The sequence below is a fragment of the Triturus cristatus genome, chromosome 8 (genome assembly GCF_964204655.1).
Source record: "Triturus cristatus chromosome 8, aTriCri1.1, whole genome shotgun sequence".
Taxonomy (NCBI): Eukaryota; Metazoa; Chordata; class Amphibia; order Caudata; family Salamandridae; genus Triturus; species Triturus cristatus.
Window position 1 is genome coordinate 486642134 of NC_140591.1, and position 144179 is coordinate 486786312.

Genomic DNA, 144179 nt, shown 5'->3' on the forward strand with positions numbered 1-144179 from the left:
GTCTGGACTGTTCCCATGAGGCACAGGGTCAAGACTGATTTGCATATGGCTGGGTCTAAACTGGGGTGGCATGGTGAGCAAAAGAACGATGGATTTAACCCAGATCTTTTGACTGGGGGAGAAAGTTTGCATTGTCAGCATTTCATCCATCATTTGTTTGCTGTAACAAAATGCTTGTTTTTGCAGAAATCGATTACCCCAGGAAGCGGATTACAGTACAGCATTTGGATCAACTTCAGCAATGCAGCCTGAGTTACGACCTGCAGAGAACAAAGTCTGCGTCAGTAACCAGCGGCGCGGTTGCAATCACGCACAACTCATGGCTAATTGAAAAGTATAGTCTTTAAAAGAATTACTTGAAGGCGTTAACCATGATCCGCCACAATCAGGGTGAAATAATGGAGCCCTGCTGTTTTCCAGGCAGTATGGTGTGCGCTTTGCATGTTGGTAGTTGTAGTTCACTACCGACATGCAAAGCGCACACTTGACGATTCAATCGCCACAGCAAAAGCTATTAGTAACACCTGGGGAGCAACCGCGGGTGCTTCCTCATTGCGGAGATGCCGAAGAGATTTGCCCGGGAGTGCAGGCAGAGGCTTACATCAGCATTCAGGCCAGTAATGCCACACGCAAGCAGCATCGCGATCGTCGGTTTTCACTTTTCAAGCACTCGCACTCATGCTTGTGGTGGCATCCACCTTGCGGGAGCGAGCAGTGGCCATATGTTTGAAATTAACATGGCCGTCGTGCTGCTCGCTCCCGCAAGGTGGATGCCGCCACAAGCACGAGTGCAGTGCTTGAAAAGTAAAGATCGATGGCTAAAGGCCCTCCTAGAGTAGCGCATGCGCGCTGCCTAGGCGAGACCTAAAAACTATAAATTTAACACAATAAACACTGAAATGACCTAGTTATAGTTTACTGAAATAATTATAACCTGCGCTGCTTATGCCCTCACATATTACATCACTCATGACATATTAGAAAACATCATTGATGACATCACTGATGATATCTCTAATGATATCATTAATGACTTTACTAATGACATCATGCATTCATTATGACACCGTCCTATAGGGTTTTGGCCTTGAAATAATTCTTCATACTGCAAGCATTGACAATTTTATTTCCACTTTAAAGGGATTACCACTTAAATAATTCATACGATCCACAATAATAGATGAAGAGGTTGACAGGTATACATTTGCCACTATAAAAACACTTTTTTCCGGGCCCTACAGGCTACACACTGTACTTTAGTAAGATACACTGCACACGTTCCTGAGATGGTCACAGTGGCATACAAACTTAGAAAATAAACAAAGAAGGGGGTATCCTTAAATGAGAGAAGGTAAAGACCTTCTGTCTGTTAGAGAGTTCTCAGAGAAGTAAAAAGAGAAAATATTTCTTTTTTATGAAACCCCTCACTCACCATCATCGGGGTCCACCCGAGCAGTCGAATACCACTCGGGTGTGCTTCCACGCCTGATTACAGCGGAGCAGGTTTGTTATTATATCAGTACGTGTAAGTGACGTGTGTGAGTGAGTGAAATAAAGTTAAAAGTAATCCTACTGTACTCCCTAACAAATTTAATATGGAGCAGCAGGGTCACGATTAAAAAAGTGGTGAAGTGTAATACTAATGTAGGTTTAATTTGACCTAAAGTATTATCCAAATATTGACGGTCTACATGTTTCAACCTTAGAGTATAATCACAGGTTTTCGTCAGGACCTATCGACACACCGGGCGGTCTACACGCACTAAGGTGCATCCAACCCTGGAGCGTCTGTGTGCCACCTACATATACTTGCGAAGGTGGTAAAAAGGGTTCAAGGAGTCCTCTGTGTACAGATGAACCTGAAAAAAGCACATACAGTTCTGGGCAATCAGAAAATGATCCATTTAGAATTAGAATGAACAGTGCCCATTTCCGTGTGAACTCTCATTTGTGCGCATATAATCACCTCATTCTGAGTTATGCGCCCCATGTAATTACCATTGGTTGTTGGAACCGAGCATTCGTTCCATATTATGCGAGATTAGCATCAACCCACTAAATCATTGTGGAAATCGTGGGTGTCTTACGGCTACACAGCAATTGTGAGTATACTTGATGTGTGATTCTATAGAGCGGACAAAGACGCACGTGAAAAAAACTCTATTTGTGACATGCGTGCGCTAAGGAAATTATTTAAAAACAGAACACGGTGGAAAAAGGAAACGACTCAAGACTCACTCGCGATTCTTACTCGAATCGTGTCATGGGCTCATAAGGGAGACAGACGGTGCTGCATTACTGTTGGACAAGAAACACAAAACACGGGCGGCAATGGTCAGAACACTTAACTCTAAGTGCCTCACGTGTGCGTGGCCACCAGCTCTTCCCTACATACTCTTACCTCAGCTCACCGACTGCCTGCCACAAACCTGCTGTGCTTCCCCCAGGCGCCCGGATGTTACTGAATGGGCAGCAAGGCTTCAACTAAATACTCCTCACTTCCTGGTCACATGACTAGTGGGCGTGGCCTGGAGTGAGGAGACAATTTTTAAAGCGACAGGTCGATTTCTGCCGGTGAATGGCTAGTCATAGGTGAGAAAATAAAAGGAGTCAAGAGTGATTATTAAAAATATATTTACATGGAATAGGACCTTCCACACGTAGGAGGAATGATACAGAGAGGAAAACAGTAATTCAGTTAAAATTACAAGGCACAATGAGGTTATTTGTTCAGCACAGAGTTCCAAGGTATGCAATCGTTCATACCATGTTTGTGGGTGGACAATCTGTGTATCCAGCGTTGTTCTTTTTCATACAGAAATTTCTGTGTGTTAGTACAAGTCACAGTTTCAATTATCGTCCAACGCATATCGTTGGGTGTGTGATTGTGTTGAAGAAAGTGTTCTGTTAGACGCGTGGTTTGTTTTTTGCATCTAATAGTGCTCCTGTGCTCACAGATCCTCTGCTTCACTTTCCTTGTTGTCATCCCTATGTAACGAAGTTCACACGGGCAGGTAATTAAATATACTGCATTAGTGGTGTTACAGTTTGTATGTTTTCTTTGTGACCATTCTCTGCCAGGTTCTAGGGATAGTGTTTTTGTGGCTGTGGTGAGATGGCACACGCTACAGTCACCGCATGGAAAATGACCTGTAATGTTAGGTAGTCCCCATGAATTAAGGACAGTACATCTTGTTGGTGTTTCTGGTTGTTTTGGTCTGGTGTGTACCAATGCATCTTTAATACTCCTTGCTCTCTTGAAAGAGAACAAGGGTTTTTCCCATTTTAGATTGCCTGTATTCAGGATCTTCCAGTGTTTGTTGATTGTCCTTGTGACCTGGTTCGAGATAGTACTGTATGTGGTGACGCACGTAAGAGGCGTGTCCGTCACTTGTTTCAGATTGGGTTCCAACAGTGCCTCACGGTTCTGATTAGCAGCCCGTTTTTTGCAAGTTGCCAATATCTTTTCGGGATATCCTCTGTCTGACAATTTGAGTGACAGGTCATTAGCTTGGGAGCGGAAGTCAGAGCTCTTGCTACAGTTTCTCCTAATTCTGAGGTATTGTCCGAAAGGGAGGTTTTCCCTGAGGGGCCTAGGGTGGAAGCTATCAAACCTAAGTAAATTGTTTTTCGCAGTCGGTTTGTAGTGTGTGCGGGTTTCAAGGGCCCCGTTCTCTATAGTGATCACAACGTCCAGAAAGACTAAGGACTGGGTGTCACTACAGTGAGTAAATCTGAGATGGTCATCGCAGGTATTTATCCATAAGAAAAATTCATTGAGAACATTCTGGGGTCCATTCCATACTAGGAGTACATCGTCGATGTACCTGCGCCATAGTGTTATGTTTCTAGAGAAGGGGTTGGATGTGGTCAGGATGAACTTCTTCTCAAAGTCGTAGACATAGAGTCCTGCCACACTAGGAGCGAAGGTACTACCCATAGAAGTACCGCCCGTTTGTAAATACAGGGTACCCTCGAACTCAAAAAAATTCCGTTTCAGGGCTAGAGTGGCGCAGTCGATGATAAACCCCTTGGGGGTTCTATGGGACCATTCTGAGTTCTCGAGTGACTGCTCAAGCACGTTTAGGGTCGCATCCTGAGGGATGCTGGTGTAGAGACTTTCAATATCCAGGCTGACGAGGATGGTGTGTTCGTCAACCTGGATTGTTTTAAGTAATGACAGAAGACTTTTGGTATCCTGGAGATATGTTTCCGATTGTTGGACCATAGTCTTGAAAAAGAAGTCACAAAATCGTGATAGTGGCTCCAGGAGTGAACCAATCCCAGAGACAATGGGCCTCCCTGGTGGTGGGAACTTATCTTTGTGCATTTTGGGGAGGATGTAAAAGTAAGGAATTTTGCCTTCCGTGGTTGTCAAGTAATCTGCCTCCATTTTGGAGATCTCATTGTTACAGGCTGCTGAGTTAACCAATGAACTGATGTCACATTTTAGGTCATTAGATGGATCAGAGGGGAGTGGGAGGTAATTTCTCCTGTCAGATAACAGTCTCAAACATTCTGCTTGATACATTGCTTTATCCAGTATGACCACCCCTCCACCCTTGTCAGCTTGTTTTATTACGATGTCCTCACAGTTCTTAAGACCCTCTAAAGCAATCTTGCAATCTTTGTTGAGATTGAAAAACGGCTTCTTGTCTGGTAATCTCTCGATTTCGTTGAAGACCGCTTGTTCAAAGGTGCTTATTTCACCAGGGACCATGTGTGGTGGTGGTGTAAAACTAGATTTGAGTCGTAGGCCCGTCTCATTAGTGTCAACAATTGGTATGTCGTTACTTTTAGTAGCAAAGAACGCTTTTAGTCTTAGTTTACGGAAGAAAGTGGCAAGTTCACAGTGTAGATTGAACTTATCTAGTTTGGGTGTCGGGACAAAGCCCAGTCCTTTTTCCAAAACTTGTTTTTCTGCCGATGTGAGCTCTTTTTTCGACAGGTTTGTGACTAGGCTCTGTTGCTGCTCGTCCCTGCCTGGGGTTCCTTGGTCCTGCTCCTCGTGTTGTGTCCCACTGCCCCCTCGTCTTCTTCCCAATGAACCTGTTGTTGATTTTGCGGCTTCCTTCGTCCTCTTCCCCTCCTGCCTCTCCCTAAAAAAGGCGGCCTAAACATATTTTGTGGGAAAGAGGGTTGCATGAAAGGTGGTTGCCAACCGTACATGGGATATTGCTGATGTGGATTGAAAAGGACGGGTGGTCCCCCCATCATTGGTGGATTTACGGTGGGCCAACCACTGAATGGTCTTGATCTGCCCTTGTTTCTGTACCTACCACTGTTCGTGCTGGAGGTACTACTATCGGATGAGTCATTACTCGACTGATCTGAATTCCTGTCAGTCCTAGGGGGGGGAATGAAGTCTGGGTCTGAGTACGGATAAGTTTTTACAAATGAAAACCGTTTAAGATCTTTTTGGAATTTCTGGATCTTTTGTTGTGTCAGGTTTTCTTTGTATTCGTTGAGTTCTTTGTTAATTTCTTCTAGTTTTTTCTTATAACCCATGATGGTGGTTTTAATGTGTGTCTCAGTGAGCTGTATTTCGATAAGCATAGCGTCTGATAGTCTTTTGGCGGTTTTAACTATCAGCACTATCCAGTCTCGTGTACAGTGCCACGCTATCTGGGCCCAATCCCTTCTAAAAACTGGGTCATCTAGAAAAATTTGTGGGGCATTAGTAACTAGGAGACCTTTGGGTGCCATATTCGTCCTTAGATATTCTGTCAGAATTGTGCCATGTAAAATAGTTCTGATTCTGTTCCTCTTGTTTTCTGAGAGTGAATCCCAGTCAGTGGTCTGGGAGATTGTCTGCGAGATGTTGGTATCAGCGAACAAAGAAGATTCTGCCAGAATGGCATCAACATCCTCTGTGGAGTAAGTGAGTCCTGGGTTTTCCCCCATCCTGAGCTGTGTCTGAATAAATAATGGGTAATCTCTCACAGCTGTGCGCTGCCTGAATACAATATAACAAAAGAGAGAGAAAGGGATTTCACAACTAAGTTGTAAGGGGTACTCCCAGTCCCCTGAGGTACACAAAATAAACAAAGAAGGGGGTATCCTTAAATGAGAGAAGGTAAAGACCTTCTGTCTGTTAGAGAGTTCTCAGAGAAGTAAAAAGAGAAAATATTTCTTTTTTATGAAACCCCTCACTCACCAACCTGGTTGGTGACATGCTTCATCATCGGGGTCCACCCGAGCAGTCGAATACCACTCGGGTGTGCTTCCACGCCTGATTACAGCGGAGCAGGTTTGTTATTATATCAGTACGTGTAAGTGACGTGTGTGAGTGAGTGAAATAAAGTTAAAAGTAATCCTACTGTACTCCCTAACAAATTTAATATGGAGCAGCAGGGTCACGATTAAAAAAGTGGTGAAGTGTAATACTAATGTAGGTTTAATTTGACCTAAAGTATTATCCAAATATTGACGGTCTACATGTTTCAACCTTAGAGTATAATCACAGGTTTTCGTCAGGACCTATCGACACACCGGGCGGTCTACACGCACTAAGGTGCATCCAACCCTGGAGCGTCTGTGTGCCACCTACATATACTTGCGAAGGTGGTAAAAAGGGTTCAAGGAGTCCTCTGTGTACAGATGAACCTGAAAAAAGCACATACAGTTCTGGGCAATCAGAAAATGATCCATTTAGAATTAGAATGAACAGTGCCCATTTCCGTGTGAACTCTCATTTGTGCGCATATAATCACCTCATTCTGAGTTATGCGCCCCATGTAATTACCATTGGTTGTTGGAACCGAGCATTCGTTCCATATTATGCGAGATTAGCATCAACCCACTAAATCATTGTGGAAATCGTGGGTGTCTTACGGCTACACAGCAATTGTGAGTATACTTGATGTGTGATTCTATAGAGCGGACAAACTTAGAGCCATGGTTACAACACCCTTGAGAGATAAAGAACTTCTAAGTGGGACTTCCCTACATTGTTAATTATTTATTAATTTCCAATGCCACAAACTCTTCAGAGAAGTTCTGAAAATAAACATCCAGGGCCTGATTCACAAATTGCACTCACATTTTGTAGTACTACTTTAGTATGTTTTGTAGTACTACAGTAGTACTACAAAATGTACTACAATGTGCTATTCACTAACTACACTTTTGTCATAACTTACACTTTTGTAGTAACTTACACTTTTATAGTATGTCCCTACCTCCATTTTTTCAATGGCAGAGTTTTGCAGTACCAGTGGTTAGCCATGTGTACTGCTGGATTTACTCTGACCTACTGGCAATATTGTGGAGTTTTGCCCACCTTGCAAATACCAAAAAGTGTTTATTCAACTCAATATGCAAAGCTCAATAAATATTTTAAGGAAGTACTACAGCTTAGAAAAGAAGATTTGTGCAATAAGGACAGTGAAAAGTTGTTACACTTGAAGTATTTTTGCCCACAAACAGCGATGGCCCGTATAGGGCGTGTTACCGGGGTGGTGATGTGGGGCAGAGGAGGGGCAGGGTGGGGGGTTGCAAAATGCGGCATATGGCCGATTGCAGGTAAGTTACGAAAAAAATAAAGAAAACAAATGTTTTTGCGCGCGCATCTGAATAAACTATCTGTTCTGCAGTTTCAGAGTGAGCAGGCTTAAGAATTGGCATTACCCTTTTCCTAACGGGAAATTTTGAAAACAGTATTGGATCAAAATGCAATAAGGCTAGTAGATAGGATAACATCCACACTGAATTTAATAGGGTGTTTTGCAGCACAATTAGTAGAGGAATTGGTTGATCACATGCTGGCTGGGTTAAAGCTTTTCCTTCATTTAAAGCAGGTGTCATTTTTAGTTTATTAAAGCCAGGGAGGCCCTCCATAGAAACATCTAATTATCAGCATATAAAACCTTTAAATGCTGGCTGCAAGCTTTTTGCCAAACTCTTAACCAACAAGCTTTTGGCAATTTTCAAAACTTTAATTCATCTGGTTCAGAATGGCTGGATTCCCAAGAGAAATGTAGCAAAAATACTCACTACCACACAGAAGCCATTAATGAGTTGCAGACACAGAAACTCCATGCTATAATAAAATGACTCAATTCCACAAAGGCTTTTTATCTACTGGTATGGAAATGTCTGTTTACGACATTTATGAACAAAGGGTTTCTATTGCTTTTAACAAGGTTAGTAAAATAATTATTTTCTGGGGCATACACTTCAATCATTATTGGCTCTAAAAACAAGAGGCCCAGTACCAATATCATGATGAACTCTTCAGAGATGTCCTTTAGCCCCAGTGCTTTTCGATCTGTTTATGAAGAACCCACCACTCAGCCTCAAAAAGTCAGGCTCCACCAGAAGGAATGAGTCAGTCAAAGATACAATACATGGATGATATGATATTATTTTTAAAAGCGGAACAGAAAAATACCACCAGTTACCAGATTAATATCAGCAAGGAAGAGGTATCATTGATCCATACTTCAACAGAGGTTCTTCCAAAGACTTTAAAAATAGGGTATTGTAATAAGCTGAAGTGATATTTAGATGTTTGGATTACTGAAGCAATATAAGAATTGTATGATACCAATTTAAACCCCTTTTAAATAAGGAATTCAGGATAATGAAATATTTATATTATAAGGCAAATGACTTGGTGAAAAAAAAATCTTTTTCTAAAAATTTTATGTGCTTTCTCCAAAATACCTTGCAAATGACAGGCTAGCTAGCTTTCTAAAACTGGCGGTGCTATTAGCAACTTTATCTAGTGTGGTAAAAACCCAAGGATAAGTATTGGTAGGCTTCAAAACAGCCAAAACATAGGAGGATTGGCTTTCTTATGTAAAAAAAGGCTATCATGAAGGAGCTGCTACACAATATTTTCTCTACGGACAAAACAAGCGTTTTGCGATAATTTTATGACAACAATCAGCAGGATTCGACATCCTCCTCCCTTATGTTTTCTGAAGTAGATTCTGAGATTGAAGTTAGTTGGGTATAAGACATTAGGAACATTACAAGTAAAAGAACATACCAAAAATACATGCAGAAATGGTAATGAAACAATGTTCAAAATTTGGTCTCCTGTTATAAAAAGGCAGCCTAAAAAGATGGGAAGAGATCAATATGAACTCAGTCAAAAAATGTCTTGTAAAGAGTGACATTGGTAAGTGGGAATATTTGAAGTACAGAGCCAAGATGGAACATATCAGGTACTATTATTCATATCTACAAATAAAAACATACTCCTGAAAGCCAGCAGCTCACACGAAATAAGAGGGTCAGGTGATAGGTGGTATCTAATAGACTAAGAGAATGGTAGGAAAACATACTAGCCAGTAAAAATGCAGTTGGGAAAATGTACACAATTCAGGGACTTTGAATGTGAGAATAACACTTTCAACTGCTGTATTGTCAGAAATCTGTGAGTTCACTTTTTCACCTCTTAAATGGGCTTATTTCATTTTAAGGCATTTCTTCTTGAACTTTGGAAAAATTGCACAGAGTAAATACATTAATTTCAGATAAATGCCCAAAGGACTGTATAGAATGCATAGGGAACTGACTTCATAATATCTGGTTTTGGCTACACCTAGAATATTTGTTGACATCAATACATGACTATATTTCAGAGGAAATTGGACAAATGATTAAAAACGTTACAATAAGAATTTTACATGAAACATGCCTGTAGAGTCTACATTTTTATTTAAAGATATGAAAAAAGTTTTTATAGTGATGCTGGTTGCATATTCTACTTCATTCAGCTGTCTTCTGGTCTCATTCAAACATATTTCCTTGATTCCACAACAATATTCCCCCTTATCAAAGTACTTCATAGTGATTAAATTATATGCATTCAGATTAGTCAATGTTTTAAGTAATGCCCAGGTTACTTTCACAGAAAATCATTTCTTTCAGCACCACAGCCTCTTTAAATCAGCTTTTTCAACATCTTGAAAAGATACCAATGGCATTGTGTTGCATGTATGGTAGAGACATAGGTTTATATTTGAGATTAAATGAACCTCCCATGACTTCCTACTCCAGGTCTTTGATCATAGGCTCTTTGGTGTTAGAGTAATTATTTGCAATATCTGACCCTTTTGTAGAATACTCTTGTACAGTACAGAGTAAATCAGTATGACAGACATATACATTCAAAGTAATGTTTGGCAATAAACTTATGAGATCAGTATTCTGTCCTTTGCTGTGTTTTAATAAACTTCAATTTAGAGACAAATTGAAACACATCAATCCTTAAATCAACAACATTTTATTTCAGTTTAGGAAAATAGGTAAAATCAAGCACCCACTCACATCAGGCCACGCAGCCCAAGAGAAGGTGATAGGTGGTGTTGTAAAAAAGGGGGTAAACCTCCAACTGCAAAAAAAAAAAGAAAACAAAGAAAGGAACAATACAACAATACTGTAACATAATAAATGTAAATATTAGGTGTGGAAATGTAGAGTGTTGGTGGTGTTGTAAATGCACTCCATTCAAAAAAGCAGTTCTTCAACTTAAGACTGGGAACTATCCAGAATTCCCTATTTGTGTTTTGCATAATTTATCTGGCACTCTAAGTCTGCCAACGCATTGTTTGGACTTATTCTGGGTGCCTGCCTGTATTTCTCAAGGTCTGTAAGGCTGAAACATGTGTCAAGAACTGCTTTTATTATTGCAGGTTGTTTTGGAGGGTATGTTTACCAATAAAGAGCTGGAATCCAGTACTTGGAATGGCAAAATATGTTAGCAATGTTTTAGATTGGCATTCATAGCTCTTCCTAATCCTATGCTTAAACACTTTGCTAAAAAACAAAACAAAAAGATTTGTGACTAACGCATTGAGCTGGTCCTATGATCAAGCATTCTGCTAGAAAAACAGACTTCTGAGGTCAGCAGATTTAGAGTGTTGATGGTGATATGTTTCATAAAAAGGAGTAGCTCTCCTCCTAAAGTCTAGGAACTACCCAGGATTTCCTACTTGTGTTTTGCATAAGTAATGAAACACTTTTAGTGTGCAAGGGCATTATATATATAAAGACCTTCAGAGATTGATAGGCGCTTGCAGGAAAGATGTGTTGTAGAGACAATTTAGGAAGCAAGCTCATATTCAGACACGTATGTGGATGAAGGTGCAGTGCGACATAAAAGATTAAAGAAAGTAGGTGTTCCATGAGTGGTAGATTAACTGCATTTTTTGTGATAGACCAAAGACACACCCTGATATTGAGGAATCAGCAATCAAAAAGTCCAAAAGGTGGAGAAATCATAAAGAAGGACATTCTATTGAAAAACAACCATAGCCTGCACTGAGGAAAAAACGGCAACAGAGGATATATTCTCCATTTCTCAGACAATAGTCAACCTATCAAATATTACTTTAAGCAGAGGAGCAACTATTAACATTTATCATTTTGCCCTGTACGATCATTCAATTACAGTCAGACAAGAGTGGATGTGTATAAATTAATCAGAAAATTGAAACTATTAAAATTCTACACTGGCAAAGATGCTGCACAATTGAAGCCAGATGTGCATGCTGAGAGGAACCATGAACATTTGAAAATTGCCAAAAGAACTTAAATTATAGTAAAATGAAATAATAGGTATTTTCAAACAAGTAACGGAATAGTAATTGATTGACACCATGCAATGAGTGGTACATGAGAGGTTAATACACCTTTGAAACCTATATCAACATTCTTAGCACCAATGCAAAAAGATGCAATTGATATATATTGTGACATCGAGGTACAAGAAATCAAAACTCTATATATGAAGATATGTAAAAGAACAACTAAGCTGAGAAAACAGCAGAGACAATACTTGCATCTAATCTCTAAACTCATGAATCAATTGAACATATTTATATTTATTTTATTTATGAAGTTTTATAAGGTGTGATCAAGACCCCAAAATGTTGGTGTCAGACCACTGTACAACCTAACAAATAGCATGAGATATAAATGGAGCGGAATATAGAGTATATAGCATGGAAAGATAATACAAAGAGACATAGTGAAAACACCAGCAATGAAATCATATTGGCATGGATAGTCACTTCAGATAGGAAAGAGATTATTCAGTAGTTTTGTTTTTACATAGTTTTTTTAAAAGAGTGAATGTTGGGATGGTCCTGATCCCTGGGGTAAGAGAGTTCCAAATTATTGGGGCTATTGCAGAGAAACTTCCCTTATAGTTCTTCTTTTTGTGAAATATTTTGGGGTTTCAGCAGTAGGGAGCTTGTACTATGAAAAGCTCTATTCTTCACAGATAGCACCAGTTTCTGAGCCAGGTAGTGAGGAGTGTTGTGGTGGATGGCTTTGTACATCATGCATGCTTTTTTAGGTGGATACTGGATTCATTGGGTAGCCAGTTCAGAGAGTGGAGGGTCGGGATGATGTAAGCATTTTTTTTTATGCCTGTGATCAGCCGATGAGCCACATTGAGGATAGCCCTCAGCAGTGCTAGTTTTATTTTCGGTAGGTCAACAAGAGTAGCATTCCCATAGTCAAGTTTGTAGATGACGAGAGCCTGAACCGTCATCTTGAGATCTGCTTTGGACAGGAAAGGCTTTAGTTTTCTGAAGATGTGGAGATGGGAATTGGCCCCTCCGGTTGTGGAGCTTATGTGATTCAACATGGAGAGGTTGCTGTCTAGTGTTATTCCTAGAGCATCGTCGACAATGTGGACCATGGCAGTGTCAGTACTGTGCCTTAGTCTGAAACCAGATTGGCAGTGGTTGAGGAGTTGGTGCTGGTCAATGTGATTACAGAGTTGTTAATGAACACATTTTTCCAGGAGTGTGGCGGAGTGTGGCTAAGGTTGGTGTGCTCGAAGTGTGAAAATTGTGGGGATCTGAGTGGTCCACACCTGGCTTTTTTCGGATACGTGTGACCTGTCCACTTTTTAGACAGTCCGGCATGGTGCCTTGCAGAGGAGAGGCATGGATAATTATGGTCCATAGAGGTATCAGTTAGTGTGAAGTTTCCTTGAAGAATTTGGAAGGGAGAGGGTCATTGAAGTGGTTGGAAAGCTTAGTGGAAGACAGTAGTTTTGAGATGTCAGAGTCTTCAAATGTCTGAAAGATGGACCACGAGACATTGCTTTTAGGTTTAAAGAGAACTTTGCTAGGACAAAAGGTAGAGGTGCATTGTGGTGGTGTTTCAGGCGGTAAGTAATTCCCAGAATTCCGTAGCTCATTGTCAATTGACTTACTTTTCTAAAAAGAAAAGGAGGAACATGTTTGACAATTAGGTAGGGTTGTAGTGTCAGATGTGGAGGATTTACGTTTCCCATTGGTTTGTTGTTTCACCCGTTCAAATAGTTTTTGGTACAGTTGAAGGCTGTGTCCAGTTGCTGATGGGAAACTGATGATTTGGCACTTCTGATGCACCTATTGTAATTCCTTCTTTTTTTTATAGAACAGTTTAAGGTTTCAAAGAGATGAGGTCTGTCTCCACACTCTTTCTGCAAGTCTAAGGATGCAGCATTCCTCGTTAAGGTTACAGTTGAACCAGATATTAGTTCTTCTTATCGGTACTCTCTTTAAGTGTTTGGGGGCAATGGAGTCCATGATGTTAGACATAGAGCAAAAATAGTGATTAGTGAGATCTTGAGCATCAAGCATATCGGTGGGAGGAGGAAAGAGGATAAGGCTGGTGGCGGCTATCATGTCTGGATTGAGATTGAGGGCGTTTCTGATACAATGTGTAGTTTTCACGGTTTGGCCTCTGCGGATGGTTGCCTTTTTAGCAATGGAGAAGGTGGTGCAGTGAAGATTGGTCCGGTCGCAGGGTCAAATAGAATCCAATGGTATCGTTTTTTTCCTTGGCTATGATTAAGTCTAAGATGAGCACTTTTATATGAGTAGGGCTGTTACACATTTGGTTCAGGTTGAGGTCATGGAGGAAAGCCTTGAAGCGATTCACTACTGGATCCTTAGTGTCATTCCAATGAATGTTGAACTCACCTAGGAAAATCTGGTTGGTGTATGGGGCAAGGTTGGTGGAGATGATCCCCATGATTTGTTTGATGAAGGTAAGATTATTACCTGGGGGATGATAGAAGGTGTGCAGAGTGCAGATGGCGTTGTCTTTGGTAGAGATATGGATCATCATATATTCACAGCCAGATGTTGGAGAGGAAAGTGATTGTGAGACAGAAAGGTTAGATCAATAAATAGAAGCATTGCTGTCCCCAAGACGGATAGTGCGATCTTGACGGATGATAGAGTAGCTGGTTGGTACCAGGATGTCTAGTATAGTGGAAGAGGAATCAGTTAGCCAGATTTCAGTGAGAATTTGGAGATCCAGGTCCAAGTTGAGTAATAAGTCCTGTATGTCGGCAGCATGTCTCACTGCTGATCTGCAGTTGAGTCGTGAGCATTTTAGGTTGGTTTTGGTAACAGTAGTGGAAGAGTGTGAGATGTGGACAAGTTTGAGGTTAGATTTAATATTGAGTCTGGGTTTGGTATGTGGTATTCCTGTTGGTTGGGTGATGATGGTTTGAATCCTAACTCGATGTGAGACATAGTGGGTGGGATCATAAAGAGAGAGAAGGGAGAGGATACATTTGGTCAAAAGGTGTTTGATAAGCCAATTGGGTCGGGTGGAATGGTCTAGATTAGGTTTGCATCTCCATCTAGGTTGAGATCAGGAGTATGCAGAACTAACTGTGAGAGGCCGAGTGTAGTAATAAGAAATTCAGACATGGATGGAAACATTGTGTTATGGCCAATTGAAATTTACCAAAAGGAGGCATATGACCTATAGACAGTTGCAAATTATGTTAGAAGCAGCATGAAAGAAATCAGCACAGCCAAAACCAAATATCATTTGTAGATTTTAGAATGGTGTGAGCAAGGCCTGCTAAGCCAAGGGAAATATCTTTTCCACAAGAATGACCATCCCAAAATACTGGTATTGTATTTAATATAGAAAGTGCATCAGAAGAAAAATATACCTCCCGGTAGACCAATTCAATCAGCAAGAGACATTATATATGAAAACACTTTTAAATATGTGGACTATTTTCTGAAGAAGTATGTGAAAATCGTAACATCCTATGTACAAGATACAGGGGACATCTACAATGCATTGTTGATATTCCACAGGATGAGGAATGCTAGAGGAACACCTGATAATGACTGTGAAGTCTCTGCATACACTATCATACAACATCATGATGGGCTGGATGCAGTATGGCAATTTGTGAGCGCCAGACCATTGACATTATTTAAACAAGCACAAATGCTCCTGTCTCTGGTCAGTTGTTGCCTAAATAATAAAATTTCTTATTTTACAAAGAGATTTTCAGGCATATTGGGGGAAATGCGATGGGCACCAGCTTCGCTCCTGCCATGCTAATTTGCATATGGGCTAGTGGGAGGAGCAGGTCTTACAAGCAGAGTATCACAGGTAATGACAGGAACAGATTGTCATCTGGTTGAAGTACATACACAACCTTTTAATCATTTGAAAGTACAACTGAGTTTTTTCACAATGTCATTGGCAACAGTTTAAATATACATTTTGCCAGTGCAATCAGCTAGTCAGAAGTGAATGTCTTAGATCTGACTGTTTATATAAGAAATGGAAAGATTGAAACAAAGCTACTCAGGATTTAAACATAATACAATGCAGGTAGGTTACATCCTGAGAAAGGGAGCATTCCATTTGAAAATGCAGTTTATGTCCTGAGTTGCCTGTGTAATTGGATATATGTAGGCAATACAGTCCTGCAAGTTCATAAAAGAATCCTATAACATGTGTGGTCCATTAAGAATGAAGGTAAGAGTTACCCAGTTTTTGGACATTTTGAGAAACACCATAACATTAGTGTGAAATTATCAAACATATTATGTGATTTAATTTATACCTAGACAATATAGAGGGACCAATCATGAAAGAGATCTCAGGAAACTCGAGCCTCGATATATATCATGTGAATTGCACGAAATGAAGGCAAATATGCCAAATAGCCTATTCTGGCCTCCCCATGAAAGCCATTATCTGGCATCAAGAATTAGGCCTGGGCAGACTTTCAATTATGCTGGAGTAATCACAGCAATTTAGGTGATTTTGCATTAATCTTTGATGCAGAATTACTGATAATAACACAATTATTCCCATTCAATTAAGATCAATTTTGGGAATAAAGCCTACTGTAATAGCTCATTTAGTGACCAAAAGTGGCTACTCACACTCACTTTTCATGTTCTGTCACATTTAGCACCATTTTTAAGTCCAAAATGCATCCTTGCATCCATTTTGCCTGCAAAGGAAATAGCACTAAAGAAATAGCTAAGGAAATAGCACTAAATGCCAGGAGTAAATTGGGTGAAATCCTACCCCAGGTGCAGATTTAGTGAACGTGAATGGTTGCTTATGCTCGCTGTTCATGTTCTATGTTCTCTTGCATTTGCGATATTTCTTATCCTTGTGTCTATTTTGTATGCAAAGGGGCATTTTTGCACTAAGAATATAGCTCTAAATGCAGAATTACACTTCTTGTATAATTCTGTGTAATCTCGCTACACATTTGAGTTATTCTGCATGATTGCGCTACACAGAATTACACAAGTTATGCCCACTCCTAGCATGGATGTGCCTACATCTATAGAGATATGCCCATATCAAGCCTGAATTGAAGGCAACCTAATGGCTCCAGGTAGATTGCAGAATAAAATGTATAGCACTATATAAATTCACAAAGGGACATATTTATGAGAGACTAGTATCACGTTTGCACCACGCAAAGTGGTGCATGCGTGACACAAGGCCCTGAGTCAGATTTATGAATCCACGCAAAGCCACATTGCACGGCTTTGAGTGGTATCATAAATCTTGAGTAAGGCAATGCAGTGGAAATGCTTCACCACCTTACTATGAGCAAGGGAGTTGTTCCATGGGCATTGCATTGGGCATTCCCATGCACCTCCCATGGGTTTTGAGGCATTCCTAGATTTACAAGGAGTTGTAAACCTGGCAATGCGTCAAACTCTTACACCTCCCCAGAGCAGGTATAACGAGGAGAAATAGGTTTATTGCTGCTTATTTTTTCCTTTTTATATGTGTGCTGCATTCTGCACTAAAGCAATCCTGAGTACAACACAGGCACCCTTGCACCACGGTGCAAGGGTGCCTGCCAGGCGCAGCTGGTGCAGGTAAGCACAGTGGGGCGGGGTGCGGAGGGAGTCAACAGATGACTGAATAGGAAAAACAAATAAATAAATAAAACCATCATCTGTCAACTTCCCTCCCCATACGCCCTGCCCCGCCCCACCGCTCCTACCTGCACCAGCCTCGATTGTTGATTGCGTTAGCACTAGGCTGCCGTAAGGCACCAACGCAGGGGGAGAGGACAGGAATGCACAGTATTGGATAAATACAGTGCCAAAACCCCATGCATGAGGCCCAAAGTGTATTGGTACATTTGTCATCTCCAAAAACTGTATTGTCACTATTTGCCAGCCAGGAGCCTGCAGTACCGTCCTCACAGCGGATACAACGAGGCTCCTTCAATGGTCTAAAACATGTTAGAAGATTTTTAGGGGTCCATTTGCAACACCGTGCAACAGCTTCAACCCTGGGACGGAGTTGAGTGCGACTACGTTAAATTCAGCAAAGTCCTTAAAACCGAAGGTGCCTGTACTGCATTGAGCTAAAAAAAATGATACATTAGGGATAAACTGAAGGACGTTTGATTCAAGGATACCTCGATCATCGCGAGAGTTTTATTCTCTCTGCATGTTCTGTTCTCTTTCTTTCGTTCTACTGTTCAAGGCGAAATGTCAGCGTACAAACAAAATGTACTGTTCTAATTTTTTCAAACAGAAGGATGGAAAGAAACAAACTGGGTGAAGTAACAACTGAAATGGAACATGCCACAGGTGTTCAAACTCAATAAGTGATTTATGCCAAAAGAGCGGAGAGTGGCGGTGCCAGGTTTATTACTGGTAATAAATTAAAAATCAAATTACCTTACTTTTCAAATGTGAAATTTTAATATTCAAATAAATATCGGCGAAAGTCAAACACAGCATTGCATCTATGTGAATCAGGATTAAAACAATTAAGCCGTGGAAGAACGCACCTTGGCTGTGAGGTATTAGTGATTAGGGCACTGAAAGTTTCAGTAAAAGTCACAACACAGCTATTGTTGCGCATCTACTTTGAAATAAATCTGTTTCACGGAAAGAACATGAAAAACAGGGAAGGTGCAGTGGCGCTGAAAGAACAAGTTCAAAAATACAAAGGAGAATACATTACACGGATGCCGGGTTTGCACACAGTACTTGAAACAACCGACTGCTCTATTCGATACTAGGTCACAATTGCACATCAGTCACCTGATCCCAGAAACAACTCCTGCACAAACAGTACAAAGGGACATGAATATCACAAGCAACCAGAGTCTGGAGTCCAAAGGTTGCAGCTACCATTCTACATGCTATCACAACAACAAAGGACAGCAGAGGACTATGTTGTATTCAATGGTTTGGTATATCCCACCTATTGGATACACCCTTAAAGACTACAGCCACACAACCGGACCACAACGCAGCTCCCAATTCAGGAGACAATACTGTTGGAAGAGATCACAACATTTTTGCACCTGAGAGGTGGGCATAAGTCTATTATTAATCCAAAGTTTGTTCAAGAATATGCCAAGCAAGGTCTCTCCACCTGAAATGACTGAAACGAATGCCCAACAAAGCAGATCATCTTCTGGTCCCATTTGCAAGATTATCATAGTATCACATCATTGGGAGCTTGTCCAACTTTTTATTTTTGGAGTTTTATATACTTGACCCAAAGGTATCAGAGTGCTTTATATAAGCACCAGTTGCGTTACAGATGGACACATTCATTTTTGTGAGGCACGGGGAGACTAAGTGTCCTGCCCAGAATCATAGGATGTGAAGGATCCCTGCCGAGACTCAAACCTAGTTCCCCAGTTTCGAGGCCGACCGTCCTAGCAGTTAGGCCATACCCTTTCCCCTTGTGATTCTGCTTGTGCAAGGAACCTGCAAATATCCCATAACAATAGCATGAGAGATATCAAATGCTCATTGGAAAATGTCTTTGCTAAAGTGTTATGTGTCCGGGTTAGGCCCATGTAGCGAAACTGCTAATTTCTTACATTGTCTTCTTTTTCACAATAACATTTCTGCTGTGACCTTTTACACATATTCACGTGCGTGAGAATTTTGGATTTGTTTCTCAGAAAATACTTCTGTTTTACACATTTGGCTTTGTATAACATTCTTACAATGTCTCGAACACCAAGTACCAGGCCTCTCTGCACGAATGTACAAATGTCGTTCTATCTTCTTCCATGGGGCGACAGGGCTATCTTTAGATCCATAACATTGCTAATCTACTCATACATCACAAGGATTTAAAAAAAAAAAATAATCAGCATCTCATAAGAATAGCAGAGGCAGCACTTCAGCTGACACTTTACCATGCAGCGATTGTCATATGTCACGTGTAGGCCCATTGTTGTTTTCCCTATGTTAGCATGAGCACTTTGCAGACTAGACTGTCCTCTGCTTTGCACACGTTACTCTACAAACTTATTTTGCTTTGTGCCACACTGTACTTTCTTATATAATGACAGCTCCATTTATGATTTATGGACTACTTGCTAAACTGACCGTATTTGTGTTAGGCATTTTCTAACTTATTGTGGCATATATACTGCATACTAGAGCACAATATTTAAAATAAACATTTAAAATTTTCCTTGTGTCTCTGTCAGATCTTATTTTGGACTAGTACGAGTGTCAGAGAGAAAGGGTGTGTCCTGTAACCGTGATTTCTGAGAGGTTCGTGAGTGTTGTGTTTTGGGTTTTTTAATTACTTGTTCCTCTGTGAGTGATTAGGAGGGCAAGTGAGACACTATAGCTAGTCGGTCCAAGGCTCATGGGAACTCAGGTGGTAGGATGACTCAGTCCCTGCCTACTAACTTTCTGTGATCCCAAGCATAGTTCTGTGACTCTGCAGAATCTCTGCAACACGGTCTGATATCTATTGAAGGGTGTCCAGTTTGTGACCACAATGGGGTCCTACTTTCTCTCCCACCAGGTAATGGGGTTGGATTGTCACTTGGGGGAATTATTGGCTTCACACCTACACACACTCTAGGTACACACAGAATAGGGGTTGTATAGTAGACGTACGCCTGATTACTACCTTGGTTATATACCTGCATATATACACTGTTTTAGCACCATGGTAGAACTGTATCTACTATTTACTCTTTTGGTGCTTGTAATCACGTTCAGCTGCTTCTGTCTACTGATTATTGCAGCACATGTATTGTTTACAAGAATAAAATTGGTTCACTAAATATATTGAAAACGTCCCAGTGTGTATTCTCTGTATATTTCTCTGAGAACAAAAGAGCACAATTGACTTAGCAAGAGGTTCTGGTCTGTTATCACGATCACTGAGGGGTCAGGGTTGTCATGTTCAGTCGTTGCCAAAAAACATTCACTCTATGGTAGGGTTAGGGGGGTTATGGTGGCACTGTGAGCTGGCTGGTCTCCAGGCCTACATATCCTGCGAGGTGCTTGGAATCCGTCTGGATATCTTAGCCAAAGTTTATGTTGTCCATCAAATGTGCAGATCCTGCGGATTAGTGGAAAGTACACGACAAAAGAACTACCACTAAAGTAGATAAAAGGCAAGCACACAGAAATATTCACATGCTCGTAAGATGAATACACTACTGACATCAGGAATGGAAAGGGCAGACATTTGCTAGCATTAACAAGGGCAGCACCTTCCAGTCATGCTCATCATTCATCCCTGCTTTGTATACTGCAAGAATAAGCAGGGGAAGTCACAGGAGGAAAATGGGACAGCAGATTTACCATCTCACAGCCTACAGCTCTACTGGAGAAACAGTCTCTAATAACAGAAAAATACACACTGTCTAGTAGCCCACACTTGCCGTGTTAAGAGTAGTAAGTAGCCAACATACAGATTTCATGAACGATGTAGGGGTCATCCTAGTATATGAAGTCAGACTCTATGTCACTCTTCTACACTACTCATGCGATGCACAAACATACAGAGTTGCCAAAAAGTAACTTGGGATCAAATCTGCCCATGATTCTGTGTACAGGTACAGCACAGTAGTATTGCACAAGAACTGATTATAAAAATATTTCAGATGAAACTTTCAGTGAGTGGAGACTGATACGGAAACAGCAGTGGGACCACACCACTGGAACAGCAACACAGACATCAAGCAACACACGAACAATGGAATATGCTGAAAAGCCTGATCCCATGAGTTAAGAAATAAGATGAGTAGCAGAAGCAAACGAAGACCAAAAAGGTGTGCATAGTTTCCAGGTTCAGAAAAATAACATCCTCAGTTTCAGCTTGAATACTTGTCATACTCCTGGCAGCTGAAACCCTGGCATGATACAATATCGAAGTCATGGCAGGTTGGCACCAGATTATAGCACAATGTATCACTATTAGTGACTAATATACAGAAATATACAATGATCAACATCAGGTCCTATGAATGGGTGGCACACAACTCCCAGGGAGGCAGGAAGAAAGCCCCTGGGAAATGTGAAAGTAATATGTATAAAATATGATTTGTATAACGTCACATGAGCACTTGGAGTGTGATTTAATGTAGTTAAATGCTAAAGACAATTCAGACATAAGGTTATAATGCAAGTAGATGTGCACGAGTATCTTCATCAACATACATATGGCATACAATCCTTATCTGGACACAATCACATTTTGAGCAGCAGTCTGGACCACAGATTAACATGCCTAACAAGAATTTCCTGCAGCAATACACAGAGGAGATGATTGTTGTTTGCAGTTTGGCTGAGCAGAGTACCACCATCATTTGATAATTTCATCAATGCAGTGAGAGGCTCCAGATGAACCCATCATCAAGGGCAGATACCATCATGCACTTGTCCCCTCATTTACTAACTGCCCATAGTTTTAATGTGCTCAGTTTGCACTCACATCCATTTCCATGCACAGTTTTGCATTCTGTCTAAGATGGATGGGTGCCCAAAGGAGTTGCCAAGTCACAATTTCACACATGATTCAGTTGCATCTTGTCCACAGGGTGAACATCTGTCTCTTCATACAAGAACACAAAGAGATCAGGTAGTCTATTCTAGTGTATTGCTGCCAAAAGATAGCCACCTTAGAAGACACCGAATTGACCATGAAAGGCATCCACTCAGGAGCATCCACGGACCCCTGTCCTCCTCACATCTTCAAAAGAGTCACTGCCGCCATTACACCGGAACTACGATGCACCATCGACAACTCCTTCAATACGGCATCTTTCCCGATGACTGGAAACGCGCAGAAGTCAAGCCCCTTCTCAAGAAACCCTCAGCGGACCCTTCGGACCTCAAGAACTACCGACCCATCTCCCTCCTCCCCTTTGCAGCCAAAGTCACTGAGAAGACCGTGAATGCCAAACTAACAAATTTATCGAAGAGAACTCCATCCTTGACCCCTCCCAATCCAGATTCTGCAGCAACCATAGCACCGAGATCGCTCTACTTGCTGCCACAGACGACATCCGTACCCTCCTCAACCAAGGCCACACCGCGGCCCTGATCCTACTTGACTTCTCCACAGCTTTTGACACCGTCTCCAACCGCACTCTTGCCACCAGACTCCATAACGGCGGTATATGGGGAACCGCCCTTGAATAGCTCCGCTCCTTCTGTACCAGCAGAACCCAAAGAATCAGACTGCCCCCTTTCCTGTCCGGACACACAGAGATCAATTGCAGAGTACCTCAAGGATCATCTCTCAGCCCGACGAGCTTCAACATCTACATGACCCCTCTAGCTGCCATCATCAGACTGCACAGACTCAACAAAGTCTACTACGCCGACGACACCCTGCTCATCTTCTCCCTCACAAAGGATCCCATCACCACCAGAAAGCAATGAAGGATGATACCCTTTACTCGGATCAAGGCTAGAGAATACCTTTTCCCCATTCAACTGTGTTATCATGTTAGCAATGTGAGGACCTGGATGTTGTTCCCTTTCAATTGCCTTGCTCGCTTAATGCATATTCACGTAAATGCGTACAGTTCCTTCACTATCCTTTTTGGTTACTGCCACTATGGGAGAAACCCGAGGTGCTGGATGAGTAGAAAGCTTAATGATATCATGTTTGAGTAAGGATTGATGTTCTTTTCAACATCTTCCTATAAATTAAATGCAATTTGTCTGTGTCTTTGAGCAATAGGATCGACAACCTCATTAATGTGTAACTGGACTTTATTAGTCTTGAGTTTTCCCATACCATGAAACAATGAAGGGAATTGACTTACTATTTCATGATGAGCATTCATGTTATAGTTCACGGATATCAGTCTCATATCAGCAGCTGTGCTGAAGCTGAGTAAACAGGCACTGACACTGTACCTTGAAGTACATGAATGGGTGCTTGTACTTTGGTTTTCTTGTACTTCATTGTTGCTACAAATGAACCTTGACATTTTAATGGTGTTAATGCAGCTCAAGTATAAACTTTAGTTTCTGATGGCGTAAGTTGGGGCAATGTAGATAGTTCATTGTATTTTTCCTGGGTCATCATATGTATCGACCCACCACTATCGATAATGAAAGGTATTGAGCAGCCATTGAATTTTAGTGTGATTTTCATACAACGCTTGAATGATTTTGGTGCCTCGTTGTGTGGATCTATTTTGAACCTGTGTTTCTCCTCACATATGGCTAGTCCAACATGGGCACATTTCTCTGAGGCAAACAATGACATGGCACAACCATCTTTTTCATTTTCACATGACACAGACACTGAAAAACTTTTTGATAAAGATTTAGATAATGATAAACTTTGTGTATTGTCAGTTTGCCTCGGCTAATATGGTTGCTTGGCCTTGTGGGCGTACGTCGAACGTCGCTTCTGGAACCTTCGGGTGGGCATCTTTGCGCCAAGACCATTACAAAATGCTTCTGCTTCCCAGACTTGGCAGTTCTGTCCAGTGGTGGAACATTTACATTTGTGAGGAAACCAAAATCCACACCTGAAGCACAACTTCCTCTTCTGTGGAGAAATCACTTTGTGTCCCTCTGCCTTTTTCTTTAGCTTACTTTTCATGTTTATGACTGACTCACTAAGGGCATCTCCAGGCTCTAGGTCAGCAGGTTGTTGATCAGTACACTCTTCAGCTCTAGCAGTCATGAGAACTCACTCTGGACTAAGGGTTTCTCTCTTTGACTTCGTCGTCTGAACAAATCTGACAAGCATCTGTCAATCACTCTAAGGCATTCAGCTTCCTCATCATTAAATTAATTGAACTTAAGGAGTATGATGAGGCCATCCAGTTTCTCAATGAATTTGTCAATGATTTCACCAACTTTTTGTCATTCTTGACTGAAAATATTTCTTTCATAATCTACATTTGGCATTGGATTGAACTTGAGATTCAAGGCTGCTTTGATCTGACAGTATGCTATTTTGTCAGTTCGTGGCATTTTCTTGATGACTTCTTTTACACATTCACCGCCAAGATTCTTAAGGTAGTTGATAATCTTCTTGTTATCTGCTTCTTCCATCGCATCAATGAAATTATCAAATGTCTATATCCAGGCAGTCCATCTGTTGCCAATATTCCGCTTTTTGCTCCACTATAACTTAATGCCTTTGCGCTTATATATGCGATATGGGGTTTTGAATCTAGGTTTTGGGAGATGATCCTACCAAAATAAGGATGCATTTTCTCACAATTTATTGTATCATTATATCATCCCCTATTTCATCTTTTTACTTACATCAAACACTACAATTTTACTTTTCTGGATATTACATTTGAGGAAGTGTTTCACAGTATAGTCATATAAAACAATTACATTTCATTGTAAACTGATGGGAGTTAAATCCGATAAATATAAGTTATCTGTATAGAAAAGTGAATATCACCTAAAATGTTAAAATAAGGTATGAGGAAAATGTAAAAAGTTTATGAAACTTTAAAAAATGTGCAAAAATATTCTGTCAAAATCTAATGTAAATTCATGTTATACATTTGTTTTAAATGCAGGGCAAAATAGAATAACTGAAGAAAAATGTTTGTATTTACTTATTATGGGGTCAATTCCGATCCTGTAAAAAGGACCTACGAATTGTCGTACGGAGCATTTTCTCCGTACGACTCACACCCGGTAAACTGTCCCTACAACCTAGGAAGTACGATTCGTACAGAAAGCCTATTTCTGTACGAATTGTACAAAAGACCGTACGTGGAAAAATACCTACGATTCCGATCCGGAAAAGCTTGTACGCGACATCCGGACGTATTCAGGCAGCGGTTTCCGGCCCAGCAAGTATGAATCGTCCCTACGTCACTACGTACGGCCCTTTTTTTACGGGAGTCAAACACAGCCGGAAAAGCAGAGTTCGACGCGAACCTCTATGCAACGGAGCCCCGGTACGCGATGTACACGCCATGAACCCCATCGTACGTGTCATCCCGGTCCTCTTGGCCTACGACCTGGTGCACCGCATCTGACGCACACGCCGCAGAAGGTGAGAACAACACCCAGGGGCCGGGGGGGGGGGTGAGGGGCAGGAAACATACCCCATACACAAACCAAAACTTATAATATGTAGGCCATAGATTACCACCAGGCTCTGGTCACTTGGGGGGGCTTGTCCAGCAACCCCTGCGTACCGCAACAACGGAAGTGGACGTGTACGGTGCATACCACATGTACCCCTACAGCACCATTACAACAGTGGTACGGACCGTACCCACGCAAGAATTTGTGGGTACGGTGCGTACCACACGTACCCCTACGGCGCCATTACAACAGTGGTACGGACCGTACCCACGCATGAATGCGTGTGTGCGGTGCGTACCACACGTACCCCTACGGCAACATTACAACAGTGGTACGGACCGTACCCATGCATGAATGCGTGTGTACGGTGCGTACCACACGTACTCCTACGGCGCCATTACAGCAGTGGTACGGACCGTACCCACGCATGAATGCGAGGGTACGGTGCGCACCACACATACCCCTACAGCACCATTGCAACAGTGGTTTGGACCGTACCCACGCATGAATGCATGGGTATGGTGCATACCACACGTACCCCTACGGCACCATTACAACAGTGGTACGGACCGTACCCACACATGAATGCGTGGGTACGGTGCGTACCACAGGCACCCCTACGACATCAGTACTTTTTGGATACGAGGCGTACACACGCCATGAATGTGGGCTTAGAGGACTGGTCCAGCATGTCAGCATCATATTGGTGTGTGTGTAGGTCCAGGCCAGTTCCAAGGGGGTGCGTGGGTGGGTGCATATGACTCCCAGCAGTGGACAGAGATATGAGGGGTAGGTGCATATCACTACCAGCAGTGCCCAGACATAATCTGGGTGGGTGCATATGACTCCCAGCAGTGTCCAGACATATGGGGGTGGGTGCATATGACTACCAGCAGTGTCCAGACATATGGGGGTGGGTGCATATGACTCCCAGCAGTGGACAGAGATATGAGGGGTGGGTGCATATCACTACCAGCAGTGCCCAGACATATGGGGGTGGGTGCATATGACTCCCAGCAGTGTCCAGACATATGGGGGTGGGTGCATATGACTACCAGCAGTGTCCAGACATATGGGGGTGGGTGCATATCACTACCAGCAGTGGACAGAGATATGAGGGGTGGGTGCATATCACTACCAGCAGTGGACAGAGATATGAGGGGTGGGTGCATATCACTACCAGCAGTGTCCAGACATATGGGGGTGGGTGCATATGACTCCCAGCAGTGGACAGAGATATGAGGGGTGGGTGCATATCACTACCATCAGTGCCCAGACATATGGGGTGGGTGCATATGACTCCCAGCAGTGTCCAGACATATGGGGGTGGATGCATATCACTACCAGCAGAGGACAGAGATATGAGGGGTGGGTGCATATCACTACCAGCAGTGTCCAGACATATGGGGGTGGGTGCATATGACTCCCAGCAGTGTCCAGAGATATGAGGGGTGGGTGCATATCAATACCAGCAGTGTCCAGACATATGGGGGTTGGTGCATATGACTCCCAGCAGTGTCCAGACATATGGGGGTGGGTGCATATCACTACCAGCAGTGTCCAGACATATGGGGGTGGGTGCATATGACTCCCAGCAGTGGACAGAGATATGAGGGGTGGGTGCATATCACTACCAGCAGTTGCCAGACATATGGGGGTGGGTGCATATGACTCCCAGCAGTGTCCAGACATATGGGGGTGGGTGCATGTGACTACCAGCAGTGTCCAGACATATGGGGGTGGGTGCATATCACTACCAGCAGTGGACAGAGATATGAGGGGTGGGTGCATATCACTACCAGTAGTGTCCAGACATATGGGGGTGGGTGCATATGACTACCAGCAGTGTCCAGACATATGGGGGTGGGTGCATATGACTCCCAGCAGTGGACAGACATATGAGGGGTGGGTGCAGAGGACTCCCAGCAATCTCACACTCCCAGGAGGATGGATGTCTTTCACACACTGCATGACACACCACATGTGGGTGTGAGGACATATAACACATGCATACCCACCCATGGCGGATGCAGCCCAATACACACCCTGATTTCATGCCAACAGACTGTATAGTCATGTAACTACATACAAAACTAAGATAGCCAAAGGGAACACACACTGTCACGCACATCCCAGGACTGATAGGAATGTACAGGTGCTGGTCCAGCTACCAAGATGTTGTCTCTCATGGAAGGAATAGGGTTCAATGCCACTAGATACAATGCCCACAATTGTGAGTCAGGTGCCCAAATACCCTGCATAACACGTACCATGTGTGTGTTAGGCCGTGATTACACACATGCATGGTGCTGAAAAGGGACAATTTGTCCCTGATGCCATTCCTACATGCCCAAAACACAAGTACAGTGACTAGCAAGGATGGCACAGACGATTCAGCAGGAGACATCGGTGAGCAGGCATGGCCATTGTTGAAGGGATCCGTCAACAACAAAGGAAATGTGGACACAGATCAGCACAACAATTGTGCAACTGTTTGCAGGGACGATGTCAGGTGCCCCAGAGGAAAGAACACTCCTTGGACAATGTCTCCAAAGGAAATGAACACACACTACCAATGATTATTTGCACAGACATTGTGATGGCACACAGATACCATGGTCCATCTCATGACCATCATACAAAAACATATCTCAGAACCCTAACACATTACCAGAACACCAACTTCATGAACTTCATCACCAACATCAAGTCCCTGAAATGCAATAGTGTTGAAAGTAAAAGAAAAGGCTTTATTCAGCACAGAAAAATAATAAATTAATAAGACTATATACAAAGGCCAATGGCCAGTCCATTTCTCGAGTCCAAGGGTGGACGTAGGGGACCGCGTCCACCCCTACCATGCCTGCACAAACTAACCTCAAGGTTTGTCGACCGGGGGGGTCATCATCTGTGGCAGGACCAGGCACCGCAGGGACAGGAGGGGGTTGGGTAGGTGTGGTGGGTGCAGGGGTGGACGTCTCCACCACAGGGGGTGGTGCCGCGCCAAAGGTGGAGGTGAACACGGCGCTGCACACTTCTGCTAGGGCCTCCATCCTAACCCCTGCACCTAAAGATACCCCTGGGCCAATGGAGGGTGTGGTGGCTGAGGGATGGGGTGCAGTGGTCTTTGGGGAGGGGGTGGACATGGGGGGACTCAACTCCCCTGCCCGAGGACTTCCTCACACGCTTGTGGGATGGTGTCACAGTGGGGCTGAGGGCCAGACCAGCCATGTAGCTGTCCTTGGGTGACAGTTTGGTAGGGGAGCTAAGGGGAGTGGTTTTGGAGGAACTGGGTTGTGAGGACTGCAGACTATGACTGTGGCTGCGTGTCTGTCGTCTTCACCCAGACCCTGTGGGTGTGCCTACATCCCCCTGAGTGTGTGTGCAAGGATGTGTGCGCTGTGCCTTACTTGTGGGTGTGCTGGATGTGTCTGTTGGGGTGCGTGCCCGTGACTGTCTGGGTGTGCGTTGGGCAGGCATGGGAGAGGGCAGTGTGGATGAGTCCGGGGTGGGGGGGACAGAGCGCTGCAGGGCAGTAGTTGCTGCCGTCAGTGAGGAGTCCATGGACTGCAGAATCCTGCGTTGGTCAGACATCGTTGCTGACATGCCCTCCATGAACGACACCACCTGTGTGAGCAGTCTAGTGTGGGCATGGAGGACATTCAGCATTGATGCCTGCCCAACCTGCAACTCCTGCATTATGTCCACAGACTTTTCACTGAGGGCAGCAGGGGTGACATGGGCAGGGGGTGCGGTGCCCGGCACGAAGGAGACACGATGGGACGCTGCACGGACAGGAGGGACGGGAGCAACTGGGAGGGCGGAGATGGGAATGGAGGAGGCGGGGACAGATGTGGGTATGCTGCCAGTTGGTGTTGCAGCCTCCGCCTCCTCAAGGAGTTCAGCCTCAGACCCGTCGGCGTCGTAGCTGCTCTCGCCTCCAGACAGGTCCTCTAACTGACTCCCCTCACCCTCCGTGCCACTGGCTCCTGCTGACTCCACAGCACTGGCGGCACTGTCGCTGGGTCCCTCCTCCAGGTCCATGCAGGTGACTCCCTCATTTTCGGTTGATGATGCTGTGGGCAAGGATAAGAAACCAAAATGCATCAGTCACCTGTATACATCTGACACATGAGCACAAAACAATTGGTCACAGTGCATATCCGGCAATGCATCATAAGTAACAGCTACATTACTCCGCACATATGTATGACCTGTACTGCCCAGTTGGTAGACCCACTACGCCACTTGGATACCATGAAAAAATAGAACACACCAGGCCACAACTTGAATGAGAAATACACTGAGAAGCTAGTGTCTGTGAACCGGTGAGCACAGCAATACAATGAAGTCATGCCACCTCTTGTTCACCCTGAAAGAAAAAGTAGTGGTGCACTCAAGGTAAACAAACACACCTCAATACTCAAGGTGTCACCACACTCAGAGACCTGTAAGTACTTTGGAACACAAAACAAAAAAATGTGGTTACCTTGGGACTCACAATACTTTACACAATCGACATGTTTTGAATGTGGAAATTCACCATCTCGTGAAAAGAACACTCATGTGCTTGGATGAAATATGTCGCACAAGGCAGTGCACACAAAAGTACATTTACCCTGTCATTGAAGAAGCTGACACCTTTTCTAAGAAGCCACAGTTAGAAATAAATGGTGTTGCAGAAAGTACATATACATGTGCCCACGGAGGTCTTGATGTCTTGACACTCGTTAGTTCGTATCACCAACAACAAAGGAGTCTCACAAAATCCAGACCTCAGTGGGAACATGTATATGGAGAATCTGCAACACCAACTAATTCTAACAGTGGCTTCTTTGAAAAGGTGCCAGTGTGTTCAATGAAAGTGGAAATGCCGTTTGGTGTGCACTTCCTCGGGAGATATCTTTCATGCAGGCACATCATTGTTCTTAACACAAATCATCAAATTACCACATTTAAAACATGAAGAACTGTTGACAAGTGCTGTGAGTGCCACGGTACAATTTATATAGAGTAAGAACTTGAATTATGTCATTTGTCACATGGCTATCCGTCACCTGATTGCACAGTTGGCTACACATATGACCTACTGCCTGTCATCTGGAGTGGCACACATGTCCACACCCAGGACAATGCATGAGCTAATGGGCCTGCAATTGGTTTAAAAAAAAAGCCTAGCTGTACTGTGGGGACACCCTCATGGCAAGCCAGAATGTACACACAGATGTCAGCACACAAAGTCAAAACTGCGTTGCATCTGAACCACACACAGGTGCCAAAAATGTATGAGCACGATACATGTTTGTAAAAAACTGACACAGGCAGCAAAGCACGAACCTTATGCACTGGCCACCATCAGAGGGGCACTGCACGTTGATTTTCTGTACAGCCAATTCTCACACACAAGTCAGACCTGGCAATGAAAAATCAGGGTTGCACATGTATGCCCCTCCCGCACACCCCCCCATGCCTGAGTCAATGTGACTGTTAGACCTGGCACCATTGGCGTGAGTTTCCCTTCCATTTTTCGCTGTGTCTCCTCTGTTTTTGCTGTTTATAGATGCTCTGGGCGCTGTGCCACTGCCATTCAGTGCCACAGCGCGAATGCTCCCTCTGTAACGATGACGTGAATTGGTACATCCATGATTGGCTTATTTGGTTTACCTGTTAGTCCCTAGTAGCATGGCCCGTGTGTGCCCAGGGCTGGTAAACCGAATGCTGCTGGTGGGCCTGCAGCACTGGTTTGTGCCACCCACAGAAGCAGCTTGTATAGTGTGTCTCAGACCTGCCACTGCAGTGTCTGCGTGCAGTCCAGAACTGCCATCTTGGCTGTGAAGTGCACCCACTTCCCAGCCCCTGAACCTTTCCTTGGCATCCTGTAAGCCACCCTTATGATAGGGTGCATTGTATGGGTAAGGTAGGACATGCTCTGATGTGTGTAGCATGTCCTAGTAGTGAATTACACCCAATTTCATGTTTCACTACTGTGAGGCTACCTGTTCTCCATAGGCCAGAATGGGAGGTCTGGGCTAATACATTCTATAGTCCTAACTGACCTACAGAACATGGTAGAAAAACAAATGTAGTATGCCTGAGCTCAGAATATTAAAATGCATCTTTTAGTGAAGGTTGTTTTTATATTCTGTGTTTGAAACTACCACTTTTAGAGTATAGGTACTTTCTTGCCTTCCAGTTTGCTCTGCTATTATGTGTATTGGCTGTCTGGTTTTGGAGGGACAGGGAAGGCTGAGTCAGACCTGGGTTGTATAGAGAGATCTGCCTTGGAGTAAGGGGAGGGGTAGCTCCTGCACTTGAATAGGGCTGTGCCTGGCAAGGTGAATGCTGGCTCCACCTCCCACTGTGCGTCTGAAGGCAGACCCCCTCTTTCTGAAAGGAAGGATGCAGCCTGGTAAACAAAGTGCTCCAGGGCTGGGCAGAACTGGTTCTGGCTGGGTTCAGAGACTTGTGACCCCTAAGAACAAAGACTTTGGGGGTATAAATATTTGTGCCCAAACCCCTACAATTTGTATTGCTCCTGGACAAAAAGAAGAACCTCTGTCCGTGTAACTACAGGAATCTGCAGGAGGGGGACTGTCCTTGTGCGTGTGTGCTGTATCTTGGACTGGCCTGCAGTGGTTACTAATGGACTTGGAAGAAGAGGAAAAGGACTTTGAAGGAACTTTTATTTTGTGGCTACAGCAATCACCCAAGGGCTAGAAGAGAGCTAGCCTCCTGCAGGAGTCTCAGGCACACCAGACTCCACCACTAGCCTCCTGTGTCCTCCCAGCGAGGATTTCTATCTGCAGGTGAGGCTCCTGTGAGTTCCAGGGCCTCTAGTTCTACTGCTGAGAAAAGAGTGCTGAAAATCGTCGCTAACCCCCGTTAGCGGGCCGCTGCAGCTGGTGAGCGTGAGAAAAATCATCACTCTGCTACCGCCGAGCGCTCGCTAACCCTGAAGATTATCGCATCACCCATCAGCGGGCCTGAAAACGCCCGCTATCCCGAAGATCGTCGCAGAGCCTGTCAGTGGGTCTGAAAACGCTCGCTAACCCAAGTTATTGAATCGCCTGTCAACGGGTCTGAAAACGCTCGCTAACCCAAGGATTGTCGCATTGCCGGTTAGCGTGCCCCAAAGTGCTCGCTAACCCCAAATCATCGCATCAAGCTCATCGCAGCGCGGACGCCGAGCGTTCGCCATTTTACCTGCATCGCATCAGGATCGTTGCTCCCTCACGGAGCGCCATTTTCTTTCATCGCAGCAAGATCGCACACGCAACAGGCTCTGTGCATCATCCTCCCTTAGCAGCAAGGATTTTATCGCATCACCGCCTTAGCGTGAAGAAGTTTGTCGCTTTATCCTGCCCGCAACCCAGCGCATCATCCTCCCTTGTGGTAAGGATTCAACGCATCGCTGGTTAGCGTGAGGAAATGTGTCCATTTGTAGTGTTCCTCATTGTATTACTGTGTATGGTCATAAATGCTTCACACACTGCCTCTGAGATAAGCCTAGCTGCTCATGCTACATTACCACAGGGTTGAGCAGGGGTTATCAAAGGGTGTAGGCTGCTTACTCTGACTTAGGAAGAAGGGTCCCTACTTGGACAGTGGCCAGCCATTGACAACTAGAGACCCCCATTTCAAACATTGGTGGTCAGCGGTGAGGATCTGTACTTGCATTTATGATTGCATACAGTAATTATAGTGTACACTACTAGAGAGTGCAGACCATAACATAACCACGTAAGTTTTTGAGATTTTTGATTCTATTTTTGATTGTTATTGCCAGTTATTGCTACAATGGGCAAGCCCAGATCCAATGCCTCTGAGGATCTCCCCTGGGAAGAAGAGAAATTAGAAACCTACAATGCCAAGCAGCTCAAATATTTTTGCAAACGCTTCACAGTCCCTATCACAGGTCTCACTAGAAGGGAAGAGTATTACAAGGCGCTGAAGGCCTGGTTAGAAGCCAGGGATGCCCCATGGAATATGGAAGAGCCTGTGGAGGGGGGAGAGAATGCAGGAGAGCAGCAGGAAGAAATTGTAGATTCGGTAGGGGATAAAGCAGTTTCCAGCCCGGGCACTAGTGTGTCCTCAAGGGGTCTGACTCCAGAAGAGATGGACGACAGGGAGAGATAGGCGGCATAATATGGAGATGGCTATGCTTAAATTGGATGGTCAGAGAGACCTAGAGAATAAGAAGTTAGAATTCGAGATGATGAAGGTGAAATTTGAACATGAGAGAATTTTGAGGGAGTTGGAGATTAAAGCAAAGAGTATAGAGATCTCCCCCTCTGGTGGCAGCATACCAGTAGTGCATACTGAGAGTAGAGTGTATATACCTAAAGAGGTTATTAAGGATTTCCATAAAAGTGAAGATATTGGGCAATGGTTTGCCGCTTATGAATTAGCTATGGTGTCCCACCGGGTCCCTGAGAAGGATTGGGAACGGGGTTGTGGGGACGCTTTGTGAGTGATGGGAGGGATACCTTGTTGGGCCTACCCCCAAAAAGTAGGATGGTTTATGCCCACATGAAGGAAGCTTTGATTACCCGCTATGGTTTGACCCCTGAAATGTACAGGCAGAGATTTAGAACCTGCAAGAAGTTAGAGGGTACCACGTGGGTTGAATATGTGTCTTTTTTTTGCAGAGCAATGGAGCGCTGGGTAAAAGGCAGCAAAGTAGAAACTTTTGAGCAACTGTATGATTTGATTGCATGGGAGCATTTATCTAGTAATTGTTTTCCTGAGCTATGCCAGCATCTGATAGATTGCAAGCTAACTAACCCTAGGAAGCTTGCTGAGGAGGAGGACTGCTGGGTGAGCACCCGGGTTCGCAAGGGTCCAGTGGGAGACTTCGCCAAAGGTGGGCAGGGTCCCCAGCAGAGAGGTGGGGGGGACAGGGGTAAACCAAGGGAGTTCCACAAAGGGCCCTTAAGTAATTCTTAAGGGAACCAAGCAGTGGTGTCCCAGCCTCCCCAGGATAGGAAGCCGGTGCCCCCAACAGGTAGGCCTGTTCAGAGGGGGCCCCTTACTTGTTTTAAGTGTGGTCAAGTGGGCCACAGATACTTTGATCCACAGTGTCCTCAAAGGGATGCTCCTGCACCACCCCGTGCACCACCCCGCCAGCTTGCTAGTGTAGACCTGGGAGGGGAGGAGTTGGATGCCCAAGGTGGGTGGGACCCCGTAGAATTGACCCTTGTCTCAGTAGGAGACTTTGAGATGGTTCCTAAGCCTACACTGCCTGATAACACTAAAAAGTACAGGCAGTGGGTAACCATCAATGGCCATGGAGTGGAGGCTCTGAGGGACACAGGAGCCAGTGTAACTGCTGTCAGCTCCCAGTTGGTGTCCAAAGAGCAGGTTGTTCCCTATGCATTCTACCCAGTAGTGTCTGCCGACAACACAGAGAGCCAATGTGAGGTGGCTCAGGTTCCCTTTGAGTGGGGGGGGTCTCAGGAACTCTTCAGGTGGCTGTGAGGCCCGCTATGCCTGTAGACTGTTAGTTGGGCAATGATTTAGAGAAGTCCCCGTGGGCTACGGTGGAGAGGAAATCTCACTTAGAAATGTTGGGTCTGCCTGAGTGGGCGTGTGCTACCACCCAGTCCATGGCAGCCAAAGAGGTGTTGAGAAAGACCTGGAGCCTGAGATTATGGCCCAGGTCCCTGCGTTTGATTGAAGGGGCAGGGGGCGTGGGAAGCCGGCCCCCTTGGTTCCCACGGCCCAGGAGGGAGCAGACCCTGAGGGGGATGCCCTGGAGCCTATCGGGGAGCAGAGTACCGACCTGGGGGACCTGCATGAGCTGACCCAGTGGCAGCAGGAAGGAGGGCCCATCAGGGAGGAGTTTTGTGAGCAGCAGAGAACTTGCCCTTCTCTTGAGGGTATGCGGCAACAGGCTGCAGCCCAGGCAGCCCGTGATATGTCTGGTTCACATCTGATTTATTGGGAGAACAGTCTTCTGTATAGCGAGCCTAAGGCTGCTGAGCCGCGGTCAGCCCGTGTGCTGGTGGTATCCGAGTGCTTCAGAGCCTTCCTACTGGGGTTGGCTCATGACATTCCATTGGCAGGACATCTGAGGCAGACCAAAACCTTTGAGAGGCTGGTCACCCACTTTTATTGGCCCCAGATGCGCAAGAGCTCAGATACGTATTGTAGGGCCTGTGAGACTTCCCAGGCAAGTGGGAAGAGTGGGGAGAAGATCAAAGCCCCACTCCAGCCCTTTCCAATTGTTAGTACCCCATTCAAGCAAGTGGGCATTGACATTGTGGGGCATCTGGACCCCAAGACAGCCATGGGCAACAGGTACATCCTGGTCTTGGTGGACCATGCCACCCGGTACCCTGAAGCCATCCCGCTCAGGACAGTGACGGACCCCGTGGTGGGACGTGCACTGATGGGGATCTTCTCCCATGTGGGGTTCCCCAGAGAGGTGGTGAGTGACAGGGGGACCAACTTCATCTCCCAGTATATGAAGTCTCTGTGGAAGGAGTGTCCGGTAACTTACAAGTTCACCACTCCTTACCACCCCCAAGGTAACGGTCTGGTTGAAAGGTTCAACCGGACCTTGAAGGGCATGATCATGGGCCTGGAAGAGCCCCTGAGGCGTAAGTGGGACGTCCTCTTGCCATGCTTGTTGTTTGCATACCGTGAGGTGCCACAGAAGTCCTTCGGGTTCAGTCCCTTTGAACTGCTCTATGGCCATCCGGTACGAGGGCCTCTGAGTCTGGTCAAGGAAGGCTGGGAGCAATCTCCCAGGAAACCTCCCCAGGATGTATTTAGCTACATCCTGGCCTTCAGGAACCAGACTCGGCATTTTAGAAAAATTGCTGAGGAAATATGGAAGCCAGCCAGGAGGAGATGAAACGTTGGCACAACCAGAATGCCACTCTGGTCGAGTTTCAACCTGGTCAGAAGGATTGGGTACTTGCACCAGTGGAGCCTTGTGCGCTCCAAGATAAGTGGACTGGTCCATTTGAGGTGGTGGAGCGAAAAAGTCCAGTTACCTATTTGGTGGACTTTAAATCTCCCAGGAACCCCCAGCGGGTCCTGCATGTGAATCGCCTAAAGCCCCACTTTGAGAGGTCTGAATTGGGCATGCTTCTTGCCACAGATGCAGGGATGGAGAAGGAGAGTGAGCCTCTTCCTGACCTCCTGTGTGCAGGAGAGAAGGATGGGTCAGTGGAGGGTGTGGGCCTCTCCACCACACTGACCCCTGAGCAGCAGAGGGATTGCCACCAGCTGTTGGGGCAATTTCCTGATTTATTTTCCCTGGGGCCTGGTGTCACTGATTGGTGCGTCCATGAGGTAGACACCGGGGACAGTCCTCCTGTCAAGCACAAGGCTTACAGAGTGACTGACAGGGTAAGGGCCTGCATTAAGGAGGAGGTCTCCAAAATGTTTGCCCTGGGGGTGATTGAGTCCTCTAGCAGTCCTTGGTGTAGCCCCGTGGTCTTGGTACCAAAAGCTGCAGCGCCTGGTGACACTCCAGAACTTAGGTTCTGTGTGGACTACCGAGGTCTCAATTCGGTCACGAGGACTGACGCGCACCCCATCCCCAGAGCTGATGAGCTCATAGATCGGTTAGGGGCTGCCCGGTACCTCAGCACGTTTGATCTAACGTCTGGGTACTGGCAGATCGCCTTAACTGATGGGGCAAAGGAGAGGTCAGCATTCTCCACCCCAGATGGGCACTACCAGTTCCGTGTGATGCCCTTTGGAATGAAGAATGCCCCTGCCACCTTTCAGAGGTTGGTCAACCAGGTGTTGGCTGGGCTGGAAGATTTCAGTGCCGCCTACCTGGATGACATTGCAGTATTTAGTTCCTCGTGGGAGGACCACTTACACCACCTCTGGGAAGTGTTAATGGCGCTGCGCAGAGCAGGCCTCACAATCAAGGCCAGTAAGTGCCAGATTGGGCAGGGTTCTGTGGTGTACTTAGGACACCAGGTAGGGAGTGGCCAGGTGGCACCTCTACAGCCCAAGATTGAAACCATCATGGTTTGGGAGCCCCCAAGGACCCAGACCCAGGTGAGGGCCTTCTTAGGACTCACAGGTTATTACAGGAGGTTTGTCAAGGGGTATGGCAACATTGTTGCACCCTTGACTGAGCTGACTTCCAAGAAGCAGCCGAAGATTGTAAACTGGACTGACACCTGTCAGAAAGCTTTTGATGCCCTCAAGACTGCCATGTGTACCACACCCGTACTCCAGGTGCCCAACTTTGCTAAGGAATTTATTGTCCAGACAGACGCTTCAGAGCATGGGGTGGCGGCTGTTCTGTCGCAGATGAATGAGGAGGGACTAGACCAACCTGTAGCTTTCATCAGTAGGAGGTTACTTCCACGGGAACAGAGGTGGAGTGCAATTGAGCGTGAGGCATTTGCTATGGTCTGGGCACTGAAGAAGCTGAGACCATACCTGTTTGGGACTCACTTCCAGGTTCAGACAGACCACAGGCCCCTCAGATGGTTGATGCAGATGAGGGGTGAGAATCCCAAGTTGTTAAGGTGATCCATTTCCCTACAGGGTATGGACTTCACGGTGGAACATCGCCCTGGTACAGAACACGCCAATGATGATGGTCTGTCCAGATTTTTCCACCTTAGTGATGAGAACTTCCAAGGGGATGGGTAGTTCTCCCCACATTTCAGCTGGAGGGGACGCGTGTTAGACCTGGCACCATTGGCTTGAGTCTCCCTTCCATTTTTCGCTGTGTCTCCTCTGTTTTTGTTGGTTATAGATGCTCTGGGCGCTGTGCCACTGCCATTCAGTGCCACAGTGCGAATGCTCCCTTTGTAACGATGACATGTGAATTGGTACATCTATGATTGGCTTATTTGGTTTACCTGTTAGTCCCTAGCAGTGTGGCCCGTGTGTGCCCAGGGCTGGTAAACCGAATGCTGCTGGTGGGCCTGCAGCACTGGTTTGTGCCACCCACAGAAGCAGCTTGTAAAGTGTGTCTCAGACCTGGCACAGCAGTGTCTGCGTGAAGTCCAGAACTGCCATCTTGGCTGTGAAGTGCACCCACTTCCCAGCCCCTGAACCTTCCCTTGGCATCCTGTAAGCCACCCTTATGATTGGGTGCATTGTATGTGTAAGGTAGGACATGCTCTGATGTGTGTAGCATGTCCTACTAGTGAATTACTCCCAATTTCGTTTTTCACTACTGTGAGGCTACCTGTTCTCCATAGGCCAGAATGGGAGGTCTGGGCTATTACATTCTATAGTCATAACTGACCCACAGAACATGGTAGAAAAACGAATTTAGTATGTCTGAGCTCAGAATATTAAAATACATCTTTTAGTGAAGGTTATTTTTATATTCTGTGTTTGAAACTACCACTTTTAGAGTATAGGTACTTTCTTGCCTAAGCCTTCCAGTTTGCTCTGCTATTATGTGTATTGGCTGTCTGGTTTTGGAGGGACAGGGCAGGCTGAGTCAGACCTGGGTTGAATAGAGAGATCTGCCTTGGAGTGAGGGGAGGTGTAGCTCCTGCACTTGAATAGGGCTGTGCCTGGCAAGGTGAATGCTGGCTCCACCTCCCACTGTGCGTCTGAAGTCAGACCCCCTCTTTCTGAAAGGAAGGATGCAGCCTGGTAAACAAAGTGCTCCAGGGCTGGGCAGAACTGGTTCTGTCTGGGTTCAGAGGCTTGTGACCCCTAAGAACAAAGACTTTGGGGGTATAAATATTTGTGCCCAAACCCCTACAATTTGTATTGCTCATGGACACCAAGAAGAACCTCTGTCCGTGTGACTACAGGAATCTGCAGGAGGGGGACTGTCCTTGTGCTTGTGTGCTGTTTCTTGGACTGGCCTGCAGTGGTTACTACTGGACTTGGAAGAAGAGGAAAAGGACTTTGAAGGAACTTTTATTTTGTTGCTACAGCAATCATCTAAGGGCTAGAAGAGAGCTAGCCTCCTGCAGGAGTCTCAGGCACACCAGACTCCACCACCCGCCTCCTGTGTCCTCCCAGCGAGGATTTCTATCTGCAGGTGAGGCTCCTGTGAGTTCCAAGGCCTCTAGTTCTACTGCTGAGAAAAGAGTGCTGAAAATCGTCGCTAACCCCCGTTAGCGGGCCGCTGCAGCTGGTGAGCGTGATAAAAATCATCGCTCTGCTGCCGCCGAGCGCTCGCTAACCCTGAAGATTATCGCATCACCCATCAGCGGGCCTGAAAACGCCCGCTATCCCGAAGATCGTCGCAGAGCCTATCAGCGGGTCTGAGAACGCTCGCTAACCCAAGTTATTGAATCACCTGTCAGCGGGTCTGAAAACGCTCGCTAACCCAAGGATTGTCGCATTGCCTGTTAGCGTGCCCCAAAGTGCTCGCTAACCTCAAATCATCGCATCAAGCTCATCGCAGCGCGGACGCTGAGCGTTCGCCATTTTCCCCGCATCGCATCAGGATCGTCACTCCCTCACGGAGCGCCATTTTCGCAGCAAGATCGCACACGCAACAGGCTCGGTGCATCATCCTCCCTTAGCGTCAAGGATTTTATCGCATCACCAGCTTAGCGTGAAGAAGTTTGTCGCTTTATCCTGCCCGCAACCCAGAGCATCATCCTCCCTTGCGGTAAGGATTCAACGCATCGCTGGTTAGCGTGCTGAAATTTACCGCTACAACTCCTTAGCGACATTTTTGTTGCTTTGCTACAGAACCCAGATACCTTGTGAGTAAAAGGGTCGCAGAGACCACTGCATAGAACTGAACATCATTTTGTGCACCTTGAACTATTTTTGCAGCATTTTTAAAGTAACCCTATTTTTCTAGCCTTGTGGATTTTTACTGTTATTGGTCTTGTGATTAAGTCTATATAAATATACCTATTTTTTTATAACTACTTGAGTGGTGTCCATTTGTAGTGTTCCTCATTGTATTACTGTGTATGGTCATAAATGCTTCACATACTGCCTCTGAGATAAGCCTAGCTGCTTGTGCTACGTTACCACAGGGTTGAGCAGGGGTTATCAAAGGGTGTAGGCTGCTTACTCTGACTTAGGAAGAAGGGTCCCTACTTGGACAGTGGCCAGCCATTGCCAACTAGAGACCCCCATTTCTAACAGTGACTGATACAGAACAAGAAGTGACACCTCTTATTCAGGGTTACAATAACTGTGCTTGAAAACTTGCTTCATTGACACAACATCACCTCGTGGGGCTGGCTACACATATTTGTGACAAACAACCATCAACAGATTGTTGTGAATAGCCACACAGGCACTGCCCAGTGTGAGTATGCACAAGCAAAATGGTTTATCCCTGTCCAGTGGACACATGTAGCACACATTTGAAAAATACAAACTAGGCCAGGTAACAATGCCACAGAGGCAGACCTATGCTGAACCCACAGTGAATGTGCACAGTGTTGGATGACACACATGATTAGGAGGCCAGGGTGTCTCAGGGGACTGTAGTGGGCACACTGCTCCGTGGTCCTGGAATGAGCAGACAACCGTCATGGTACTATGCATATCTCCCACTCATGCACATCATGTCTGAGGCCACAACATTGGTCATGCATGCTGCAAGGGGGTTCCGTTGAAAGCTCACACTCCTATGTTGAGAATCATCGTCAGTGACAACAAATATGGACCCCCAACATAGTGAACAGGTCATGGCACAGGCAAGGTACCAACACAAGTCACAGACCACCCTCCAACATGATGCAGAAAGCTATGTGCACTTAGATTCACTGGCACCCTAGATGACCATGTGCAAATGTTATTACACACAGACCAGGGGACACATGTCAAGGAAGGGAAGGGATGAAAAAGAGCCCCAGGTGACAATGGGGAACAGAAAATGCACTGCACATATCAACTCTGGGAGTGTATTCATGCGAAAGAGCACTTTCAAAAGCAGGCGACACATAACACGACCAAAAGCCATGTACCTACCCCCTCCTTGCTGCAGTCTCTCCTGCAACTGCCTATCGAGGTCAGGGAAGACCACCGCCAGGACACGTCTCATGTGGGGGTCAGGCGTCGGCAGCTGCCGTGGGGCCGGGTCCAGCACCGGATGTCCTGCCACCTCTTGCGGACCTGTGGCAGCTGCTGACTATGCTCCCCTGCAGTTCTGACGACGTTGTTCCAGATCACCCCCTTCTCGTAGGCAGTTACCTGTCAGGATGACAAAGTGACACAACATCAATACACCTGCTCAATGTCCCAGAGACACACATTAGAACATCTTTGAAATGTTGAACAGGGCATAGGATGCTGACATGAATTGCCACATTCACAACAAGAAATAGCCCTGTGTGCAAGCACCAATGCACTACATGGCATTGAAAGTCAACATGTGGCATGAGGGGTGCAACACACTCACTGATCATGCCACACACTGTGCAGCACATGCAACAGCAGGCTGATGGACATCACGTGCCAAGCAGTCACATGTCCCACTCCACTGACGCACCCTCAGCAGACTAGACAGACACACCCAGGAACAGATCACTCGCCTGTCATTGACAACAGCGGATACAACCCTCACTCTGCCCATGTCTCATTTGCCAGTGGGGAGTCTTAGGTGTCATCCTAGCTCTGCAAGTCAGACACAAAGCACGGCTTACTTGTCACATCAGATGGGTAGATCTGTTGCCTCCATCATGCAGCTGTGGTGCAACACTTCACATAGACACTCACCCACATGACAAGGAACATACACACACATACGTACGTGTACTACTAGTGTGTACCCGTAAGGGGATCGCAATAGTAGTACACGTACCTGTACGCACTAGTAGTACACGTACGTGTACTACTAGTGCGTACCCGTAAGGGGATCGCAATAGTAGTACACGTACCTGTACGCACTAGTAGTACACGTACGTGTACTACTATTGTGATCCCTTACGGGTACGCACTAGTAGTACACGTACGTGTATTACTAGTGCGTACACGTACGGGTACGCATTTCACACGCTTACAATGGTAATACAGGCGTACACATGCCAGGAATGGAGGGCTACCAGTCGCACAAGGATGTCCATCAAGTACTTGTCATTGCATACTTTCATGTGCAGGCCCTAGGTGTGTTAGCCAGTGATATTGCCCAGGTCATCTCATCTAGTTGCACAATTGATGTGTGATGACCTGTGGACACATGTCATGTGTGATGGGGCACTATGTGGCACACATCACCTTGACACTTGCCACATGTGTGTCTGTAGTCCAACTGTGTCATGCACAGCAGCAGTGGGATGGCACAGTCATCAACACTCGCACCTGTCTCCTGATGCCAGGGACAGGGACACTCTATCAACTGACCTGTCACGATCAGCGTGCCCTTTGGGACTATGTCAGGTGTGTGTCATGTGTTCCCATGAGCTTGATGTCAGTGTCCCGTCAACTGCATCTGCTGTTGGTGCATCCAACAGGGGTCTGTGTGGAGATAGGCATGGAACACATTGACGCACACCATGCCACATGTGGATTCACATGGCTATGAGGTCTGTGTGCATCGGACATCATATTTTCCCAGTCATACATGTCTGCGTTGTCTCAATGGCTGTGTCTTTGTGTTGTCACGTGTACCCCTTCATCGCACTGTGTTTGATATGTACATTTGACATTCCATGTGACCTGTGCGTGTGCCTTTCAGTCAGCTGTCTGGATGAGATGACATCCTTCCAATGCAGCTATGTGGTTGTGTGTCACTCCAGTGATATCTGTGGCTCTTCACTCAGACTGGCCTCCAAATCATTTCAGGGCATGTCATGTTGACTTGACAATCAACAGGTGTATCTGGCTTTTTGTAGGAGTGCCAGCAAGCTGGCATATGTGTCCTTTATGTATTGCACACACCCAACTCCATAGTTACCTGATGTGTATTAGCAGTGTAGCATGTGCTATGTTCATTGACATTGATATTGGCAGACTCTCAATCTTCATTCTTACAAACAATGTCTTGCAGGGCACCGCCTGTCCCAAGACCAATGCCAGACTTGGGTGCCATGAGGGAACGTGCCTGCAACCGACGTTACAGATTCACTCAACAGTTGATTGAGGACTTGACCGACAGGCTGGCACCACACCTCCTACCGCGACACAGGTATCCTACTGCGCTGACCCCAAAGATGAAGGTGATGGCAGCCCTACATTTGTTTGCCACAGGTACGTTTCAATTCACCATAGCTGATGTTGGTGGCATGTCACAGACAATGTTCAGCCGTGTCCTGCGTGATGTTTTAGCAGCCATGTTGGAGCACCTTGATGAATTCATCACATTTCCTACTCCTGAGGAGTTGACAGATGTCAAGGGTGATTTCTATGCCCTGGGAGGGATGCCCCATGTCATTGGGTCCATTGGGTACACATGTGGCTTTGGTACCACCACAGGCACAGGAACAAGTCTATCGCAATAGAAAACATTACCACTCGATAAATGCCCTTGTGGTGTGTCTTGCTAACATGCTGATTTCCCATGTCTGTGCACGCTTTCCAGGATCAGCACACGATGCCTACATCATGAGGCGTAGCATGGTGCCACAAATGATGCTGCAGCTGCACAACGAACGAGCATGTCTTGTTGGTGGGTATACTCTGTTTGTCCTGTGTGTTGCAGTATCTTTGGCTCTTACGGCATCGCCTGACCTACTTTTTTACATGATGTTTCCATGTAGGGGACTCTGGAGATCCCAACATGCCATGGCTAATGACACCTCTCCGCAACCCAAGAACAGCTGCAGATCACAGGTACAACAATGCACACGGGCACACCAGGCGAGTGATTGAGAGGACGTTTGGTCTCCTGAAGAGCCGATTCCGGTGCCTGGACAAGACAGGCGGGTCCCTCCCTTATGCCCCGGAGAAGGTCTGCCAAATATTCCTCGTGTGCTGCATGCTGCACAACATGGCAGTTGAGAAGGCAGTGCCACTCATCCTGGATCCCGATAAGCAGGAACATCCACCCGTGGAGGATCAAGGGCTTGCTCACGAGGCTAGTTATGAGGAGGAGGAGGAGGATGATATTCGGAGTCAGCTCATACGCAACTTCTTCTCATAATGGTGAGTCACTGGGTATGAGTGTGCAAGATGGTAGCATTGAGTGGCATGTGTTGCAATGTGTGTGTCCAGCTGACTGAATGCAAAGTGACTTGGATGTGTGTTCTGATGTGTCACTCGAGTGATGATGTCATATCTCACAGTTTTGCGGAGAGACTTTCTTTGCAATTTACATGTGTCAAACATAGTTCATGTTTGGTAAATGTCCATGTGTGCAGTGATAATTGTTTTAGGTGACTTCTTGTGTGTCTGTCATTCCCAGGTATTTTGCGCCTGTTGTCTGCTCGTGTCATCGTTGTCCTCCTGCTATTCCTCATGAGGATTGCAACGTGTGCTGAATCAGCGTTCCATGCACGGACATGTGGAAAGGTCAGTCTTGGTAAGGTTTGCAGCAAGGCGTTTTTGTGGTGGTACGGGTTTGTAATGTGTGGGGACTGCTTCTGTGCATGTTGTGGTACCATGCATACATGTCTTCTCACCATGGAGCATATAACATGTTGCATCACTCCCATGACATGATAGTCACCCTTCTTGACAGTCATCTGTCGTGGAGTGTGGCGTCTGATGAAGGCATCAATGTGTGTAAACCTTGCCTCTGAAACATTGCAGATGCTACGAGTGGACATAGTGGGGGACATCACAACAACAGGCTCCAAGGGGAATTGCAGCCTCTCCGTGTGCAGCAGGATGTGTTTGGCTCATCCCCTTGACTTGTGTGCCAGTTCATTGGGATTTACATCATCCGTGTTGTGAAGGGGGTGTCCAGCGTATGTCCCACATGTTCTGTCAACTGACCTGTGAGTCTGTTAATATGGATGCATATCCCTTTGTGTGTGTATGTGGAATAAAGGTGTTCAGCACAATCCAAAGTGCCTCATCTCTGTCACTGCAGCTCTCTTGACAGTTTGCATGTGTCATCTATGGCATAATAGTCAAAGATTGAGCATCTGTGTGTATGTGTACTTTGGAAACATGCATCCAGTGCTTTATGGCTAATGATCTCTATTGTGCATGGAGTACCTGGTTGGGTATGTATTTATGCAGGTTGCTCCCCACAACGGGACGTGAACGCCTGCTGATGGTGTGTCTCCTTTGCGCATCTCCGCATTTTGTTGCCTGATCCAGTGGCTGTAATTTCTGGTGATTGTTCATACATTTTCTCGTAGTGACCCATGAGTAACCTGACACTCCTTCCTTTACATACACCTGTTGCACTGTGCCTTTCAGACCTTGTCTTTGTGTGCTACTTTTTGCCTAATTTCTAATCCCTTCCGCCTGCTGCTGCCTAACCTGCGGCACCGCCCCACCGAGTGCCCTGATTCTGCAACCCCCACGCCTAAAAAATGCTCTGCCCTTCCCCCTCCACCCATTCGAAGTGCAGGCAGCAGCTTTTCTGTGCCACTGTAGCCCCAGCGCCGTGCCAAAGGCAGGAACATCTGCGCCTACAACATGCACAGTGCACGACCCTCTAGTCTTTACATGACCCGCCTCACACAACAGGCTCATGCTGCAGCCACTCTCCAAGCAATGTCATCGTGACAATCATCCTCCTGCTATCAGGCAACCCCTAAGCACACACACGACACCTTCGCATGCTGAGTGTGCTACTCCAACTGCCTACACAGCGCTGCCCAACCTACAAGACCCTGTCAGAACAACCAGGTAATGTGCCTCCTACCCCACACCCGCTCCGTCCACCAGCACGCCATTGGACTCTGTTACCTCCTCAACACAACAGCTCCACACATCACCTTCATGACAGTAACCTGGACAAAAGCATCCTCAGCATATGACGTCTTCATTGCCATCTCAGACGGATACAAGATCACCCGCAGGGACGGCAACACCAATCCCGGGGGATGACTTGCTATTTATTCACAAGTACACCCTCAGAGTCACAAATACGGGTTTGCTGCAACTCCATGGCAACCCTCAGTGTAACACTCCTCTACAGATCTGCAGGCCTACATCCACTATTCCGCTAAGCCATCAACACGTACATCTGCACGCACGCCCTCACCTCCACAGGCTACATGTGGCTGGGGGCCAGTAACTTCTTGCTGGAGGGGAACCACACCACCATCCATCATTGGTCCATCAACATTTAAATCCACGTCTCCGACAAGCAACACACTGCCCCACACCCCGCTACCGATCCCCCAAAGATGCTTGATGTAAGTCACCACATACAAGCTGTATGGGACACTCAAAACAACACCCCCGCCACACCCTGCAACCTCACGCACTGGATCAGCAACTGATCCAACAATCTTGCCACATTGACGGACTTTCCTGTGAAGCAGAACAACAGTTAAGGCACCTGGGACAAGGCAGACCTACTGGACTCCTACAGACTTAGCCGGACTCTTGTGCAAACCTTGCAACACAAAGAGCCATCATTTGCCTTACAGCCCTGGTAAACACCACACACAGCCACCACCATATCATCAGCAACGACAACTGGAGATCCTTCAGATAGTGCTGAGACACCCAAACACACGACATCAAGGAGCTCATCAGCATTGTGAGTGAACTGACAGCAGATCTCCATCCAAGACACCCTACCCTTGCAAGGCAGATCACATCCCTTGCAACTTTGTACCACTGCAAGCTCATGGGCATACACGACAGCCTTGGCACCCAGAGGCAGACAGCACTATTATCCGCAGGACAACCCCCCATCAGGTTATGGACTCCCATCAGCAGCAATGACAAAACCTGGCTCATGTGCAACACACACTCTGGCTCTCCATCAGGCACCTTCCCACACAACATCTAAGCCACATTATTCCACATCTTTGAAGCCCACGTCCAGCGCATCCTGAATGTCTCCTTTTAGTTTGCCACATTCCATGGGTGCAGGAGGCATGCAGAGACCCAGGCCCTTCTTAAACAACAGACGGCAGTACCGCAGGATCTCCTGGTACATCACCCTGCTTCCCTACCCAGAAAATGTCATCAGGAAGACACTCAACAAGCAAAAGACAATTTTCCTCCATGCAACCATCTCCAGGCAACCGGCACCAGACCATCTTCCACAGAAATCACACCACTGCAACCGTCAGCATTGCCACCACCAACGACAACTTTGCCATGATCGACAATGGTGAGGCCACCGCCCTTGACCTCTCAATGGCATTCTACACCATGTGCTACCACACTGTCAGCTCACAGATCTCCAACACTGGTATCCAGAGGAGGGCCCAGGGTTAAATCAGAAAGTCGCTCACCAGCAAGGCCCAGGGAGTCTGCCTCCACCCTGCAACATGTAGTACACTAGGGTCATGTGGCCCATGCCACAGGGCTCTTCTCTCCGCGTGACGATCTTCAATGTCTCCATGACCCCCCTCTCCATCATCACATGCGCACACGACCTCATCATCATCTCGTATGCCATTGACACCCAGCTGCTCCTCAAATTCACCAAAGAGCCAGCCATTGCCAGATCCAAACTTCAAGACGGAATGAGATCCGTTGAGGAATGGCTGAACATCAGCCACCTGAGGCTGGACTTGGAGAGGACAGAGGTCATCATCTTGGAATTTGTCCCCTTACAGCTGGGTCAACTCCTTGTGTCCCACTGGTCTGTGCACCGCACCAGCACCCAGTGGCCACGCACTCAGGCTGGTGTTCATCATGGACCCATCGCTCACAATTACAATGAAACTCACCACCATCTGTACCTCATGCTGCAACACCCTCCACATGCTGCAAATGACCCACAGATGGATCCACTCCAAGGCAAGACAGACCGTCCCCCTGGTCCACGACACCAGCCGGCTCAACTACAGCACCGGCCTCTACGGAGCACAACAGCAATACTGCAGGAGAAGTTGTCCACATCCAGGGTGCATCCGCACACCTCATCTGCAACATCCCCCGCCCCTGCCACATCACCGTCCACCTGAGATAGGTACAATGGCTCACTGTGTGCTGCAGGATCACCATCAGACTCCTCAACCACACTCAGGAGGCAGTCCACAACCCCAGACCCAACACCGACCTTGGATGTCTGTCATCCAACACCCCGTTGGCCCAACTCCATGCAGCCCACCTTGCCGTGGCCACCATTCATCACATCCACATAAAAACTGCATGCAGGAGATAGTTCTCCCACCTCGCCAAACAGACCTGGGACTCCCTCCCCGGGCACATCAACATGACCCATGACCTCTACACCTTCCTGATACTCTTCCAAATTGGTCTGTCTGAGCAGTATTGAAAGCACCCCCTCAGCAGCTTGAGGCCATCACGGGTGAGTATTGGGCTCCATGTCTGTATTTTGTGAAACATTGTGACCCATGTGTGTCCTCGACTGGACTTAGATCCAAGTGTATGGATGGCTGGAGTTTGTTCCACACTCAGGCATACTTCGACACATCCCCACATGTATGTTGTGGACTCATGCTAAATGACTGCAACATAAAATGTCATGTCTTAATTTATTATTTATAGCTCTGGGGCGTGATTTGTGCACAGAAAAAGGTGCTATGTAGGGACCATAGAATCCAAAGTTCACAGGGGGAGATGGGATCCTTGGCATTTGAAGTCATCAGAGTCCAGACCACAGTGTTTGGCATCATTGGTCAGACTGTGACCAGCAAGTCCATGTGGCAGATGATGTCAGTCAATGAGGTGATGCTGTCGCACATGAAGGCCAGGTGCCAGGCCTGGTGACCTGGGAGATGTGGATGGGCCACTGCCTCTCATGGTCTTTTCCGTGGACGACCCACCTTCCTCGGGGGACCCTCAGATACAGGCCTTGACGATGCTTGGGACGCTCCATCGGACGAATCCTCCCTCCCTGTGGCTGGTGGTGGTCTTCGCCTGGTGGCACAGGGAGGGTTGGCCATGTTGTCGGCGATCCGACGGAGTGAATGGCTTATGTCCCTTTGCACCGCCAGGAGCTCAGCCAGTCTTGTCTCCATCCGTCCTTGGTGTTCTTGTTGACTGGCCTGTTGCTCGGCCTGCTGGTTCTTGATCTCTGTGAGGGTCACCACTACCTGGCTGAACTCCCTGGTGTCACGCTGGTATGCCTCCATGATGTTGTGGATGTGTGACATACCGGTCCCTTCAGCTGGCTGGTCAGGTTCTCGCCTCCGCCGTCCTCCACTTCCACCACCCCTGCCCACACGAGCCTGGCCTGCCGTTGTGGGCACATCGGGTCTACGGGACCCCTGAGGGATGGCAGTGGCGGTGTTGTCTGCCTCCTCCTGGGTGCCTGCCGCACCTTGTCCCTCCTGGTCAGACTGGCTCAGTTGTTCACTGCGGGCACGGCTCCTCGGTGTCTCCTGGGATGTGGCAGGAATGGGGGTGGTGGTTGGCACAGATGTTCCTGGACCAGGTTCTGCAGGGGCTTGGACACCAGAGGGTCCAGGTCGGTCGGGGTCATCCGCGGAGTGTTGAGAGGCGTCACTGCCGGTGGGATCAGGTTACTCCAGAGCCTGTGACTGTGATTCTTCCCCCACATTGTTGGGGGATATTCATCATGTTGCCCTGTGTGTGAGGGACAGACAATGTTAATGCTGTTTCATGCAACATGCATGTTTCATACACATTCAAGTTGGCACTGTTCCTCCAGGTAGTTGTTTGTGCCTAGCATTCTCCTCAATGTTCACTTGTGGATGTGTATGTTGCAGGGGACCGTTTGATATGTTCTCCTGAGTCTTTGACATGTCGATTTGTGGCTTGGATACTTCTTCGGCTATGTATTGGTCTTGTTTTATTGCATGTTCATTGTGACAGTGGGTACATCCATTGCCTGTCCTGGTGGTGTCTGCTTGTGTAAGGGGTGTGTGTGACAGGGCCTGCTGGTGAGTGTAGTGTGATTTGGCCCTGGGGCTCCCAGGTGATGTAGCTGTCCCCCCATGGAGCATGCTGCCATGACAGTGAGTGTGAGTTCCTGTCCTAGATATCTGACCTTGTTGTCTTGGTGTTTGTGTTTGCACTGGTCACAGGAGGGCCTTGTGCTGCCTACACCAGGGCCAAGTGTGAGCTATCTTGTCAGTACTTTCCCAATCCCTGTGCATTGCTGGGCCATCTGGGATGGGGGCAATTGTGTCTGATTTATGATTCAAACATGCGTTTTGTGCCACCCACCCTCCCAGCATACTGGACATCCATTCTTGGGTTGGTGCTTCATGTAGCATGGGACATAGCATGGCCTTGCTTTCTCAATGGGGCATACACATGTTATTGGCATTAGCGTCGTTTTTGACTGTGGTTCTGGCCAGTGATGGCTTGGGGGTAGTTGTGTGCATTTGGTGTAGTTGGGGTGTGGATGCCATTACCCCATGTTACGTAAGTTGTTTGTGTACTCACCAGGCTCTGCAATTCCTTGGAGTCCATGTACTCACACCGGCGGAAGCATGGCCATCAACTTCTCCTCCCAGGGATGGTAATGAACTGGTCTGCGGGGCACACCACCTCCAGTGATGTTGCTCTGGGCGTAGTCCTCATTCATTTTGCGCTTGACCGCCCTCCACAGATCATACCATCTGGCTTGGCATTCATTCCTGGTCCTTCTGATGGGTGCATTCACCCTATCGACAATCCTCTGCCATAGGCGTGATTTTTCGGCTAGGCTGGTCTGTCTGACCAATGTTCCAAACAGCTGTGGCTCGCCATTGCTATGTACGGTGCGTACTCCGCCATCGCTTATGTACGGTGCGTACACCACCATCGCTATATACAGTGCGTACACCGCCATCGCTTATGTACAGTGCGAACACCCCATCGCTATGTATGGTGCGTACACCCCCATTGCTATGTACGGTGTGTACAACGCCATCGCTTATGTACGGTGCATACACCGTGATTGCTATGTTCGGTGCGTACCCCGCCATCGCTTATGTACGGTGCAAACACCCCCATCGCTATGTACGGTGCGTACACCCCCATTGCTATGTACGGTGCGTATACCCCCATTGCTATGTACGTTGCGTACCTCGCCATTGCTTATGTACGGTGAGAACACCCCCATCGCTATGTACGGTGTGTACACCCCCATTGCTATGTACGGTGCGTACACCGCCATCGCTTATGTACGGTGCGAACACCCCCATCACTATGTACGGTGCGTACACCCCCATTGCTATGTACAGTACATACACCGACATTGCATATGTACGGTGCGTACACCGCCGTACGAATCGTAAATCGGAAAGCCGGTCCGGATCGTACTTGTACGCTCGGACTGTCTTTTTACGATTCGTACGGAAAAGTGTCCGGGTCCATCTCGTACAACTTTTCCCGCTACGATTCGTACGGATCGGGCCGATCCGTATGTACTTTTTCCCGTACGAATCGTACTTCACGGGTCGGACGTGACTTGTACGATTCGTACGGAAAAAAATACCGATACAAGTGGTACGGGAAAAAAAAATACAGGATCGGAATCGGCCCCCTAATGATATAATTATGATAGGGACTCTTGCAATTCATAAAATAATTAATGTCAATTATTTTATTGGTCACTTCATTAGTAAAATTAATACTTCTATTTAGCATGAAATCAATACAATTACATTCATTACACTTGATTAAAAACTGTAGTTTTGACCAAAATGCATGGATGCTCTTCTTTAGTTATATATTCTAAAGGATCACTCTCACTCAAAATATTTTAAGTGTTTAAAACCTCTGAAATGTAACAATCTGTTTAGTGAATAACACTCCATTGGCATCCATATCAAGTTTAAATATATGCCTGTGTTTTCATAGTTTTCATAGCTTGCTTAATCTCCACAACGGTCCCCACAACGCTAAGGATGCCTGGCCTCCACCTTGGGGGTGCCCAGGAGTGGACGCCTTACAGGGAAAGCCAGGATGGGTTCCACAGCGGTATTCGTACAAGCGCCTTGAGACCCTTGCGGCTGAGTAGTGCGCTATACAAGTATCAATTTACAATTTACATAGTGTTTTATGATCCTGTATTTTATCTTGTGGTGACTCTAACATTTTCTGCACTTTGTTTTGGTGGTAATATCAGTTTCTTTTATATAATAAATAATTTCCGTTAAGTATTTTGACTTTAGCTATAGATTCTTCAAGATTCATTTCATTATAGCTCCTTTCTCTAAACCTTGATTGCATAGTCTTAAATTTACAAGTAAAAGGAGTGCCTGAGCAATAAAATTTTCTAGCTCTCAACATTTCCCTAAATGCAATATCTAACTTTTTTTTGTAGGATTACCTATGTAGAAGGGATTATCTTGAAAATATTGAAAATAACTATAAATTATGAGTATCATGTTTGCTAACCTGAAGTTTGTTAGATAATGAATTATTTGACTTTATGGCTTAATATGTTAGATGTTCACTAATTATATAACACATTATTTTAATTTAATTATCACTATTATATATTTTTTTTGTCTAGCCCTGAAGAAGTGTCTTTTTGTCACGAAACACATGTTGCTTTATTTATTTTTGAATATGAAAACTAAATAAAGATGTAGAATTTTAAGAAAAGGAATGATCTGTGTGACAATGTTTTTTAAATAATTGCTGCCTCAACATTTAGTTTATCTTTCATTAAAAGTTCAATTGAATGCTACAAATCATGACTTTACACCATAATTGCAATCTGGGGAAAAGTAAAAATGTATAAGTACGCTTGTGGAAGAAGGGAAGATAAAAAAAAAGAAAAACTGTGTTTTTTGCACTAATGAATTTTCCATAATGCACTGAATATGTCGCACTTTTTTTTGTAAGGAGTTGGAAGGCAAAAAAGCTGTATTTTTTAACTAATATGCTCTGCATGGCTCGCTGGATATGTCGTACCTCTATCTTGCAATGTATGTATAGGCTGAAAACATTTGTATGCTTATAGATGGAATCTTTAATATTGTATTTTTTCACATTGCACTCTACTTCCTCTCCACGTCATTAATAACTTCCTGTTGTTTTTTGGGGTTTTTTTTGGCTAACATCTAGCACCATTGCACAAATTATATTTTGATTTGGAATATTTGCCTTAGGAATTTCCACTTATTGAAATATTGAAGTGCTTCTCTACTTCTGTACTTTTGGATTGTGTTCCTTCTAAGCTGATATCAGCTACTACGCAAGTAAGGAACAAGTTTCCTGAGGCAATTTGTATACTTTAAATATCCCGGGGTTAATATAATTGAGTTTTTTTTCATAGAGGTGAAGGGGGAGGACGTGCTCCCGGGTTCCAAGTCAAGGCACCTTGTTGTTGGAGGGAGGCTGCGGTGGTGAGGGAAGGGCAAACTCACTCCACAGACAGTTTGGGGTGGCCAGGGGGGAGGGGGAAGAGGGGTGGGGTGTAGCATTAAAAAAATGTGCGTATAGATTGCAGGCACACTTGAAATATAGGGCCGTTTGGCAATTTGGTTAAATTTGGAGGCCAAGTTGAAATTGGCAGTGTCTCTGTCACCAAGGGGCTTTACTTGACTTTATGAAGAGAGCTGGCACAAATGTTGGAAGAGAGAATATAATATACTTTTTTGTAAAGTGCTATGTTTGGTCTAAGGAATGATACAATTGTTGAAGGTAATTTCATAGAAAGTGAATGGCTTTTTGAACGCACAAAAAAGAGAAGTAATGTTAAAATGGCTAGAATTTTTCTCCCCTCAGGTGATTTTTTTGCAGGAGACACATCTTAAATCTAACTCCCCCAACTTTACTCTCCCCAAGAAATATGACCAAGCATACTTTGCCTCGGCCCAGGCAGCAGTGCGAGGAGTGGGTATTCGTTTATCTTCGGAGTTGGATTGGGAGGTGGGTAAGGTGATTTGGGATGAGGGAGCTAGGTGGTTGTGGATAGAAGTCTTAGTTAGTGGAACAGCTGTCATCCTGCTTAATTATTATGGACCAACTGGCGATGACTGTGCAGCCCAGGAACAGTTATATGACCTGCTGGTGAATTTGCATCGGTTTATAATTATGGGGGGAGATTTTAACTTAATACAAGATTTACGTTTTGATACCTCCAACAAGGGAAAAAAGCAAATAAAACCTAAAACAGACAGACTCTTAAAAATTATTAAAGAGGATTTCGCCTTATTGGACCCATGGACGGTAGATCATTCAGGTGCCACTGAGTGTACGTGTTACTCAGTGAGATTTAAAACAGCATCCTGTCTGGATTTCTTCTTGATAAGTAATCTGTTCACAAGGGGGGAATCCTTGATTCTCTCTAACCCATTCTCGGATCGCTCTTTGGTATTCTTAATATTACACTTGCCCGCCCCCAGGAGAAAAGTAACAGGTGGCATTTTGATAAAGCACTGTTATCAGATCAAAACCCGTGATTTTGTAGGGTGGTTTTTCAAGGAAAACATGAATACGGCACCAGGTTTTATGGTGTGGGAGGCTTTTAAGGCCACGTTTAGGGGAGGGGTGGTGGCATACAGGGATAATCTTCATAAATTAAGGAAACTTAAGATTGCTGGATTCCAGGAGGCAGTGGAGCGGGCTAGGAGAGAACTTTCGGGGAGGTTAACTGGGGAACTGGAGGAAGAGGTACTTCAGCAGGAACTATTAAGGGCAAAGGAGGAGCTGAAAAGTTTTTTTATGCTCGAGGAAATTGCTGAAAGTAAAGCTGCTCGTCAAAAGCATACGAGGAAAGCCAGCATATCGGGAAATTTTTATCCTGGTCCACAAAAAAGCAACAGAGCAAACAGTATATTCCACAAATTAGACATTCTAGTACTAAGTGCCTGGTGAATATTAAAGACGGAATTGCCGAAATTTATATATCACATTTTAGCAAGATATTTGCGGAAGTCCAGACAGTTGACCCTCGAGATCTTGCGGATTATTTTACGACAGTCCACCTGCCTTAGGTCGGCGAGGAGGACTGTATGCTTTTGAGTGAACCGATTACAATCTCAGAACTAAGTGAAATCGTTAAAAAAATGACAAATGGGAAGGCGAGTGGCAATGATGGGATCCCTATTGAAGTATATAAACTGTTTTTAAATGAACTCGCCCCATCCTTGGTATTACTATATAACCAAATTATGGCCAGAATGGTGGTCTCAGACAGATTTAAGGAATCAGTTGTGATCTCAATTTTAAAGAAGGATAAGGAGCCTAAAGATCCAAGTTCTTATCACCCAATAATTCTTCTAAATGTAGACTATAAGCTTCTCATTAAAATCTGGGCAAACAGAATAGTGGGCTGCGCGCATTACTTGGTACATGCAGATCAAACAGGGTTTTTGCCTGGGAGATCTATGGCCGTGAATACTTTCTATCTGGTTCAAGCAATCGACTATTTTTCTGTTAGTAAGGAGGCTGCAGCCATTTTAATGATGGACACAGAAAAAGCATTCAACCTGGTGGATTGGCAGGCCCTCTTTTTTATTTTGGGAGAGTTTGGCTTTCCACGCCATCTGATCGAGATGCTAGAGAGAATTTATCGAGGAGCCATCACAAAAATAATTATAAATTCTGAGGAGGTGGGAGAGGAAGTAATAAGGCGGGTACTAGGCAGGGATGCTCCCTCTCCCCCTCCTGTTTTCACTCTTTATTGAGCCACTAGGGATAAAAATCCGTTCCAACCTACTAATCCAAGCCCCCCTATTAGAAATGGCCAAAATAAAGTTGTTTGCTGATGATTTGTTCTTGTACCTTAACCCAGAGAAATCAAACATTCAGAGAGCAATGGGAGAAATCCAGGCATTTACAGAATTGGGGGGTTAAAGGGTCAATCAATCTAAAATGGAGCTTCTTCTATTTAATGCACCAGGAATAGAGCTGCCGGAAGGGTTGAAATGTTTGCCTTTCAATCCTAGTAGATATCTGGGCCTATATGTGACAGATGACTTCCTTCAACTCTTTCACCTGAATTATGGTAGAACACTTGACAAAATAATAAGTCTGTTAGAATGATGGGCATTATTGCCCCTGTCAATAATAGGTTCAGTATCTCTTTGGTGTTATTTTTATTCTTAAATCTTCCTTTAAAAGATTCCAATCTCGTACTTTAATGAAGTTGATAAGGTGTTTCGGGAGTTTATCTGGGCTAAGAAAAAATCTCGAATTAAGTTATCTATTTTACAATTGGATGTAGAGCAGGGAGGCCTTGCAGTACCTCACTTAGCTACTTCTTACCAAGCTGCATTACTTAGCTTAACAACTCATTTTCTGGCCCCTATATCGAAGTTTGATCATTTTTTATTTAATCTTATGTCAAGGGAGAGTGTTATTAAGTTACCAGCATTCAAATTATATTATTCCATTGTGCCATTCATATTCCTCTGTTTACAACTGTGAGGTATGGGGCCTTAAACTCTCACAAAAGGGGGTGCAGCCCTATATTCTGTTGGGTTTTGTAAATTGGGCGGCTTTTATAATGGTACTAATCAGATCACATGGGAGGCTTTTGTAACACAATTTGAAGTGCAGAGCTGTGATCTCCGGCTAAGCTTTAGGCAGATTTCATGCTTTCTCCAGACTAACTTCAGAGGAATCAGTGAGGGAGCTAGAGTAATTTTAAAGCTGCCTTTGTGTCAAACTTATTGGGCATCGGCAATTGGTATAAGTTACTACGTCAGGAGAAGAATAAAAATCCTATTGAAATAATGCTCCCAAAAATCGCTCAGGAAACTAACTGTTGGTTCAGTAGACAGGAATGGCTATGAGTCTGTGAGTTTGACCACAAGAAATTGAGAGCAGCAAATTTTCAAAGAATGTCCTTCCTTTCTAGATGGGTGGCCTACTACACTCCCTCCAGGCTCCATAAATGGTTTCTTATGTTACCAAATAATTGTTTTAGATGTAATCTGCCAGAGGCATGGGACTGGACACATATATTTTTCACTTGTCCGAGACTACAATACATTTGGGAAGAGGTTTTTAGGTTTATTAGCAAATGTATGTCAATAGATATTCTTCCATGTGCATCGTAGGCGCTATTCGGTTTCTCCTATGTAGTTGATCAGCTCTCAATATACGTGCAATTTTTCGTTTCCCTAGCCATAGCAGTAGCCAGATCTTTAATTTTACAGAATTGGAGAGCTCAGAAAATACCTGCAATGGCCTAGTGGCTACACAAGATGGAGAGGACTTACAAATTTGAGGAGGTCTACGCGAGAGGATAGGGGCGGTGCAGAGATTTGGGATGACATGGGAGGGATATGTTGCAACCATTACCATACACATAGATGATACTATGTGACTTATCTATGGGGAATCTCCAGGCAAAGACTTTAATCATACAGGTCATCAAGCTAGGGGTCATATGTTATCACAGATTTGATGTTTAGAATGCTGGTATTGTATATCATGTAAAATGGGATATGAATTTGTGGTTTCTTTTATTGTCCAATTTAAATGTGAGACTCAATATGCAATAGGTTTTATCTTCTTTGCTTCTCAGTGTATTTTGTGTATCATATTTATCATGTACTAATGGATTATGAAATATGTTATACTTATTGTCTATTTATTATATGTGATTGGAGCGTCTGCAAATTTGTCTGTTGTATGTATGTTTTCTACGCTCAATAAAATAAATAAAAAAAGTGGGCTTGTGGACGATTTGGTGATACGGTACCCTGAAAAACATTCGACATGGTGCAGTTGTTATTGGACTCACTGGATGCATTTGGCTACTAGACTAGTCTCTGTGACATAGTGAATTCTGTGTGTATGTCTACAGCTTCTTGCCAAAGAGATGGCCTCTGTTGTTTGGCTAAATGGCTTTTTGGTGGACGCCTTTTGGTGAACTCATCCTGCGGTGAGGATTGCAGTTTACCAAGTTCGCCTCAAATTGCTGTGCTATGATTGCCTAGGCTATTCCATCTGAGAAGCTCATGTGACAATGTTACAGGCGTTTTCTTAGACAGCTCCCTTAAGTGTCCTACCATTTAGACATTCTGCAGTTAAGAGCACCCTAGGGTGACTCCGACGGCAACTCCCTGTTTAGTCCCCTTGAGCTTAGAAGGGCCTCAAGCAAGAACCCTTGACCAGTGAAAAGCCACACCTCACCCGTGAAAGAAAACTAAGGGCCTCTGTTTTGAAGATCTTCAGGTTATATATAATTCACATCTGGCTACTTGGGAGGAAGCAGGAGCATACAACTACCCTTTACTAAGATGAATACTGTGCTACATTTGTTTATATTTACTTCTGTATTGTATATGTATTCCTCTTTCTCTCTTTTGCTGTGGTCTAACTTTTTTCCTTCTCCATTTTCTCTCAATTCCCCACTTTTTGTCTAATTTTCTCTCTCGCCTTGTCTTTCCCAGTGTTCCTTTCTTTTCTTATTTCTCTCGTGATCCCTCCTGGCCAAAATACACATAATCCTTCGCCTGTGAAGTCTAGGACTTAGCCTCAATCCTCTGGTCCTTCCTCACCTCCTGGGACATCCACCCTTCCTCTGTCTTTTTAATCCTCTCCTACCCGAGCATCCAGACCAAGCGCTCAGGTAGAGGGTGGAGGGTTAAGGGCATCTTCTTATGGCAACGCCACCATTTGGGACTTTTTGAGCCAGTTATTGTTTCAGGCCCTAACACCTGGCTTTTTCTCACTTGTATCCCTCTCAGAACTGTTTCCAATAGTGTTGCCTTTGTGGTATATATGGACACCTACTGGACTGCTCCTCTCTCACTTTTAGGTAGACTCCATACAATACCCCATAGTGGGTTAACAGTGCCTTAAATGGGTTGCTACTCTGTTGTTACAGGGTAGGGTCTCTGAAGCTATTGGGAGGGCTTCATATAGGAAACTTTAGTTGTCAATCCTAGGTAGGTATCACAAAATACTCATTGGCGGTTTACCAGTTCATACAATGGGTCGTTCCTCTATTGCACCCCTGTAGCTCCTGGGACGATTCTATTGAATACTCTTTAGTAGTTTACCACTGTCTCCAATATAGTTCTCCTCTGTCCCTATAATGTACTATCACCATGGGTCTGAAGCACTATATAAAAAAAGAACCAGACAACACAGCACCGTGCTTTCAATCGTGCAAGGGCTTTTGAAAGTGCTAAATACATTCCAATCCTGTTTATTGTGATGCGCAATACAAAATCGCACTTGATGGGAGTAGGAATATCCTGAAAGTTCCTTGCTATGAATCAAGGGTAAAAAAAGAGTGTGGAAGTGACAAACAAACACAATTAATTTAATTTTTGAAGCGTGTAGATAGCCTCATATATGTTTGCATGACTGCATCATAGTAAGACAACTTCTATCACTTGACATATGAACAATGTTGTTGTTAGCAGTGTATTGAGCTAGTTTAAAAGTACCCAGTTTTACAAACCAACGAAGTGGTTAAAATGTCAGGCACCAAGCCGCTCAGAAGCACATACTGAGGGGAAGTTATGGCAATGGCAAGGAACCTAAGAGTCAGTTAGTGATGTGAAAGACGGCTCCTTGCAAATGAAAATCCTGCTGCTTGGTAATTTTTGACTTTGAAATGATTTTAACTTTGCATGTAGCCAATTCTCCTGAAATATATTCAGGGACGGCTCACTTGCAAGTCAATCTCAATAATTTGCAGTCATTTCAAGTTCGTTTCCCCTGAGAAACTTTACAAATAGCTTATAAGAGCAATTTTGCTAAAGAGATTGCTTTTCAATGACAAAATGGGAAAGAATCAGACACAATCATGTTCATTTTAGAATGAAAAAGGAATCAGTATGACTACAGAGCTACACAATAATGTGAATAAATCTATCGGTGTTGTTTGGTAGAAGTTCACACATTGTTTGAGGTTTGGCAGCAAGGTTCTTCTAGTTATTTGGAATCGAACACTAATATATTTTCAAAATATTTTGAAACAGAATGATAACGGACTCCATGAAGTATAAAGGGATTATCATTTGTAATTACTGTGCCTGGGTCAGAAAATCATTTGTCAACAACGATTATTATTGCAGAACATATGAGCCAAAAATAGGGAATGAGATGATATGCAAATTCTTCATAGGAAAACGAAGCCAGATCATTTTGAAATGAAATATCCAAATTGAAGCACATTTGAGCATCCAGTAACCCCGGGCCATATGTACAATTGCGACCTACCTCATTAATTTACAGGGTAGGTCGATTTGCGAATTGATTAGGAATTGCTATTTTATATATACTTATTTTCTTAATTAGGTATCGGGATTTCCTAATTGCGATGTGGTAAGAATTGCAATTAGGAAATATCAATCCGTAAATTTTGAGCATCTTGTACCTAATTCTTTGCTGCCCTTCGTTTCGTCTTTTGAAAACCTGCATGTTTCGTAAGCTGTGTTCTACTCCTGTTGCACATGGCAATTAATGTTATTAACTGGCACTCTACCCATCCCAACACACTTACTGTGTATTGACAACCCCCCAATAAAAAACAGGCAGACACATGCGTGAAGTGTGTTAGGGATACCAATAAGTACGTCCTAAATATACAAGTAACATACAACGAATCACACCATCAAAGACCAATGTATTTGTGCAAGAGGTACCATGAAAAACATGGCAGCACAATGAAGTGGCATCACCTCCCTCTGGAATGCCACTACAGCATTTCAAATGCAGATTGCATAATGAGATTAATCTAGGAATTTCTCACAACTACACATGGCAACATATCTCACCATTTGCAAGCACAGTTGAACACAAATACCACCATACATCACATATTAACTGGTCATGTCACATACGTTTGTATCTCTCCAGGAATCTACACAATACTCACAAACACACTCCCAAATTTTACGTGTGTCACATCACCCAAACCCTTCATATACTCACACATCACCGCAGACTCATAGTGGGACATAATACACAAATAGCTAAAGCATGCTGGACACTTATCCCAATCCTATCACATGCAAAGGGTCAGGTATAACGTGTGTCTAAAACAATCTGGGCAACATTTACCAGTGGAAAGTGACATTAAGCAAACCAAAATGACATAATGTTTGTTCAAATCAACGTTAGGCACATGCACATGCTCCACTTATCATGAGGGGGGATGCAAAGTGTGTTTCAGTGGCTCATGCGCTGCAACATACTTTGCGTGATGATGCTGAAGCAGATGTAATCATCTACGACTGTACACAAATATGTAATGACTCAGATAAGTAGTCTTGAGAATGGTGATAGAATACAAAATACATAGTATTAACCTTTCAGTATGCTAAGAAAATGGTGAATGCATGTGGCTGCACACATTGACACATCATCTTAAGATAAAGCTTTGTTAGGGGCAAGCTATGAGGAAAGGCCTGAGTCGGGTGTTGTGTAACATTCATTCACATATTGCTTTACCTTGTCTTAACACACAGTGATGAGGCATGTGTACCAAAGATATATCGGGCTGGCTTGTGTATGCCCTTGTGGTGGTATCGAACCATTAGGGAAGTCCATGTTCCGGCACATGTGTGCCATCTGCAAAGGGTGAATGGACTTCCTTTTACATTTTTTGTTTGCATTGAAGGACCCCTTACAGCACATTACTATGATGAAAGGATATGTTCCAGATCCATGTGTGATGCATAATGCAGCACACATGAAATTCTATGTAAATCACAAAGAAACATTACATTTCAACTTTTCTTGGCTTTCAATTGTAGAACTGACTGAGTCTTCAAAAACCACACAGCTCGAGAGGTATCATTCTGGACAATCCTCAAAATGTTAGCAAGTCGTGCTGAACTGTCCTATTCCACACCTATGTCCCACCATTTACTGTATTTGAGTGGTGTGGCACGGATACCATGGGCCATGTGGCGTTAAGCAATGTGGAGTGCCTTCGCAGAAACCAGTGTAAATGTGCACGTCATTGCATCCACCTAAGCAAGTACTAAAATGTGAATCTTTAGTCAACATTCGCATTGTATGCATTAATATAAATCCTCAATACAAGTTGTGAATGCTTGTTGTACAAGTTAAGGTGTGTCGCAAGGCCATTTCAGTGGTACACACCTTACAGCAATGTGTTATGTAATAGCCTCATATATAGCCACACTTACAACCAATGGTAATTAGTATGACTACCACAGAAGCATGCATTAACTAACAAACATTAGAATACATGGATATGCATAAATGTGAGGAAGTAGTGCATGTTGACAGCTCAGAATTTCTGAGATCAAAACATATCAGAATAAATAAAGTCACCTACACAACACAGATCACATGCCATAGGAAAACGGTGTTGTTAGGAGTACAAAATCCTGCAATATGGTACATTTGCTGATCTCCAAGCACTTAGCGGCAATTTTTTTGACACTTTTCACGCAAGTGTTAATTTTCCCTTACCGCTATGGATAATGATCTCAAAGTGCCTGTGTTGACAATGGAAAATTCCCACTTACCGTTTTGCGTCAAGCAATTTCACGCTGACTCCAAAAACAGGCCGCAAATGGCCAGGATGTGATATTAGCATGCATCCTGTTTCATGGAAGAGTGATGTATCATTTCAGTTTTAATCACACTGTTGCTGTCTATTGAAATTTGTGGAGGTGTTTAGAGATGTCTGCTGAATTTGTGGCGTGAGATAGTAGTTTGGTGTCTAGTCTGCTTTCCCTACTGTCCCTGTGAAGTCATGTCTCATTTTCTTTCCTTGTTCTTTTGCGTTTTTGTGATAATCATGTCAGGTGTTTGTCTACGTGGTATATTTGTTGCATATAAAGTGTCATTGGGTATTTAATTGGGTTTTCCTTTGAATATTTGAGTTAGTTGTGTTTGTGGGGATTGTGAGGGTAGGAATGTCAGGCTGACAGGATATATTCAGGGCTTTTCTCTGGCTGTTAAGATTTTTCTTGCCAAGGATGGTGAAGAGTGTACTGCAGTGGTGTGACGCCAAGGTACGAAAGTTGAGGTGGGAGTGAGTCCGCCACCACATGCTGCGGATATTTGGAGTGGACAGGACTGTCCACCAGTGGAAACACAGATGGCAGGATTGAGTTGGCCAAGAGGGAGAACTTTTGGATGACCTGGGGATCATTCAGGCAAGGTGCTAATTACATGACAAATGTTGTCTGATATTCCACTGTGTGTTCCTTGGTAACAACTGTAGTCTGTGACACAATGTTTTATACGCAACAGGATGATGCCATAGACTTTGTAAAAAATGAACCTGCCTAGCTTCAACTCAGGTACTCTAGCACCATTGTGCAAGTGTGCCTGTGTTGCAGGGAAAGATTGTTCATGTGCAGGAATGTGTCCCTTCCTGCACATAAACAATCAGAATTTGCGTTGAGAAACTTCTATGTGTGCTGCTTAATGCAGCATACATATATTTCTCACAACATAATTCTTTTATGATGTTTGTTTATGTGCAGGGAGGGACACCTTCCTGCACATAAGCAATCATTGGTGCTTATCTGTTTGTATGTGTGCTGCACAATGCAGCACACATGAAAAGTGCCAAAATGGGATGGAATTAATCTTCTATTCTTGTTGTGCAAGGGTAAAACCAGTTTTCCACTGTTCTTAATCTAGGTGCTGGGCCCTATTTACGCCACCCTTGTAAATATGGGCCAGCGTAAAATACAATGGGTGTTGTGGTGGAATGACCACCACAACACTCACGGCCGCACCCTTCACACTATGTATAGTGTGAAAGGGTGCCTTATCCACAATGCAGCATTAAGCCATGTCAAATGGATTCATGCAGTCTTGTGAATAAGGCAAAGCTCCTATTACCACCACAATGTCAAGAAACATGACATTGTGGAGGCGATAGGGCCTTGTGAATATGTACCTCGATTTGTAGTCAGACTATAATCATGTATTGTTGCAAGATTGTCTCGTAGTCCAAAAGCCTGCATTGGTCATCTGTTGCGTGTCAGAAAGTCAATTCACATCTCTTCATGTAGGCCACATGAACTGATACTTGAATGTAATAGTTTAAAATTTGAATGTAGATGACTTCAATTGTGAACCAGACACATGTGACCCCTCATGACTGATATATACTCTTTTTTCTTGTGTCACAGCTGAACTACCAATATTCACTCGGGTGACATTGATGCCTTCAGGGCCCCACACACCATTTGTGAGTGCTTCAGTCTACTTAGTCCATGCATGTTGCTTTCCAAATAAAGACTGCTTGTGATGACTGCTGCAGAATGTTATTGAAGAGAATTTTGGTGTGCATGACATGGATATCACCTCTGCCATTGATGAGGCAGCCTTATGAGAAGTTTTTGGGCCATAATTATGATGAAGTGATGGTGCACAGTATTAGCCTTCTTGGCTTTAAGCATCACATACCCAGTTTGGAAATGCAGCCGTGCACCGTACTTACAACAATACGGCTCATTTCATTGTTTTGACCTGCGCCGGTGCAATTTAGCTGTCTCCCGACAATGTATACACTCTTGCACCATTGTAGAAGAGTGCTTGCATTGGCACTAGACAGCAAAAGATGGCGCTGCTGTCTTGGAAAACTGGTAGGTGGCCCTTGATATGGCAAATTCCTTGCATCCGTGCATTTACCACATGTTGAAGCAGATTGTAAACCAATTTTATATGACACCACCCGACACCAGTCTTCCCAAAGGATACCCACATACATTCTTTTGATTTGATGTTCTGTCCCATGGTATCTATTGGATCTGTCCTTCTATTTTGCAATTAATGCTGTGACCTGTTGGTGCTTCTACAAAGCCTAATACTGTGTGAAGTTGTTACACCATGTAACTGCACTGTGCATAGTGTTGTGAAGTCAACTGCAACATCTTATTCACCTCACTAAGGGAATATGTAGCATGTGTACATGGCAGCATTAGTGCACGTTGTATGGCTACAGAAATATCAATCAATCAATAAGGGGTTTATAAAGTACGCTACTCACCTGCGAGGGTCTGAAGGTGCTGGGGGGGGTAGCTCCGGATCAGTCAAAGAGCCAACTCTTGAAGTCCTTCCTGAATGTGTGCAGGGTCGGGGAGCGTCTGATGTTCACGGGTAGCTTGTTTCAGGTCTTGGCTGCGATGTAGGAGAAGGCTCTCCCACCTGTTTTGTTTCTGCAGATGCAGGGGACCTAGGCCAGGGCGAGGTCGACGGAGTGTAGGTTCCTCTTGGGTATGTGGAAGGAAACTCTCTTGTTGAGGTCTTTGGGTCCCATGTTGTAGAGGGATTTGTAGGCATGGGTGAGGAGTTTGAAAGTGACCCTTTTCTCGACATGGAGCCAGTGGAGGTCTTATAGCTGTTGGGTCATGTGCTCGTGGCGAGGTGTTCCGAGGATGAGTCTGGCCGCGGCGTTCTTGATGGTTTGGAGTCTGTATACTAGAGGTCTGTTGATTCCGGCTTATAGGGCGTTGCCCTAGTCCAGTATGCTGGTTATGAGTGCATGGGTGACGGTCTTTCTGCAGTCGGGGAGGATCCACTTGAAGGTCTTGCAGAGGATGCGCACGCAGTTGAAACTGGTGGAGGCAACGGTGTTGATCTGGCAGTTCATGGAGAGGGAGGAGTCGAGGATGATGCTGAGGTTTTATGTGTGGTCTGTCGAAGTAGGTGGGTTTCCGAGGGCGGTGGTCCACCAGGTGCCATCCCAGGCAGAGGTGTGGGGCCGAGGATGAAGACCTCAGTCTTCTCTGAGTTGAGCTTCAAGCAGCTGTCTTTCATCCAGGCTGCCACATTCTTCCTTCCTTCCTGGAAACAGAGTCTGATGTCTTCGGGGTCCTTCATGAGTGAGAGTATGAGCTGGGTGTCGTCGGCGTAGGATACAATGCTGAGTCCATGCTGTCTAACAATGGAGGTGAGGGGGGCCATGCGGCCTCAGACCGCGTTGTGAAGTCTGGCTGTGAGAGTGCGATGTGAAACGGTGTCGAAGGCTGTGGAGAGGTCTAGAAGGATGAGGGCTGCAGTGTGTCCCTGGTCTAGTAGCCTGCAGATGTCGTCCGTGGTGGCGAGAAGGGCAGTCTCGGTGCTGTGGTTGCTGCGGAATCCAGACTGGCAGGCGTCTAGGATGGAGTTCTCTTCGATGAAGGTGGTCAGCTGGGCGTTCACGAGTGTCTCAGTAACTTTGGCCGCGAAGGGGAGGAGAGAGATGGGTCGGTAGTTTTTCGGGTCAGTTGGGTCGGCAGTGGGTTTCTTGAGGAGGGGTTTAACCTCTGCCTACTTCCTGTCCCCTGGGAAGATTCTGGACCTGAAGGAGGCGTTAATGGTGAGTCCTAGTTCGGGTGCGATGGTGGTGGCGGCCCTGTGGAATATGTGCAGTGGGCAGGGGTCCGTTGGGGCTCCTGAGTGGCTTTTCTTCATGGTGGCAGCGGCGTGTTTGGCGGTGGTGGGTTCCCAGGCCATAATGGTTGGCTTGTCGGTGGTATTGTGGGGGTTTGTTTTACATCGTCAGTTCGCTGAAGTTGTCGTAGGTGTCCTTGATCTTCAGGTGGAAGTATGAGCTGAGCTTGTCGCAGAGTTCCTGGGAAGGTGTGATGTCATTGAATTCGCTGGGGGGTTTTGAGAACTGTTGTTTGACGTTGAACAGCTCCTTGGCGTTGGATGTGTTGGTCTGGACTTTGTCTCTTATGAAGGTCCGTTTGGTGTCTCTTATGCGCTGGTGGTATTCCTTCAGGGCGCTTCTGTGGTTGTTCCGTGCTTCCATGGTTTTCTGGTTTCGCCAGGCTTTCTCTAGTCGTCAGCAAGAGCGTCTGGCTTCTTGTAGTTATGTGGTGAACCAGGCGGCCTTCGGAGGGTGTTGTTTGGCGGGATGGTGGAGTGGTGTGAGCTTCTCGGCGCAGCGGAAGATCCAGCTGTGAAATTCCATGGCTCCGGAATTGGTGTCGGTCGTGGTGCTGGGGGGGTCCTGGAGGAGGGTGGTGCTGAGGAGTTCCTCTGTGACCTTGCTTCAGTTCCTTCGTGGTGGTTGCAGCACGGGCTGGGGTGCAGAGGTGATGTTGAAATTGAAGTGGACGCAGTGGTGGTCTGTCCAGAGGGGCTGAGTGGTGTGGCTGAAGCGGACGTTAGTTCCTCCCGTGAAGATAGGGTCGAGTGTGTGTACAGCTTTGTGAGTGGGCGTGTTGACCAGCTGCTTCAGCCCAATGGTGGCGAGGTTGTCGAGGAGAGTGGTCGAGTCGAGGTCGTTGCAGTTGTTGAGGTGGCAGTTCAGGTCCCCGAGTAGAATGTAGTCCATGGAGGTGATAGCGTGGGGTGTGGCGAGCTCGACGATGGTGGTTGCGGATTGTGTGCAAGGTCCCGGGGATCTGTAGATGAGGGTCCCATGTAGCATGGTTCTGGGTCTGGTCTGGATCTGGCAGTTGAGGTGTTCCGTGTTGGAGTGGGGTCGCTCGTGCTGGAGGTGGAGAGTCGAAGGGGGATTTTGTGTGCGATGGCGAGTCCTCCTCCTGGGAGTTGGGGGGCGGTCCTTTCTCTGGGTTTTGTAGCCGTCGGGTATGGCAGTGGCGATGTCGGGGCCGGAGGAGGCGTTGGTCCAAGTTTCTGTGAAGAAGGCAACATCATATACTAAGGGAATATGTAGCATGTGTACATGGCAGCATTAGTACACATTGTATGGCTACAGAAACATAACATAGAAATGGGGTATGTGGTAGTGACTCTCAGAGTATGTGAATTTTGTGCAGTTCCTGTGGCACTTTCACAGTGTCCATAGGAGCAAATTGTGTCTTTTACTTCAGCCGATGCATCTGTGTTTCACAGTTTATATACAGACAAGAAAATGTTTGAGGGATGTTGGTGAAGTGTATGACTAGACATGGAATCCGTCTAGCCTGGCCTGATGTAGCAGTCACTGAGGATCAGAGCATTGGAGCAACACTTGTCAGTGACAAGTATCATTGTAATGATGCATTCTCACACACAAGATGAGATCTGGTGTACGTGACAATGCTGGATGAGTGGTCTAAACCAGACCTACAACTGGCTGGAATAAGTAAATACAAGCTTGATACATTGTGATGTGCCCAACAACACGTTCAACCATTTTTCCCTGTGCTACTTCGAATGTGCTAAATATATGCCATGTTGTGTTTCAAATAGTTGAGTTGTGACATGCAAGTACTCAGATGCTTCAAGTAGATGTATATAGCATGAATTTTGGATGTGTAGCTGTGGAGTCACAAATAACTATGTAGTGGTTTGATGATTTCTGATTTGGGTGAATGTAGTATAAGAGTAACACTTTGGTGCTTAGTGGTCTGCCTCTATTACAAGCACTGCATCCTATGCCTTTGTCAGCCGCGGCCCGTAGAGGGAGTTCCGTGGGGCAGAAAGGTGGGGTGGGGGAGGGGCAGGGTGGGGGGTACTAAACACCGGAATATGGATAATTGGAGGTAAGTAAACAATTAAATAAATAAAACTAATTTCGGAGCGTGGGCTGCAACGCATTTTGCAATGCAGGGCGCGCAACGAAAATTGTTTTATTTATTTAATTGTTTACTTTCCTCCAATTATCCATATTCCGGTCTTTAGTAGCCCCCACCCTGTCCCTCCTCTGCCCCGCCTTTCTGCCCCACGGAACTCCCTCCGCGGGCTGCGGCTGGCCTTTGGGTAAATTGCATGCCCTGGGTGATCTGCTATGGGCCTGTAAATCAGTCTCCTTGGGTACATCCCCCTGTTAGACCTTGTCTGAGTTTGTGTCAATGTCAAACTCAGCTAACCTTTTACTGTTATTCCTGGACTTTGCCATTGCTATGTCCCACACCATACATGACCATGTCGATATCAATGTCAGGTTGTCATAAGAGTTTTGCTTCACATGTAAATTGCAAGATCATGTTAGAATTAGCAAACAATTGATAGGAGAGTAAAGTTCCTGTTGCTGTACACTTTTGTGTGGGAGACACATGTTGGACCTTGTTCTGTGTCTTATTTCTAACATCTTGTTATGTGTGTCGTTTATTACAGACAACATGTCACCTGAGGCAGCCAGGGTGTTTAAGCAGCGAAAGGACCGATACAAACACATCCGCAGAGTTGCTAAGGAGTATCAGGCTACGGAGAGGAGGTACAATGAATAGAGGGAGGCAGGATGGTGGACGGCTATTCCAGAGGGTACACAGAAAGCTCCAAGACAGAGTATTGTGCTGCCTGCCACTTCCAGGCACCAGAGTCAAAATCTGTCAAGCACTTCCAGTGTAAAACGTGGAACCACACGAACAATGGCATTTGCAGCTCAACAACATCCGGCACCTGCCCCACCTGCACCACAAACTTCGTCTCCTCAACCGGCTGCACAGGCACAACCTGCCCTGCCAACTACAGCACCTCAACTAGCTACAGCAGCACCACGGCACCACCTAAACTGGCTATCCCTCACACCCAGTAGGACCACAGGTTATTGTTGGACTTAAATGTTTGGTTGGCATCAGTTGAGAGAGACATTGCAGAGGTGTTGACCCACCTTCAGGACATTAAGGGTGCCCTGGCTCTCACTTTCTGAGTCACATCTGCTTGGACAATGCCCCTTGTACAGTCTCCCTAATCCTTGGTTTTTACTTCTGTCTTCCTTTTGTTTCCTTTTCCTTTGGGTGGGTGGGGGGGTTAATGTTTTTGTACTTGTTTAATAAAATATAAATATATAAATATCTCTCTCTCTCTCTATTACCTACTGGCGGTCGCCAGTAGGTAGTTATAGTTAGGACCACGTTTCCATAGGAAATCCGCAACATTCTATTTTGAATAACTTTGGCGCCGGTCGACGAATCCTCGCGAATTTCTCAAAATAGGTGGGGCGCTACGCTCCGCTCCTACCCTGAAAGTCTCGGGGGGATCCGTCAAGCGGGGGCTGAGATAAAAGGGGGGTCCCAAAACGCGTTTTTCCCATGCATTTTTCCATAGGACCTTTAGAACGAGCTACAGCCCGAACGGCTGAACAGAATTACTCAAAATTTGGCAGAGAGGTAGTCCCTAGGTCAAGGAAGTGCCTTTTGTAGGTTTGGTGTAAATCTGTTCAGTAGATTCTGAGAAAATAGCCTTTAAATCAATATATATATCTGAGCCCGCTTACGGTACGCTTACCGTACGCTTACGGTAAGCGTACGGTGGCGTGCGCGAGCGCGATTCTGATTGGCTCTTAGATCTTAGTAAACATTCGAATCGGCCGAAACCAGGAAGCGGCGGCCGCCATTTTGTGTATTTCACTCTGAAAAAAAAGAGTGAAAACAAGGAAAGGGGGCAATGAGGAGAGTTACAGACCCCCTAACAATTGTAAGGGGGTCAAAGAAGGACAGAAAAGTACAAAAAAAACATTTATTGATTTTAAAAAAAATCACGGGGTACGCGTACGGTAAGCTTACGGTAAGCGTACGGTAAAAAAAATAAAAATAAATAAATGAAAAGCAGATTTAAGAGTTTAGAAATTAGGGAGCTCTAAAAAGAGCTGTTGTGTTTATGGAGTCATTTTTTTAGTGGTACCTACAAGTAAGTACCGATGCAGAGTCTAAGGTTCAAGAGGAAGACTCTGTTCCCTTCATCATTGAAGTGCACACCATCTCCTCTATAAATGTCTTGCATGTCGTAACGCAAGTTGTTGTGGTAAATGGCACCCATACCATAGTCACGGAGGAAAGCAGAAACAGATTTGTTGACGTGCTTTCTTGCTTTGTCAATCTGTGGACAGAAATGATTGGACCAGTTCCATTTTTGCCTTTGGCATATGTTGGAAAACACAAAGGCAGTTTTAGGGAAAAGTGTAAACAGTTGTGCAAAGGTGTCCTTCATAAGCATTTCCAGACCTACCCCAGTCAAAGTGCCTAGGTCATTGCCACCACAGTGCACTATTATGAGGTCAGGGTGTTGGATTTGAATGAAGGATTTCACCAATGGCATCAATTGGTGCCACTTTAACCCTCTCTGACCAATCCATTTAATGTCTACATTTGGCAAAGCAAGGTCTCTCACCATATCTGTTTTCTCTGCAAACTTTTCACTCCAGAAGACATAGCTGTGCCCTACAATCCACACTGTGAACATCTTCAAAGGACAACTGGATGCACTCAGGAGGTGTCTTTCAGTAGAATGGCAATATGAAAAGAAAGACAGTTTGGAAATGGAGGCATACATATTTTTTACAAAACAAAAAGAACTGATTGGCTGTTTCATACCATTCTAGAAAAAAAACTAGGCTGTATGTGAAAATTAATAGAAGCATGTTTTGTATTGGTACAAAAAAATGTGTAACCAAAGAACAGTACTATGGATTTGCTGTTAGGTTTGAAAAGTCAAGCACTCTTGCTCTGTGGAATTGAAACATTGTGTGTCGAACTTCTGACCTAACAGCACACAGCAGTGTTCCATGAGCTGTTGCTATGGTAGCAGGCAGAAGTCAAGTTGGGGGAAGGGTACTAGGCAGAAGTCAAGTTGGGGGCAGGGTACTTTTGGAAAAGGGTTGGTTTTCAACCAATAGAAATGTGTCATTACATTTGAAAAAAAGGGGGAAGCACTGAGATTTGAAACTTACATGTATATGTGTGGAAAAATAGAGGGAAAGTTTGCCATTATCTGGTTCTGCTGAGAGGAGAGAGGTGAACACAACAGAGATCCTGGCTCTGATAATCTGCTGTTTGAGTGTCACATTTCTTTCACAACTAACTAATTTTAAAGGTGAGTTTACAGTTTGAGAGGGGATGTATGTGGTAACTTAAGAAATGAATAATAGAAATGGGAATTGTTTTTGTTGTAGTTACACATGGTGGTTTCATAATGTGTCAGTCTGTAAAAGTGATTTTCACTTGGCCCGAAAAAAAAAGAGCAGTAAGTGTGCTTTCAAATTGGCAAAGAAATTTCGTTTTGGCACTAATGTGAAAACATGACTCTGTGTGCATAGAAGAATTATAGGCAGAGATTTATTGCGTCTTGCTCTGGTGATTTCACAGTTGCAGTAGATGGAAAGGGGGAGCGAATTTTTGGGGGAAGAAGCAGAGGCTTAGCACACACCCATGTCCTTGCCGTGTATAGTCATGCACAGTATTTACAAGCCAGTGGGGTTTTCAGGTTTAAGTCTGTAATGCAAATACATTCAGCATCACTAAGGCTGGTTGCCCCTGCTGGAGTGTAGGCAGTCACAGAGAATACACACGGTGGTGGTCTGAAAAAAAAACAGCTTGGACATGTGCATTTAAATAAATTTAAAAAAAAGGTTTCAGAATGTGTCAGTCTGTAAAAGTGATTTCAAATTGTAAAAAGAGATTTTCACTTGGCCCGAAAAAAAAAGAGCAGTAAGTGTGCTTTCAAATTGGCAAAGAAATTTCGTTTTGGCACTAATGTGAAAACATGACTCTGTGTGCATAGAAGAATTATAGGCAGAGATTTATTGCGTCTTGCTCTGGTGATTTCACAGTTGCAGTAGATGGAAAAGAGGAGCGAATTTTTGGGGGAAGAAGCAGAGGCTTAGCACACACCCATGTGCTTGCCATGTATAGTCATGCACAGTAATTAGAAGCGAGTGGGGTTTTCAGGTTTAAGTCTGTAATGCAAATACATTCAGCATCACTAAGGCTGGTTGCCCCTGCTGGAGTGTAGGCAGTCACAGAGAATACACACGGTGGTGGTCTGAAAAAAAAACAGCTTGGACATGTGCATTTAAATAAATTTAAAAAAAAGGTTTCAGAATGTGTCAGTCTGTAAAAGTGATTTCAAATTGTAAAAAGAGATTTTCACTTGGCCCGAAAAAAAAAGAGCAGTAAGTGTGCTTTCAAATTGGCAAAGAAATTTCGTTTTGGCACTAATGTGAAAACATGACTCTGTGTGCATAGAAGAATTATAGGCAGAGATTTATTGCGTCTTGCTCTGGTGATTTCACAGTTGCAGTAGATGGAAAAGAGGAGCGAATTTTTGAGGGAAGAAGCAGAGGCTTAGCACACACCCATGTGCTTGCCATGTATAGTCATGCACAGTAATTAGAAGCGAGTGGGGTTTTCAGGTTTAAGTCTGTAATGCAAATACATTCAGCATCACTAAGGCTGGTTGCCCCTGCTGGAGTGTAGGCAGTCACAGAGAATACACACGGTGGTGGTCTGAAAAAAAAACAGCTTGGACATGTGCATTTAAATAAATTTAAAAAAAAGGTTTCAGAATGTGTCAGTCTGTAAAAGTGATTTCAAATTGTAAAAAGAGATTTTCACTTGGCCCGAAAAAAAAAGAGCAGTAAGTGTGCTTTCAAATTGGCAAAGAAATTTCGTTTTGGCACTAATGTGAAAACATGACTCTGTGTGCATAGAAGAATTATAGGCAGAGATTTATTGCGTCTTGCTCTGGTGATTTCACAATTGCAGTAGATGGAAAGGGGGAGCGAATTTTTGGGGGAAGAAGCAGAGGCTTAGCACACACCCATGTCCTTGCCGTGTATAGTCATGCACAGTATTTACAAGCCAGTGGGGTTTTCAGGTTTAAGTCTGTAATGCAAATACATTCAGCATCACTAAGGCTGGTTGCCCCTGCTGGAGTGTAGGCAGTCACAGAGAATACACACGGTGGTGGTCTGAAAAAAAAACAGCTTGGACATGTGCATTTAAATAAATTTAAAAAAAAGGTTTCAGAATGTGTCAGTCTGTAAAAGTGATTTCAAATTGTAAAAAGAGATTTTCACTTGGCCCGAAAAAAAAAGAGCAGTAAGTGTGCTTTCAAATTGGCAAAGAAATTTCGTTTTGGCACTAATGTGAAAACATGACTCTGTGTGCATAGAAGAATTATAGGCAGAGATTTATTGCGTCTTGCTCTGGTGATTTCACAGTTGCAGTAGATGGAAAAGAGGAGCGAATTTTTGGGGGAAGAAGCAGAGGCTTAGCACACACCCATGTGCTTGCCATGTATAGTCATGCACAGTAATTAGAAGCGAGTGGGGTTTTCAGGTTTAAGTCTGTAATGCAAATACATTCAGCATCACTAAGGCTGGTTGCCCCTGCTGGAGTGTAGGCAGTCACAGAGAATACACACGGTGGTGGTCTGAAAAAAAAACAGCTTGGACATGTGCATTTAAATAAATTTAAAAAAAAGGTTTCAGAATGTGTCAGTCTGTAAAAGTGATTTCAAATTGTAAAAAGAGATTTTCATTTTAAAAACTATTTTTTAAAAAAACAAATGAATAAATATTTTTTTGAGTGAGTATGGTAAGTCAATAATAATAATTGTAGTCTCTCAAGGACCTTCTAATGTGATAAATGATTTTTAGTGTTTTTTTTAAAAAATAAAAAAAAAGGTACGCTTACCGTACGCGTACGGTAAAAAAAAATAAAAAAAAGTTTTTAAAAACATATGTAAAAAAAAGATGAAAGATAAGGTTGGCTCTTAAAAGAACCGTTGTGTTCATGCAGGGACAGAGGAAAGAAAGATTGGGAATATTAGACGGTACGACAAGTGTGCTGATCTATTTTACTGTTCACCAGGGAAACACTGGTCTCCCTATAAGTAATTAGATCGTGACAAGTGGCGCACCGTACTTCAACCCTCGCAAACCGAGGGTTAATTTCCAGAGGGCCAGCAAAAGAAGATTCTCCCCCCACAGATGAAGGGCTCACCTGACCTGCAGAAGAAGGAGTCTGCCCTGCAGGTGATGGTCCAGGCTGAGCTGCTGTGGATGTACTGGCTCGTCTTTCTGAAGAGTTACCTCCAAAAAGATGACCATGTGTCCTTCTGTGTACATCCTGGAGGTGTCTCTTCATGGTGTGATTCCCAAAGGAATACTTCCTGTTAGGATTACCTCTAGAAAGTACACGATTACACAGCTTGCAAGTAACTAAGGGTGCATTCACCTTTTGCTGGCCTTCTGGAAAAGTAAAATAATCCCAAACATAAGAAGGCTTTACTTTCCTCGCTCTCTGCCTCAAGACAGTGCTGCTGGTGCTAGCCTCACTCTCAGAAGAGCTCTGCTGTTCTGCCATCGTATCCCAAAGACAAACCAGCTCCTTCTCCCAAGGGATCACAAGCAGAAATGAGGGGAATGGGTGTGGTGTAGGAGAGTTCTAGAACTGAAAGTAGTTTCAACCAATCAAAAGTTGTGTTTCATGATCACATGACCAACCGTACGCTTACGGTACGCTTACGGTGCGCTTACGGCAAAAAGTACGCGTGCGCGTAAAAAAGACACGCGCTTGCGCGCATGCGCATAACAGTCACTCCCCGGCACTTCCGCGTAACGTGCGCGTGTTGCGTAAGCGCGCACGCGTCCCACGCGCAGTACGCACGGCTACGCAAAGTACGTAACTATACGCAAGCAGCGTAGATAGATTACGGACGTTGCGTAAACCGTACGCTTACCGTGAGCTTACGGTACGCGTACTATAAAAAAAAAAAAAAAAAAAAAAAAAAAAAATCTGGAAATAAATTTTACATGTTTATTTTAAAAAATATATATAAAAAAAATATTTAAGGATTTTAAAAATTTAAGCATAGTCTTTATAAAAGATAAGAAAATTAAATTAAAAATATGTTTGAAAAAAATGAAGAATAAAAAAAAATAATAGCATTTAAAAAACCTTGCAAATTCACTGAAAAAACCATGGGTTTCACACACGTTATAGTTAGGAATTAGCATTTAAAAAACCTTGCAAATTCACTGAAAAAACCATGGGTTTCACACACGTTATAGTTAGGAATTAGCATTTAAAAAACCTTAGAAATTCACTGAAAAAACCATAGGTTTCACACACGTTATAGTTAGGAATTAGCATTTAAAAAACCTTAGAAATTCAGTGAAAAAACCATAGGTTTCACACATGTTATAGTTAGCTGGACATTTTACTCGTAAAAAACCAATGAAATTGCCCCGTTATAGTTAGTTCAGCTAACTATAACTCGCGCACCCGCAATGCACTGCTGATGACGTCACATATTACATCACTCATGACATGGTCAGTGACATCGCTCATGACATCACTGATGACATCTCAAATGACATCACTGATGACATCACTGATGACATCATCCTTGTGATAGAGTGGCAGACCTCCTCTCACCTTAATATAAGCTTTGATACACACATTCAAAAATAGAGACTAAAAATTTCAAAACAATGGACATACCAATACCAGTTACAACAACCTCTTCAGTAATTCTAAGATCCACATACACATCCACTCATTCACCAACAGTCCTATACAGTCACTCATACATGTACTCACTCATCATATGTACTCATACATCTATACATCCTGTTACACAATGCCACTCATCCATAGAGTTACTCACACACATAGTCACTCATGCTAATAAAGAATAAAACATACATTTACTTGCATATACAGTAATACACACACCACCATACTTACTTCTACGGACACTTACACATACTTAGTCTTTTAAACAATCACTTATAGAAACACATACTTATTCATACAGGAACTCTTTCAATCTCTCCCTCTCACATATACTCACATATATACACCAATAGTCACATATACTAGTTTAAAACATATGTAGTTACTCCTGAAGACACTATTGAGACAGTCATTCACTCACTAACACACCCATACACACACTCATCCACCCATACAGTCCTGCACACATGCTGTCTTCAACACATACAAACAGTGAGTCACTCATTCATGCATCTATGCACTACGTAATACCCCCCACCGTACCATACAGACACTCAGACTGATACTCAAAAAAACAACTAATAACCTATATAGACACCCATGTAGCTACTCACCAACCCATGCAGCCACTTATACACAAAGTGAGAGATACACTTAATCAGTCAGTTACACAATCAATGTTTCAAAAACAAATCATCCATTTAGACACTTATATACCCATTTATTCTTCCATCGACCTTGAGATATACATATATAAAACATATTTAATTTTCAGAAAAACACACATTCACTGGATGATGTCATCAGTGATGTCATCAGTGATGTCATTTGAGATGTCATCAGTGATGTCATGAGTGATGTCACTGACCATGTCATGAGTGATGTAATATGTGACGTCATCAGCAGTGCATTGCGGGCGCGCGAGTTATAGTTAGCTGAACTAACTATAACGGGGCAATTTCATTGGTTTTTTACGAGTAAAATGTCCAGCTAACTATAACATGTGTGAAACCTATGGTTTTTTCACTGAATTTCTAAGGTTTTTTAAATGCTAATTCCTAACTATAACGTGTGTGAAACCTATGGTTTTTTCAGTGAATTATATATATATACATATATATACACCAATCGTCGTCACCCGAAATGAGAAGGCACCACACCAGCGTCTTTTAACCTTTTATTCTGATGGACAACAGCATGCTCAGCGAGGCTCTTGCAGCTTCATTCTTTCATTACCAGACGCGTTTCAGGAGCAATCTCCCTTGTTCACTGGTTCATGTTGAAGACAAAACAGCTGTGCAAATTCGAATCGCACTCGCGATTACTTGTAGTCAGACCCGCCCTGATGGGCGTATCCCAGCAAGGAATTCTGGTCATTGTAGGCAGGTAAGTTCTTAAAACCAAGGTGGATGCTGCTGTTTTGCTTTCCTCCGTGTTAAAACCCCCTCTGGGTCGCTGTTCGGAAACCGGCTGGGCTGCTGCTTGTCTCACGTCTCACCAGACGGTAAACGCTGTTCCATTTCCGCTCTTTCATTCACTGGCGGAGGACCTGCTGGGGTAAGCAGTGGGGTAGCCTTCGTGGCCAGGGCAGGCCACATATATGCCAATCGTCGTCACCCGAAATGAGAAGGCACCACACCAGCGTCTTTTAACCTTTTATTCTGATGGACAACAGCATGCTCAGCGAGGCTCTTGCAGCTTCATTCTTTCATTACCAGACGCGTTTCAGGAGCAATCTCCCTTGTTCACTGGTTCATGTTGAAGACAAAACAGCTGTGCAAATTCGAATCGCACTCGCGATTACTTGTAGTCAGACCCGCCCTGATGGGCGTATCCCAGCAAGGAATTCTGGTCATTGTAGGCAGGTAAGTTCTTAAAACCAAGGTGGATGCTGCTGTTTTGCTTTCCTCCGTGTTAAAACCCCCTCTGGGTCGCTGTTCGGAAACCGGCTGGGCTGCTGCTTGTCTCACGTCTCACCAGACGGTAAACGCTGTTCCATTTCCGCTCTTTCATTCACTGGCGGAGGACCTGCTGGGGTAAGCAGTGGGGTAGCCTTCGTGGCCAGGGCAGGCCACATATATGCCAATCGTCGTCACCCGAAATGAGAAGGCACCACACCAGCGTCTTTTAACCTTTTATTCTGATGGACAACAGCATGCTCAGCGAGGCTCTTGCAGCTTCATTCTTTCATTACCAGACGCGTTTCAGGAGCAATCTCCCTTGTTCACTGGTTCATGTTGAAGACAAAACAGCTGTGCAAATTCGAATCGCACTCGCGATTACTTGTAGTCAGACCCGCCCTGATGGGCGTATCCCAGCAAGGAATTCTGGTCATTGTAGGCAGGTAAGTTCTTAAAACCAAGGTGGATGCTGCTGTTTTGCTTTCCTCCGTGTTAAAACCCCCTCTGGGTCGCTGTTCGGAAACCGGCTGGGCTGCTGCTTGTCTCACGTCTCACCAGACGGTAAACGCTGTTCCATTTCCGCTCTTTCATTCACTGGCGGAGGACCTGCTGGGGTAAGCAGTGGGGTAGCCTTCGTGGCCAGGGCAGGCCACATATATGCCAATCGTCGTCACCCGAAATGAGAAGGCACCACACCAGCGTCTTTTAACCTTTTATTCTGATGGACAACAGCATGCTCAGCGAGGCTCTTGCAGCTTCATTCTTTCATTACCAGACGCGTTTCAGGAGCAATCTCCCTTGTTCACTGGTTCATGTTGAAGACAAAACAGCTGTGCAAATTCGAATCGCACTCGCGATTACTTGTAGTCAGACCCGCCCTGATGGGCGTATCCCAGCAAGGAATTCTGGTCATTGTAGGCAGGTAAGTTCTTAAAACCAAGGTGGATGCTGCTGTTTTGCTTTCCTCCGTGTTAAAACCCCCTCTGGGTCGCTGTTCGGAAACCGGCTGGGCTGCTGCTTGTCTCACGTCTCACCAGACGGTAAACGCTGTTCCATTTCCGCTCTTTCATTCACTGGCGGAGGACCTGCTGGGGTAAGCAGTGGGGTAGCCTTCGTGGCCAGGGCAGGCCACATATATGCCAATCGTCGTCACCCGAAATGAGAAGGCACCACACCAGCGTCTTTTAACCTTTTATTCTGATGGACAACAGCATGCTCAGCGAGGCTCTTGCAGCTTCATTCTTTCATTACCAGACGCGTTTCAGGAGCAATCTCCCTTGTTCACTGGTTCATGTTGAAGACAAAACAGCTGTGCAAATTCGAATCGCACTCGCGATTACTTGTAGTCAGACCCGCCCTGATGGGCGTATCCCAGCAAGGAATTCTGGTCATTGTAGGCAGGTAAGTTCTTAAAACCAAGGTGGATGCTGCTGTTTTGCTTTCCTCCGTGTTAAAACCCCCTCTGGGTCGCTGTTCGGAAACCGGCTGGGCTGCTGCTTGTCTCACGTCTCACCAGACGGTAAACGCTGTTCCATTTCCGCTCTTTCATTCACTGGCGGAGGACCTGCTGGGGTAAGCAGTGGGGTAGCCTTCGTGGCCAGGGCAGGCCACATATATGCCAATCGTCGTCACCCGAAATGAGAAGGCACCACACCAGCGTCTTTTAACCTTTTATTCTGATGGACAACAGCATGCTCAGCGAGGCTCTTGCAGCTTCATTCTTTCATTACCAGACGCGTTTCAGGAGCAATCTCCCTTGTTCACTGGTTCATGTTGAAGACAAAACAGCTGTGCAAATTCGAATCGCACTCGCGATTACTTGTAGTCAGACCCGCCCTGATGGGCGTATCCCAGCAAGGAATTCTGGTCATTGTAGGCAGGTAAGTTCTTAAAACCAAGGTGGATGCTGCTGTTTTGCTTTCCTCCGTGTTAAAACCCCCTCTGGGTCGCTGTTCGGAAACCGGCTGGGCTGCTGCTTGTCTCACGTCTCACCAGACGGTAAACGCTGTTCCATTTCCGCTCTTTCATTCACTGGCGGAGGACCTGCTGGGGTAAGCAGTGGGGTAGCCTTCGTGGCCAGGGCAGGCCACATATATGCCAATCGTCGTCACCCGAAATGAGAAGGCACCACACCAGCGTCTTTTAACCTTTTATTCTGATGGACAACAGCATGCTCAGCGAGGCTCTTGCAGCTTCATTCTTTCATTACCAGACGCGTTTCAGGAGCAATCTCCCTTGTTCACTGGTTCATGTTGAAGACAAAACAGCTGTGCAAATTCGAATCGCACTCGCGATTACTTGTAGTCAGACCCGCCCTGATGGGCGTATCCCAGCAAGGAATTCTGGTCATTGTAGGCAGGTAAGTTCTTAAAACCAAGGTGGATGCTGCTGTTTTGCTTTCCTCCGTGTTAAAACCCCCTCTGGGTCGCTGTTCGGAAACCGGCTGGGCTGCTGCTTGTCTCACGTCTCACCAGACGGTAAACGCTATTCCATTTCCGCTCTTTCATTCACTGGCGGAGGACCTGCTGGGGTAAGCAGTGGGGTAGCCTTCGTGGCCAGGGCAGGCCACATATATGCCAATCGTCGTCACCCGAAATGAGAAGGCACCACACCAGCGTCTTTTAACCTTTTATTCTGATGGACAACAGCATGCTCAGCGAGGCTCTTGCAGCTTCATTCTTTCATTACCAGACGCGTTTCAGGAGCAATCTCCCTTGTTCACTGGTTCATGTTGAAGACAAAACAGCTGTGCAAATTCGAATCGCACTCGCGATTACTTGTAGTCAGACCCGCCCTGATGGGCGTATCCCAGCAAGGAATTCTGGTCATTGTAGGCAGGTAAGTTCTTAAAACCAAGGTGGATGCTGCTGTTTTGCTTTCCTCCGTGTTAAAACCCCCTCTGGGTCGCTGTTCGGAAACCGGCTGGGCTGCTGCTTGTCTCACGTCTCACCAGACGGTAAACGCTGTTCCATTTCCGCTCTTTCATTCACTGGCGGAGGACCTGCTGGGGTAAGCAGTGGGGTAGCCTTCGTGGCCAGGGCAGGCCACATATATGCCAATCGTCGTCACCCGAAATGAGAAGGCACCACACCAGCGTCTTTTAACCTTTTATTCTGATGGACAACAGCATGCTCAGCGAGGCTCTTGCAGCTTCATTCTTTCATTACCAGACGCGTTTCAGGAGCAATCTCCCTTGTTCACTGGTTCATGTTGAAGACAAAACAGCTGTGCAAATTCGAATCGCACTCGCGATTACTTGTAGTCAGACCCGCCCTGATGGGCGTATCCCAGCAAGGAATTCTGGTCATTGTAGGCAGGTAAGTTCTTAAAACCAAGGTGGATGCTGCTGTTTTGCTTTCCTCCGTGTTAAAACCCCCTCTGGGTCGCTGTTCGGAAACCGGCTGGGCTGCTGCTTGTCTCACGTCTCACCAGACGGTAAACGCTGTTCCATTTCCGCTCTTTCATTCACTGGCGGAGGACCTGCTGGGGTAAGCAGTGGGGTAGCCTTCGTGGCCAGGGCAGGCCACATATATGCCAATCGTCGTCACCCGAAATGAGAAGGCACCACACCAGCGTCTTTTAACCTTTTATTCTGATGGACAACAGCATGCTCAGCGAGGCTCTTGCAGCTTCATTCTTTCATTACCAGACGCGTTTCAGGAGCAATCTCCCTTGTTCACTGGTTCATGTTGAAGACAAAACAGCTGTGCAAATTCGAATCGCACTCGCGATTACTTGTAGTCAGACCCGCCCTGATGGGCGTATCCCAGCAAGGAATTCTGGTCATTGTAGGCAGGTAAGTTCTTAAAACCAAGGTGGATGCTGCTGTTTTGCTTTCCTCCGTGTTAAAACCCCCTCTGGGTCGCTGTTCGGAAACCGGCTGGGCTGCTGCTTGTCTCACGTCTCACCAGACGGTAAACGCTGTTCCATTTCCGCTCTTTCATTCACTGGCGGAGGACCTGCTGGGGTAAGCAGTGGGGTAGCCTTCGTGGCCAGGGCAGGCCACATATATGCCAATCGTCGTCACCCGAAATGAGAAGGCACCACACCAGCGTCTTTTAACCTTTTATTCTGATGGACAACAGCATGCTCAGCGAGGCTCTTGCAGCTTCATTCTTTCATTACCAGACGCGTTTCAGGAGCAATCTCCCTTGTTCACTGGTTCATGTTGAAGACAAAACAGCTGTGCAAATTCGAATCGCACTCGCGATTACTTGTAGTCAGACCCGCCCTGATGGGCGTATCCCAGCAAGGAATTCTGGTCATTGTAGGCAGGTAAGTTCTTAAAACCAAGGTGGATGCTGCTGTTTTGCTTTCCTCCGTGTTAAAACCCCCTCTGGGTCGCTGTTCGGAAACCGGCTGGGCTGCTGCTTGTCTCACGTCTCACCAGACGGTAAACGCTGTTCCATTTCCGCTCTTTCATTCACTGGCGGAGGACCTGCTGGGGTAAGCAGTGGGGTAGCCTTCGTGGCCAGGGCAGGCCACATATATGCCAATCGTCGTCACCCGAAATGAGAAGGCACCACACCAGCGTCTTTTAACCTTTTATTCTGATGGACAACAGCATGCTCAGCGAGGCTCTTGCAGCTTCATTCTTTCATTACCAGACGCGTTTCAGGAGCAATCTCCCTTGTTCACTGGTTCATGTTGAAGACAAAACAGCTGTGCAAATTCGAATCGCACTCGCGATTACTTGTAGTCAGACCCGCCCTGATGGGCGTATCCCAGCAAGGAATTCTGGTCATTGTAGGCAGGTAAGTTCTTAAAACCAAGGTGGATGCTGCTGTTTTGCTTTCCTCCGTGTTAAAACCCCCTCTGGGTCGCTGTTCGGAAACCGGCTGGGCTGCTGCTTGTCTCACGTCTCACCAGACGGTAAACGCTGTTCCATTTCCGCTCTTTCATTCACTGGCGGAGGACCTGCTGGGGTAAGCAGTGGGGTAGCCTTCGTGGCCAGGGCAGGCCACATATATGCCAATCGTCGTCACCCGAAATGAGAAGGCACCACACCAGCGTCTTTTAACCTTTTATTCTGATGGACAACAGCATGCTCAGCGAGGCTCTTGCAGCTTCATTCTTTCATTACCAGACGCGTTTCAGGAGCAATCTCCCTTGTTCACTGGTTCATGTTGAAGACAAAACAGCTGTGCAAATTCGAATCGCACTCGCGATTACTTGTAGTCAGACCCGCCCTGATGGGCGTATCCCAGCAAGGAATTCTGGTCATTGTAGGCAGGTAAGTTCTTAAAACCAAGGTGGATGCTGCTGTTTTGCTTTCCTCCGTGTTAAAACCCCCTCTGGGTATGTATATATGTATGTGTATCTATATAGATATAGGTCACCATGTGTCTGCTGACACGGGATTGAGCCAGAGTAAAGCTATGCACAGCAGTGACAATGATGACCTAATGGAAGCCGGAGGTCATGTGGCTTTGAGGCATGCTTCAGGGATTGGTGCATTGTTGCACAGCAGACCTTTGTTGAACAGCACAGGGGTGAGCAAATGGATGATACGTACTGTAGTGTACATAGTCCTTTCGATGCATTTGTTACTGGATGAATGATTACAGACATCAGTAGCTATGCCTTTTCTCTCAGCCACGTTTGACTTTATCAAAGACCCATGTCCCACACATATGTGGCATTGACCACAAAATCATGGAACATGAATAAAATGACACACTGCCAACTGAACTGCATTTTGAGGAATAATAGCAAGGCAGCATGTAGCCCTTCTCACACTTCACTTACCATCATAGGAACAGAAAATGTGTGGTTCAATTAGCATTGCATACATAACAGGCATGTAGATATTCAAACAAATCCATACAATGCTGGGGCAGTACTTCAAAATGCAGAAAACGTGTGCAAACAATGAAAGCACCTTGCACCTCCAGTATGTAATTTATAATCATTATGGAATGTGCCCAACAGCAACCAAAGTGCTTGCAAGAAATGTGCTGCTTTTTGTGTGAACAACAAGAATGAGTAACCTTCAACTAGCTCTATCCAACATTTTTGGTTATGTGTGCTGCATTCACCTGCACACATCAGACCAGCAGGTAACCAATGGATATTGATTGCGGCATATTTCAAAGCCACTATCACAACAGGACCATCACTCTTTTGGACTTTACTGTGTGAAACCGTGTTCTGCAATATTTACTAGGCAGTGTTGACCCACCTGATGTGGCTTGGCAACACCTTGTAAATGTGGCACGCTGTCTCACTTTACTTGGGGGCATATGTACAAGGCTGTGACAGACCGCAGCCTTAGCCTTCTTGGTTTGACACAACGCTCAGCAATGTCTGAAACGCAGGCCTGAACTGTATTTACAGCAAATGGTGCAGCATGACACTTCACCCTGCGCTGCAACAAAATGTAGCTGCCTAGGGCAAACACAGACACTTTGGCACCATTGTGATTGTGTGCCTGTTTTGGCAATGGGCAGCTACATTTATCGCCAGTGCATGGTGAAACACAGGACTGGGCTGTTTTGTTGTACATATGGCACAGCACGGTGTTTCAGGAGTGGCGGAGTGCTGTGTTAAGCCAAGGAGAGTTGCACTGCACTACATCACTTTTAATTGTAAATATGCCCCAGATATCTCATTTGGAGTATCTAGCAGATCCAGTTAGAGTAGGTGAAAAACATCCATGAGCTCCTCCCTCTTAGAGAGGGGGTCGTAGCCTTCAAAGGAACTAGGTTTTTCCTCTGGGAGGAGAATCCCAAATGATGAAGCATGCCACCATAGGTGGGTGAGGGATTTCGTCCTAAAGGGATCTTCTCCCCAGTGAGGTTTTTCATAGTGCCGTGCTGTATGTCTGTCTCCTTTGTGTTCAGGTAACTTAGACCCAAGGATTTTGTTGTATTTCATTGATAGATTGGGGATGTAATCCTATGCAGGTCTCTTAAACCTTTCCCTAGGATCCTCCATTCACTGTATTTGTGTAGTGCTCTATTTGGCTTTCAGTTTTGTTTTGGGATTGTTTGAGGTTTTTTTTGTGTTTTGTTCATGCTAGACCCAAAAAAGGGCATTTTCTCACTGCTAGTTGGACAGGCGTCACTTTTTTCACTCTAGCGTCAACTTTTTTTATCGCTGTGACGCTCGGTTTAGCAGCAATTTTTCCCGCCACTAGCTGATCCTATTGCCATGTAGTGACGACGTAAACATGGCGATGGATTTCAGTGATAGATAGCGATAACAAAATTGCCGCTAAGCAACGTCAAAACTGCTTAATGCTAATTCTTGTAAATATACCCTGCATTTTCCTGAATCCTTCATTATACAGAAATTAGATGGTGATGATAGAAATTGCTCTTCATTTTATGACACAGAAATGAAGCTGGTCATGTTAGTGCAGACTCGAGCATTACAGAAAAAGGAAAATCCACCAACATATTCTCTTTGCAAATCCAATTGAATTAGAGGAAAGTCAGACTGAAACATCCTTTAGAAGGAAGTGGAGGAAGGTTCCTAGAGAGAGGAAAAAGAAAAGACACAAAATATCAGGAAGAAACCCTCAAAAAAGAAGAAAGTTTATAAACAGAATAATACATCTAGAACAAGAACACAGAAATGAAAAATGTAAGACTAGGAAGACAGAACTGATTTGGCACAAGGGAATGCAGTGCGATGGGGGTTGATTCTGATGGAAAAAAACTGACAGAGTATTGCAATCCACTGCATTCACCTACCTCCTGCATTACACAGTGATTGTAAGAATTATTCTTTATTAAATTATGCTATTATTTACGCGCTTACGTCTAGGCAACTTTCATAATTTGGTTACGTTCCTTCAGCCAAATGACTGGTCCCTCCCTTTCAGTCTATGTCCTTGTGATGACATTGCAGTACAGTCAACAATCCACATCATATTATTTTATAAGTTTTATATCTTACTAAGGAAAATGTGGATATTGCCTTATCTGAAAGTGCGTGGTCTGAGACTTTGCCAACCTGCTTTTATTAACTTACTACTCCCAGAAGATGAAATTGTCACTGCCCACAATGCGAAATACTTGAAGGGGTGTTCAGAACTAGGAAAATAAGGCAAGGCTTGACCTTTGTGTAATTGATAACCACTCCTATCTATGTAAGGGCAGTGTACCAGAGTGAGATTATGGCACTGATTGCAACTTCTTAATGTTTTACATTTTTAAGATCAATTTTGTAATTCTTTGGACGGCTGATATTGTATTTTAAAGTTTAAAAAAAAATTGTATTTATGTAGTTTTGATATATCTTGTGCTTTTATGATTTGATAATTTAAATCGAATAAAGCGTATCTTGACTTGACTTGACCCAGAAGTGTAGCAGACATGTTAGTACAGACAAGAACTCAACAGGAAAAGAAACAACAAGCAATAGTTTGGTAAAGTATATTTTACCATCTCCACCATCTCCCACTATCAGGTGTCTCGTTTTACAAATCCTATGGAAATATTGGAAAGTAGGGGTCTAGTCATAAACATCCCACATACTCTGGCTCTCTAACCTCACCCCAGATGTCATTTCCCACACAAATATGTCCACAAAAGCTCCCCATCACCTGAAATCCTGAGACCAAGATACCTGCCAGGAAGCATCCCAAACATTGTCCACCAGCATGCATAACCAGGAACACACCAGGTGTAAGGGCATTCAATAGGGAATATGGATGGAGTGCATAACGCAGGGGAAACAACATGCCATCCTGCCTGAAGCACAGAATAGACCACCCAGTAAGAGTCATCTGCCCCAGGGTGGTTGCACTGTCCTCTCCCCCACCAACTGAACTGAGGGGCCGGGGAAGCGCAATGCATTAACCGTCCATAAATCACCTACCTCTCCCATCATTTGATGATTATTTGTTTGTTTTTGATCCTGTAGATTGGCCTGCTACCATATGGCTATTTTTGCCCCATAGAAACATACAGATATACATCAAGAGAATCCCGTGCAGGTAAGAGTGGTGGGGTGGGGCGGGGAGGGAGTCAACAGATAACAACAAGGGAAAATTAAATAACAAAGAAAGAAAAACACTTACCTTGCGTTCACCGCATCACAGACTCGACAATGCGGTGAGTGCAAGGTAAGTGGTTTTCTTATTTAATTTTCCCTTGCCGTCATCTGTTGACTCCATCCCCACCCAGGTCCACCGCTCTTACCTGCATGGGCCGCTTCTGATATGCATGCATACATAAATACATACACAAGTACACACAAAGCAGGAGTGCAACCAGCACTGTCTGAGTGGTCATATTTGTATGTATCATGTATGCAGCTTTGAACCACCAAACTCCTAGTTATCTCTCCCAGAAGCTATCCATATCGGTTGATTCTTTCTGTTAGAAAGGCAGAAGATCTCTCTTCTCCGCTTGTTTATAGAAGACCCTGTTTTGCAGATCCGTCCCCAGCATTAATCCTAAAACCAAGAAAGACCTCCATGTTCATAAAAGCATTGCTTCTTCCTTTCAGAATTGTAAGTCACTCTTAAAGAACTTGCTAACGGGGGTCTTAATTTCTCAGTGCCTTCTCTCGGCTTCTTGATGTCATGGCTCCTTTAGTTAAATCTACAGTTCCTATCTGACACCCTTGTCCTCCCACATGTTTCCTAAACCACTTGTAAAATGTTGCATGATTTTTAATTTCAAATTCCTGACCATGACATGTTTGCAGTCAATTCACAAATACGTCTGTGAATGTTTAACATGAAGCACTGACGTAAGACAACTCACGCAGTAGGATAACAGACTTAGGTAAACTGGCAGTTCATGCCTAGGGTTATTGACTCTATATTGCTCTTGATAGTGCAGAATAAAAAAATTCTCACAAAGGACAAAACAAGTGTTAACTGGCTGATATCTCAATATTATGAACAGATGGAAAGCTGTTCATATTATATCCCTCCTGTATAATTAATGAACCCAACATCTGACATGTTTTCATACTTCTAAGGTGTAGAATAAAATTACCTTATGACATAACTTATGGTGTGTACATTGTTGATTAGCCTATATTCCTCCATGTGTGAAAATCCATTATAATCCCACACTCAACACCATTTCAGGTGAAGTATGCATATGTATGTAACTTTCAATAAACAATTCCTCCTATTTTTAAAGTGCTTTATAGCATTTAACAAATAATGTTCAGTTTTTTAAAGAACGGTCATGGAATTAGTCAGGAGTTAAGCACAACTTGAAAGGTTTTGTCAACCCTCTCACTGCCTTAAACATTCAGTGAGATGGCACGACAGGATAATTCAAGTCACTCTTAGTAAGTATGTTTAGATATACAAAATGTATATGCCGGGCTATGTGCCACAGTCATTCTGGGAAATGCCCTAGGCACGTTATCACAAAGTGAGTGCAATTTTGAGAAATGATTCTGCCATCACAGTGTATAAACACCCTTAAAAATATGTGATTGATACATTCAAGTATCTTTTGTTTTTTCTTTAGTAAAGTTCAGCTAATTTGTTAACAATTGCAATTGAAATTGAAATATGCTTTTAAATATCTTTATTTGGCATTTTTCCAATATTTTAGTAGCATGCATACTGTGCAATAAGACTCAAGCTACACCCTACTGACAAAGCCGAAGTAGGCCAAACCCGAGATGGGGTTATTTACGTTCAAATTCAGAGTGGACCTGGCCCAGCAGTTTGAGCTGAACTGTTCTGAATGTTGCAGGACTAACGTTGATTTGTGTATGACTGGTTCCTGTCTGAGGTATCATGGTGGCATATACAGAGACTCAAGTTGAAAGACTACACTCTTGACCATGAAAAGCTGTAAAGTTACGCCAATTAGTCAAAGTTAAATTCGTCACACAGAAGGCCCAGTGGCCATCTCATTTTGAACTAAGCATAGACAACTAGTAATAAATGCAGGAAGGTGGTGCTAAAGTGAGTTTCTGTGAATTAGGGAAAATCCAATAACCATCTAGATCACTCTAAAGCAGCTGCCAGAGGACAGGAAATGTGTGATTGTCACTAGTAAAGGACAGGAAAGGTAAATTACGTCCTATTGACCAGAGGGACAGAGCAAAATCAGCATCAAATGGAATGGGCTGTTTTTAAAACTATTTCAATTAGGGAAAGAGGAGCACCAATGTTTAAATGCCACCAGTTGCTAGATGAGAGCGAGGGTGGATTAATTAGAAAGATCAATGTGGTCTTGACCGAATTCACTTTGAATAACTCCCTATTCATCCACTCAGCTAACAGTCAGTCCTGAAAGTTAGTGTTAACATTATCAGGAACGTTCCAGGCTCAATACGGTACAAATATAATCAAAGCAGTTCATAAAATAGAGGTCAAAAGCAGGGGCGGCTCCTCCGCTATGGCGTCACCCCACTGCTTTCTCGTAGGGCGAGAATCCAAAAGCAGTTTGCTTTGTGGGCGTGCGGGCGGGCGGGGCAGCTCTGCTGTCCGAGCAGGGCAGGGGAGGAGTGGCTTGCCCACTCCTGAGTGCGCAAAGACTGTTTGGTCGGCCCTCTCGCGCTGCCAAAACCAGTCATGCGCACATTGCAGCCTGCATGGAAAACATGCCCACCCCTCTAGCCCCTGGCTGAGCGCTGTGTCACAGTGCTCCAGACACATACAGCATTGTGTTTGGCTTAGGGGAGGGAGCCTTACTGCCTGCTTCCTGTTCCTGTCGGAGGCAGGAGAGCAGGAGCAGAGAAGACGCGGGACCCGGGGGAAAGGTAGTTTTTTTTTTTTTTATTATTGACCCCCCGTGATCCCCCTTCCTGAGCTACCATCCCCGTGCTCACCCCCACCCCACCCACGAGCCATGCCGGCCACTGCTGTTCAAAGTACATGATAAGGGGCAAGTGGGAAAATCTCAATTACTTTCAGACCAGCTGTGTTACATTCCTTCGAGGAGCTTCAAAAAGAGAAAATTATGTATCAAGAATTACACTCAATATATTTGTTGTACTACAGTGACTATACTACACTGGTGTGAGCTACTGAGGAAAAACAAACTGTCTATAATGAAGTTGAGAAAGATTAATTCCATGATGCAAAGCTACATGGTTCATAATCCAAAGCAAGGCTAGAGGCAAAGATAGGATTTTTTAAGCCATGTACTGGCGCTGTGAGTGTTGATGGTCTGATGACATGAAAACCACATTTTCTGTTGTTTTCATGATTTGCAGAGGTTGAATAGTGTCAGACTGAGTGACGGGTCCTGTGACACTCCTCAAATCTAGAAGGAGTTTTGAATGGCAGAAGAAAAGTTGCATCGGTACAGCTGTTGCAAAGTCACACCTGGTAGATTCCTTTTGCCCCATAAGTAGTGAAGGGTTACCATTTTAGCGTTTTTAGTGGAGACCATGGACAGGTGTCCCATTAATCCTTTCTCATGAATTACCTGCAAAAAGGATCCATATAGGGACGGTGGGCAGTGCTTCTAGAAACAGACAGGTCATTTAAGAGTACTTCTTTTCCCTGAATTAGCTCTGGGGGTGTGTGACATTTGCTTAATTTGTTTAAGTCTAAATGGGCGAAATGTAATGATAATTATCCAAAATCAAGCTTAATTATGGGAAATGCAAATCCATCATTTAGAGCTATATTTTAACATGAAATAAATCCTCTCATCAATTTTCGATGCAAGGGCACATTTTGTGCTAAAAATAGCCAGAAAAGCACAATTGCGGCAAACAACGTCTGCTCGTGTTCTGGCCGATCCTGTCGTTCCTGCGCTCCTGCTCTATCATTTTGCCATGAAGGGCAGTGTAATTATGCGATGTGACGTAATGGCATCGTTCCAGGAATTTCACATATGGCCTAAGGCCAAATATGTCAGAGGATATACAATATGCAATAATTAGTATGGACGAGACACTCACTCGTTAGTTAATTTGCAACTCTGATGCAAATTAGTAAGGTTTTGCCATTGTATGCATGCATTTAGGAATCTTAAAAAAAATATCAGTATTTTTCTGATTCTTAAATCCTCTTTCCTTTAGTTCGATCCATTGGTATCACATGGAAATGTTCCTTTTTTGTAAGTATTGTGGTATTACACTTCTGGATGTTTTCAACTTAAACTTATAAGAAACACCGGTTTCTGCTATCCTTATGTTACAGCCATGGGGAAAGGTAATCTCTTTACTACTTCTAGACAGGAAGTCGAGAGCGGAAAGGTCTTTCAGAGCCTTACTGTTGCCTACTAACATCCATAGAAGTTTACACTCCAAAAATAGGATGAGGCTCTATTTTACAAAGTCATTTCAAAATATCGTAACACCTAGGTTGATGATTTTTCTCAAACAAATGCTTATTTAACAAACAAGGGTATAAGCAATCAATCAATCAGGGGTTTGTAAAGCACAGCTACTCACCAGAAAGGGTGTCAAGGCGCTAAGGGGGGCGCGCAGCTCCTTGATGTTCATAGGTTCATAGGTTCCATCTATTACATTGTGCAAGATATCCATGAATGCTGTTTTCATTAGCGACTTGCTGTAGTTGAATTGAGTAAAAATACAGACTCCCAAAACGACGCTGAACTGAAATTTGCATTCATAGTATGATCATGAACACATATTACAAAAACTGGTCTAAATAAAGTATAGGATTAAAATGTATTTACGGCAACAAAAATGAAGATATATCTGTTTTACAAATGGAACGTGCAACAATAAATAAACTATTAGGAAAAATGTTAAACAGCTCGTGAAATACATACGCATGTATAAGTCCATCAAGGAAAAATTACAAAAGCATCAGGCTGACTCTAAAGGCTTCCTAAAACAGTGCAGGGGCGTAACAGAGGCCCATGCAGCCCCCGCAGTGCGGAGGGGTGGGGCCCACGCTCCACAGGGCCCCCTCAGCACAGCACTTCAGCCAGAGAGCTCCTGATTGAGCCCAGAAGGGGCCCCTCCATGGACCTTGCAGGGGGGCCCCCTCAATTTTCGTTATGTCACTGAAACTGCATAGTTGGGGTAGCCAAAAATTAAGTAGTGTCTGCCATTTATCAAAAACGTCTCAGTCACAGGTATACTGGACAGTCGCGGCTGCTCCCGCGAAGCCGCAGTGGGGCTCTCCATCTTCAAGCTCCTCCTGGCTGCTGTTCAAATAGGAAGCATCCAGGCTCCCCTAAGTCAATCACAACGCTGCAATGCAGCGTTGTGATTGGTCTGAGAGCTGTGGTTCGGCGCTCTGATGGGGAATGGGAGTCTGGGCATGTTGTCCACCCAGGCTGTAATTCAGCCTGGGAGGGAAGAGAACATGCAAAGTGTGCATGAATGTTTGGCCAGCACCAGAGGGTCAGGCAAACATTCATAAGCACTTAGAAGGGTGCAAACACTCCTCCCCTGCTCTGCCCAGCCTAGCCCTGCCCTACAATACTGCCTCAGCACAGAAAAATAAAATGATAATAACCACGTTTTTCTCACTTTATATTTCTTTTTTTGCCATGCTGAAAGGCAGTGGGGTGACGCTCCTCCACCTTAGCCGTGGAGCCATCCTGCTGAAAGACCGTCGTTGTACATGAAATCCAAGATTATTAATCAATATATCTTTGTGAAGATCAAAAATTGAGACCTAGGTGCCAGAGAGCTGGGCCACAAGATGTCCGTCACTCAGTGTGGCTTTTCCGGCCGATGGAGTGAATCTGCCGTTTACCTGTTCTTAGAACAAGATAACAGGCTTTAAATCTCTGGAGGGGCTTGCACTTAGCTACGCACTTTAGAACTAAGTACATACTGTCTGCGGAAGCTGTGCGGGAAGAAAGAGCAGAGATTAGGGCCCGTGCTTCCTTGTTGGGCCACAACTGAATTTGCGGCCTCTGCAGCTGGCGCTGGGCTCTCTGCTGCATCCTGGTGTGAGCATGACTCTGGAGGACATTGCGTGGGCAGCTATACCATGCAGTGGCTAACCTTGCGAACCAGTTCAGGGTTGGGAAAGCACGCAGGGCAAGGCTAGAGGTCTACGCTGCTTATTTGCCAGTGGAGTTGAGCTCCCTGCCAGGCGATGATAGTAATAGAGCCCAGCTTACCACAGGAGAAATCACTGATATTTTTTTTGGGGGGTGGTTACTTTATATGTCTGCTAGGAATGGAAGCTTGCAGGTCAACTCACTGGTAGCAGACTGGTGTATTGAGATCACCTGAACTCTCTGTTGATGGGTTCAGCTGTTTGCATACAGCTGGACCTGAACTGCAATATTAATAATCTATACCAGTGGAGAATGTGTTTGATTCCTGCCTGATCGCTGGTCTCTAGACTGCATTGCTGGGCCATTGCTGTGGGGGCATATATCTGGTCTAGGTGTGGGCGGCTGTACCCATTCTGCTTTGCTGCCTACCTTGGGGGAAGAACTCATGGGTCTGCCCGTGCGCTCTGCCTAGGATAGCCAGCTTAAGGTCTGACCCTTCTCCTGTGGTGGGATACAGTTTTGATTGACGGCTGTGAGAGTTGCTGGGTGTGGCGCCTGCAAACCTTACCCATATTTGCTTGATTCACTGTGTATTGAGGTCTGTTAAGAAATCAGAAAAAGTTCCACATCAGGCCAAGAACTCCTCATTTACTTTGATTCCATAGAGTTACTATGGCTCAGTACTGCATGTGGGAAATTCTTAAAGGTTTCCTTCAATGACGAGGACATAATTGGATTAGCTGGGAATGCCTGGAGTCAAGGCACCATGACTAGAGGGATTCACAATTCATATGTATAGGGTATATGCTGTTCTATTGACTCTGCATTAAAGACCTATGTCTGAGGATGCTTGTTACCATATTGAAGCCTGATAAATCTCTCACTTGATGCGGCTCATATCATCCACATTCCATGATAAACTTGGACAACAAAATACTCGCTACGCTATTAGGCAATAGGATACTTCCTCTGCTGCCTCAGGTCAGTCTGTGTTCATGCCAGAGTGTTTTACATCTGAAAATCTGTTCTTTGTTTGCGCTGCTGCACTCGTTAGACCCACAGCTCAGGATAGCTAGAGTGTTCCTGGGTGCTACAAAGGCATTTGATTTGCTGGAGTGGCTGTATTTATTTTCTTTGCCCAGTAGACATGGGCGCAGCTCCTCCTTTCCTTAGTGGATCTGACTCTTATATAAGAATCCTACTGCCTGCGATGTCATGCTGAGCAGGGGCTTGATTATATTCTCCAGATATACGAATGCTGTGGCTGTGTATGAAAGTAATCCTCATTCTATTTCTAACCTCGCCTCTATATTGCACGAGTTTCTCAAATTCCAAAGTTGGTCCAAATCAGTTGCAGTCCCAATGATATCAGTCGCACACCAGGTTAAAGCCCAGATTTTCTCTGGGCAGACGGCCCATGGGTCCACCATGGGGATGGAATAAATTACTCCATCCCCACGGTGGAGAGGCAGCCCAACTAATTAATAAATGAATGACAAGCAGGCGGTCATTTATAAAGACATTCGAAGGAACTGCCATCATTGCTGTTCCTATCAATGCATTTTACTGTTTGCAACAGGGCTGCATCGAAAGAATGCAGCCCTGTAGAAAACAGTATTCATTTTTTCTTTAAAAAAACAAGAAAAATCCCAAAACAGGATTTTCTTTTTGAAAAGAAAAAAATTAATCCTCCACTCACCAAGGCAGACTTCTCGCATGGCGGAGGGAGCATTATAATGGCTTTACTGCTTCTTACCGCCATGTTTTACCTGCCATTAACAAACAGAAAAAAATGACTGCATGTCCGCCCATCTAAATTGGACGGGCGGATATGTAGGCATTACTCTGATGGCCCTTACTTCCCAGGGCCGATGGAGATGTTTGTCCATGGCAGAGACAGTATAGTCTCTGCCACGGCCAAGTTTAAGTTGACACAGAATTAAATTTGGCAAGCAGACCACTATATTGCAGGGAAGGGAACTCCATCACTGTTGCAGTAGAGTACCCTCTCAGCCAATATATAAATCAGTCCCCATGAGTAAGTTCCTCCTTAATTGTACTGGGGCTGTGATCATAAGTAAACTTCAAGAGCTATAACAGGAAAATTATGGTAGAGCAGTTATGTGGCTGGAGGAGCGAATACCCATGTGGGTTAAATTGCCGCTGTCTCTTGCTGGAAGTGTAGCAATTATGAGGATGGTTGTCCTGTCCAAAATCCTTTATCTATGTGTTAATATTCTGATTCGGCTGGCGAGAGCTTTTTTCCTTCAGTTTCAATCCCTCTTGATTCAAATGGTGTGGGCTGGAAAGAAGTCAAGAGTAGTAGGAGAGGTACTGATCTGCAATTTGAGCTGGGAGGTGTGTGTGCACCTGACAGTGAGCTTCACTTTTATTCTGCTCAGACCCAGTTTGCAAGTCAATGGCTGTTTCCAACAGGGCAACAACTGCATGTTACAATAGAGGCAGATGTGCCTATTCCTTGTCCATTGGTCACTGCATTTTGCTTGCCTGCATTACATCCCCGCGGTGAGACAGATACTGGTAAATGTGCGATATGGGCGTTGGCTCCGAAGGAGGGATGGGCTGCTCTATTATTATTCAAGAAGCCTGCGTTTTTGTGTGAAATCCAACCTTTCCTCACACTATGGATTGACACGTCTGTGCCCAGTTCAGGCATACGGGACTTAGCATGTTGGGCGACCGGTTCACTGATGGGACTTTTCTTGAACTGCAGGATATTTTGAACAGAGCGGAGTGTATAACCACTAAACACACTGCTTTACTATTGCTTGTGGAGCACATGAAACACATATGTTAGTGTTATCCATAAGAGCCCTCTAGTCTTTCAGCATACAACAGTGTAATTGTCTCATCTTCCACCAAATGGCTAATCATACAATAATACTCAGTGATGCAGGATAAGGTTCCGGTTGTTGCACCCAGAGCAAAATTTAACTGGCGGTTCGCTCTTGGCAGTGATATACCGGACTGTGCCCAGATCGGTGCCCTGTCCTCTGACTGTAGATTATGACTATTTCATGTTAAATATTTACATCAAATCTATCACACACAAGTTCAACTTAACAAAATGGGCTTACTTACTAGCTCTTCCTGCGCAAGGTGTGGTATGGAAAGTGCAGGTGTTATACATTTAGGATGGCTGTACCTATGGGTGGCCAAATTCTGGATTAATGTGTTTGGGTGAATTGAAGAGATTTTTAGGATTACTGTTTCGAGAGAGTCGCTAGTGGCTCTCTTGAGTTTAGTTAAAAATCTTCTCCCTAATGTTCTTGAACTCACAGCAATACTGTTGAGGCAGGTGAAAGAAAAGTTGCATTGCATTGGGGAATGGGGAATGGGAATGTTAGACTTGACAGCCTCAGGGTGGTCTTCCCCAAATGTTTTGCCTGGTTGTCTCCAATTTTGCTTTTTATTGGCCTTCAGATTCTGGGCACTTTGACATGACTAACCAGTGCAAATGTGCATGTGCTGTCTCCTCTCTCTAAACATGGTTTGATTGACTTATCCACAATTGGCATATTTAAGGTACTTGTAAAGGGCACTACAGGTGCCCAGGGCCTGTAAATTAAATGCTACTAGTGGGCCTGTGCAACAAATAACTGTTTCAACAGGTAAAATTTAGAGGCAAATTTTAGGAACATGCACAATAGTTGCCAAAAAGTAAACAGGGAGACATCAATGAATTATGAAATAATTGCTAGGAGTTGCTAATATTCAAAATTAAGTTAAGGAAGAAGCACTGAATTACATTAAATGATATGTAATGAATTGCGCAAAGTGACAAGTGAAACCAGCGAGGGGTGGTGCAAGAGAACAGTGATATCAATATATGCAAAAGAACATTTACCATGGTCACATTTTGCTTGATAATAGCTTAGAAATGGGTCTATTGATTACTAAACCAAAGCAAGAATGTGCCAAAGATATGCTCTAGGAAGTCAATGGCTTTTCAACCTGATATCAATACAGGTCATCATCAGGACCAGGCTACAAAATATTTGAAGTGCTGCGCGGTATCAATCGTGGAGGGGCCATCATGTAAGGCACCCAACTGGTGATCCCCACCAAGACAATACACTACTGGACTTGTGAAGAACTCTTCAGATGTAAAGAATTATGTGCTACAAGGATTGCCACTCTGCTTGTCTGACTCTTCTGAAGGAACTGATTCTCTGCTTTGCTGAGCTGCCCTGCTACCTACTGATCGCTGCCCTGCTGAGGACAAGGACTGGACCTATCCCACTTGAACCCAGGGTGACTCCAATGGGTTGCTGGCTTGCCCCCTGTACTAAAGTCTCAGGGCCATCAAAAACTTCCAACAACTATGCTGTTGCTGCTGGACTCTGCCATCTGTGAGTCCTCCCTTGCCTTCGGTGCTAACCCAGTCCTGGGCTGCAGAAGTGGGTTCTGCAGTGTTTTTTGCATCAACTTCAAAGCACTGATGGCTTTGCGCTATTTAGAACTGAAACATTTCCCTTCAACGCAGGAACCATTCTATGACATCACCTTGATGGACTGTGCAGCTCGACGATGACAGACAGTGAGGTTTGGCGACGATGCAGTGCATGCATCGTAATGAGGTTCATCAACAAAGCCTTCATCAACTGTGCGGATCGGCGCCGTTGCTTTGCCTCCATCCACGGGATTGGTGACAAAGCAGTATCTCCTCTCCTCCTCCCAGCAAATCTTCACCGTCGACTCTTGTTCCATCCAAGTTACTTTGTCAGCGGGACAACCCCTTAGTCCTGTAGCTAGCCTGCCCTCCATCGCAGTTGGTCTGAACTTTGGATCTACCCCAGTCTGGTGCGACCTCAAGTAACCTTTTAGTGCTATGAACTTCTAAGCACTATTTTTGGTTTATTCCTTAAAATTCCAGAACTCTGGTTCTACTTATTGGATTTTTGTTGTTTTGGTTTTGATTTTCTCATAGAATTATTCTCTATTTTTCTAAACATGTGTGCAGTCTTTATGTGGTGTTTTCTTTGTGTTACTGTGTGTGTGTGTGTGTGTGTGTTGCACAAATACTTTACACACTGTTCTTTAGATAAGCCTGACTGCTCTGTGGCAAGCTATCAGAGGGTGAGCACAGGTTATCTTTTAGTTGGTATCTAGCTTACCCTGACTAGGATTGTGTTCTGTACTTGGACAGGGTGCATACCTCTACCCACTAAAGACCTAATTTCTAACATTGAGTCTCTAGACTGTTTTCGAATCCACGGGTTACACAAGTGAGCTTAGTCCAATGCATCAGCACTGAATGTGAAGACAGGTCATTGTAGTCCCGCAGAACCCCACCCGTTATATAAATGAGGTGGTGTAAATGACTTTGGGTTACTAACAGGGAGCAGCGATAATCCAAACAATTGTTCATTGATGATTCATACTTTCAAGATCACTAGAAACGGAATATCGGAATATGTATTTCAAAATATTGATTTTAAAATAGCTATTTTAAAATGCCAGAATCTAGTCCACATTATACTGGTAACATTACAAAAGATAAAGAGCAGCTAAGCTTTTCAGTAACAGTTAAAACAGGGAAAATCACTATATCACAATTTATAGCCCTCACACCCTCACTGTGCTATGTCTAAGTGCTATGCTAATTCTAGCAGATCAATAAATAACAAGCCTGCATTTTGGATTTGGTGCGCATACCTGGACAACAGGGGTTGTTGTCTATTTGAAAGAGCTTGTCAGCTATTTCGAGCAAAAGGCCAAGAGCTTGGAGATTGTGTCTGTGAGAGAACACAATCCTGGCACCAGTTAGTGAAGGCAGAATGGAATGCTTTGAAGAGCTTTGGGAGTCTTGCTTGAGGCTTTCTCAGTCGGGATGGAATCTGATGCCATGCTCATTTAGATGTGCGAGCTGGGTGAAGTTTCTTTCCTCACTAAGTGGTCAAGTGACTGTCCTTATATACTGAATCTCATCAGGGTTTGGAATTTCGATATGAGGAATGTCTGACAAAGATTATGTGCATCAAGGAGTGCGTCTCAGACATTTCCTTATGGACACATAAGGTGAGTGAATGTCCATTCAGGCTACACTACTTTGGCTATGGATGTTATATGATCTTGAAAAAGGCACCTGCCACAAACTGATGTCACACTGGGGGTTTGCTAATGTCTATATCTGAATGACACTTTCACAGGTCTTGGAAAGATAGGCACAGATGACATCTGTGTCAAACGATTCTGCATAATTTGCAGTAAAATGGTTGCCTACATTGTCAAAGATGGCAGCCTACATTACCTAGGATGGATTTGGGGCCAAAGGTAAAAAAGCTGAGGAGGCTAACTAAATGGAGAATATAGCTGAAATGGAACCTGTCCTGTATGTGTTTCAGGACCTAAAACTAAAGGAAGGAAGCTTAAAAGCAAGTGATTAAAATGATTGCATTATGGAGGGAAACAGTGATAAGATTTATGACATTGCTTGAATAATTTCTAAGCTAAATAGTTACTAAATTATCACTAAATGTGTTTTTGATTGAACTTGCTCTTCAGAGATATTCGTTATATAGTTACAGAATAAAAAGCACATGCCAGAAACCTTCAAGTGATGACATACCAATTTATCACTTGTTACACATTATATAACACGTCTTCAAACTGAAATGAGAAAGGGGTCTCTGCGCTGGAAGACATGATCCTTACAACATCACCTTAAGAGGGGAATTGACTGTACCTGATAATTAGTGCTGTGTCTGAAGGACACGTGATAAGTGCAACGTTTTACTCCTTTTTTTCTTAAATCAATGGTGAGTGCTACCACTGGAACAAACACAACAAGTAGAGTCTGCGGGTCTAAACCAATCTCTCAAAAGAAAAGAAGCGACATGTCAGCACGTTCAAACAAAAAAGAAGAAGTCCTCATAAAGAGGGCCAAGTCCCATCACCCACCGAGGTGGCATGCTTCATCATCTGGGACCTCCCATAACTACACCTGGTGTAGTTATAGAGCTACGACTCCTTCGATTACTATAACAAGGAGGAGCTCAGGGATGTTTTGATTCCTGTGGTTGGGAGGACGGGTTATCTCAGCATGAGGAAGACTGTCATAAGTGTGGTGAATTCTAGATGCAGTGTGTGAAATGAGAAAGTGATTTAAAATTGATCATCATCGGAAAATAAATTTTATTCTGTATCCAATGACACCAAACTAAAAACAGCAGAAATTTGTGAGGGGAGCGCGTCCACAAACGTTATAGGGCCGCGCCCTCGTGGGTCAACATGTTTCAGCCAACCTGTGTCTACCCAATGACTGTGGCTTTCGTCAGGACCAAAAAGGTAACACTACTGCAAAAAATGTGAATAAGTGATAAGTGAAATAAAGAGGAACGATACAACCTATCAGAGTACCTACTTATCCGTTGATATGTGGCACCGTAGTGATGTAATTTAATCCCCTGGAGACAAAACAGAATAGTAATACATGAATGTGCTGAACATATCTACTACGTTTTCTTAAACATAATACAAATGTCTCGTGCATAAACATTTGTCAAGCGTACAGACTGCATTGTCCTCTTACCCGCAAAAAGTCAGGGATGCACCTACACTCCTGGTTACAACTCAGGGCGTGAGGCAACGCTCTAGAAGACAAGAGGGAAGGGGAGAAAGAACTAGCTAATGCCATAGACAACAGAAGATGGTATATTCAACTGTGTGAGCAAAAAGCTGTGTAACCATGAAAATTAAAAAACCTAAAAACAGACATAGGTATGTTGACTGACTGTAAAATATATACAACCATGCTACTAAAGTACTGGAAACCAGATTAACCAGGGTCTTAAGTAAGCATGTCCATGACAAGAATGATACTGAAATCACCAACAGCAGGCGAATGTCAAACCATATAACTGAATATAGCCAGAAATGACTCCAAGACCAATATCTAAGGTAGGATTTAGTAAAGAGACTAAGTCGTTGTGTACAGATGAGCAGAGAGCAGGCTTACCTGTCCGTCGTTACCCCGGACCTTCTACCTAGTTGTACCGAGCGTAACCGGAGCATCGTAAGCCTGCCCTTCATAACAGTCATCTGTATGAAGTTCCGAGCGTCGGACCAATCATCGTGCAGATGCGCGATGACGCAACACGCTAAACAAACGTGCGTCAAGAACGCAACGAATGCTGGGGATTGTGGTCTTCACAAATTATTTAGCGCGCTTATGGCCGGAATTGTGCGATGTAGTAGACAGAAATATATCTTATGAGTGGAAACACAGTCCCATCTGGCCCCGCTGTGAAAATCTACACTCTTGTGTCACATGATTGTGGTTATTAACCCAAACATAATCGGAATAGAAGAAGGTACGTTTGCGTCCGGGATAGACGCGTCCTAAGTTGTAGCAATTCAGTGACAGGACGCTCTAAGAGTCAGAGGTGCAGGAAGAACTGAAAACATTCTATTACAATGGACTGAACGTACATCCTCTTGTGTCTGACTGGACGAGGATTCAAATTTCCCTAGGAAAGTCCGAGTCAGTCTTTGTGTCCCTCTACCTGAGGAGATGTTATGTATTAAGAGATGGTTTAATGAGAAGGTTGGAATGATTTATGCCACTCTCCCATGCTTCTCATAGTGGACTGAAGTACCAATAGATACAACTAAAGTTTTTATGTTAATTCTACTGATATGCTGTTTCGTGAGACTTCACTGGAAAGGAAAGGGAAAAGCCCCATCGTCAGCAACCTGGGCTTAGATCCTGCAGTATCACAACGAAGTCCAAGGAATTGACTCGTTGAGCCCTATCGTGTCGCTTTGGAGTGTAAAAACCCAGCGTTGCTCCTTTCTGAATAGGAAAGTGGACACATCTGTTATATGGGACGGGATGAAGGGTTGTTCTATGATCGTCCACCTAATGTCGTCAGGGCTGTGTTTGGATTCCACAAAGTGTCTCGTCATCCGGGTTGCCTGCCTTTGGCATCTAATGGTACTTTTGTGTTCCATTATCCTGAGTTTGACCTTTCTCGTGGTCATACCTACGTATCTTAAATCGCAGGGGCAAGTGATCAAGTAGATTACCCTCTCACTATTGCAGTTAGTGTGTTTAATCTGCCTCCAGGGTTTGTTTGTCCCTATGTCTACTTCTGTAGTGTGTCTGGTGTTAGGGCATACTGCACAGTTGCCACATGCATAATGCCCTTGGACAGGTGGCAAATTCCACAAGGTGTTGGTCTTAGAGATCACTCTGTTCTTTGGGCGCGTGTGTACTAGTGTGTCTCGCAAATTCGCACTTCTCTTGAACGAAAAAAGTGGAGGGCTAAGATGTATCTGTCCCACATTCAGAATGCGCCAGTTTTTTCGTATGATTTTCTGAAGTTGATTAGAGTGAGTGCTGAACGTCTGGACACATGTCAATCTATCCAGAGAGGGTACCGATGGTTCTAATAGGGCATCGCGATTGTTGTTGCTAGCCCGCTTATAGGATTGTTTGATCAATTTCGAGGGGTACTGCCTGGCCCTTAAATTCCTCGAGAGAACGTCAGCATGTTCTTTGAATTTATCAGTGTCAGAACAGTTACGTCTCAAGCGGAGAAACTGTCCAAATGGTAGGCCGGACCTGAGTGACTTGGGATGGAAACTTTCATATGACAGGAGAGAATTCCTTGCCATAGGTTTAGTATACAGCTCACTCCCTAATCCGTTGGCAGTGGGAAAGATGAGAAGGTCTAAGAATGGTAAACTCAGTTTGCTCGCTTCCATGGTGAAATTAAGGAAGGAATTCTGTTCATTGAGCCAAAGGTGAAAGGTCTCTAGGGTTGCAAAGTCACCTCGCCATATGACGAAAATATCGTCAATATAGCGTTTCCATATGACAATATGGTCACGGAAGGGGTTGTCAGTGCACAAGACACATTGTTGTTCGAACAAGTGTACGTACAGATTGGCCAGGCTGGGGGCAAAAACACTGCCCATAGATGTACCTGATGTTTGTAGGTACAACTGGTGTTCGAACTGGAAAAATTTTTCAGTCATAGCCAGCCTGGCACATTCCATGATAAATGCCACTGGCGAACTCAGCCCAATACTGTTAGCTTCAAGGAGCCCTCTGATGGCTTCGAGAGTCTCAGTCTGAGGGATGCAAGTATACAGAGATTCTACGTCAAAACTGACGAGAAAATCTGTGTCAGTATTGAAGTCTAGACCTGGAAGCAGTTGTAAAACTTCTTTGGTATCCTGTAGGTATGTCGGCATGGTTTTGACCAAGGGTCTAAGAAACACATCGACGAATGTTGAGAGGGGTTCCAGTAACGAACCCAAACCGGAGATGATCGGTCTACCGGGGGGAGGGCGTTGAGTCTTATGGATTTTGGGCAGAACGTAAAAATAAGGGGTGACCGGATGTTCCGTCACCAAAAATTCTGCTTCTCGTGTTGATATCCAACCCTCTAGTTTAGCCTCATGAACGAGTTCCAAGATTTCTTTTTTGATGCGCGATGTAGGGTCCTGAGTGAGGATTTTATAAAATCTCTCGTTACTGAGCTGTCTTAAGCATTCTGTCTTATAGTCCAGGGCATCGAGAATCGCAATCGCCCCTCCCTTATCAGCGGGTTTGATGATAATTGTGGAGTTTCTGGACAGAGAAGTCAGAGCCTGCTTCTCTAAGTTAGGTAGATTGTGAAACTGACGAGTTGGTTTAGTCATCATTAAGGAGGTTTCTTTGGTGACAGCTGTTTCAAAAGCAAGAACATGAGGAGGCAAGGAATGTGCAGGTGGATTGAATGTGGATTTATTCCTGAGGCCGCTGTCAGTAACACCGTCTGTCAATGTGGTATCCTCATTTCTCTTGTCTTGAAAGAAAAATTGCAGTCTAATTTTCCGAAAAAACTTGGCTAACTCGCACTGGAGAGTAAACGGATCACCCGTATTGGTTGGAACAAAGCCCAAGCCTTTGTTGAGGACCTTCTCTTCCATGGCGGTTAGAGTATAAGAGCTCAGATTGACCACTAGCTGCTGCTGAGTCCCGCCCCTGCTGGGCCCTTCGCCGAGCTGCGAAGGTGCCGTGGTGATGTTGGTGGGGGGGGCTCCAATGGACCCTCGTTTGGTTTGGGGTTTGTTGGCCTCTCCTTCGTCCCCTTGAACGTCCCCGGCCCTGGCCTAAAAAAGGCTGATTGTAAAAAAACTGTGGAGGAGGGTTGAAAGGCATCATATTGGGAGGAAAGGGGGGATTTGGATATTGCCATGGTGGAGGTTGCCACCATTGTGGTTGTGGATTCCCTCGCCAGTTCCGCCTGGAATTTCTACCCCTACCTCTGTTACGTGCTGGCTCTTGAGTGGTGGAATCAGAGTCACTTGACCATTCTTCTGATCCAGAAGAGGAGTAGTTGGAACCAAAACGTCTACCTTTCCTATTGAACTCAGGTGGTACATAGTTCTCTTGTGTATAGGGATAGACTTTTTCAAAGGAAAATTTAGCTAAATCTTTCTTGAATTTATCTATCTTAGAAGAAAGAATACCATCTCGAAAATCTTTGCTACCACTGACCAGTAGTGGCTGGCACGGATCAGAGCTGGCAGGGCAGGGGGTGGGGTAAAGATTGGAAAAAGAGCACTTAACTCCTCGCATCTTTCTGCGTCATCCCTTGCTCCAGCCCGAAGAGGAAGCAGCCAGGCTCCCCTGACCAATCACAAAGCTGCAATGCAGTTTTGTGATTGGTATGAACGTTCAGCGCCCACATGGGGAATGGGGGCCTGGGCATGTTCTCTATGCAGCCTGCATGGAAACATGCAAAGTGCACATGACTGTTTGGCCTGCCCCAGAGGGCAAACACTCATGAGCACTTTTCAAACTGCCACCACTCCTTTCCCTGAGGGCAAACACTCATGAGCACTTTACAGACTGCCGCCACTCCTTTCCCTGCTCTGAGAGCAGAGCCACCTGCAAAGATGCAGGACTAAATAAAATGATAAAAATGTCCAGTTATTATCATTTTATTTCTCCTTCATTTCCAATGTTAAAAGCAGTGGAGTGATGGAGGGGCCGCCACTGCTACTGACCTGTGCTATTGTCAAATGGTATCTAAGATCATTATGAACATCTATCGTCCCTGCCATATTGCTTCAGCATTTGGACCTTATCATTAGATATTGATGCTTTTAATACTTTTAATGCGCAACGAAAGAAGCACAGCCATACTCAAGACTATTATTCAGTGTATGAGCTGTGAAGTGTGAATTACGGAAATCTGAGGGCTATAATTGATAAGGATTATGAAGGTATGTGGTTGCTTTCAGTTTTGTATGTTTAATGTTAATTAAAAATTTATAAAAACTTTTAAAAAACAAATTGAGACATAAAAATCAAGACACTGATTCAGAAACAGCCACACAAGCACAAGTGTCCCAAAAAATATCTGCAACGTGGCAATTAAAGTGTTACCAAAATAAAACTAAAAACGCAAATCTATTTCAACTATAGAAAGCTATTATGTGGCAGTGAAAACAGACTCTGTTTTGACATGTGTACTAGATCAGCCTTTACCAGGGACTAATCAGCAGGACGAAGGGAGGTGAAAAGCATCACATTTCTTTCAGTGGGTCCAGAACCAGTACTTGAATGCCTAGTTGTCAATTGCAGTCCAGTAAAGTGTGTTCAAGCACCACCCCCTCTACAATGCGAGATTTATAACCAAATGCTGCCAGCTTTGCGTAGGGTCTTAGTAATGACCTTGCTAAGCAAGACGTTCTCTTGCAGACAGTCACTCACCTTCAATGATGAGCAGTCAGTCAGTGGGTTGCAAATTCTTCTTTAATGGATCAAGTGAGCCTTATTAGAGGGATCAAGTGATCATTGTACAGGTTGTCCCACCTTATTTGGCTGCAACATGCGCCAGAAGAAAGAGCGCACAGAACCACATCTGCCCTCACAGGCTTCCTATATAAACTGTATTCCCAAGTTGCAGCATGGGCTTTTTACCTTTTTTTCCATCTAACAGAATGCCCTGCTCTACACTGAGGCAGGAGGAGGCCACCACATGCTTTTAACAGCCCAGACTGCCCCATTGTCATTCTGTATGTGGCAATCAGCGGCATACTGAATGACAATGGGCGGGGTGGGGCTGCCCTTGTGCTCTAGGAGGAGTGCGAGGCGGCCCCATCAGGGGGCTGAGGCTTCTCACAGGGAGCAGTGCTGCTCCCTGATGGCCATAATTACGGACAAAAGGCGTCCCTAAAAGGGATCCTCATGGACAACAGATGTGAGGTCCAAATTATGGACAGTTTGTGAAATTTACCGACGGTTGGTCACCCTAGGTCTCAGCGGGTTGCGAACTCTAACTGGCAGCCGCGGCCGGTAGTAGGAGTAACTGCAGGGCGGTGATGTGGGGAGGGGGAGGGGCAGGGTGGGGGGTAGTAAACTATGGATTAGGAGGTTTACAGGTAAATTAACATCTAAATTATTAAAACGAATTTCGTTGCGTGCACTGCATCCCCAAATGCGATGTAGTGCACGTAACGAAATTCGTTTTATTAATTTATATGTTAACTTACCTGTAAACCTCCATAATCCATAGTTTACTACCCCCCACCCTGCCCCTCCCTCTCCCCACGTCACCGCCCTGCAGGTACTCCTACTACCGACCGCGGCTGCTAACTGGTTCTACTTGTTCACCACATGTCTTCAAGCCCGGAGCTGGATTCGCAAAACTGCACCAGGATGCGACACCACAGGTAGCGAGCAGTCTTGCAAATACTACACTGTGCACCAATGATTTACTTGAAATGTTTGAAAAACATGATTTTGCTTTCCCACTTAAGTCATTCATTGGCTTTCCGACTTTCTGGGGACATGTGTGTCAGTGTTTTATTCTGCAATCAAAAAATGCAGCAGGTGTTGGCGTCCCTCAGCCAATATCACTCCATAACTTTGGAAGACACGCGCAGAACTATGGGGCATATTATCAAGCCAGGCGATAAAATTATCGCCGCTTTAGCGACAGAAAACTGCCGCTAAAACGGTGATAATGGGCTTCATAATATGCTCTATGGAATTCCAATTGAAGCCCATGTTAGATGTGAAGGACATCTAACATGGGCTTCAATTGTAATTCCATAGAGCATATTATCAAGCCCATTATCGCCGTTTTAGCGGCAGTTTTCTGTCGCTAAAGCGGCGATAATTTTATCACCTGGCTTGATAATATGCCCCAAAGAGTTTTATTGCAAAATCTTTGATGACTATATTGCCTCACACATGAACAAAAACACAGTCCGCTCTCAGTGCATAAAAACCTCAACTCATTAAATACAAAAACTACAGCAGCATATTAAATATATTGCACTTTTGAATTTCATTTCCTTGGGGGGTTATGATTGCAATAAACATTTTCAGAATTAATCAAAATATTTTTTCTATTCTTGTAGTGTGCATTTTATAACTCTGTTATTTGATTTGTCAAAATATGTTCTATTTTAAGTCTGGCTTGATATTGCAGCTGTCTACACAACCTATTGTTGCCAATTCTTTAAAATATACCTAGAGTGGGAGTGAGATACACCCAGAAGACCATTTCTCTTTACTTCATGCTATTGGCTGTTTGGTATATCGTTCACACTGTATGGGAATGCTTGAACTGCAATGCAGAAAACACTATTTTACATCACAAAAGTACTCTGAATCCTCTTACTAAGGAGCATATTTTCAAGGAGCTATCGCTGAGTTATCGGCACTTTAGCGCAGCCAAAGTCACGATAAATCTATCGCCCCATTCACAAGCCGGTGCAAACTGCAGATATCACCAGTTTTCCGCCGATAGCATCCTCAAAAAACATCCCCACGGATGACCTCGGCAACTATCGCTAATGAGATGCAGAGTAGGCGTTCCCGAGCAAAAAGCCACGACATCACCACTCCACAACATTTTCAACGACCAGCCAGCTCGGCGATAAGATCCCAAAACAGGCGATAAGGTGCGTTAGCAGCAGGAAACCAACACCTGCTCTGACCTGGTGTAAATTCGGACGACAACCGGCAGCAGCCAAGGGAGTGCATCCCAGAGCCAAACATGAAGAACAACAGATGCCATGAGCAACTGAACATGCAGCCTGGAGCCCCAATAGGGCAACAACACACACCACCACCCCCCTGACCCACCCACTCCCTTTGGACAAAGAGAATGCATATCAACTCCACGAAACCATGAAACAAACAAATCGCCTGAAGTCGCACAATCACAACACCTAACATACAGGTGTGGCCAGAAAAATGGAAACATACATTCATATCACATAATCAAAATAAAACCTTTATTACAGATTAAACGAAAAACAACAATAATGTAGAGGCATGGCGGGTCTTCTCTGGGCATTCCGTAAGTCACAGCCTGCAAGACAGAAATACAGATAAGAAGGTGTGTCATGCACCCATCAAAGGACAGAGAGAGAGAGAGAGAGAGAGCGGGAAAGGGGAATAGAGAAAGAGAGGGAGAGAGAAAGTGAGGGAGTGAGAAAGAGAGAGAGAGAGGGAGAGAAATAGAGAGGGAGAGACAAAGAGAGGGAGATATAGGGATAGAGAAAGAGAGAGAGAGAGGGAGGGAAAGAGAGGGAGATAGAGTGAGAGAGAAAGAGAGAGAGAGAGGGAGAGAAAGACAGAGGGAGAGAGTAAGAGAGGGAGAGAGATGGCCGACACTGCGCACCCAGGCCCCACTGCTCACCTGCAGCCACCGGTGTGTCTCCAACCACGTGTCGGTACACACTACAGTCCCTCATCACTCATCTGAAACTGTTGCCAGAGACATGAATGGCAGAGTCCATACGGTGGCACACGTCATCATTGCTTGCACGCCCGTGCGCACACAGGCTGCTGCAACCCAGCCCCTCCCGCCATCCAGCGAAGACTGCCCGCTCCTGCGCAACCAGGCCACACTGCTCACTGGCGTGTCTCCAAGAGGGCCCACCACGTGCCGGTGGGAGCTCCAAACCCGTGGCCCGCGACCATGGCACCCTCCACATCATGCAGCCCCACACCGCGGGCAACCAGGTCACACACTTGACTCTAGGTCTTGATTTCGCTATGGCAGAGAACATATCAGTGCACATGGCCTCATCCCGGGCACCACACCCGCTAAGCCCTAGAGGTGCCACTAACTCTGTGAACCGCGAGGCGACGCAATTGGTCGGTGGGCTTGCATTGCCCGCTGACTCAGGCCTACACTGCGGTCCAGCAGGGCTCACACTAATCCCGCCATTCTGGACTGCCTGGATTGCGCATCATCGCAGGCTGCATACCCGCTCAGCACTTAAGGTGCCCCTACCTCAGTGCACCGAAAGACACCATCCCCTGGTGGTGTGCCTGCCGCAGTGTATCCGGTGCCACCAAGTCTGTGCACCGCTAGCCATGGACCCTTTATGATTGAGTCCCATGGTGCGGATGCCATCATGTCACCCCCGGCACTGGGCAATGTGAGGTGGCAGGGCCCTAGGCCCTTATGCATACATGATACCCACACGGAGACAACCAGTTACAGATTGGAAATGGCAGCCAGCACGTGCGCCAGGCCCTTTTATTTGGCAGGATCACATGTCCTGTGATGCCAGTGCTGAATGGGTGTGGTGTGGGTGTAAACCAGCCATGAGGGAGTGGCTGTGGCATGCTGACAAATAGACCTGTGAGCAGCAGATCCCTACAGGGAAGACCTAGGACATGTAGCGTTGTCGTCCACCTGTGATCGTAAGCGGAGTGGGCTGGCCTGGCATGTGCCAGTTCAGCGTAGGGGTGTGAACAATGACCTCGGGGCTCTGGGCGTGCTTCCGTCCATGGCTGGACAAGGAAGTAAATAGTGCACGTGTCTCCGTTCTAGTGTCGGCGCCACCCGGCACGCAATCGGCACTGTGTAACCCTGTGACCCAAGTCCCACAACATGAGCAACATGGACGTAAGGTGAAATCATTGGCCCTACATGCATCCATACCTCCACACTTGCAAGATCATAGACATGACACATCATTGTGAAAATGAAGGTTTAATGCACCTTCAATGGAGTGTTTTAGCTGAAGCAGTACAGGGCCATGCAAGCCCCACCTTGCAGCGTTGACCCTTGGAGGGCCATCCAGAGTCCTTCAGGGAATGACAAGTACATCAGTAGAGGAGGAGTTCAGTCCACAGTCTGATATCTGTGTAATTGGTGACCAAACAGAATATGGCAGTCCATGTCGAGGTCCAAGGTGAGTGTTGCAGAGTGCATCGGGGAACAGCGGAAGGGGATGATGCAGAGGGCAGAACCAAGCAGAAACAGGCCATATGGCGGACATGAATGCTACCGCTTCCTTCTGACCACGAGGGCAGATTCATCCGCATCTTCGTTCTCTGCTGTTTCAGGTGCCTCACATGTGGGTGGTGGTGTTCTGTCTCCAGCACTGTGTGGCAGTGACACCTCAGGGGCTGGAGGTAGAATGTCTGCTGCACTGTGTGGCACTGACACCTCAGGGGCCTGAGGTGTGGATTGGGTGGTAGCAGCAGCATGCATCAGCGCCAGGCCTTGTGCCAGAAATGCCATGAGGAGGGTCTTTATGACATTGAGGGACCCAGCTACCTCTCGCTGTTGTGCAGCCGTGGCAGGCGCTCTTTCCGCACGCATCCGCTCCATGTTCTCCATGAGCCTCCGCATGAGTCCCAACTCCCGGGCGAGCTTGCTGGAAGCACTCTGACTAGACAGTCATTCTTGTCGCAGAGTCAGGACCCTGGCGATTTCAGCCATGGTTTGTTGGAGGGCATGGAGCTGAGTGTGGGTGTCCGTTAGGGACTGTGAGTGGTCCCTGATGGGACTTAGACACCCACATATGGTGTCTAGTTTGTTTGCCATTTGGTCAAACCCCACCTGCACATGTTCAGCCAGCTTCTCCTGGCACCCCAACACACGGCGTTGGAAAGCTGTGTGTTCGTCGTGGGGGTCCTGGGAGGCAGCCGTGGTGGTGGGTGTTGCCTGCTGTGTGTTCTGTGCAGGGGGTGGATTCTCCTCGTAGAAGCTGGGCTGCCCTGCTCCTGGAAGTGGGCTGCGGAGGCTCTCCACGAGCTGTTGGAGGACATCATAGTCGCAGGTGTGGTGTTCCTCTTCGTCATCAGAGTAGAGAGGTTGGGACTACTTTGCAGGAGGTGTTGAATTTCCCTCTGCAATGTGAAGGGGAGATTCAGTTTAACATTGTGTTGACATGTGTGTTGACGCATTGTACATGTTCACATTCAGACTGAATGACTGTGTACATTATGACTGTTTGTGGGGAGTTGCCTCTATGATGCGAGACAGTGGACATTTCAACAACATCACGGATGTGTCTTTGTACTTGTACATTGTCAACTCACATTTCCCTGCGATGCCATATGTGATTGGCCGGTTTCTCCACACAAGCGGCACCAGTTGTGTCCTCTGTTCTGTTGTGGATGTGTTACGGATTGTGCCACATCGTTGTCAATGTTGATGTGCTCTGCATGTGATGTGTGTGTGCCGCATTTTGCAGGAGTCGCCCCTGCAGCTCTGATTTAACAGCCCCTTATCCCTTACATGCGGTGTGCCTCTGGCTTCTGTGCTTATGCAGTGCTGAGATGTTGCATACTTGGGTGCATTGGTCTCTTGGTGGGAGTTGGGGGTCTGGGGCATGGTTTGTCCACAGCTGTGATATGCTTACTTGTGCATGTGTGCCATTGTGCTATCTCCCCCGTCCCTCCTGTACCTCGTTGTTACTCACCCTGTTGCTGTTGTGCCCAGTCATGTTGAGCAGTGTCCGGGCCCCCAACTCCTGCCACCGTCTCGCCACTGATGATTGTGGACACCATTTCCTCCATCTCGTCCAGCTCCTCCTATGGCGCTGGACTGCCACCTCCAGTCTGTATTGCTGCCTTCCGGTTGTTTGCGAGTTTCTGCTTGGTTTGCGCTTGACATCATTCCAACGCCTCTTGACCTCTTCCATTGTCCTCTTCAGCACTCTTTCTGCATTCACCTTGTCCACGATGGTCTGCGATATTCCATTTTTAGTTGCCAATGACACAGTGGAGGTGACGAACAGTAGTTGATGGTGTTCTATCAACTCCGTTATCAGGATCCTGTTTTCCTGCGGAATGAACCGCTTCTTCCTACTCTTCTTCTCCTTGCCCTTCACTGACCCCGAGGTCCCAGGCTGGTCCTCTGGGGGGCTTGTGGGGTTCTGGTTGTCCTCTGCACTTGCTCCGGCTGACTACATTGTGCTTCGCTGTTGTTTGGCTTTTGTATGTGTTTTTTTCCGACTTTTATAGTGCATTTTCCCACATGTCGCGTGGGGATATCAGAACTGTGGCTGGTTTTCACAGATTTTTGTATCGCGATTTGCGTCATCGCTGCTTTTTTCGCTTTTGTGTTTTGCATTTTTGCGGCATCGTGTTGATTTAACGCGTTCATTTGGCGCGTTGTGGTGGGTCTATCGTATGGTGCCGCCGTGTTGGGAATACAACATTAACGCGTGTTATTTTCCTGTGATAGACTACGATGTGAAGAGTTGTGTTCAGCTACTTTTGTGGTAGTTATCACACATTCTTCAAAATATCCCCCTAAATGTTTAATCTTTTTAAATAATCTTTTTTTCCACTTCAGCAAGCTTTCTCATTTTTTACGGCCTGATTTAGAGTTCTGTGGGTGGGTTACTCTGTCACAAATGTGACGAATATCCCGTCCGCCATATTAATAGTGTGTGTCATATCCAATGGCACTTGAAATACGGTGGACAGGATATCCGTCACATTTGTGATGGACTAACCCATCCACTGAGCTCTAAATCAGGCCCTTAGTTAGAAAAGAAAATGAAAGCTAGACCTATTGACTTTTCAAGTGCTTCTTTTATATTGTTCAAGAGACAGTCAATGCACACATGACCACTAGTTTCAATCATATCCATTGCCACACCAGCTTCTACCCTCATTTTAAGGCAGAAACAACCAAATATCCACCATGTCTAAATGATTCACTTCATCGTTTAAGATACACTGGTTGCTCCAAGCATGACATCATTTTAGATCCTTATGCAAAGGGTGAGATTTGTCAACATAGTTTGACAAAATGTTAATATAAGAATATGTCTATCTCATAAGATCAATAGGATTAATTATTCTATGCAGTACGAGGGTCCTACTTTGAAGCCCATAGGAGGTGTGACCGTGAGGCCACATGGATCACAATGCAATCTAAGCCAATTGCAGCTGACCCATACTGTTGCACTATAATCTCTGCCAATTCCTTCCAATCCATACATTTTCAGACCCTATTTCTTAATATGTTGCAATATTGTACTGCTTTCATGTGTTCACACTGCAGTCATGATTTTCAGATCTCATTGAACTGTGATGTTCTCAAAGAAAGCAAGAGCTCTTCACCAGAATACTTTCAGGGCTCTTCTCACATTATCTTTTTGTTACTGTTGACCTTGAGTATGTCTTAAAAAGATTAGACCAACATAATAATTGTATTATATGTAGTAAACCTTTTCCACATGAAAATATCTCATGAAAACTTACAGTTCGGTGGAGGAGCAGAGAGTCTCAATCTACCTTGGAGACCTTGATTTATGCTCTCAATAAAGTCCGCCTCCACCCCATTGCCTTTGGACAAGGATCTCACTGTTAATGATCTGTTCAATCATTCATCCATCCCTCCTTGCACTCCCTTCCACTTAAAAAGCTTTGAGAAGGCAGATATTTAACATGAAACACTTTGCAAAAAAGCCTTAATAATATAAACAATAAGTGACATTCCTAATTGCAAGGTTTATACCTTTGCAAAATACTTGGTCTTTGTGTTTTTGAAATACATTTTTGGGTCCATTCTAAGAATAAATAAATGAATTAATTATTTAGCACAAACATAAACCACAGAGGCATCTTGATGCTAGAAGAGTGGGTGAAGAAAACAAGAAACAATATAATAACAGTATTTTACAGACAATTCATAAATTATTTTAACAGGTAGGTCTTAATTCTATTTACATTTAAACAAAAAGATAGGTGTTTACTTTCTAGCGAAAGACTCTGTAATCCACAATTGCTTGGAGGGCACCTAGTAGTTGGCTCCACACTTTAGAGTCTTAAGCTGAAAAAGATTTTCCTTTAAGTTAGGCTTTTGGGGACAATTGCCCTGACCACCATGATAGATCACAAAACACCATGGGTCATATTTATAAAACAAATCACACAGAGCACTATCTCAAGCCACCATGCTGCTCTGCAGGATAGGGAAAGGGCAGAAATGTGCAGTATTTAACATTATACGTCACATTCCTGTCTTTTCCCTGCACTGGTGCACAATGTGCTGCCTAGAGCCAACACAGGAACCCTTAAGCCATGGTGCAATGGTGCCACTGTTGTAAGCAAGATTGTTTTTGTGCTTTGAGGTCATTGAAGGGGAGGAAGTGTTTTTGTTTTCTTAGCACCTTTGCTGGCTTTGCTGATGTGTTCCTGCATGTTGAGATTCTTGCCAAGTGTTATTCCCAGTGATCTTGTGGAATCTATAACGTATGGAAGGCAATTGAAGGCTGTTAGATGTTTCATTCAATCTTTGATGTCGAGGGATCGTTTTGGTGGGGCGATTTAGAGGAATTCGGTTTTGAGCGAGTTGAGTTTGAGGTGGTTTCTGTTCCGCCTGTGTTTTTTTTCTTTTGCAAAGTTGTGTTGAATAGATGGATATCTGCAAGGGAGGAGATTTTTAGATACATTTGGGTGTCATCTGCATATACGAGGTATTTGATATTGGAGAGTTTCAGAATTTTGGTTAAAGGCTCCATGAACAGAGTGAAGAGAGTAACATATGTATTTGTAAATAATTACTTTCTTCCATTCCATCTTAAATCCGAGTTTACTACCTCCCCACCCTGCCCCTCCCCTTCCCCGTCCCACTGCCCTGCAGTACGCCCTATGCGAGCCGCCACTGACTGATTAGCCTTAATTCTTTCAGTTCAGTTGTGTAGAAACAAGGCAAACCAGTTTAGAACGGCCCCTGATAATGCCATTCTGCATTCAAGTAAGTCAAGAAGGCTTCCAAGAGTGAGGCTTGAAAGGAAACTTATCTTTCATTTAATGTGGAATATTCCATTATGCCTCTCCAAATTTCTTTCAGAAAAAGCATGTCTAACAAGGCGTGTAGCGGGATCTGCCAACTAAATGCCCGTTGTGGTATCAATGGAATTGTCAGTTGTAAAAGGCAGGGAGCATGATCAGACAACGTCCTAGGCAAATGTTTGACATCTATTGTCCATGTCGCTATATCTCTGGAGACTAGCCAATAGTCAAGTCTAGACAAGCATTGTGTTGTGTTGTGATACTTGTGCCCTCTGCCATCCCAGGGTTCCACTGCCTCCATTTGTCCATCAGCCTACAGTCCAGCATGATAGTATTCAATGTTGCGCTCGACTAGGGGTGGAGTCTACGAGAAGCTCCCATTCTATCAAAATACAGGTCATTCTTTTCCCAAGCCGCGCCGGAATGAACCAGGCCGCCATATTGATGTGAATTATCACCATCTAGGACCTTACATTAAGTCATTGCCTTGTGAGTCCAACCTATGGTGGACCATCTTTGATGATCTTTCTTTCATTAATGCTGGCTGTCCCTAGTATTGCCTTGTCCTGAGGAAGACCCGCTGTGCCTAGTAGTCAATCACGCACCACATTGGGTTGAAACGTCAACGTGCTCATGATAATCCTGACCCCACTCTCTCCATCCCCACGTGAACTGGAAATTTAAAACCCAAGTGGTGCAGAGCTTTATGTGCCAAGGGACGGATGTCCTTTCAATGACCAGTTTCAGCAATTCGTACAGCACTGTATATATTTTGTTCACATTCAGCACTTTTTTTCTCACTTTTTTCACGATATCACCTGCTCCTTTGGAACAAATTGTAAGTTCAGTAACTTTGACAGCCCTCTCATGTCATCTCAACATCATAAAATGTAAACGAATTTATGGATTTATCCTTAAATATAGACTTTGATTGATTTAATTTTGGTGTGTTTTTGGTTTTTGATTTATGGTGTTTGCCTTTCTTCCCTTTTTCAATGAGTATTACTGAAAAGTTGGGAGTATTGTCGTTCATTGTTGTTTCTTTCAATTGGTTATTATTCAGTAAACCAAAATCAATTCTATACCCGACAGAACCAACTTTTTCTACATTCCCATTCTATATCCAGGGCATCATCTAATACGGCATTGAAGTCCCCTCCCCATATAATAGTGTTGCAACCTGTCAGCTTTATATTTGCTCATATGTTGCTGAAAAATTCTGGTGCATCTATGTTGGGACCATACATTTTAGCCATGTTAATCTTAATATTCCCTAGTGTCCCGCCCAGGATTACATATCTACCCTCTGAGTCAAGCTGTGAATCTGTATTCCACTCCAGTCCCCGGCTCACCAGTATAGCCACCCCTCTTGCGTAGTTTGAGTATATAGATGAGTTAATGCTCCTCCATGATTTGTGGTGTAATTTGGTAGAAGATGTACTATTCTGATGTGTCTCCTGGAGGAAACAGAGATCAACTTTGTGTCTGATCAAGTAGGACTGTAGTCATTTAGCCCTGGGATATTCCAAGTGAGGTAGTTGTACGTTGTCATATATGTTTGGGATGTGAAATTATATGCCCTTGGTTATGTCCAGTCTTAGCGGTTGTCCATAGGCCCTTGTTCGCTCTGTTATGTGCTAGGTTAGTGCATAAATGTAGGAAAATGAGCTATGCCCTTCATTGGTAACTGTGTGTCCCGTTAGGTATTTGTGATTGCTGCTTCGATATCGCTCTACCCTGGTCAACTACTTCAACTTCCATGTCCCTCCCACCTCCAACACCAACCCCCAAATTAGGTTGTGTACAAAACCCCGCCCCCAAACATAAACATATCTATACCCCAGCAACAGGCATGGGACCTGAATAAGGGATCTCTCCCTGGGGGCATGAAGTCCCCGGCGTATTACCCTGCCATATGGCGGGGTGGCCGAGTAATGGGAGAAGGGTCAGAGGGTGATGATCAAGCATTGTCCACTGGTCACTATTGCAGGCATTGCCTTAGGGTTGTATTAACACCTAGAGCTGTCTCTGCACCATGGGTACCTTGAGCGGTATTTTTCTTATGTTTATCAGGTGACATCTGGCACCCAGCAGTGTACTGCTAGGAGGATTTAGTCATTGTCGCTTAAGCCAGCACTGGTGAACCCGCACCCAGCGGACTTAGCAGAGCGCTTCTGACCTCCGATATGTTTTGCGAACTTTGAGGCCGATTTGGCATCAGTAAATTAATGTGCAGAGCCATCATATGTCACTTTCAGCTTGGCCAGGTACAGAAGGGCATATGGGATCTCGTCTGCTGCAGGATTCGCTTGACAGGTACAAATTCACACTGAGCCACCTGCACTGTTGGAGTAAAGTCTGGATAAAATTAGATATTGTTGCCTTTATGGTTTCTTTTACCCCATTCTCTGGCTGAGCGCAAAATCGTGTTGTGATCTTGGTAGTTTAGCAGATGCGCCAGGATTGGTCTGGGAGCAGCGCCCACAGGGGCCCTGGGGCCCAGAGATCGATGGGCTCGCTCCACGATGAACATCGCCAAGAGGTCCGGGCCAAACAGTTACCGCAGCAGCTCTTCTACAAAGGTTTCCAGGTTGGATATCGCAGTGGTTTCCGGAATGCCCATGATCCAGAGGTCATTTCTAGGAGACCGGGACTCAAGGTCATCATTCTTGGCTTTAAATACATCTAGAACTTTGTGCATCTGTAGCAAGTGATCTTTAGTTTCGACCTGGAATTCGTGGGCTTGGAGACGTGGTTTTCCAACTGGTCTAAGTGGGTTTTGTGGGTGTTGACTTGTTTGTTAAGTTGGTCTAGCTGAAAGGTGAGTATGTACAGTTTGTTGTCTATTGTTTTAAGGCTGGACTTAATTTCTAACAGGAGAGTGCGTAAATCTTCATTTTGTGTGTCCATCTCTTCTTTTGGCCCATGTTCAGCATCTATTTCGGCCTCAGTGTCCGCTTGTCGCATGAGCCGTTTGTTTTCAAAGGGCAACTTAGTTTGTTTAGAGTCATGTTTCCACATGTCGCCCATCAAAGCGGTGGCCTGGCCCAATGGGGCAGCAGACCTGCCAAAGATTTACAATATGAGGGGTCAGCAGTGAAGAAGTCCCCTTGCCTCTTGAGTGTCCCAGGGGCCAACTATCCCTACTGTTACCTCTAGTAAGCCCCACACAGCTTGATTGCGGAGAGAGGAGTTAGAGATCACACCCCCTTTTTCCACCACTCTGCAAACGCGCCTCCTGGTTGGGGGGTGCGCAGACTACCCTGTGCCCTGGGGAACACCACCTTCCTGGGGCTGAATAATGCAAAATGGGTAAGCCCCATGGACCCCCCAGGTGCCCAGAGACCACCACCTCCTTGGGGCCAAACATTTTTTGGAGCAATGGGAGAGCATTTGCATCGCCCCCCTCCTAGGACACATAAGTCCCCAGGGACCTCCACCTCCTGGGGAATCAGCCCTGAAAAGGAAAGCAGGAGGACATAGCTCTTTTTGACTTGGTTGGAACTTTGACAGCTCCTGCCAAGTCAGAGAGAACACAAACTCTGCAAGCGAGAGCTGTGAAACCACTCCTGCTTGCTGAGAGTGGAGTTTTTGTCTTTTTCTCTGCCCATGGTCAAGCGGGCAGGGTAACAGTTGAAAGAATTGCTCTCACAGACAGGGAGCTGCATGTATAGCAGTCCCCAGTCTGTGAGAGGCGGGGATGCAGCTGGGACTGAGTGGGCCTTGATGCTCCCTCCACAGTCCCCTTGTGGCACACTGGGTGCCCTGGGGAGCATCCAGGGGACATGATCAGGACCCATGGGATGGTGTTCCTGGAATTGGAATTGGCTTGGGGAGGGGGGCCACACAACTCCCCTCCCCCATTGAGTTAATGCTGGGTCCTGGAGGATTGGGTGCCTGGAGCCATGTGTTAAAAGGGAGGGGGCCCGCACCACCCCCTCCCACTGTAATGAATGTATTTAGCCCTGGGAAGGTGGTGTCTTGGGGCCCATGGAGTCTGTGTGGTCCCCGCATAATTTCTATGTTAGTCCCAGGGAGGTGATATCCCTGGGGCATATGAAAGCCCCAAGAGGGGGGCACCGTACAGCCGTCCTCCTTTGCTTAAAATAAAGCCTTGGGGAGGTGGCAGTCCCTGTGGCACTTTGGACTCAATGGAGGGGTCCCAGAGGCCCCCCTCCTTAGGATCAGTAAAGCCTAAAGGGAAGTGGTAGTCCCCGGGGCAAATACAGGACAAAACAGAAGGCAGAAAAACGAACAGGAAAGAAAAAATAGAGGGCAGAAACAAAAGCAGGAAGGGCAAGACAGAGGGCAAAAAACATTAGTGGAAAAGGCAAAACAGAGGGTAGGAAAAGAAGCAGGAAAGGCAAAACAGGGCAGAATAGGGCAAAACAGATGGGAGAAAAACAAAGAGGAAAGGCAAAACCGAGGACTGAAAAACAAGCTGATCACATGAGGGCAAAACAAAGAGCACTCAGACACTGATGCATCCACTCACAGACCCACTCATGCACTCACTCACAGACCCACTCAGAGACTCATGCACCTATTCACTGACCCACTGAGGCTCTCACACACCCACTCACAGACCTACTTAGACACTCAAAAATCCACTCAAAGAGCACTCACAGACTTACACACCCACTCAAAGACTCACGCACCAGCATACAGGCCCACTCAGAGACTCATGCACTCACTCACAGACCCACTCAGTGACATGCATTCACTCATAGACCCACTCACTGATCCACTCAGACAGTCATGCACCCACTTACAGACCCACTTAGACAATCATGCACCCATTCAGGGACCCACTCAGAGACTCACATACCCACTCACAGACCCACTTAAACATCCACAAACACACTCACGGACTCACTAATACACTCATGCACCCACTCAGACTCACTCACCCACTCACAGACTCACTTAGAGATTCACACACTCACTCACAGATATTAATATATAAGTATATTGCCTACTGGCACTCGCCAGTTGGTAGTTATAAGTTAGAACCATGTTTCCATAGAAAGAACGTTTTTTGACTTGCCTATATCTTTGGGAACATTTGACAAATCTTCCCAGAACTTTCCCAAAAGAGTGCCTCAGTGAATCTTGTGCATTGATAGTCTTGGGATGATCTGTCAAGCACGGATTGAGAAAAAAGGGGGGTGAGTCAAAAAAGTCTTTTTCCAATGTTCATTTCCATAGAGAATTTTAGGCACAACTACAGCCCAAACTGCTGGATGGAATTACACCAAATTTGGCAGAAAGGTATTTCTTGATCCAGAAATAAACCTGTTTGATATTTGATCTAAATCTGTTCAGCAATTTTTGAGGTATTAAAAAATACAAATTTGTATAGATAGGGATGCGTATACTTTGAGGATCCAACAGTCCCTGTGTTGAAATCTGATTGGCTGCCAACACTTCAACCAGGAAGTGTTGGCAGCCATTATGGGACTCGGCTTCAGGGCCAAGTTAGGAATACCATGCCCCCCTAACTGTGGTTCTGCAAACCCCAGTCATCCCGACAGGGCCAAAAAGCACTTTAAAAAAAGAATTGCCACCGAAATACGACAGCGCATGCGAATCAGTGTCAAAAACCTTTTAAAAAATGAGCACAGGCTCCTACAATTGTTTTGATTAGAGCCCCAGGGTAGGCCAGCTCACGAGGGCATTTTGGTTTTTAAAGGAGGGGGTGCACAGGCCCCCTCCTAAGGCTCCCTAAGCCCAAGGGACAACCTCCCTCACCGGTGTTAAAGAAACATTGATGGGGCAGAGCAGAGCAGCTCCATGGACCATCACCTCCCCATGTCTAAATAACACGCAATGAGGGGCTCTGCGGACAACCCAGGGCCAGCTCCTGATGTGTTCCTGGATGTGTGTATATATATATATATTCACTGAAAAAACCATAGGTTTCAGGGGTATTATAGTTAGCTGGACTTTTCACTTGTACAAAACCATTGAAATTCCCCCGTTATAGTTAGTTCAGCTAACTATAACTCGCGCGCCCGCAATGCACTGCTGATGACGTCACATATTACATCACTCATGACATGGTCAGTGACATCACTCATGACATCACTGATGACATCTCAAATGACATCACTTATGACATCACTGATGACATCATCCAGTGAATGTGTGTTTTTCTGAAAATTAAATATGTTTTATATATGTATATCTCAAGGTCGATGGAAGAATAAATGGGTATATAACTGTCTAAATGGATGATTTGTTTTTGAAAAATTTATTGTGTAACTGACTGATTAAGTGTATCATAGTGAATACATGGCTTAGTGAGTAATGTTTAAATATGTAAATATCTGTATCAGTCTCTCACTTTGTGTATAAGTGGCTGCATGGGTTGGTGAGTAGCTACATGGGTGTCTATATAGGTTATTAGTTGGTTTTTGAGTATCAGTATAAGTGTCTGATGTCTGTATGGTTCGGTGGGGGGTATTACGTAGTGCATAGGTGCATGAATTAGTGACTCACTGTTTGTATGTGTTGAAGACAGCATGTGTGCAGGACTGTATGGGTGGATGAGTGTGTGCATGGGTGTGTTAGTGAGTGAATGACTGTCTCAATAGTGTCTCTATGAGTAACTACATATGTTTTAAACTAGTATATGTGACTATTGGTGTATATAAGTGAGTATATGTGAGAGTGAGAGATTGAAAGAGTTCCTGTATGAATAAGTATGTGTTTCTATAAGTGATTGTTTAAAAGACTAAGTATGTGTAAGTTTCTGTAGAAGTAAGTGTGGTGGTGTGTGTATAACTGTATATGCAGGTAAACGGATGTTTGATTCTTTATTAGCATGAGTGACTATGTGTGTGAGTAACTCTATGGATGAGTGGCATTGTGTAACAGGATGTATAGGTGTATGAGTACATATGATGAGTGAGTACATGTATGAGTGACTGTATAGGACTGTTGGTGAATGAGTGGATGTGTATGTGGATCTTAGAATTACTGAAGAGGTTGTTGTAACTGGTATTGGTATGTCCATTGTTTTGAAAATTTTAGTCTCTATTTTTGAATGTGTGTATCAAAGGTTATATTAGGGTTAGAGGAGGTCTGACACTCTATCACAAGGCTGATGTCATCAGTGATGTCATCAGTGATGTCATTTGAGATGTCATCAGTGATGTCATGAGTGATGTCACTGACCATGTCATGAGTGATGTAATATGTGACGTCATCAGCAGTGCATTGCGGGCGCGCGAGTTATAGTTAGCTGAACTAACTATAATGGGGGAATTTCAATGGTTTTGTACAAGTGAAAAGTCCAGCTAACTATAATACCCCTGAAACCTATGGTTTTTTCAGTGAATTTCTGAGGTTTTTTAAATGCTAATTCCTAACTATAACGTACCTGAAACCTATTGTTTTTTCAGTGAATTTCAAAGGTTTTTTAAATGCTAATTTCTAACTATGCCTACAGAGATAGGACATGTGAAGAAAGAAGAAAAAATGCACAGAAAGAAAAAAACAGAAGTGCAGAAAGAAGCAACAGAAGTCCTCAAAGACGAAGAAAAGTGCAGGAAGAAGGATAATGTGCAGAAAGAACAAAAAGAAGAGCAGAAAGAATCCTTGTTGCAAAATCATCCTGTACCCTCAACTTTTTCAGATGGATACTGGTGGTAACTGAGTCTGACTAACCAGTCCTAGAGCCAGTGCTATGTTAAAAGACACTTAGAATACAGTGAAAACACCTACATACACTAGGGAACATTATGCGTTGGGGTCCCCCTGTGATTAGCATGACCTCCTCTGTAAGCCCCTAGTATATAATAGGGCAGGGGGATTAAAACTACCTCTTAAAACAGGCCACAGGGCGTTTTTGCACACGTTAACTCAGGCCCCGTCCCCTCCCTTCACTACTGTGGAAACACGCCCTGTGTCCGTTTTTAGTTGGGAGATTAAGTTCATTTGAATCCTGAGGGTCCCTAGGGTCCAACTAGCCCACTAGGTACCTCCAGTAAGTGCCACAGAGCTGCGTTGCAGAGAGGTGTAAAAAGTGGCACGGCCTGGACCACCTCTCTGCAATGCAGCTCAGTGGCGCTTACTGGAAGCACTTGGTGAGCTAGTTAGCCCCCAGGGGCCCTCAGTATTGAAGGGAAATTATATCCCCAATTTAAAATGTGCCATAGTGCGTGTTTGCACACGTCACCTCAGGCCCCGTCCCCTCCCTTTACCACTGTGTAAACGCGCCCTGTGGCTGTTCTAAGTTGTGAGATTAAGTCCCCTTGAATCCTAAGGGTCCCTAGGGTCAAACTAGACCACTAGGTACCTCCAGTAAGCGCCACAGAGCTGCGTTGCAGAGAGGTGTAAAAAGGGGCTTGGCCTCAGAACACCTGTCTGCAGCGCAGCTCCCTGGCGCATACTGGAGATGCCTGTTGGGCTAGTTAGCCCTCAGGGACCCTCAGTATTGAAGAGGAATTAATTCCCCAACTTACAACTCGCCAGGGGGCGCGTTTGCAGAGTGCTGCAAGGAGGGGGCGTGGCCTCCGGCACGATGCCAGTCTTTTATTTATTTTAATTTTTTAAGAAGGGGGGCTGTGTGGTTCCCCTTCTTATTCTAATTTATTGGCCCTGATGACCCCATCCCCCAGGGCCTGTCTCCTAATTATATTTTTTTGACCCCAATCCCCAGGGCCGGCCACTGTTTTTTATTATTTAAAAAAAAAATATATTTATAGACACACCTAGGACATGCTGGACAAACCGTACGTACCTATAACCATGACGATTTGTGTGATATTCATTAAAAGGTGACTATGCATACAATGAATCCACGTGGAATGTATTTACACCACTAGTGAAGCTCTGACATGTCTGATGCCCTACCGTGCCTAATCCCGGTAGACACCCTTGTCGTTTATTTATACAAACATGGGTAGCTATTGACGGGCACATTTAATACACATGCACACCAAGCCATTCAAAGGGGATTCGACAAAAATTCGACCAAAACTATGCAAGAAACCCCCCTCACGGTTAATAAAACACACATCCACTGCCGGATGTGTAATACTTTTTATTTTACTCTCTGGAAAGGGGACGAACATCACTTGAGAGTCACAGCTCGCTCCTGGCAGAGCCCAATGCTGTGTTACACCCACCATTGCCTGCCGAGTGCCACACACCTCTGTGTTGTATTCCACCAGCTAGTGCATATGCTATGACACTCTCTAGCCCATGTGCACTGTAACACCACCCCGTGAAAATGTCATGCCACACTTGTCTTCGCACGGGTTATATTGCCCCATCTAACGTGCCTTCCTCGATGACTATGTTATAACGCACAGTGCTATGCCATACATATTACAATCTGGGATCCATATCTTTGTCACAGTGCACATGCAACATTACACTCCCCAGCACATATTTTATATTACAACTTTAGAGACTAGTTAGGTTACACAACACTGCCCTGTGCATATTACACTCCAAGGCGCTTATCGCATAGCACGCACTAGTGCCTGTGCTATCTCGCGCTCTCCAATGAATCTGTCATTGTGCACAATGTATTGCATATTATATTTCACGCCCGGTTCATCTTATATCACACTTTTTGGTGCATAGTTTATACCATACACTATATCTAGTTTTCATTTTCAATCGTGCTCTCAGGACTATGTTCTATATAACACTGTGTTCACCTACCCTTTTCATGGGCATTACATTTTGCAATAGGGGGTGGAGGGTCAGGGGGTGTTTCTGCCAAGTGAGCCCGGAGTCACAGTCACAAACGTCCTCTTCTTCCTACATAAAAGTGAGATTATGCTGCATACTTGTTCATATTTTAAGTAGTTCGCACAGACACACGTTTTAAAAACAATAAAGTTCCTAATACCCGCCTTCTCTGAACAGTTAGCTTGCTACCCCATCCCCCTCCTCCCTATCCTCTGTTGTGTGAATCCATGGACTAGCCTCCTCCCTGCTGCCATGCATGGTCTGATGTGCTGCCACTGCCCTCAATTTAGTATGATGTACCAGTCCACTCCTCCTGCCCTCCATTGCCCAATTCTATGCCCCATCATTGACCTCCTGCGTAAACTCTGTGCTTAGCTTGCTGCCCCTATTCTCCTTCCCCCTGCCCTCCGATGTCTTTGTGCATGCCCCTGCTCCATCCTTTTTGCCCACCATGTTCCATGGACCTGCCACTCCTATCTACTCTGAGTGTTCTGTTGAGCTGCCACTCCCCTCCCACCTGCCTAGCATTGTCAGATGACTGTAACCTGTCCCTGCCACCTCCACCCTGCCTGTCCACATGCCATGCCCCTATCCTCTTCCTCCTGTCCTACATGGTCCATTGTACTGCCACACCCTTCTGCCCTCCCTGGTCTGTTGTGCTGCAACTGCTCCTCCTGCCTGCCCCGTGCAGTCTGTTGTGAGGCCCCTTCCCCTGAACTTTCTTGTCTGTGCACAGGTCCTGACCCTCCCTTCTATCCTCCATCGTCCTTTGTGCATGCCCCTGCACCCTCCTTCTTGCCCATCATAGCCATTGTGCTGCCACTAACCCTCCCACTTGCCATGCATGGTCTTCTGTGCTGCCATGGCCCCTCCCACCTTCCCTGTGTGGTCAGTTAGCTGCCCCTGACCCCCTCCCACCTTCCCTCCATGGTCTGTGTGTATGCCATCACAGTCTCACTGTTGCTCTTCACGGTGTGTCTTGCTTCTAGTGCCCATCCTGCCTGACCTCCATGGCTATCTTGCTGCTCCTGCCCTGCCCCCTTGCCCCCAGTCCTCTGTTTACATGTGCAGACCCCTACTCCCTCCCTCCTGGCTTGTCTGTTCCATTGTAATGCCCCTGATCCGTCCCTCCTGCCCTTTATGGTCTGTTATGCTGCAGCTTTCTCTCCTGTCTGTCCATTATGGTCAGCTAGCTACCATTGCCTCTTGCCCCTCTGTTCTCTGTTAAAGTGCAAACAACAAATGGTACAAAAGGAAGAAATAAGGAAATAACTTTGGTCAAGAGCACGCTAATTAACTCTATATCTAGTTTATTAATCTAGACAGATTTTATCAAAATATTTGGACTTTCCTGCATCAAAAAATGACAACGGACCTTGATGAAAGCAACAAAGCAAGAAATACAACATTACAAATATACATAAATTGAACATGTGCAGAACGTCACAAACATAGAAAGACTTATACACACAAAAAAGTTAACCCCTAAACAAACATATCATTTTCTGTTAGTGTCCTCCTAGTAATTTCAGGCCGAACCACTGGAAGGTAGTCCACAGAGCGCGCTGCGACTCAACAAATTATTGTCGGACTTTCTCAGCACACTCAACAGTGAATAACCACACTGTGCTTATTTTCAAGGACTCCTCCTTCAAAACCGGGTCTACGCAATTGCGTTTCGGCCATACATACTCCTCGGCCTCCTCAGGACAGGGTTAATACAAGGAATGTACACACACTACAAAAAAGAAGTATATACACGTATAAATATGAATATCAAAATAAATCATCTAGCCTACAGATGAACTTAATCACAAGCAAAGTCGCAGCAGTTCTCCATGCCGCCCAGCGGGGAGCCTGTAGTCGGTGACCGTCACCAAGGGGCACGAAGGTGAACCAGGGACTTACATCTGAAAGTGATACCCGAGGGGAATCTGTATATATACAGCAAAGGGACTATAAGTATATGACCACCAGCGTGTGAATATCTAAGACTGGCGGAAGTAGTGTCACAACACAGACCCAGTGCACAGCCCACCATTTAAGGTGGTGCCCCCACCACAAGGAGTGCAAGGACTTCGAGGGAACCCAATCTCACGTTCTCTCACCCATGGCTAAAATACACCATCAAAAGCACGCATGCTTAGTGCTACTAATACGTGTCTCTTGGGTGTAAACAAACATATGGCACTCACAGAGATAAGGTGGCCCAATGGACGCTCCAACATGCGGGTCATCCGGGTCCCCAGATACCCAGAAGGGTGCCGAACCTATCGACAAAGAAACCGGAGGCTAAACACACATGGCGGCGCAATTAATGTGAAAGAGGGGAATACACTATGGGGCACTGAGTCCGAGGGGCTTACCTTCCTTGCACAGGAAGTCCTCCCTGATCGCGCTGGATGTCAACGACTTGTTTAAATTTTTCCAATAGGATCGCTACCTACAGAGGCAAAAAGCCAAGAACCTTAGAGAACTCGTCGGGGGCAAAAAGCGCACATAAGTCTGAAACCTGTTCAACTAGCGTGACGGCACTTACTTCGATAGTTATCCGACTAAAAAGTCCGGAACACACAGCCACTCCACTCGACAATCCCTAAGGAGCCGGTCTGCGTGAGGCTACGAGCTGCACCAGTTCCTATATTACCGGCGCTGGTCGAGGGGAATAAACATAGAGAAAGGGGACCACTAGAAAGTAAAACGTGTCGGCCATCTTAACACGGAGTTAGTCTAAACTCACGATACCCTATGCCTCTGAAGAGTGAATCAAAGGAGGGAACACCAAGTCCATCTAAACAGGGGGTGCATCTCTGCTGACGCTACCATCGACCTCTAGGGTATGAATCACAAGACAACATAAGATCGTCAGAGATAGAAGTGAAACCCAGGTGCAACACAATCACAGAACTGCCAAGAGAAAGGGTATTCCCATACTGTTCACAGGATCTATTACTGGGGGCAAGATCATATATACAATATCTAGTGGTCGACATCCCACATGGCACCGCCACCGCAAACTACTCCCCATGGGCAACACAGGCGACCGCTCAGACAATGCTTGATCAATGCACAATCTATTAATACAAAACAAATAGATAAAAACGTGACTAAAATGTGTAACGGAAAATGTAATAGGGCATTCGCACTAGTCTGGACCTTGTAATACAAGGCCCAAAACCCTATACTAAGTACAGTATCGGGAGGACAAAGATACGGGACTACGGTACTTATATCAACGCCCAGATTTCATCGCGGTCGTTTAAACCTAATCTGGATGTATGATAACGTTCAATCATTCGTGCCTCAAGATGATTAAGCTTATTTTGTAGTGCTGTTTTAGTGAGTGCTTTCACCACCACTAACACAGTCCAGTAAAGGTCATCTTCATTGTGATTCATTTCAATGAAATGTTGTACCATAGGAGCCCCTATGGTTCCACAACGTATACGGGATTTATGTTGTAAAATCCTCATCTTTACGGCCTGAGTCGTCTGTCCAATGTATGTTTTTTCGCATGGACATGTGACTGCATACACCACATTTTTGGTGTTGCAATTAGAAAAACTAAGCTGTGAATGCACTACTTTATTGATTTCCACACACTTAGAGTTTTTTGTTTGCATGCATACCCCGCAACCATTGCACCGGAAATGTCCGATGAGGGCCGGAAGGCCCATCATTCCTCTCAGGTCAGTGGGTACCATGGAAAGGCGGGTGGCTTTAACTAGATGATTTCTAAGATTCTTCCCTCTGCGGAACGCAAATAGTGGCTTAGAGATATTCAAATGTTCCACCAATTTGAGGTTTCTTAAAATAATCTGCTTGATCTTATTAGCCTTAGGGTTGAATGTAAGTACACAAACCATTTGCTCATTTTCCTGTTTCGTTTTAGGTACAAGGAGTGTTTCCCTCGGGGTGTACCAAGCTCTCTTTAATGCTCCCTTAACCAATTTCTTTGGGTACCCTCGTGCTATAAGTTTTTGTTGGAGCATTTTGGCGTTTCTGAAGTAATCATCTTTATTAGTGCAATTACGTCGCACTCTCAAAAATTGGCCGTAGGGCAAGTTGTCTCTGAGATTACGTGGATGTCCAGAGGTATAATCTAATAGAGTGTTCCTATCGGTGGGCTTGATAAACAAGTCCACCTCCAGTTTCCCCTCTTTTTCAAAAATCCACACATCCAGGAAGTTGATACGTTTATCACTTGATGACATAGTGAATTTTAAATCAGGTGTCCTTGCATTGAGCCAAGAATGGAATTGTGTCAGCTGATCCTGTGTACCCTTCCATATCATAAACACATCGTCTATGAACCGCACCCACCTAAGGATATGATCTTTAAAGGGGGACAGGACATCAAAGATGTGTGACATTTCAAATTGATTCATAACCAAATTAGCAATTTCAGGGGCGAAACAGCACCCCATCCCTACGCCTTTAATCTGCTAAAATAAATCTGTTTTGAACGTGAAAAAATTATTTTTTAAACAAATCTGGGCTAGGGCAACTAAAAATTCAGTGGGCACCTGATGCGGTCGGGGCCGTTGATTAAGTACCACCCGCATGACTATCAAAGCTTCGTCTTGTGGTATGTTAGTAAATAAACTCTCAATGTCGAAGGAAACCAGCAGCTGCTGCGTTCCATCGAACATTGAGAGTTCAATTTTGGAAATGAAGTCCATGGTATCTCTGATGTATGCTTGTGTAAGAGGAACAAATGGCTTCAGAAATACATCTATGTATTTTGCCAATGGCTCCAGCACGGACCCACAGGAGGCAATGATGGGTCTCCCGGGAGGATGGGAACTATTTTTGTGTATTTTCGGCAATACATATATATTAGGGATCTTTTGGTCGGTGAAGTTAAGATATTCATATTCTTTTTTACAAAGAAAACCCAGGTCCATTGCTTCAGTAGTCAGATATAATATTTGAGCTTTTAATCTGGCCGTGGGATTCTCTGTAATGAGACGATAATGGTCTCTATTATCCAGTTGGCGCTGGATCTCCACATCATATTGTTCGCTGTCCCACAATACGATCCCCCCACCCTTGTCGGCCGGTTTAATGACCGTCAAAGGGTTCAAAGCAAGTTGTTTTAAAGCCACTAATTCTTGTTTGGAAAAGTTCGATTTGAAACTGATTTGTTTGGTATTCAGTTGATCAACTTCCCGCAAGACCTGATCTTCAAACATAAGGACCTCCTCAGGCATAGCCATGCGTTGAGGGCAAAAAGTAGATTTTTTCTTTAGCCCGCTGATATTGATTTCGTCAGTATCATTATACTCCGAAAAAAAGACCCTCAGTCTAATTTTTCTGAGAAATTGTAGAACTTCAATTTTAGTTGCAACAGGATCCTGCAACACTGTGGGGACAAAGGATAAGCCCTTTTGCAATACTTTTATTTCTGTTTCTGATAACGAATGTTTCGACAGATTGTAAATTGGCAAAGTGACTCTCTCTGGATAATGCTCTTCCATATCACTCGGAATTACCTCCTGTAAGTTCTGTGTCGGGTCCTGAAGAACCCCTGTTCCTGGTTCTGCTGAGGCGGGGGTTGCCATCCCCTTCTGAAACAGCGTCCCCGGTGCCCGCCTCTGTCTAAAAAAGGAGGGGGGGGCTGGGTTCTGGGATATTGATAGTACGGCTGCTGTGGCGGATACGGTGGGTAAAAGTACCCGCTTCCTTGATCTGAATCGGAAGAAGAGGATTCAGAGAAGGTCACAAATTTAGTTCGAGACCTTCCTCTGTATTGTAGGTTCAGACTGCTCGGATTATTATTTTTAAAGAAATCTTCTTTCAGGTAAGGGTAAACCCACTCTAATTTAAAGTTCTTAATGTTTTTCACCACCTTTGATGTTTTTAAATTTACATTATGCGTTTTGAAGTCAGCTAAGGTTCTCTCTATACTTTCTATTAGTGCCTTCGCATCTGATATTGAGGTGTCTCCTCCAATTTCCTCTTCTAATTGTTTGATTTCTTTTAACTCTTCTTCGCTTATTCTTAATGCCGTCTGAATTGACAACACGATCCAATCGCGTGAACATTTAGTTCCCACCCCACTGAAGTCCACCAGATATGCTTTATCGTTTATGAAGATTACTGGAATGTTTTTAACCTGTAATCCTACAGGTATGGTGTTAGATTTGAGGTATTCCGACAAAACTTGGGCATGGAGTTGGGTCCTAGTATTCTTCTTTTTGAGTTGAATAAGGCGTTCCCCTTTGTCTGAATTATAACTCAGGTTGCTAGTCCCTGAAGTGTCACCCCCTAATAATGACGGGATCTGTTTCAGCTTGTTAATGTCCTCTTCTGAATAACTGACCATGTATGGTTCAGACATTTCTCTGTACACAAATCAAATTTACATCCACTCCACATAGAAAAACTTGAACAAAACAACAACAATGAATATATACAATCCAACAATGATCAGCGGTCATTTAGTGCAGGATGATTAACACATTTTATCATGTACCGTATACTGATATTTTAAATCACAACCTCACACTTGACGAAGTGTAAAAGACATCTGGCAAACAACAGGGTTATACCCAATTGACCCTTTTAATACCTGGGTAAGGAACAATAAAGTGCAAACAACAAATGGTACAAAAGGAAGAAATAAGGAAATAACTTTGGTCAAGAGCACGCTAATTAACTCTATATCTGGTTTATTAATCTAGACAGATTTTATCAAAATATTTGGACTTTCCTGCATCAAAAAATGACAACGGACCTTGATGAAAGCAACAAAGCAAGAAATACAACATTACAAATATACATGAATTGAACATGTGCAGAACGTCACAAACATAGAAAGACTTATACACACAAAAAAGTTAACCCCTAAACAAACATATAATTTTCTGTTAGTGTCCTCCTAGTAATTTCAGGACGAACCACTGGAAGGTAGTCCACAGAGCGCGCTGCGACTCAACAAATTATTGTCGGACTTTCTCAGCACACTCAACAGTGAATAACCACACTGTGCTTATTTTCAAGGACTCCTCCTTCAAAACCGGGTCTACGCAATTGCGTTTCGGCCATACATACTCCTCGGCCTCCTCAGGACAGGGTTAATACAAGGAATGTACACACACTACAAAAAAGAAGTATATACACGTATAAATATGAATATCAAAATAAATCATCTAGCCTACAGATGAACTTAATCACAAGCAAAGTCGCAGCAGTTCTCCATGCCGCCCAGCGGGGAGCCTGTAGTCGGTGACCGTCACCAAGGGGCACGAAGGTGAACCAGGGACTTACATCTGAAAGTGATACCCGAGGGGAATCTGTATATATACAGCAAAGGGACTATAAGTATATGACCACCAGCGTGTGAATATCTAAGACTGGCGGAAGTAGTGTCACAACACAGACCCAGTGCACAGCCCACCATTTAAGGTGGTGCCCCCACCACAAGGAGTGCAAGGACTTCGAGGGAACCCAATCTCACGTTCTCTCACCCATGGCTAAAATACACCATCAAAAGCACGCATGCTTAGTGCTACTAATACGTGTCTCTTGGGTGTGAACAAACATATGGCACTCACAGAGATGAGGTGGCCCAATGGACGCTCCAACATGCGGGTCATCCGGGTCCCCAGATACCCAGAAGGGTGCCGAACCTATCGACAAAGAAACCGGAGGCTAAACACACACGGCGGCGCAATTAATGTGAAAGAGGGGAATACACTATGGGGCACTGAGTCCGAGGGGCTTACCTTCCTTGCACAGGAAGTCCTCCCTGATCGCGCTGGATGTCAACGACTTGTTTAAATTTTTCCAATAGGATCGCTACCTACAGAGGCAAAAAGCCAAGAACCTTAGAGAACTCGTCGGGGGCAAAAAGCGCACATAAGTCTGAAACCTGTTCAACTAGCGTGACGGCACTTACTTCGATAGTTATCCGACTAAAAAGTCCGGAACACACAGCCACTCCACTCGACAATCCCTAAGGAGCCGGTCTGCGTGAGGCTACGAGCTGCACCAGTTCCTATATTACCGGCGCTGGTCGAGGGGAATAAACATAGAGAAAGGGGACCACTAGAAAGTAAAACGTGTCGGCCATCTTAACACGGAGTTAGTCTAAACTCACGATACCCTATGCCTCTGAAGAGTGAATCAAAGGAGGGAACACCAAGTCCATCTAAACAGGGGGTGCATCTCTGCTGACGCTACCATCGACCTCTAGGGTATGAATCACAAGACAACATAAGATCGTCAGAGATAGAAGTGAAACCCAGGTGCAACACAATCACAGAACTGCCAAGAGAAAGGGTATTCCCATACTGTTCACAGGATCTATTACTGGGGGCAAGATCATATATACAATATCTAGTGGTCGACATCCCACATGCCACCGCCACCGCAAACTACTCCCCATGGGCAACACAGGCGACCGCTCAGACAATGCTTGATCAATGCACAATCTATTAATACAAAACAAATAGATAAAAACGTGACTAAAATGTGTAACGGGAAATGTAATAGGGCATTCGCACTAGTCTGGACCTTGTAATACAAGGCCCAAAACCCTATACTAAGTACAGTATCGGGAGGACAAAGATACGGGACTACGGTACTTATATCAACGCCCAGATTTCATCGCGGTCGTTTAAACCTAATCTGGATGTATGATAACGTTCAATCTGCCTCAAGATGATTAAGCTTATTTTGTAGTGCTGTTTTAGTGAGTGCTTTCACCACCACTAACACAGTCCAGTAAAGGTCATCTTCATTGTGATTCATTTCAATGAAATGTTGTACCATAGGAGCCCCTATGGTTCCACAACGTATACGGGATTTATGTTGTAAAATCCTCATCTTTACGGCCTGAGTCGTCTGTCCAATGTATGTTTTTTCGCATGGACATGTGACTGCATACACCACATTTTTGGTGTTGCAATTAGAAAAACTAAGCTGTGAATGCACTACTTTATTGATTTCCACACACTTAGAGTTTTTTGTTTGCATGCATACCCCGCAACCATTGCACCGGAAATGTCCGATGAGGGCCGGAAGGCCCATCATTCCTCTCAGGTCAGTGGGTACCATGGAAAGGCGGGTGGCTTTAACTAGATGATTTCTAAGAGTCTTCCCTCTGCGGAACGCAAATAGTGGCTTAGAGATATTCAAATGTTCCACCAATTTGAGGTTTCTTAAAATAATCTGCTTGATCTTATTAGCCTTAGGGTTGAATGTAAGTACACAAACCATTTGCTCATTTTCCTGTTTCGTTTTAGGTACAAGGAGTGTTTCCCTCGGGGTGTACCAAGCTCTCTTTAATGCTCCCTTAACCAATTTCTTTGGGTACCCTCGTGCTATAAGTTTTTGTTGGAGCATTTTGGCGTTTCTGAAGTAATCATCTTTATTAGTGCAATTACGTCGCACTCTCAAAAATTGGCCGTAGGGCAAGTTGTCTCTGAGATTACGTGGATGTCCAGAGGTATAATCTAATAGAGTGTTCCTATCGGTGGGCTTGATAAACAAGTCCACCTCCAGTTTCCCCTCTTTTTCAAAAATCCACACATCCAGGAAGTTGATACGTTTATCACTTGATGACATAGTGAATTTTAAATCAGGTGTCCTTGCATTGAGCCAAGAATGGAATTGTGTCAGCTGATCCTGTGTACCCTTCCATATCATAAACACATCGTCTATGAACCGCACCCACCTAAGGATATGATCTTTAAAGGGGGACAGGACATCAAAGATGTGTGACATTTCAAATTGATTCATAACCAAATTAGCAATTTCAGGGGCGAAACAGCACCCCATCCCTACGCCTTTAATCTGCTAAAATAAATCTGTTTTGAACGTGAAAAAATTATTTTTTAAACAAATCTGGGCTAGGGCAACTAAAAATTCAGTGGGCACCTGATGCGGTCGGGGCCGTTGATTAAGTACCACCCGCATGACTATCAAAGCTTCGTCTTGTGGTATGTTAGTATATAAACTCTCAATGTCGAAGGAAACCAGCAGCTGCTGGGTTCCATCGAACATTGAGAGTTCAATTTTGGAAATGAAGTCCATGGTATCTCTGATGTATGCTTGTGTAAGAGGAACAAATGGCTTCAGAAATACATCTATGTATTTTGCCAATGGCTCCAGCACGGACCCACAGGAGGCAATGATGGGTCTCCCGGGAGGATGGGAACTATTTTTGTGTATTTTCGGCAATACATATATATTAGGGATCTTTTGGTCGGTGAAGTTAAGATATTCATATTCTTTTTTACAAAGAAAACCCAGGTCCATTGCTTCAGTAGTCAGATATAATATTTGAGCTTTTAATCTGGCCGTGGGATTCTCTGTAATGAGACGATAATGGTCTCTATTATCCAGTTGGCGCTGGATCTCCACATCATATTGTTCGCTGTCCCACAATACGATCCCCCCACCCTTGTCGGCCGGTTTAATGACCGTCAAAGGGTTCAAAGCAAGTTGTTTTAAAGCCACTAATTCTTGTTTGGAAAAGTTCGATTTGAAACTGATTTGTTTGGTATTCAGTTGATCACCTTCTGCAAGACCTGATCTTCAAACATAAGGACCTCCTCAGGCATAGCCATGCGTTGAGGGCAAAAAGTAGATTTTTTCTTTAGCCCGCTGATATTGATTTCGTCAGTATCATTATACTCCGAAAAAAAGACCCTCAGTCTAATTTTTCTGAGAAATTGTAGAACTTCAATTTTAGTTGCAACAGGATCCTGCAACACTGTGGGGACAAAGGATAAGCCCTTTTGCAATACTTTTATTTCTGTTTCTGATAACGAATGTTTCGACAGATTGTAAATTGGCAAAGTGACTCTCTCTGGATAATGCTCTTCCATATCACTCGGAATTACCTCCTGTAAGTTCTGTGTCGGGTCCTGAAGAACCCCTGTTCCTGGTTCTGCTGAGGCGGGGGTTGCCATCCCCTTCTGAAACAGCGTCCCCGGTGCCCGCCTCTGTCTAAAAAAGGAGGGGGGGGCTGGGTTCTGGGATATTGATAGTACGGCTGCTGTGGCGGATACGGTGGGTAAAAGTACCCGCTTCCTTGATCTGAATCGGAAGAAGAGGATTCAGAGAATGTCACAAATTTAGTTCGAGACCTTCCTCTGTATTGTAGGTTCAGACTGCTCGGATTATTATTTTTAAAGAAATCTTCTTTCAGGTAAGGGTAAACCCACTCTAATTTAAAGTTCTTAATGTCTTTCACCACCTTTGATGTTTTTAAATTTACATTATGCGTTTTGAAGTCAGCTAAGGTTCTCTCTATACTTTCTAGCAGTGCCTTCGCATCTGATATTGAGGTGTCTCCTCCAATTTCCTCTTCTAATTGTTTGATTTCTTTTAACTCTTCTTCGCTTATTCTTAATGCCGTCTGAATTGACAACACGATCCAATCGCGTGAACATTTAGTTCCCACCCCACTGAAGTCCCCCAGATATGCTTTATCGTTTATGAAGATTACTGGAATGTTTTTAACCTGTAATCCTACAGGTATGGTGTTAGATTTGAGGTATTCCAACAAAACTTGGGCATGGAGTTGGGTCCTAGTATTCTTCTTTTTGAGTTGAATAAGGCGTTCCCCTTTGTCTGAATTATAACTCAGGTTGCTAGTCCCTGAAGTGTCACCCCCTAATAATGACGGGATCTGTTTCAGCTTGTTAATGTCCTCTTCTGAATAACTGACCATGTATGGTTCAGACATTTCTCTGTACACAAATCAAATTTACATCCACTCCACATAGAAAAACTTGAACAAAACAACAACAATGAATATATACAATCCAACAATGATCAGCGGTCATTTAGTGCAGGATGATTAACACATTTTATCATGTACCGTATACTGATATTTTAAATCACAACCTCACACTTGACGAAGTGTAAAAGACATCTGGCAAACAACAGGGTTATACCCAATTGACCCTTTTAATACCTGGGTAAGGAACAATAAAGTGCAAACAACAAATGGTACAAAAGGAAGAAATAAGGAAATAACTTTGGTCAAGAGCACGCTAATTAACTCTATATCTAGTTTATTAATCTAGACAGATTTTATCAAAATATTTGGACTTTCCTGCATCAAAAAATGACAACGGACCTTGATGAAAGCAACAAAGCAAGAAATACAACATTACAAATATACATAAATTGAACATGTGCAGAACGTCACAAACATAGAAAGACTTATACACACAAAAAAGTTAACCCCTAAACAAACATATAATTTTCTGTTAGTGTCCTCCTAGTAATTTCAGGACGAACCACTGGAAGGTAGTCCACAGAGCGCGCTGCGACTCAACAAATTATTGTCGGACTTTCTCAGCACACTCAACAGTGAATAACCACACTGTGCTTATTTTCAAGGACTCCTCCTTCAAAACCGGGTCTACGCAATTGCGTTTCGGCCATACATACTCCTCGGCCTCCTCAGGACAGGGTTAATACAAGGAATGTACACACACTACAAAAAAGAAGTATATACACGTATAAATATGAATATCAAAATAAATCATCTAGCCTACAGATGAAATTAATCACAAGCAAAGTCGCAGCAGTTCTCCATGCCGCCCAGCGGGGAGCCTGTAGTCGGTGACCGTCACCAAGGGGCACGAAGGTGAACCAGGGACTTACATCTGAAAGTGATACCCGAGGGGAATCTGTATATATACAGCAAAGGGACTATAAGTATATGACCACCAGCGTGTGAATATCTAAGACTGGCGGAAGTAGTGTCACAACACAGACCCAGTGCACAGCCCACCATTTAAGGTGGTGCCCCCACCACAAGGAGTGCAAGGACTTCGAGGGAACCCAATCTCACGTTCTCTCACCCATGGCTAAAATACACCATCAAAAGCACGCATGCTTAGTGCTACTAATACGTGTCTCTTGGGTGTGAACAAACATATGGCACTCACAGAGATGAGGTGGCCCAATGGACGCTCCAACATGCGGGTCATCCGGGTCCCCAGATACCCAGAAGGGTGCCGAACCTATCGACAAAGAAACCGGAGGCTAAACACACACGGCGGCGCAATTAATGTGAAAGAGGGGAATACACTATGGGGCACTGAGTCCGAGGGGCTTACCTTCCTTGCACAGGAAGTCCTCCCTGATCGCGCTGGATGTCAACGACTTGTTTAAATTTTTCTAATAGGATCGCTACCTACAGAGGCAAAAAGCCAAGAACCTTAGAGAACTCGTCGGGGGCAAAAAGCGCACATAAGTCTGAAACCTGTTCAACTAGCGTGACGGCACTTACTTCGATAGTTATCCGACTAAAAAGTCCGGAACACACAGCCACTCCACTCGACAATCCCTAAGGAGCCGGTCTGCGTGAGGCTACGAGCTGCACCAGTTCCTATATTACTGGCGCTGGTCGAGGGGAATAAACATAGAGAAAGGGGACCACTAGAAAGTAAAACGTGTCGGCCATCTTAACACGGAGTTAGTCTAAACTCACGATACCCTATGCCTCTGAAGAGTGAATCAAAGGAGGGAACACCAAGTCCATCTAAACAGGGGGTGCATCTCTGCTGACGCTACCATCGACCTCTAGGGTATGAATTACAAGACAACATAAGATCGTCAGAGATAGAAGTGAAACCCAGGTGCAACACAATCACAGAACTGCCAAGAGAAAGGGTATTCCCATACTGTTCACAGGATCTATTACTGGGGGCAAGATCATATATACAATATCTAGTGGTCGACATCCCACATGCCACCGCCACCGCAAACTACTCCCCATGGGCAACACAGGCGACCGCTCAGACAATGCTTGATCAATGCACAATCTATTAATACAAAACAAATAGATAAAAACGTGACTAAAATGTGTAACGGGAAATGTAATAGGGCATTCGCACTAGTCTGGACCTTGTAATACAAGGCCCAAAACCCTATACTAAGTACAGTATCGGGAGGACAAAGATACGGGACTACGGTACTTATATCAACGCCCAGATTTCATCGCGGTCGTTTAAACCTAATCTGGATGTATGATAACGTTCAATCTGCCTCAAGATGATTAAGCTTATTTTGTAGTGCTGTTTTAGTGAGTGCTTTCACCACCACTAACACAGTCCAGTAAAGGTCATCTTCATTGTGATTCATTTCAATGAAATGTTGTACCATAGGAGCCCCTATGGTTCCACAACGTATACGGGATTTATGTTGTAAAATCCTCATCTTTACGGCCTGAGTCGTCTGTCCAATGTATGTTTTTTCGCATGGACATGTAATTGCATACACCACATTTTTGGTGTTGCAATTAGAAAAACTAAGCTGTGAATGCACTACTTTATTGATTTCCACACACTTAGAGTTTTTTGTTTGCATGCATACCCCGCAACCATTGCACCGGAAATGTCCGATGAGGGCCGGAAGGCCCATCATTCCTCTCAGGTCAGTGGGTACCATGGAAAGGCGGGTGGCTTTAACTAGATGATTTCTAAGATTCTTCCCTCTGCGGAACGCAAATAGTGGCTTAGAGATATTCAAATGTTCCACCAATTTGAGGTTTCTTAAAATAATCTGCTTGATCTTATTAGCCTTAGGGTTGAATGTAAGTACACAAACCATTTGCTCATTTTCCTGTTTCGTTTTAGGTACAAGGAGTGTTTCCCTCGGGGTGTACCAAGCTCTCTTTAATGCTCCCTTAACCAATTTCTTTGGGTACCCTCGTGCTATAAGTTTTTGTTGGAGCATTTTGGCGTTTCTGAAGTAATCATCTTTATTAGTGCAATTACGTCGCACTCTGAAAAATTGGCCGTAGGGCAAGTTGTCTCTGAGATTACGTGGATGTCCAGAGGTATAATCTAATAGAGTGTTCCTATCGGTGGGCTTGATAAACAAGTCCACCTCCAGTTTCCCCTCTTTTTCAAAAATCCACACATCCAGGAAGTTGATACGTTTATCACTTGATGACATAGTGAATTTTAAATCAGGTGTCCTTGCATTGAGCCAAGAATGGAATTGTGTCAGCTGATCCTGTGTACCCTTCCATATCATAAACACATCGTCTATGAACCGCACCCACCTAAGGATAATGATCTTTAAAGGGGGACAGGACATCAAAGATGTGTGACATTTCAAATTGATTCATAACCAAATTAGCAATTTCAGGGGCGAAACAGCACCCCATCCCTACGCCTTTAATCTGCAAAAATAAATCTGTTTTGAACGTGAAAAAATTATTTTTTAAACAAATCTGGGCTAGGGCAACTAAAAATTCAGTGGGCACCTGATGCGGTCGGGGCCGTTGATTAAGTACCACCCGCATGACTATCAAAGCTTCGTCTTGTGGTATGTTAGTATATAAACTCTCAATGTCGAAGGAAACCAGCAGCTGCTGGGTTCCATCGAACATTGAGAGTTCAATTTTGGAAATGAAGTCCATGGTATCTCTGATGTATGCTTGTGTAAGAGGAACAAATGGCTTCAGAAATACATCTATGTATTTTGCCAATGGCTCCAGCACGGACCCACAGGAGGCAATGATGGGTCTCCCGGGAGGATGGGAACTATTTTTGTGTATTTTCGGCAATACATATATATTAGGGATCTTTTGGTCGGTGAAGTTAAGATATTCATATTCTTTTTTACAAAGAAAACCCAGGTCCATTGCTTCAGTAGTCAGATATAATATTTGAGCTTTTAATCTGGCCGTGGGATTCTCTGTAATGAGACGATAATGGTCTCTATTATCCAGTTGGCGCTGGATCTCCACATCATATTGTTCGCTGTCCCACAATACGATCCCCCCACCCTTGTCGGCCGGTTTAATGACCGTCAAAGGGTTCAAAGCAAGTTGTTTTAAAGCCACTAGTTCTTGTTTGGAAAAGTTCGATTTGAAACTGATTTGTTTGGTATTCAGTTGATCAACTTCCCGCAAGACCTGATCTTCAAACATAAGGACCTCCTCAGGCATAGCCATGCGTTGAGGGCAAAAAGTAGATTTTTTCTTTAGCCCGCTGATATTGATTTCGTTAGTATCATTATACTCCGAAAAAAAGACCCTAAGTCTAATTTTTCTGAGAAATTGTAGAACTTCAATTTTAGTTGCAACAGGATCCTGCAACACTGTGGGGACAAAGGATAAGCCCTTTTGCAATACTTTTATTTCTGTTTCTGATAACGAATGTTTCGACAGATTGTAAATTGGCAAAGTGACTCTCTCTGGATAATGCTCTTCCATATCACTCGGAATTACCTCCTGTAAGTTCTGTGTCGGGTCCTGAAGAACCCCTGTTCCTGGTTCTGCTGAGGCGGGGGTTGCCATCCCCTTCTGAAACCGCGTCCCCGGTGCCCGCCTCTGTCTAAAAAAGGAGGGGGGGGGCTGGGTTCTGGGATATTGATAGTACGGCTGCTGTGGCGGATACGGTGGGTAAAAGTACCCGCTTCCTTGATCTGAATCGGAAGAAGAGGATTCAGAGAAGGTCACAAATTTAGTTCGAGACCTTCCTCTGTATTGTAGGTTCAGACTGCTCGGATTATTATTTTTAAAGAAATCTTCTTTCAGGTAAGGGTAAACCCACTCTAATTTAAAGTTCTTAATGTCTTTCACCACCTTTGATGTTTTTAAATTTACAGTATGCGTTTTGAAGTCAGCTAAGGTTCTCTCTATACTTTCTAGCAGTGCCTTCGCATCTGATATTGAGGTGTCTCCTCCAATTTCCTCTTCTAATTGTTTGATTTCTTTTAACTCTTCTTCGCTTATTCTTAATGCCGTCTGAATTGACAACACGATCCAATCGCGTGAACATTTAGTTCCCACCCCACTGAAGTCCACCAGATATGCTTTATCGTTTATGAAGATTACTGGAATGTTTTTAACCTGTAATCCTACAGGTATGGTGTTAGATTTGAGGTATTCCAACAAAATTTGGGCATGGAGTTGGGTCCTAGTATTCTTCTTTTTGAGTTGAATAAGGCGTTCCCCTTTGTCTGAATTATAACTCAGGTTGCTAGTCCCTGAAGTGTCACCCCCTAATAATGACGGGATCTGTTTCAGCTTGTTAATGTCCTCTTCTGAATAACTGACCATGTATGGTTCAGACATTTCTCTGTACACAAATCAAATTTACATCCACTCCACATAGAAAAACTTGAACAAAACAACAACAATGAATATATACAATCCAACAATGATCAGCGGTCATTTAGTGCAGGATGATTAACACATTTTATCATGTACCGTATACTGATATTTTAAATCACAACCTCACACTTGACGAAGTGTAAAAGACATCTGGCAAACAACAGGGTTATACCCAATTGACCCTTTTAATACCTGGGTAAGGAACAATAAAGTGCAAATAACAAATGGTACAAAAGGAAGAAATAAGGAAATAACTTTGGTCAAGAGCACGCTAATTAACTCTATATCTAGTTTATTAATCTAGACAGATTTTATCAAAATATTTGGACTTTCCTGCATCAAAAAATGACAACGGACCTTGATGAAAGCAACAAAGCAAGAAATACAACATTACAAATATACATAAATTGAACATGTGCAGAACGTCACAAACATAGAAAGACTTATACACACAAAAAAGTTAACCCCTAAACAAACATATAATTTTCTGTTAGTGTCCTCCTAGTAATTTCAGGACGAACCACTGGAAGGTAGTCCACAGAGCGCGCTGCGAATCAACAAATTATTGTCGGACTTTCTCAGCACACTCAACAGTGAATAACCACACTGTGCTTATTTTCAAGGACTCCTCCTTCAAAACCGGGTCTACGCAATTGCGTTTCGGCCATACATACTCTTCGGCCTCCTCAGGACAGGGTTAATACAAGGAATGTACACACACTACAAAAAAGAAGTATATACACGTATAAATATGAATATCAAAATAAATCATCTAGCCTACAGATGAACTTAATCACAAGCAAAGTCGCAGCAGTTCTCCATACCGCCCAGCGGGGAGCCTGTAGTCGGTGACCGTCACCAAGGGGCACGAAGGTGAACCAGGGACTTACATTTGAAAGTGATACCCGAGGGGAATCTGTATATATACAGCAAAGGGACTATAAGTATATGACCACCAGCGTGTGAATATCTAAGACTGGCGGAAGTAGTGTCACAACACAGACCCAGTGCACAGCCCACCATTTAAGGTGGTGCCCCCACCACAAGGAGTGCAAGGACCTCGAGGGAACCCAATCTCACGTTCTCTCACCCATGGCTAAAATACACCATCAAAAGCACGCATGCTTAGTGCTACTAATACGTGTCTCTTGGGTGTAAACAAACATATGGCACTCACAGAGATAAGGTGGCCCAATGGACGCTCCAACATGCGGGTCATCCGGGTCCCCAGATACCCAGAAGGGTGCCGAACCTATCGACAAAGAAACCGGAGGCTAAACACACATGGCGGCGCAATTAATGTGAAAGAGGGGAATACACTATGGGGCACTGAGTCCGAGGGGCTTACCTTCCTTGCACAGGAAGTCCTCCCTGATCGCGCTGGATGTCAACGACTTGTTTAAATTTTTCCAATAGGATCGCTACCTACAGAGGCAAAAAGCCAAGAACCTTAGAGAACTCGTCGGGGGCAAAAAGCGCACATAAGTCTGAAACCTGTTCAACTAGCGTGACGGCACTTACTTCGATAGTTATCCGACTAAAAAGTCCGGAACACACAGCCACTCCACTCGACAATCCCTAAGGAGCCGGTCTGCGTGAGGCTACGAGCTGCACCAGTTCCTATATTACCGGCGCTGGTCGAGGGGAATAAACATAGAGAAAGGGGACCACTAGAAAGTAAAACGTGTCGGCCATCTTAACACGGAGTTAGTCTAAACTCACGATACCCTATGCCTCTGAAGAGTGAATCAAAGGAGGGAACACCAAGTCCATCTAAACAGGGGGTGCATCTCTGCTGACGCTACCATCGACCTCTAGGGTATGAATCACAAGACAACATAAGATCGTCAGAGATAGAAGTGAAACCCAGGTGCAACACAATCACAGAACTGCCAAGAGAAAGGTTATTCCCATACTGTTCACAGGATCTATTACTGGGGGCAAGATCATATATACAATATCTAGTGGTCGACATCCCACATGGCACCGCCACCGCAAACTACTCCCCATGGGCAACACAGGCGACCGCTCAGACAATGCTTGATCAATGCACAATCTATTAATACAAAAC